The 144,179-nt window shown below is 42.1% G+C and overlaps 1 protein-coding gene across 1 annotated transcript; it reads right to left on the bottom strand.

The window, feature by feature from the left end:
* Positions 1-3,927: 3,927 nt before the first annotated feature.
* On the bottom strand, positions 3,928-110,085 carry gfral (GDNF family receptor alpha like). Its single transcript, XM_048531878.2, has 10 exons — positions 109,981-110,085; positions 76,083-76,220; positions 66,498-66,650; positions 65,473-65,880; positions 65,289-65,354; positions 50,500-50,833; positions 46,937-47,193; positions 29,220-29,306; positions 8,837-8,921; positions 3,928-4,327 (listed from the first exon to the last, which is right to left on the bottom strand). Exons 1-10 carry the CDS (start codon positions 110,000-110,002, stop codon positions 4,282-4,284), a joined length of 1,596 nt encoding a protein of 531 aa, XP_048387835.1. The 5' UTR covers positions 110,003-110,085; the 3' UTR covers positions 3,928-4,281.
* Between the last annotated feature and the right edge of the window lie 34,094 nt (positions 110,086-144,179).

Genomic DNA, 144,179 nt, shown 5'->3' on the forward strand with positions numbered 1-144,179 from the left:
AGAAACATATTAAGCATGAAAGTGTGATGCGAGAATTTTTTTCCCCGAATACAAAGGAGAACAGATTTTCTTTCCCATTATGTATTCGGTACTCACTAGATTATACTGAGCTATCTTGAAAGCATCAGTAAACAGAATGCTTTATTGTCTCTTTGTATTGCTGTGTTGATTTTGTGCAGAGTATTCGATTAAAACCATTTGAGTACGATCATTTAGCTTTTTATCAATACTTCTAATCGGGCTTCATGGAAAAACATGGTGTGGATAATGTGGCAGTTCTCAGTCACCATAGATACACATCATTTTCACCTCTATTACCTTGTACTGAAGCTGTTAGTCATCTGATATAATAATATGTTGCTCGAGCACAATCAAACAAACGTTTCTGGTATTTTGACCCATTATTTGATGACTCAGGTCAGTAAAATAATAAATGAGATTCTTTTGAAAGCTAATTAACTGACAACATCTTCTTGCCAGAGATGTGAAGAGTTGTGTTGAAGAGAGTCCAGGTTTCGTATTGGGTTAAGTGCTGACAGAGCTTATGTTACAGAGTTAGTGGTAAACAAGCCTCGGTTGGTCTCACTGCCATGGCTTGTAGAGGGAAATCAGTTACAGTTCATTTGCCCGATCACTGCCCAGTTGTTCTTATTACAAATGAGTTTGTGCAATGAAAATAATTTATCTCCCTGTTCTTGCTAAAGACACGCACGCACAAACATACACACACATTACATACTATTTGGGCGAGGTACTAAAATGTTGCCCAACATTAAACATAGCTTTTGGTAGAGCTGAAGGGGGAAATTTGAAAATCGTAGGCAATTGATAACTTACACAGTTTACTATTAATTAGTTTCTAATGTTTTCATTTAGACTTTAATTTTTGATTAAAAACAAAGTTGCTGGACAAGCTCAGCAGGTCTGGCAGCATCTGTGAAGGAAAGAAAGGAGTTAACGTTTTGCGTCTGGTGACCTTTCCTCATTGTTCCTGATTTACAGTATCCACAGTTCTTTCAGTTTTTATTTATTTTTTGATATATTTGGACTCATATTTCTCTACTTGATGTTCCTTCTGGGTGATATCAGTGTAACCCCTCTAAAGCTTCGGTGGTGACAAACTAAACAGATGCCAATCTTTACAAACTTATAAAGATTGATTCACAGTGATACCTTTTAGAAGAATGCAACCACTGAATTCAAACCCCACTTCCAGTCTGTTCTTTTTCATCTCTCTTTTGATCGAACCAAAGGGTGCCAGTAGCAAGGCAATAAATGCGCCTTCAACCCTTTTACTCTTCTGGATTATCAGACTGCCAAACCAACACTCAGCACTCCACCAACAGAAATTTCCTCCTGTTCAATATTGGGACGGCCAAAGTTCTGGTCTTTTGACTTCCGCCACAAAGTTCGTTCCTTAGCCATTAATTGCATCCTTCTCCCTGGCAACTGAACCAGATTCTTCCTTACGTTTGTACTTGATGCAGCGTTGAAACTTCTGCCCGTACATCTGCCAAGCACTGTACTTCCACCACTGTAACATAGCCCGCTTAGCCCCCTGCCTTAGGCCTAGGTTTGGGCCTGAAACATCAGCTTTCCTGCTCCTCTGATGTTGCTTGGCCTGCTGTGTTCATCCAGCTCTACACCTAGGTACCTGTGATAGAATACTGTCCATAGGAAGAGTGTAGATCCAAAAGCACTCAAAAAAGCTTGACATCACCAAGGACAAAGCATCCTGCTTGATTAACAAGATCCATCATTTTCAACACTCACTATCTTCCCCACAGGTGCACTGTGTCTGCCGTGTGCAAAATGCACTATAGTAACTCACTCAGACTCCTTTGATAACACATTGTTATCTTGCAGTCTATACCACATAGAAGGGCATGGGCTGTAGATGCATGGGAACATGTTCTCCTTCAAATCATTCACCATCCTGACTTGGAACAACATTGCTGTTCCTCACAGATGCTTCACTATTGCCAATCCCTTCTAACAGTACTGTGGGTACTACTGCTCACCGCTACCCCCTACAGGGAAACTAGGGACCAGCAATAAATGTTGATTTAGCCAGTGATGCCCCAAATTCATTGATCAAATAAAAAAAAACACTTCTCAGTTCAGCAGTGACTTATTTAAAAAATTTCATCTATGGTTTCAAATCCCTCCATGGTCTTTCTGTAATCTCCTTTGACCTCACAAACCTGTCAAATGTCTGTGCTTGTCTACTGCCAGCCTCTTGAATGTTCCTGATTTTCATTACTTCAGCATTGGCTATTTGGGCCAAAGGTACCATTTTACATTTGCAAGATTTGACAGAGAGTCCACACATCATCAGATTGTGTGGAGCTTATTGCAATCTCTTTTGTGAACTCTTTCAGAACCATTACCTTATACAACAAGTTTAAACAAATTTGGTGGGGTATTCCACCAGGTTATAGCATTTAAAAGGAGCAACAAGGTGTTCAGAGGAATAGGACACTTAGAAATAATACATGATTTTTATGAAGACTTTCAAGCATTACCTGATAAACTACCACGTATTGAACTTGTCTATAAAATTGAAAGTCGTGGAGAAAAAATGGCATTATTTGCAGGGATATTAAATAGGCTGAGGAATAGGAAGCAGAGAGTTGTGGTTTAACTATTTTTTTTAATCTGAAGGGAGGTATAAATTAGAGTTCCAAAATGTTCTATTAAGATCACTATTGCTTTAGAAATATATTCATGACTTGGTCTTGGATTACAAGGGCACAATTTTGAAAATTACAGATAAGACAAAGCGTGGATGTGTAATGAAAAGCGAGTAAAATAGAGAAAGATCTGAAGAGAACAAAAGCAGATGACTGAAAGTTTTCAGGCAAACAGAAATGACAATGAAGGACCAGTAAAACCTCTTCCTTTTCAGACGAAGTGAAATTTTTCAGGGTAATACAACCTATCAAATAAAGCTACAGCCAGACATAAAAAAGCAGCAACTAAATCCAGAGATTCATAAATTCATACTGTGCACAAATGGGTCTTTGTCCCATTGTATGTGAACTGATGGAACTACAACTAAATGTACGCTAATCCCAATTTCCTGCACTTGTCCCACATCCTTGAATATTAAGACATTTGAAGTACTCATCCAAATAGCTTTTAAAGGTTAAAATAGTATCAGAGATAATGGGAACTGCAAATGCTGGAGATTCCATCCAGCCTCACATTTTATTAGCTTTTAAAGGTTGTCAGGTTTCCAGCCTCCACTACCTTCCCAGGCAACACATTCCAGGTTCCCACCACCCACTGAGTTGAAAAGGTTTTTCCCAAATCCCTTTTGAATCTCCTGCCCCTTACCCTAAAACTATGCCCTCTTGTGATTGACTCCTCAAGCAAAGGGAACAATGCTTCTCTATTTACCCTGTCCATTACCCTCATAATCTTATACATCTAAACTGCCAATAGGACCTCTTCAAATAGTGCTGATTTGAGACCTTTCCATTGAAGAGCCAGGTTGTGATTGATGAGATCAGCAGGTGGCAAGTACAAATGGGAAATAGTAAGAAGCTCAGGATTTTAAAGTACATATGTTACTGACAGCTTTGAATAATGCCAGCAGATACCCCTGCCTCCCATCACTGTCAGTATGTCATGGTGCTCTTCCAGATAGAGGTTTCCCTGAAAGCTGTCTGCAATATTATGGTATCTGTTGGCTGAGTAGCTCCTGAAAATTAACTGTTTTTCAGGCCAAAGTCCTTAGAAGGCAGAGTCAGAATGAATGCAACCCAAAAGTGATTCAGAAGCATCATCACATTGTATAAACATTACTATGTTTTAAAGGGCATTTATTAGAATTATTTGGACATTATTCATAAATTACTTACATATCAATACTAACATGGTAATTTACAAAAACAACAAGCAGTACAACACTGAACCCTTTTATTCACATCAGGATAAATTCAATGATCCCACTCTTGCAGTGCAAAGACTCCTCAATGGGATCATGGATTAGAGATAAGGCAGCATGTAGCAATCCCTCTCCAACAATCCCATCCTATCCAGAAATATTTTCCGCTGGGATCTATGGATCATTCAGTTTAATCCAGTAAACAATCCCTGACACCAATGCAAATACAGCTTATCAAACAGCTATGCCAGTGGCAGTCGAGTATAGTTTCATACATGCACACCATACAGGTTTGTAATATCCATAATGCCATGACACAACAAGAGACGATGTCGTCTACAGAAATATTTCCTCCAACATTGCCAAAGTTTCAGGATTTTCATGCTCATTTAACAAGTTGAGGTTTTTGCAGCCTGTTTAGGTGTCTGACACGTCCTGAAAGGAAACACAATTGCAAGAGTGTGTTATTCGCAAGAACCAGAATCAGGTATTGACGTAAGTGCTTAACTTGTTAGGGAGCAGTTATTTCTAGTGGAGTTGTTCTGCTGTTAATGAGTTAATTTACAAATGTTATGTGAACATGTGTTCCAATCTGACTCAACACGCACCTCAGAAGTTTGAACTACAGGTCAGCAGTTCAGTCTGATTAGGAGCAGAGCAATCTTGCTAGTAGCATGTAGTCGGCAGTAATTTTCACAAACTTATACCATTGCTAATCAGAATTTTAAACTACCAGGTCAATTTCAGTCCATGGGTGAGTGAATACATAGAGCCTGCCATTTTAACAGTGGGGCTTTACTTATATTTTGCAGAATGGACAGCTGTCTGACCCTGATGTTTGAATGGAGAACAGAGGTTGAGAAAATAATGAAGATAAAAGCTGGCAGAAGCTCCAAAGGGAATGGCAGCCAAGGTAGAGTCAGGATTGGGAAGTGGGCTCTCTGTAGACAATCAGAGGAGGGAAAGACAAGCTCAGGGAGAGTGAATCTTCTTGTGGGACCCATTAAGGCAACCTGCCAGACCTACAAGGAAGCTAATTTTTTTTGAAATAACTTAACTGGTTCCTCTTACTGAGAAACACCAGGGGCCTCATCACTCAGAACGAGAGTTAATAATGCAGTAGAATCCATTTGATACTATTTAGGCCTGATCTGGCTATCCAAAGTATATAGTTGGTGTCCTTGGTACCTGCAATTTAAAATTACTACTGGCTGAATCAGATGGGAGGGTAATGCCTATTTCTACTTCAACTGGCCTCCCGGTGGTGAGGCAGATTTAATAATCTCCCCCACACCATGACCACCCTCTCCCACCTATCAACCTCCAACAAAACTAAAGCATCAGCTGTGGAGCGGGCACATAGTACAACAGTTTGTTTTCTGTATTGTTCTTTCAAGAATCAAGGAAGCATAGTAACAATGTGCCAAGAATCAAAAAATGCTTGTCTGGATCACAGGTTTGAAGCATGTGCATTTATGACAGTGGAGGTATCTAATATATATTAAGATGATGGATGGATAGTTCATTCATAAAGCACCACTTTCAGTGGGGCCTTATGGACTTATGCCAATACTCCTGTCACTATATAGACAGTCTATACAGAATTCTTAATTGAGGAATGCCAGAGAGTTTTTGCAAGACGAACTATCTGCCTCAGTAAATTAAGGTTCAGTTACACTCTATTTACTTTCCCAATAAGTTCCTGTGAAAGGACTATGCATCGAATCACTGCAGTTTGGAAGCAGGCCATTTGGCCCACTGAGTCCACACTGACCCTCCAAAAAGCATCCCACCCAACCTCTCTATCACTGCAATCCCACATTTCCCATGGCTAATCCACCGAGCCTGCACATCACTGGACCAACTATAGGTAATTTAGCACAGCCAATCCTCCTAACATGCACATGTTTGGACTATGGGAGGAAATGGCAGTGGAAACCAACACAAACTTGGGGAGAACATGCAAACTCCATGCAGGCAGTCACCCAATGGTAGAATTGAACAAGCGTCCCTGGCATTGTGAGGCAACAGTGCTAAGCTCTGAGCTCCAGGTAACACCAAAACAACATAGAAAAAGGAAGTAGCAGGTTCTGGTCACAAAACAAGACGTTCAGTTACAAGGTGATAGAGAGATTAATGGTGATCGAGACAGGGTAGGTAATTAAAGTGGGAAAGGAAATGGTGATCAAAATGGTTTGGAGCAACATCAAGATGAACTTTCATTCTCTTATTGAAACTTTGTATAGGTGCTGACACATCCAGGATGTTTTGAAATGTCATTATGTCAGCCAACATGTTGCATAAGAGATTCAGAGGAGCTTCATTAAGATGATCCCGGTATGGGGGGGGAGCCGTCGTACGCAAAGGCTAAACAGATTAGGACTCTTAATCACTGGCGTTTACAAGGAGTGGCGATCTCATTGAAATGCATAGGATCCTTAAGGGGCTTGACAGGGTAAATGCTGAGAGGGTGTTTTTGTCATGGAAGTGTAAGACCAGAAGGTATAGTGACAGAATAGAGGGGTGCCAATTTATGACTGACGTGAGGTGGAATTTCTTCTCTAAGTAGGTTGTGAGACTTGCCGCAGACAGATATAGAGGTAGAGTTCTTATATCTGCTTAAGGCTAAGGTAGATTGATTTTTGATCAGTAGAAGAAATCGAGGGTAATGGGAATGGGCAGGAAATTGACTTAAGTCAGATCAGCCATAATCCTATTGAATCATAGAATTCCTACAGTGTGGAACCAGGCCATTCAGCCCATGTGTCCACACCAACCCTCTGAAGAACATCCCACGCAGACACACCCTCTACCCATAACCTCACATTTAGCATGGCCAATCCACCTAACCTGCACAATTTAGGACTGTACGAGGACACTGGAGGAAACCCACAAAGTCACAGGGAGAATGTGCAAACTCCGCAGAGTCACCCGAGGTTGGAATCAAACCTGTGTCCCTGGCACAGTGAGGCAGCAGTGCTAAACATTGTGGTACAGCTGCAAATCAGGCTCAATGGGCCACACTACCTATGCCTGTGCCTATTTCTTACTGTTTTATGGTGCCAGGTGGTTAGATTTGAAATCAATGAAAAACTGGTCTAGAAGAGAATCCCTAGAGTATAGAAACAAGCTAATCAGGCTAACAAGTGCACACCGACTCTACAGAGAACATCATGCTCAGACTCACCGTCTTATCGTATCTCTGTATTTCACATGGCAAATCCCCCGTAACCAACACATCCCTGGGCACTATGGGCAACTGAGCATGGCCAATCCATCTAACCTGCACATCTTCGGACTGTGGAAGGAAGCCCACACAGACACAGGGAAAATGAGAAAACTCCACACCAACAGTCACCTGAGGCTGTAACTGAACACAGGTCCCTGGTGCCGTGAGGCAGAGGTGCCAATCGCTGAGCCATGGCAGTGACAAATGAGCTGATTGTCACCATAAAGCAGGGTTAGAATGGAGAATAATCCAAGGAGGAAGACAACACACTTCTGACTCCATTTCAGTTTGAATTCTGTTGAATATTGGGCAGTGTGTGGGCGACCAGAGATGGATGCAAGTTCACTGTTAGTTAAACCCAAACTCCTTAGCTTGGCTTGGGTGGCCCCACCCCAACCCCTTCCTTGGACAGCTTGGTCCGAGTCTCTCTTTCTTTAGCTTTGTTTCTTAACTGGGGTGGAAAAATAAAAGATTTTATTAGTTATTTTTGCTGCCCAGCACTTTTTAAAGTAGTAATTTTTATTAATTGTTCATGAATTATCAACTTATTACTTTGGAACTTCAGTTTTCAAAAATCAGGCTTATTGTTATGACTTTTTGTTTACAGTGACAGGATTATTTCACTATTTCAGCTCACTATTAGCCTTTTAACACAATTAGGCAATTTGTTTGATTTACTAAGTGCTACTTTTTGGCATTTTCCCAGATGACCACCACCTTAACCAATACTTCATACAATACTCTGTCACTATCCATGCGCTCACAATGCTCAATCACCAGTGACTGCTCCTTACCCGTCTGCCAAATCAAAACAACTACAGAGATAAAGCCAAGGCGCATTTACTTCCATTCCTCCTCACTAACTGTTGCTTCTTGAGTCACTGTCGGGAGTGCGGCCTAAGGTCCTGACAACAGGGGAGTCAAAGGCCACAATTCCTCTTGTGGAGGCAGGTAGCCTCATCACAGTCAGCCAGCCACAGAAGCCCCCCTCAAGTTGCCTTCCCAGGGTGCAGTTTTTGTCACTGTGTGACAAGCCACACTAGATTGCTGTTCAGAGAATGGTACAGCACTGTAACAAAGCACTAATGTTACTGGATGCTTGGCTCAGTATTGAGCTCACCAATCCTGGATTTGGCATCTTCAGGGCATCACTTCTCATTTCAGCTGGAAATGCAGAAGGAAGAAAGTGCTATTGTGCTTACGACAGCAACATGCTGTTGTTACCTGTGGAAGCTCTTTGTTTCCCACACACTGACTTGGGGGTGATAACTATTGCTGGATGTGACATGATATGATCCTCACTCATGCTGTTAGTGGGCATCAGATTCAGCAGCTGTCCAATCCAATGGCATCTCACCTCACATTTGACATCATCAGTACCGCGTCCCCCCACCAAAACTTTTTTTGTGACATTGATAGCAGCCTATATCCAAACTATTTTAGAGTTAAGCAAGCTCAGTCATGTTTATTTAATCGCAACTCTAACTTGACTCTGATTGATAAGAAAAGCTTCCTAACTGAGGGTGACTTAATCAAAGTTAATAGGAATTGTATTTCAACAGACAGCACATAAATCTGCATGCAAAAATACTTTTAAACTAACATTCCAACAAAAAAAGGAGAGACCATGCTGTTTCACCTAGACAATGGCCTCATTCAAATTTTCACTTTGAACAATAGTCCTTTCAGCCTATAGAATGGCAATGGTTCCTCACCTTGTCTTGCACAAGATGACAATAACGACAACTCCAATGATGACTGTGACTCCACAGACATAAGTGATGGCACATATCATTATACCTGAGGAAAAAAGACAGTTTTGTGTGCCATCTATGGTAAAACACAAGATACACAAGGATTCATTTATAGATATCAGATATTTTCATTGATTGTCATTGCCTGTTGAGCACTGTTCTTATGAAACTGTTCTACTCTCTGATGCCAAATGAGGTTCTTACATGGATCTGAATAAGAATCATGACTAAAAGAAAGATTCCATTTAAAAACTGAAAGAACTGCAGATGCTGGAAATCAGAAATAAAAACAAAAACTGAAATTGCCAGCAGGCCGAACGGGTCTGGTAGCATCTGTGCAGAGAACTCAGAGCCAACATTTCGGGTCATTGACCCTTCCTCGGAACCATATCAATTTATATTGTGTGGCATTTTACACTGCGATGAAATGTCAATGACTTACCTTTCATTTTTTCACACCAGTTTCAGCAATCACTTTGACAAATATTGTTTACACCTGAACATGTGGGATACCATTCATTGCATTAATACAAACAGTTTTCCATTTTCATTACAAAGCAGAGATAATAAGGTTTGCGCTAACTCATGAAAACATGTTATCATCTAGTAATGTAAAAGCTGCCTGTGCTCAATAGCCACTTAGTCCCTTGGTCTAGCAGTAATGAAGCCTATGGAACTGTCTGTTGCTTCTGCATTCTGAATAGGTATCATATGCTGCCACCTCTTGACCTTTTTCCAGTTACCTTCAGGCAACACAATTCACTTAAAGCAAGCATGCTTTATAAAGATAATAAATTGTCAGAACAATAATGATCTAAATGGTAGTAAAGCTGAAAGGAAGATGGAACAATATTAGGTTCAAAGTAAAAAGTACATTGATTTATCTTGGGCATGTTTTAATTCTCTATATTTAAGACTGCTGTCTTTAACAAAGACTCCCTTCTCCTAAGTGATAGAGATTGGGCAGTGTGCCATGGAGTCAGTTTATTTCATAGTTTGCAGACTCGTGCGAAAATAACAAACACCTGGTTTAACTTTTCCTAGCCCCCACACAGGAGCTTCTCATGGGCTCTCTTTTTCATTACAGCTTTTCATTACACTTCCATATGCAGTTAATAATCAAATGCTAATTAAAGGGATGATGGCTGCAACAAACTGTGGTCAATTCTGAAAAGAGGTATACTTTCAATTTGCAACAAAATAGATCTCAGATGCACACAGCCAGGTTTTCATGTCTAAAGCATTTTTCTCCATTAGGGATGAAAGGGAAAATGTTTAAACTGATATAATCAGCTGAACACAAACTATTAGCATAATATTTCCCTGCTTTTATTTTCAACAAGCTTTTCCAGAAATTGGAGTATGTTGTTTTCATTGAAAAGCAAACTGTGGTAAGTACTTAATTGTCACTTCACTGTGGTAATATTTTTTAAAAATGTCACTTCAAATTACTTTGGGCGATTTGTATTTATACAGAGTTTATTTGGCTAAACTGATAAACAGAGTGCTTCCCTGTGGAAAAAGCTAATTTTAAAACAAAGTTCTCTCTTTGTGTTTGTCGTTGGCAAGGTTGGCATTTCTTACCCATCTGTCATTAGTCTTGAATCAAGTGACTTGCTGGGCCATTTCAGAAAGCAGTTAAGAGTAAACTTATACGACTGTGGGCCTGAAGTCATGTGTAAGAACAGATTTCTTCCCATAAAGAGCATTTGTGAACCAGACGTGTTTTTATGAAAATTGATGATCATTTCAGAACTCAATTTCTAGATTAAGTTACAGATTTCTTTATTAATTAGATCAAATTTAGTGACTAAATTTCACATCCATCTGCTGCCATAGTAGGACAATCTACAAATCCAAAAAAATTCTCTTGACGTCTGTAATGCTAGTCCAGTGATATTTCCCTGTATCACTATCTCCCCTTGGTGTTTGCTTTGCTTTCACATCAATGTTCGTTTTCAAGGGATATTGATTGATAAATAGTCTTATTAATTCCTTATGTGGTCATAAGAGTTGAGTAACTTTTAGAAAAAATACTTGATCTTAGCTTTTGTTTGTGCACCAAAATACACCATATAAACCCAATGGCTAGAGATGTCACGTACTCGGTTTTGGATTCAACAGCCCAGCCTTGTTAGTGAGTGATCTGAGAATGTGTCAGAGTTTTAAAATAGCAGTTCACTGACTTCTGAAATCTCATTCTGAGTGTTTTCTTTAAGAGTCCCTCACAGAATTGATCAAGTGTAGAAATTCTCGAGGCATTGGGGGGCTTGACATTTACAGCTCTGACCTTTCAGATTAGACATTAAAGCAGAGTCCTGTCTGCCCACACTGGTCAATGTGCTAGCTTTTAGAGCACATTTTGAAAATGAACAGCAGAGCTGTCCTGGTATCACAACCAATATCTGTCCCTTCAACTAACATTGCTAAAACAAATTGCCCAGTCATAGAAATACAATTCTTATGTTGCTGCTTTTGGGACCCTGCTGCCTAAAAATTAAATGTTAAGTTCCCTCTTTATAACCATGCCTACATTGCAACACAAGCATTGCAACTATAGTCACTGATTATGAACTGCTTTGGTCATGAAAGCAAGCTCTTTTCCTCCTCTCATCCTTTTTAGGCCTTCACTCTCACCATTCCTGTTTGATTTGACTCAGGATGTTGAATTGCATCTCCTGTTGCTTGTGTGCTCCGATGCAGTGCAGGCGTATCAGGAAAGTGGAGTTAAGGCCATAATCTGATCAGGCATGATCTTGTCAAATGACAAAGCTAGCTCGAATGACTTACACACACTCTAAATTCATATGTTTGTATGTAGTCATGAAAGCTTGGTCACTTTCTTAATACTACAGAAATAAGTTTATCTCTGAGACTGAGACAAGGGGCACAGGAGTGGCATGATGGCTCAGTGGTCAGCATTGCTACCTCACAACATCAGGGAGCTGTGTTCAATTCCAGTCTCAGGCTGTGTGGAGTCTGCACATTATCCCCATGCTTCCTCCACAGTTCAATGATGTGCAGGTTAGGTGAATTTACCATGGAGAATGCAGGGTTACAGGAATGGGTGGGGTGAATCTAGGTGGGATGCCGTTTGGAGGGTTGGTATGGCCTGCCCCAACACTGTAGGGATTTCACGATCTATTCAATGGTAGGGGAATACAGCAACAAAAAGTACTTACACTTATGTGGCACCTTCAACATAATAAAACATATGAGCCATGTAAGATGATGTTAAGTCATCAAACAGGCAGATTGTAAGAAGTGTCCTCAGTGAGGTACAGATCTAGGAGGTTGTCTCAGAACGATGTGTAAACAGAGAGAAAAAAGGCAGCACGATAAAAGTCTTTGTTTTGGATGAATTTGAGCTGCACTGAATCCTAGAGCAAGCTCTGCCTCAAGCTACACACTTAGCCACCACCCTAACCTTTTCAGGCAAGACTAGGCTATCTGAACAGACTTTTGAAACTGTTTTTAATCTGCCCAGCTATCTTTCTACTATTTTGTTCCAGCAGAAATTGCATGTAATGGTAAGGCTGTAACTAACATGAATATTGAGAACAGGTTTTAAAGTGTGGTTAGCACATCGCAGCTGGCGAAAAGTGATATGGCATTCTGCAATGAGCTGTTACAGGCAGAGATTAGAACTTTAAAATGTCTAATTATTGTTCAACAGCTAAGATGACTCTTCCATCTACATTTAAACTTTGCTTAAGTTATCCCTTGGGTACATGTCTTCATTCTGTTGTTCAAAAAATACAGGATATAGACATACCAGGATTTGGTTTCAGGTCTTTGGCTTTGAATTTTGCGTCAGATGTGGTCTGGGTGATCAGATTCAAATGCTTCATGTTTCTGATTTTAATGATCCGAAATTTTGGCTTTGGAGAGTTGAACCAATTTACAAAACATGGTTAGGATTAGAAATTGGCTTTGGACTGTACAAAATGGCCTGAAGCTACTCATCTATAATAAGGGGTGACAAATGAAAGGATAGCCATTCTGTTTAGAAAAACCTTAGCAATAAATTCCATTCATACAGGCCCTTTTTAGCATTGAAGAAAAACAATACTGCTTTGTAGAAGCCATATGGAAAATTAACAGCGAGAAAAATGATAGATTATGTGATATGATAAGTCCAGAGTTGGTGTATTAGAAAATTCTTAACTGACAGTGAACTTGAGAACAGTGCAGAGATAAGGAAGAGTGAAATGAAGGAAAGATTTGAACACAAAGATGGGAATTTTAAAACTGAGAGGTTGAGCAGGAAACAGAGTAATAAAACGTGGGTGAAGGGAGGCAGTGGTAATACGTTTTTTTCAAAAATTCATTCCTGGGTTGTGGGTGTCACTGGCTTGACCAGCAATAATTGCCAAGAGGGCAGTTCAGAGTCAATCACATCGCTGTGGGCCTAGTATCACATGTAGGCCAGACCAGGTAAGGTCAGCAGATGAATCCCTAAAAGACATTAGTGAACCATTTGGGTTTTTCCTGACCAATGACAGTAATTTCATGGTGATCATTAGACTTTTAATTCCAGATTTTTATTGAACTCAAATTCTTCTTTTTTAAAGTTCTTTCCTGGGATGTGGGCATTGCTAGCTAAGCCAGCATTTATTACCCATCCCTAGTTACTCAGAGGGCATTTCAGTGTCAAACACACCGCTGTGGGTCTGATATAATCCAGGCCATGGGGCAGTCTTTTCTCTTAAGAGCACTAGTGAACTAGATGATTTTCCCCAACAATTGACAACGGTTCCATGGTCACCATTAGACTCTTAATTTCAGACTTCTACTGAATTCAAATTCCACCATCTGCCATGGTAGGATTCAAATTCAACCCTCCAGAATATTACCTGGAACTCTGGGTTAACAGTCTATTAATAGCAGCACTAGGCCATTGATTGGAAAGTAGATGCTGAAATCAAACTTAGTTTAGCTGTGTAAATAAATTTAGTCCTAATGAAACACAATGTACTATCATTACGTTGCTGCAAACATTTCTCCACAGTTTAGCATGATTCAAATTTGGTCTGGAAGACTCAGATGTTGCAATCTCTAACTTGCAGCATGTTGACATCATTATGACCTTCCAGCAAAGAATTGCCATTTATCTTCTGAAAACAATGTCTGTTGAAGGGTTTTTTTCAGTCAGCATCTATCCAGCTGCTGATTCCAGGATGGTGTACCTAGATTTCTGCTACTCCCTGTGCTAATTGTGTTGGTTCTTTGTAGATTCTATGAAATTCTATTCTTCAGTGTTTTCACCCTGTCTTTTTGTCCCCTCACATGAACTGTGCGGGTTTGATATTTCTGGTCAATTCTTCCATCAATGAAGTATTTGAAACAAAAATAATGTTGCAATTTTTCAGCTCAGCAATGTTCTGTGACATGTAAAAATAGCCTGTTCCTCATTTGCCGCACTGGCACAACCTGATCCTGCCGCAGAAATAAACAGTGTTGCCATTGCCAGAATGTTTCCCCAGTCTGAGATCCTCCTCCAGCAAATGTCAGTTTGTTCCTGGCCCGTAAGAAAGTTTCCTTAGCCTCATGGTCTCTCTAACACATGGCCACCAAATGTTTTCAAGCTGACAATTCAGATTCGCTGTCATCATTGTTGATATGAGGCTACGCAAATGTGTCAAAATATTTGACAAATTATTTAAAATTATAAGAAGATGGGGCAGCATGACTGGGAAGAAGCTATTTCTAGTTGCGCAAAGGTCTGGGCTGAGCGACTATAGATACAAGCTTCAGTGTAAGAGATTCAAGACAAGAGAAATGTCTTTTCAGACTGTTATGAGGCTGTGAAATTCACTTCCAGAGTTATTACCGATGAAAGAAACCATGACAAAATTCATAACGAGACTGATTGCTACGTAACTCCATTTTCATTAAGGCTTGTTACATTTTTTTTAAACCACCCTTCCTCAATCGATTTCCTTTGAAAGCCTGGAATTTGATGATTTGCTTCAGAAACTGAAGTAACGTGTGGAAACTTACTGAGGGGTCAGACCAGCTCGAGGGACTATCACTGATTTTTTGACCCAAAGTCCACTGAGTGGGGACAGATACTCCACCGAGTGAGAGGTGTTGCTCAAACAGACAGTGGCTGGTAGTTCTTTCACTCAACAGGAGGATTGGGGGAGGCCATAGTTGCTGTTGGGAGGGCCTCCAGGATCAGAGCACCAAGGTGACATTTGTGTGGACGGGGCAGCCGGGGTCATTTCTTGAGTTGGGGATTGCAGGGAGAAGGGTCGGGTGAGAGAAGAGACTAGATCAAGTGGGTGACTATCAGTGGTCAACCCTGTATCGTATTACCATCCCTTGGCCGGGAGGACACCCCAACTGCCCCCACCCACAGGTCTGCTGCATGGTGACAAACTCAGCTGCAACTGGGTGAAGCCCAGAGGCTGTGGGCTCAGACCCTTAAAGTGGTCCTTAATTTGCCACCTAAGGGCCCGAATTGGTGGTGAGACAGGAGGTCAAGTGGAGATAGTAGGAACTGCAGATGCTGGAGAATCTGAGATAGCAACGTGTAGAGCTGGGTGAACACAGCAGGCCGAGCAGCATCAGAGGAGCAGGAAAGCTGACGTTTCGGGCCTAGACCCTTCTTCAGAAAATGCTAGGAAGGGTCTTGGCCCAAAACGTCAGCCTCTCTGCTCCTCTGAAGCTGCTTGGCCAGCCATGTTCATCCATCTCTACACATTGCTATCCCTTATGTTAGATCAACAGTGGACCCCCCCCCCCACCCCCCCCCACCCCCTGAATTGAATTTCAATTGCACTGGAAAGGTGCTAGAGTTTGGGTACACCTCCACCTCAACCATTTAATTGGCGTTCCCACATCCAAGCCTCAAATTCCCGAAATCACAAGTTGATTTCGCTTCCGAACTTCCTCAGGTGTAGACAGAGCTTTTTTGGGTGGCACTGTTACCCTTGTCTTTGACTTTTCTTCCTAGCATTTTCTCCAGATCTGGAATGCATTGTAGTGTTTTTGTAATTGCGGAGGCTCACAGACCCAGTTTCAAACTGAATGCATTCACAGCACAGATCCTATGAGCTGTGTCTCTGTCCTTTCCTTGTGTTTTGCAGCTCTCTTGATTCAGTTTTGAAATTCTGCCCGTTAGCAATCTGAAGCCGAACAACCTTCCATTGGCCGACAGTTCAGTGCACACTTCATTCCTCAATTCAGGAAAACTGATAAATTCAGGCTTTTACAAATCTTTGCAGGATCTTTCCTCTACTTAGCCATCTTGCATCATCATGGAGGATTGGTTCAATGAGTTGCCAAGTAGGGATTAAAACAAGCAGTGCTGAAGGGTTCTTGATCAAACCAACTTTATAATCTTAACAATAACTTTCATTGCATGAGAAAAGTCCATAACCTTACTCGCGACCACTTGCTGGTGGATTATAGTGGTAATTGACAAAACAGGGAAAAATAGATCATTTCCGCAAAATGAAACAAATACTTTATGTGCATCAAGTAGAGCTGGTGGATCGTCAGTTATGATGGGAATGAATATCCTCATTGGAATGTTTATCTCAGGGATGTAACTTTTGAATTTGTTGTAGGTACCTTCACCCTTTGTACCCTCTTTAAGGGGCAAAAAAGTGACCAGGCTCTCTTTAGTCGTTATGTCCTAAAAAAACCATGTGCGCAAGAACAGTGATCTGGGCATGTTAATGGATTCATCAAACTGCAGTGAGAAACTTTCACAGCGCTCTTGCACTGCTGTAGTTGCTGAACGATATCTTTAGACAAAAATTCCACTTGTCTTTGTACTGTGGAAACATCAAATGACATGCTCTGGTCGTTGTTGTTATTTCTTCTTTACTCTTAGTTTTTGAAGCAATCATCACAGCCATTGCTTTTTTAACAACTTTGACCATCTGTGAAAGACTTACCTCTTGTTTTGAGACTCGTTTTAGGCTCTCCTCTATCATGCAACATCCACTCATTCCTGACCTTACCCTGCTGCTGCTTTCTTCCTGCTTCTATCCTGGTGAGCCATAGAGTCGTGGAGGCAACTGCACCTCCCCCACAGTAATCCTCAGCACTGGCGTCCCACAAGGATGCATTCTCAGGCTCCTACTGTACTCCCTGTGCACCAACAACTGTATAGACAAATTCCGTATGAATGCCATCTACATGCCTGCTGACGACACCAGCATGGTAAGCCGGACATCTAACAATGATGAGTCAGAATCCAGGAATGAGATATAGAGCTTGCTGTCATGGTGCGATGATAACAAGCTCTCTCTCAATGTCAGAAAAACAAATGAACTGGTCCTTGACTTCAGGAATAAAGGAGGAGAACAAGCCCCTACCTAGATCAATGGCACTGAGGTGAAGAGGGTCAAGAGCATCAAGCTCCTATGTGCGATGATCACCGAAAATCCGTCCTGGACTTCCCGCATAGATGTGATGGTGAATAAGGCACAGCAACACCTCTTCTTCCTCAGGCAGCTTAGGAAATTCAGCATTTCCATAAGGAACCTAGCTAACTTTTACAGATGCACCAGAGAAAGTGTTCTTTCTGGGTACATAATGGCCTGGTACAGCAACTGCTCTGCCCAGGAGTGTAAGAGACCACAGAAAGTTGTGTGTGAAGCCCAGACCATCATGGAAGCCAACCTCCCATTCATGGACTCCATTTAACACTCTCTTCCAACCTCTTATGTCAGGCAGAAGAAACAGAAGCTTCACCACACGCACCAACGGGTTCAGGAACAGCTTCTTCCCTGCTGTTATTAGACTGCTGAATGGACATGCCTAGCTTCAAATAATGTTCAACCTGCTTTGTGCACCTCCTGTGCAGTTGCAACCTTGTATGTTTTCGCTCTGTATGTCCTTGTTTGCTGTGATCTGCTTGTACTGCTCACAGCTTTTCACTGCACTTAGGTACATGTGACTACAATACCCTGTAAATCAAATCAAATCAAGTGGCATACAGCACAGAAACAGACCTTCAGTCCAACCAGTCCATAACTGAACATAATCCCAAACTAATCTAAGAATTTTGTGTTTCAATGAGATCACCTCCCATTCTTCTAAACTCTAGTGAATAAAAGCTCACTTTCCTCAGTCACCTCATTGGACAAACTGCCATCCCAAGAGTCTGTTTGATGAACCTGTGTTGCATTCCACCTATGACAAGCATAAACTTCTTCAGGCAAGGCAGTACTGCGCATGCAGTCTCACCACTGGGCAATTGCATTGACAATTTTATTGCCCTGAAACATGAATTCAGTTTCTCTCTTCACTGCTGCTGTCAGGCCTATTATGACCTTCAAGCGTTTTCTGCTTGCATGTTTGGAATATTTCACTTGCATGCCAATACGTATCATTTACTTAAGAGTATTGTTGGTGTTCTTACTCAGTGGGAGAAAGAGATAGCTCCTGATTCTATTTAAACAGCAAAAGTGCTGTTTGCGATTTGGAGATAATTTAATTGTGGTTTATATCTTTCCACTTAAACCTCCAAGTCCGAGGTGCTCTCTAGCTTTGACTTGAAGGCTTCAATTTCAAGTGGCAAGTGTTTGGCTGCCATCTTGGTGAACTCTAATGATAGGTATCAGTAGTTTTGTTTAGACATTGCATGTGAGTTATTTCCAAAGCTGAGAATTTGGATAAAATTGCTAAATGATAAAATAGTGCATGCAAGGTACAATATGATTCTTGACAATTTTTTTGGCAGCTGTACCTTCTCTCCAAGTACTCTGTGGAGCATCAGACCATCTGGAGTTGGACCTTACTGGCCTGGAATTGTGTGTTTATGGTTCTCTCTGGTCTGTAATTCCGTACAATGAAACTTGACCATACTTTTTCACAATTGCTAATTAAACTTTCAGTGATTATAGGCCAGATTTTAAATTTAGTGATGGTGGCAAACTTCATCTCAATGGAATTTGAAGTGGTCTGGTGTGTAAGGCTGGTGGTTAGCCCACCACTAACCAAAGGAAATGACCAGTGTCTCAAGGCCAAATCTCACCAAGTGTTACGTCATTTTTGTTGCATTTCACAGAGGGTTTCTCTCCATCAAGCCTGGGGGTGTGTTCATGTGGGGGCGTGTTCATGTGCAATAATTCCAATCTCACCTCAGTAACCGTGCACCACTGCCCAATGACACCCGATTTGTCCTATCTCCCATTCGCTGTGGGTGGAAGTTCCTGTCAGTGCTGAGATATCCTGGGATCCCTGATACTGGCTCTATTTACAAACACTAGCCATCCACCCAAATAATTGCGACAATCTGCTGGTGACCTGCACAATAATGGAACAGCAACCTGCAACCAGCAACCAAAGCCTCTCACAGCATATGGTTGGCATGGTTGACACTTACTCGCACAAACAGCTACACATTCTTACATCTATCACTATCACACAGCTGAATTGTCCTTCACCACATCCGATTCTACAAGCCTGTCTCAGTCATTGCCGATCTTTCCCCAATGCCAAGTGTGGCCCAGCCTCTTATCACTGTTCAATGTGGGACCATCACATATTGGAAAACCTTCAAATGCGCTAAATCGGTCACTTTCATTCACCAAGAGCAGAAAGGAAGATGACGTTAAACTTGAAGGGTATCAGAAAAGATTTACGAGGATGTTGCCAGGTTTGGAGGGTTTGAGCTATAGAGAAAAGTGGAATAGTCTTGGGCTATTTTCGCTGGAGCGTCAGAGGCTGAGGGGTGACCTTATAGATTTCTATAAAATCATGAGGGGAATGGATAGGGTGAATAGTCAGAGTCTTTACCCCTGGGTAGGGGAGACAAAACTAGAGGGCATAGGTTTAAGGTGAGAGGGGAAAGATTTAAAAGGGGTCTAATGGGCAGCATTTTTATGCTGAGGATGGTATGTGCATGGCATGCGCTACCAGAGAAAGTGGTGGAGCCAGGTACAAATCCAACATCTAAAAGGCACCTGGATGGGTATGTGAATAGGAAGGGTTTAGAGGGATATGGGCCAAATGCTGACAAGTGGGGCTAGATTAATTTAGGATAACTAGTCAGCACAGATGAGTTGGACCAAAGGGTTTGTTTCCATGCTATACATCTCCATGACAATATGACTCTAAATGAGCAAAAAGTAAACAAGCTGCATTTGCCACTCAGAACAGGAACAGACTGCTTGCTTTTTCAGCATCAACAATTTTAAGGTCAATGAATGATCATTGCACCCAGGAGTGGTAGTGGAACTGAGAGTCAATCAAGCACTGTGTGGTTTGTAGTACCTGACACTGGTGCTGTATCAGGCAGAAGGTAATGTTCTACCTGCTCAATCTCCTCATTTTCTTCCTAGGAAAACTGTTGCTGCTCTCCCAGCTCATGAACGTCCATCACATCCCCTCTTCGCCTGTTCCAGGTGAGCGGAGTGCAGTATGCTAGGATGACAACGTAAGGGCCCCTCTCTCCCAATTTCAATGATCCAAGCATTGGAAATTCATCCTCAGGACCTTATTGTCTGCTCCCTGATGGCTCCAGTTAATGAATGGGCTGCATGATATAATCGGCCTCAGTCAGGATTCATAATCACAGAGGGCAGCCCTTGCCCTCCAATAATCATCCCTGTGTGGCATCTGGTCCTCAAAGGCAGCAGGAACATAAGAGTTCTCAAGGATATAGGCATCATGGCATTCCCACAATACCTGATACAGGCTTCTCAGATGTATACCAATGATCATATATCACTTACACATTGATGGAAAGGAATCATGTTGAACTCAGCAGTGTTATGAAATCATGCTCTCAACATGATATATGTACAGTCTATCGTGCCCAGTATCTACACTGCCTGGGCTATAGTACTGAGCCTGCCATGAAGTACTGTAGTCTGTAACCAATGGCATCAGTAGCAGCCGTGAAAAATTTGGGGATTAGAGATTGACAGATGCCACACAGTGTCCCCATCCAAACAGCCAGTTACACGAAGTTTCGATGCAGCTAACAGTATGAGTTATGAGGATGGGATGGGCACTCACTAGTTCAGGTCACACATTTCACTCCAGCTGTTGACAGTTCTGTGACAATGTCCTGGGATATCCTCAACTTATGGTGACACTGTACATTGCCCGTCTGGAGAAAATGGTATTAAGCTCAATCATCTGTGGGACGCCTTCATCACCTGAAGGACATTAGCTCCAACCTCGCCATGTGTTCAGCAGCCAGTGGAGGCTGCTGCTGGCCCAGGGCCTCCACCAACATTTCTCTACACCTTCAATTCACCACAGCAACAGCAACAATAACCCCTGCTCAATGCAGCATTCACACTCGCAACGACCCTGTGTGGGGCATATAAAAAAGAGACAAGTTCTTTAGTCATGGGAGCAGTCAACAGTCACAAAACTCACCGTCCAATGGCAAATGGAGTACTCCAACAAAGAGGGCCATGAAATCACTTCACATGGAACTTTGACATTACATCTTAATCCAATTAATGTAGTACCAGTCGTGCCACAAGGAGACAGTTGGAGACAGTAAATGCTGAGTCCTTGTGCTCCCAGCCCCACATTACCCAAGATAGGTAGCATTTCGTATAAGAGCAGGTTGCAGAATTCTTACAGTTCTGGTTGAGAGGGAATCAGTTCCATTCCTGTGTGCAGCTTCTGTGACTCTAATTTTTATACTTTGTGGCTCACAGCTGCCACTTTGCAGGCAGCCTGGATTATTTCTGCTTCACCAAGATGTCTATCTTCAACTTGCAATGCCCAGTTACATGGCTGAGAGTTCTTGTGACTAGTGTTTGCCCCCACCTAGCTGGACAATACCTACATTTCCCATGCACCATGCTGTGATAACAGATTACTCCAATGTGAAGTGAAAGTGTCTGATTCATGCGATTACTCCTTGCAGGGCCACCAGTCACTCTCAAATAGAGCCGACGTATTGGAACGGTAAAGAGACACTGATTCCATCCACTCTGCCTGTAGTCTCAGATGTTTTCTATTTACAGTTTGCATTTAGGGTTCGAGTGGATTGGAAGGCTACACTTGGCACCTTTAGTCAGCGCTCAGCCTGGTCAGCAGGGACCCCTGAATGGCTATGTCCCTTTCTGCCTGGCAATACTTGGATACCTATCACCACTGATCCCCACATGATCACACATGGAATTATAACTGCAGCTCTTAACCCTACCCCCTGATTCTCAACCCTACAGCTTAATCGTTCTCACCATCATGCTGCAACATTTCCCCGCCCCACTCCTTGCCCCCAGTGATGTTTTCTACCAATGACACCCCATCCCACAGTATTTATCCAAAGTACTAGTGTCTCCATGCATTATATTTCGAAAGTCCTCCTTCATCATCATTGTCCCTGTGCATCCCAAGTTGCTGCCTCCAACCACAACATTGAATTTCCCCATTTCCCCATCATAGCAGTGTCCCCTGGTAAACCCTCTTGACTTTCAATCACCTGGACTGACTGTGGTCCAGTCCCTGAACTGTAGTGACATGCAGCCCTTGACCCTTCAGACCCTGGAGGACTGAACATGCCTAAGCCCGTGCTATGAGATGACACAATGCCCTTAGGCTATCTGTATGAGGACACTCTGACTGATAACAACTTGTCTGAGGAACTCCCTTCAACTTTGAGACATATCTTCACAGATGCTGTCAGACCTGCTGAGCTTTTTCAGCAACTTCTGTTTTTGTTTGTGAAATGGCCATTTAATCGATGCACATGCAGTGCGTTTGAGGTGTTATGCAGATACATGGTGTAGATGTGAGATTGACTCAACATAGCACCATACAGTAGTGTCTATCTCCTTGACTGATGATTGCTGCTGTGTCTGAGCTAAACAGCACACCAAGATTGAAGTACTGTGGGCCTTTAAAGTGCGGCTGAGGGCTGGAATGGCCAAAAGATAAGACAAGTCATGGCAGGGATAGTATGAGCATCGAAAGAGGTCCAAAGTGAGTCAGCGCACAGTCCCAAGATGCTACCAGGTCAATCCATGAGAAAGGTGCCCATCCTGCACCCAAAGTGCCCTAGCAACAGCATTGTGATGAAAGGCACTCGTGGGGTCCAAAGTATGGTGTGGCAATACAGAAACTTACTGTAAGGGGATCAGAGATGTGCCATGACGTTGCAGTGAGCTTGTAGATGTCAGATGCCAAGGTCTGTGGACAGTGGGTATACATGGTTGCTGCCCAAGTAGCATGTCTTGAAATGTTAGTGTCAGGGGTCCAAGATGGAGGTCTGGATGAGCAAGTAGTGAGCTGTAGTCTCCAAATAACTCTCATATTAGTAACTGTCACCATCTAGCTTCTATCCAGAGGGAGGGGAAATGGGAAATAACATAGTAATGAGGTGACCTTAAGTAATAGTGAGGTGTTACTGCATGCTAATGCCTCCAAAATAGGCATTGCGCTGTCGACTAGCGAGAATTTCATCTTGCTGTTCAATGCCTGGTTGAAAAATGGTACTTTTTCCGCTTGGCATGGAGAAGTTCCTCATTGGACACTGCACCTGATTTCTCCAACTTTCTCACTACGGCCCATGAGGTTCAGGGGCTGGGGAGATTCTGTCCTCAGTCTTTAGTCAACAGCAATTATATGGTATCTATCAAGAAGAGATGATTCAAGGTATGGCTGGAGAAATATATTTTAAGGATATGAATGTCAGTAGAGATTCAGGGAAGTAGGTCTTGTGTTTAAGTTCAGGACTGCTGAGGTTTTTGTGCCAGTCACACAAGTCTTGTCACAAAAAGAGGAGAGTGTAAACTGGACTTCAAGTTAGAACAGGCTGCAAGAGAGGTGTTGAAAGGCAAACAGGTTGGTATTAGTTTTGCTCGCGAATGTCAGGAGACACCTCTGTTCCGTCAGTTGATTGATGTTGCACAGAAGACAGCGTGTAAAATATCAGTGTAACAGTTACACAGAAAGTGGGCTGAATACGTCCAAGCCCTGTGGTAGTGGGCTCGGGGAAAATAGTGGGGATCATGACCAGGCTGGTTCCCCAATGCGTTGCCACTGCCAGGGCATTTTCCAGGGATAGCAGGAATATAGATCAACCACTCTAGCCTTGGAGCGTTGGAGCTAATTTAAATTGTAAAGGCCTCAATGAGTCTAGATGGGTCTGGTTGGGATGCTCCAAGGGTCGGTGGGAACTTGCTGGGCCGAAGGGCCTATTTCCACAGCGTAGAAATTCTATGATTATCTATGAACTGGAGATGGTTCAGCAGTTGCCAGTGTGACCCCTAGTAGAATGTAAAAGCTGCTTGTTCAGTAGATGCAGCCTCCTTGTAGCCGGTTGAGGTATAATGCCTTTACCTGGATTCTTTGGGACATCTTCAATGCTCTGAATAGAGCAGAAACCAGACCCAAAGTGATAGACCTAAGAAGAAAACTACGTTGAGACAAAGCCCATAAATTAGGTCATGACTCATATGGATTCAGGTTGAGCGTATTCTGCTCAAATCACACACACACACACACACACACACTCTCCCTATTTTTTTTCTTTATGGATGCTACCAGACCTGCTGGGCTTTTCCAGCAACCTCTGTTTTTGTTCCTGATTTACAGCATCTGCAGTTCTTTTGGTTTTTATTGAATATATTCTGCTTGTGTCTGATGAGGCAGGATTTGATCCACAGTTGCATAAGTTCATGACATGTAGGGTTGGGACAGCTGGTCACTTCCACAGAGGCTGGTCATTAGTTCCAGGAAAAATGACTAACAACAAGCTCAGACACAAAGAAAAGTCAATAAAGCACAGAATGGAGGCACAGTTGGAGTCAACTGAGGCGACGTTTGAGTGGCAAGCAGCACAATCTGAGCGTTAACAATCTTGATGTTGCTTCTGTATGCTGTCTCCCTCACCGAATGGTCAGATCCCATCTTGTATTACTTTAGGTGTGGTACTATCAAATTTATAGTAGAACATGGTAAATGTCCTCAGAGTGGAAAGTCTTCAAGATCATATGATAGTTGGAAATTATGCCAGCATTTAGTGTTTGAAATGTCAGCAGGTTTGAAATGGGAGAGCTGAAAATTATCAAGGGAGCGGTTGGAAATCTCAGTCAACTACAAGCCATGGAAAAACATTTACCCAAGTTGGCGGTTTGATTTTGAGCAGACTCTGGACTGAGGTGGGGCTCATGACAAAGGCAAGTCAGGTCCTTGTATAGAGGGTGGAAGGTCAAATACAAATTGATATTGGGTGCAACTGGGGTCGGGGAGCACCTGGGTAATGAGACAATTGTGGATTGAGTAGTCAAGAGGAGATAAGCTTGGTTATTGGTGAAACAAAGGTACTGCTAATCGAACCATTTGGGCGAACAATGGATCAACAAGATGGGGTGTACAGATTGCCGACTGCTGCAATGCTCACTACTTTATCAGTGAAACTAACCGATATAAAATGGAAAAAAATTCATAATCTAGTACATATCCATCACATTTCAGCTGTTGCACCATCAACGGCGACAGTTTGTGTCAATCTTTTAATGTGGAATTCTTCTGATCTCTTGCCTGAATCTTTCAAGCAGTTTCAGTGACCCCTCAACCACCCCCAGAGTTTGCCAGCGGGTCAGATTATCTAGATCTGTTTATTGTGATCATTTCCTCACTAGGAGTCTTAAGCAGGACCTTAAGGGGATAAAACAGATTAGCAGCTAATATCACAACCTGTATTCCAGACCCCAGGCTATCTGAGAGAGCCACATGGAAACAGCTACATTTTTTAAAAAAAGAAATTTGGAGCAATTTCTGAGTTGTAATCTCCCTGAGGAGGTTCATGTTAACAGATATAAATTTCTCTAGTGGTTTATGACATGATTTGAACTTCACAATGAGATTACAATCTTGTAATCATTTCCATATAACCATTATTCTATGTCCACTGCAAATGTAAGATAGCAAATTGCTAACTATCACTCTGCTTATAAATATATTAAATCAATGAGACAAGACGACTGTTAATGGCATTATAGATTGCTGCAATGGTTCTGCAAATGGCCTTGTAACTTAATAAAAATAAATACTCAGATACATTTATTTATTGCCAATGTATTTTAAATTATTTGCTTGCAATATGATGTTTCCTATTTCAGTCTGATTTTGATGCTTTTGTCTAACAGTCAATACTGGAGAATTCACACTGACACTAGCATTCCCTCTTCTAAAATGGAATATTGGCCCAGAAACTCAGTTGTAAAATTTCTTTCTGCAGGAGTGAACAACATCTTATGTTCCACAATATGGCAAACAAAAAGTACGTCCACACTTGGAGATGAGTCACCTGCCACTTTGGTAGATGAGACACTTTTAATAATTTACTTATTTTATAGATCTTCAGGCTCTTGTTTTCCATTTTCTTAGTGTCCACCTGTTTACATTATTCCAAGCAGTGTTTTAACCAGCACTTGGAACCCTCACCAGAGCACATAAGTTAAGTTGCATTTACAGGTTAGCTGCTTTTATTTCATTTGAGGTCACTGTTTGATTTCCAGAATTTTTTGTGATATCCCTGCAAAGTTTGCTTGGCTACGCAAAGAGCAGTTTTTTTTTAATGCTCCTGCGCTGTTGCTCTTTGGCCCACATGGCTTCAGGAAAGAGTTTTCTCACAAAGTTGCTTTTCGGGCCTAGAAAAAGAAGGGGTCCATCAAGAAAGATGCCACAAGTATTAGTGGAGCGTGAAGAAAGCAGAGTTCACGGGAATGCAAAGGAAGAGTAAACTTTTAGAGGGCACTTGCCCTGGTGCAGTATCATTGGGGAAGCTGAGCATGAAGTGTTTCAGTTTCATACGGAATGCTACAAATGAGTCATTCCACTTTCTGCAGGCACACCCCAAGCTTCACAACATACCATAGACAGCATTGTCTGCCCCTGTGAAGCTCAGCAATTCTGCATGATTCTACCACCAGCTTCCTGTTGTTCCAGGATATGATTTGGGCATCATGCAGGTTCATCTTGCTACCTGGGTACCAATCATTTCTGTGCCATTCAGCATTGATCTCCATTTAATTTTTTATCCCAGCCAGACCACCAAGTACAGCCTTGCAATTGATGACAAAGGCTTTTGCTTTCATGCACATCTCATGACTCCAAGCAGGAAACTACATCTAGCAGCAGAACTGCTCTACGATGGGATCCATACAGTCTCTCTGAAGATCATTGTGCAAACAGTCAGCACTTTCAACCAACACTTACATTGCCTCAGGTGTCAAGTCTCTATTGCACAATGCACAACATCACCACTGTGAGGGATGAGACTTTTAACCATTTTGGCAACACCTAGTGCAAAAGGAGGCAGAGATTACCAGAATATCTAACCAACTAACCTCTCAGACAGCAACTCATGGAGCTGCGTTTCAACTAAATCAGCCAACAATTTTCCTTCCCTAACTGTCCTATAATCCTTACCACTCACTTCACATTATTTAAATGATTCCCTTTCTTCAATCAAATCTCAGGGGTTACTCACATCACTACAAAAGCAAGTACCGACACAAAATTCAGAACATAAACTAAATTGGAAAAGCAAAATTTTGACATTGAGAAATAAATTGACAAATCACCCTTGTGAAAAACCCTTAATATCTGTCTTGTGTGATCATTTATCCATTGCAGTATTCTTATGAACTATCTATCCAGTGGCTATGACCTGGGAGGATGATTGTGGAGTTCCCACATTGGTCTCCTCCATACCACAGGACATTATGTGCAAACTTACTTGTAGTACCCAATAATCCCCATTATGTGTATCATCCTCCTTCCGTAGCCTGGGATATCGAAGAGAGCATTCAAGTCCTCTGCAGCAGAAATAACGCTTGACTTGTCTTCTTAGCTTAACAACTCTAGTTAAATCATTGGTGCTCTTCTAGAATTGCAGCCATGGTCATGTTGCAAGGTTCCTAGCTTAATCTCCTCAGCAGCCACTTGAAGGGTTTTATGCTCATTTGGAGGTAAAAGATATTCTACTCAGTTTTACGACTAGTAATGTAGTATTAGAGAGCCTTAGTACCCACTCACCCTCCCTTCCAGTCATTTCCTCAAGTGCATCTGTGTATTGCCTTTGAAACCTTCTGGCTCCCTTTCAGTAGAACCAGACAACTTGTGTATTGAATCCTCTGAAGAGCAGTGTGTGACAACAAGCAAGGACAAGAAGCCAAGTTGGACAGAGTATTCAGTTTACAAGAATAGTTCCAGGAATGAGAAACTTCAGTTATGAAGATTGATTGGAAAAATTGCAATTGTTTTCGTTTGACAGTGAGTCATGAAGAGATCAGAGAGAAATTTTCAAAATCACTAGAGGTCTGAACAAAGCAGACAGCGTGCAACTTTTCCTGCTCATTAAAGGGCCAAAAATGAAAAGGCACAGTTTTAAAGTCAATGGCTCACTACTCTAGGGGTATGGTTCTCATTCTGGGGATTGTACAGGGTGGCTATGCAAGAGATCTTCGGTACAAATCCTTGGCAAGCCCTCAGTTCCTGTTTGGGGTGGCACAATGGCTCAGTGATCAGCACTGCTGCCTCACAGTGCCAGGGACCTGGGTTCGATTCCACCCTTGGGCAACTGCCTGTGTAGAGTTTGCACATTCTCCCCCTGTCTGCATGGGTTTCCTCCGGGTGCTCCGGTTTACTCCCACAGTATAAAGATGTGCTTTTGCAGTTGATTGGCCATGCTAAATTGCCCATAGTGCCCAGGGATGTGCAGACTAGGTAGGTTATAGGAGGATGGGTCTGGGTTGGGATGCTCTGAGGTTCGGTGTGGAATTGTGGGCCGAAGGGCCTCTTTCCACACTGTAGGGATTCTATGAATAAAGTGATTTGCAAAGAAGCAAATATGATCTGAGAATAAAAGCTATCACACAGCAAGTAGCTAGAGGATGGAATGTTCTGCCTGAACACATGCTGGAGTTAGGTTCAATTGAAGCATTCAAGAAGGCATCGGATTACTACTTAAATAGAAACAATCAGCAATAGTATGGGGAAAAGGCAGGAGATTGGCACTAAGTTATGACGCTCCTTTGGATGAACGAGTGCGGACATAATAGGACAAGTGGCCTCCTCCAGCATGCGCTGTGACAATTCTGTCATTTTGTGAGGGGCGGTGAAGTGGAGTTCACGAGCAAATGATTATTAGTAGGTAGCAAGAAAATTCCCTACTATATATATGCAGTGGCTTTACTTGGTGCTTCCTACCTATTCATTTCCAGCCATGATCTGGTTGCTGCACCATTGATAGGCATTTTGACTCTGGCTGATCTGTAATCTGTGGTGAAATGTTGTGAACAGAACTTTACTGCTACAATGATCGACACAGTTCATTTTAATAATGAAACAGCTTGTTCAAATCTGTTAGATGGAAATACATTTTACTGGGTGCACATACCACTTAGCATCAACGGTGACCTTGTTACAGTGAGCTCCTCTTCCACTTGCCTCTTGTCTGCGTCAATAGCTTGATGTGAAACATGAGCTGTAGTGAAAAGATAAAGGTGCAAGTTACAGGACAAGTGCTACCAATCAAATAAACATTTGTTCTATCATTTAAATTCGTTTCTTATAGGCCAGTGATGACACATATTTTCCCAGCGTAAAATAACAAAAGCTTCAATTACCCTTGAGTCATCAAAGATGCGTTGTTGCGGAACATTTTAATAGCACAGTTTCAAAGCGGATATGTTGACTATTGCATTGTATTATTTTATGACAGAAATACTCCTCCAACCCTTATCCTATTTTCAGTTCTGTAAAAATTATTGCTAACTAGTTACATGATTTGGTATGTTTTCAGTTCCTACAGTGGAAAGAATGGATAGAAATTCTAGATTCTAAAACTTGTTAACAGGACTAGCTTTACAGCTATACTGTTAAAAAAGTGCAAAAGCACTTTTTTTTACGTGCTTGTTGCTTTTTCCACATTGTTCTCTTTTTATCCTGCTTTTATACCTTAACTTTCACCCTGCTTTCTCAAGCAAATAAATTGTTTGCTATGAATTCAAACTCTTACAAGATATTGGACCACATTTTATAAAATAATGACATCTGAAAAGCCAATGCTTTTGTTTTTAACGTGAAATTCAGGCTGATAACATGCAGACGGGAGTGGATGATCTGCAAATGCAAACTGCCATAAATTGCCAATATGCGTAATTTCACGTTAGCTTCATAAAAAGTGGCCTTTGTGGTTAACCTTCCAAGTCAAAGAGTTAGTTGCATTGAATGACATAGATGACAAATGGGTGGCAAGGTGGCTCAGTGCCAGGGTCCCAGGTTCGATTCCAGCCTCAAGCGACTGCGTGGAGTTTGCACGTTCTCCCTGTGTTTGCGCGGGTGTCCGATTTCTTCCCACAGTCCAAAGATGTACAGGGTAGGTGGACTGGCCATGCTAAATTGCCCATAGTGTTCAGTGTTGTTTAGGTTAGGCAGATTAGACATGGGAAATGTAGGGGAATGGATCTGGGTGGGATGCTCTTTGGAGGAGCAGTGTGGACTTGTTGGGCTGAATGACCTGTTTCCACATGTAGGGATTCTATGAAACAATGGAAAGGTACATACCTGCGCAAAGAGAGTTCAGGTTAATAGATGCAGAACTGGAGGTATTAGTGATGGAATAGGTAGGAAAGAGGAGAAAAGGAGGGTGAGGGAAAGCAGAGGACCTGAAAGAGCACCTTTAGGGGAAAATGGATCAAGTATTAACTCACAGAGTCTGGATCATATTGGTCAATATCTGTGGATTAAATGAGCTTTATTGTCACATGTACTCAAATAAGTACAGTGAAAAGTTCACAAATCGCCACTTTTGGCACCACCTTAGGTACAGGGTACGTAGGTACAGATTCTTCAGTACAAATTCTTAGGAGAAGAAAAGAAAAATAAGAAATTTAAAGCCCAGCATTACAGATTGTGGGAATAAATTAGAAAATAGTGAAATAAAAAGTTCAGAACAACAGTCCTTCCAACCCAGTCCACGCCAGCCTTCAGTCCGTGCTGGGCCTTGACTCCAGGCCATCTGCATATGACCCACTGCTTCACTAGGCCCTCACACTGCACAATGCATCATGTCCCATTCATACAGCAGCCCCTGGCATTCAGAAATCACTCCTGATAGCCAGGGTAGTGCCCTCACACCCGCCAATGATATCAGCCTTACCTTCAGCTCTCACTGCCTCAGCATTCACCCCGCGTTCTTAATGGCAGGTACATCAACCAAATACCCATTCACAGACATCTTGGTAGCAATGATCAAAGGGTACAGAGTTGAACTCGAGTGACAAAGGCACCAGCACTTCCTCTCCCCTGTAGAGGACATGGATCTCAGCAGCACGGGGCCAACTATGATAAACTGAAGGCAAGTTCCTGATGATCGCCCTTCTCAGCTCCCAGTTCACCGTCATCCTGTCATCCGTCGTGATGAGCAAGCCAATGATGATGTGGTTGTAGATTCTTGCTTCCTTACCCAGCCCACCCTCCAACCCATACAACATTCTTCTCCTGAGTTCTTGCTTTCAGACCTCTTCGTCCTGCTCCCTCCCTGCTGTGTGTCCCTTTTCCCCAGGAGAATTCTGAGTGACCAGGTAGGAAGTAACCAGTGGTATCTTACATCCTTTCAAAGGAGATGGTGCCAGGAAAATGAATGCCCTTGCCTGTTGTTTCTTGATCACCTTTGACACCATGTTATGAGCGTACATTACTAGCAACATTGTTCGCAAAAACAATTAAAGCCCTCACTATGAATGAACAGTTTAACCACAGAGCACTCCACAAGATGACCATTCCAGAAAGGGTTACAGGCTGAATCTTATTGGAAATTGGCTCAGTGACATTTTCACTGAGTTTCCTGGAGCGTTCCTCTCCGCAAGGTTTCTCAAATTTCCTTGAGTTGTTGTCCCACATTCACCTCATTAACTCAGTAATACATCATTACACTGTCCCTCTTGTCTGATGCTCACCTGGTTTTCCAATTCCATCATATACAGGAGTATTTCATTGCTCACACTGTATTTTAGGTTGCCTTAGAGTCATGGTTGATGCCACCTACAGGCAAGTTCTTTCTTTCGTTTACTTTAAAAACCCAAGTCCAATGCAAAAGTTCTTGTTTATCTCACCTGCTGTCTTCCTCGCTTGAAACTTGCATTGTCCTTTTCTGGAGTTTGACCCTTTAGTTAGTTTTCTCAATTCATCACAAGCACAATTCCACTTCAGGCACCAGCGACAACAACAATTAATTGCCTTCATTCAATCCAAATTTTAACAGCATCCATGAGGGGATTTGAACACATGACCCAAAGGATTAGCCTGCACCTCTAATGATAGTGATTACATCAGCAAGTTTTCCAAAGAATATTTCTGCGAGATGGCTGGGAGTTAAACCCTAATATTTCCATTATCGGTAGCTAATGATTTTTATAAAAGGCCTCCAAAACATTTTGCTGCAAATTTATCATGATGATTATTTCAGATTCCCTTCTCCAAACTCAGTTTTTACGCATTTGTATACGTATGTGCTTGTCTTTAAAATGTAAGAAGAAATGTTATAAAGAAAGAAATAACTTGTATTTGTAAAGCATCTTTCAAAACCACAGGGTGGACCTGAGTGCTTGAGAACTAAGTTAGGATGTTTAAAGTGGCGAGACTTGTGACGCACGAAGTACAACAGTCAATTTGGACAAACGTAAAAATCACCCACAAGAAGAGGTAATAACCAAACATTGCGTGTTTGTTATTGGTTGTTGGATAAATATTTGCCAGAACACATGGTCTAATTTAAATAGTACTAATGAAAAAGTAATTCATATCTAGCAATAAGAGCAGATGGGGCTTTGTCTTAACAGTGGATGTTCTCAGTACTGTACTGACCTATCACTGAGATTAGGGTCTGTAGTCTGACCCAACCACTGCTGATACTACTTCATCACCCTTGCCTATTTACATTGACAATTACATTTGTAACAACTCTCTGGGCTTTCCATAGTTCCTCTTCTGCAGTTGCAGCAAGAAATCAGAAAAATTCTTGTGGAAACTTACCATTAGATCACTTTTGAGAGAAATTCAGAATGTATTAAATAAGATTAAAATATTCATGTACAGCAAGTAGAGCAGACAATTCTGAAGTCAAGCTAACACCAGTGTAATCAGGTGAATGTCCTTTATCTAAAATTGCTATGATCCTTTATACTTTAGAAACTGCAAAGATACCTGAAAGGCACAAAGTTTTATTCATCTTTTCTCATGCAGCAGAAAAAAAAATAAGTTGGAGACTTTCTAGCATTTATGACTAACAAATGGCTGTACGACAATTTGTTACATGCTATTTACTAATCTATCATTTTTCAAGAACACTTAATTTAAAAGTTTCAGAATCATGCCACTAAATGAACAAACTAAAGTGCCATCACATTGATTTAAAATGCTTACAGAGGCTTAATCCTTGATTTTGTGAGGCCGTGACTATCAGGTTGAATTTCATTACTTCCTTAGAACAAGCCCTATGTTAATAATAGGTCTTGAAATGAGTCAAACAAAATATCTGATGAAAAGTATACCTGATAAAGATACATCAAAATTGTTTCTTTTTCTGTTTAGTACTGGAACTTGGCAAATTGTACTACTTCACAGCTTCGACATAGAAATACAATCATGAAGAAATTTGCAAGGATTGAGTTGTTTTTGTTTTATTCATTGGGATGTGGGCATTGCTGCTGGCCAACATTTACTGTCCCAACTTGCCCTTGAGAGGCCCAATGAATCATGGATTAGCATAACATTGAAGAAGGACAATCAACCCATCATGCAGCCTTGTTCCATATAACATTGTAAATTTTTCTGGTCACATGTAAACCCAATCTCCTTTTAAAAGTTACGGTTGACCTCTGCTTATTCCATCCTTTCTGGCAATGCATTTCGGATTATAAACTCTCTGCATAAAAACAACACAGTTCATTTTCCCAGGAATCCTTTACCAATTACATAAACTGGTGCTTTCGATTTTAACCTTCCTGCCATTGGCAACTGGTCCTCATTATTTATTCTATTAATATTCATAACTTTAAACACCTCTACTAAATCTTCCAGTAACCTTCTCTGCTCAAAGGAGAAAACTTCCTGCTACTTTCGTCTTTTCACAGGTGGTTTTTATCAATCCAGAAACAAACACAGAAAGTGCTGGAGAAGCTCAGCAGCTCTGGCAGCATCTGTGGAAAAAGAAAAAGAAAGAGTTAACATTTCACGTCCAGTATGACTCTTCTTCAGAAACTTGATCTGAGTCCAGCTGCAACTCCAGTAAATATTATCCTTTAATTATTCACGGGATGAGGGCATCGCTAGCTTGGCAGCATTTATGAGAGTCAACCACATTCCTGTGGATCTGGAGTCACATGTAGGCAAGAACAGGTAAGGATGGCAGTTTCCTTCCCTAAAGGATGTTAGTGAACCAGACAGGATTTCCCAACAATCAACAATGGATTCATGGTCATCATTAGATTCTCGATTCCAGATATTTATTGAATTCAGGTTCCACCATCTGCCATGACAATCTGCAATCTCAAACCCAGGTCCCCAGAACATGATTTGTGTCTCTAGATTAACAGTCCAGCGATAATACCACTAGGCCATCACCTCCCCATACAGTCTCTCTGTAGGACTCTTGACATCCTCTCTCAGGACATCAGTGGTTTAACTCAGCTGGCTTGCAATGCAGAGTGATGCAAACAGCATGGGTTCAATTCCTACACCAGCTGAGGTTACTATGGAGGATTCTCCTTCTGAACTTCAAAGAGCAAAGTGAGCAAAATGGCAGATGGACTACAACGTGGAAAGTGTTAGGTTACGGTCTTTGGTAGGACACGTGGAGCCACAGGCGCTTTTTGAAGTGAGGGAAGTCTTTGGAAATCTGCAGCACAAAGTGACTTGGGAATCCTAGCTCAGGATTAACATGCAAGTTCAGTCGGCAGTTAGGAGGAAAAATGTAATGTTACCATTCGCTTTGAGAGGGCTAGAGTACAAGAGCAGAGATGTACTAGACAGACCACATTTGAAATATTGTGAGCAGTTTTGGACACTGTACTACGGAAGGATGTGCTGGCATTGGAGGGGCTCCATTGGAGGTCCACAAGAATGATCCCAAGAATGACGACTTGTCATAGGAGGAGCTGTTGAAGACTCTGGCTCTGTATTAGATAGATCTCATCTTACTTACAGAATACTGAGAACCTTGGATAGAGTCGATGTGGAAACAGTGCTTCCACTAGTAGGAGAGATTAGGTCCCAAGGCTACAGCTTCAGAGTGGAGGTATGACCCTTTAGAACTGAGATGAGGAGAAATTTCATCAGCCAAAAGGTGGTTAATCTGTGGAACTCATTGCCAGAAAAGGCTGTGGAGGCCAAGTCATTGAGTGTCTTTCAGACAGGGGTAAATAGGTCCTTGATTAGTCAGTGGGAAGAAGGCATTAGAATGGGGTTGAGAAACATATCAGCCAAGATTGAATGGTGGAACATTGCAGTGTGCCTTAATGGCTGTTGCCCATTGGCTCCGACTTCAATAATCATGAAGTGCTTTGAGAGGCTATTCATGGCCCTCATCAACTCCAGTTTCCCAATCAGCCTCAATCCCCTACTGTCTACCTACCGACATTTCAGACCCACAGAAGATGTCATATCCCTAGCCATGCACTCACCCCTGGAACATCTGGACAACAAAGACACTTACATCAAATTCCTTCTTGTTGACTACAGCTCCACCTTCAACAGCATTATCCCCTCCAGACTGATCTCAAAACTGCGTGGTCTTGGTCTCGGTTCTGCCCCCCTCCAATTAGATCCTCAGCTTTCCACAATCAGTGAGGACAGGTAATTGCACCTCCTTCACAATAACACTCAACAATGGACACGCCCCCCCCCCCCCCACCACCATGAAAGCATCTTCAGCCCCCTACTGTACTCCCTGTACCCTTATGACTGTGTTACCAAATTTAGAATGATTGCCAGCTGCAAGTTCGCTGGCAACACCGCCGTATTGGAATGGATATCTAACAATGACCAGTCAAAATGCTGAAGTGAGATAGAAGGCTTGGTGGCGTGATGCAATGATAATAATCTGTTTCTCAACGCTACAAAACTAAAGAACTGATCGTCAACTTCAGAAAGAAAGGAGGAGAACACACCCCCATCCACATCAACGGTACTGAGGTTGAGAGGGTGAAGAGCATCAAGCTCCTTGAAGTGACGATAACCGACAACCTGTACTGGACCTCCCACTTAGATGCACCATTCAAGAAGGCACAACAATGCCTCTTCTTCCTCAGGCAGCTCAGGAAGTTTGGCATGTCCATCAGGTCCCTCACCAACCTCTACGCATGCACCATTGAAAGCATACTGCCTGGGTGCATAACGGCCTGGTATGGTACCTGCTCTGCCCAGGACCGTAAGAAACTGCAAAAGGTTGTGTGCACAGCCCAGATCATCGTGGAAGCCAATCCTCTCTCCATGGATTCTATTCACATGGCTCACTGCCACAGAAAGGTGGCCAACATCATCATCACACCGTGGTAATGATTTCCTACAAACTCTGCAGTCAGGCAGAAGATACAGAGCCCTGAACATGCACAAGCAGGTTCAGGAACAGCTTCTTTCCAGCTGTTATCAGACTGCTGAATGGGCTCTCGCCTTAAATAATGTAACTTGCAATGTAACCTTTATGGCTCTAAGACTTTTGATCTGTACATCCTTTGCTTGCTATGATCTGCCTGTACAATTTGTAAACAAAGCTTTTCACTATATTTTGGTACACGTGACAATAAAAATCAGTCAATCAATCTATTAAACAAATATGTACCCCTCAACCAAAGGCACAAGCAACGGTAATACCCAATAAACAAGTCATTCATTTAGTTTCATTGCTGGGACGCTGGAGTGTACAAATTATCTGTCATCTTTCTCTACAATACAACAGTGACTAGACTGAAAAGTAATTCATTGGCTCTGAAGCAATTTGGGTGCTACATAAATGCTCATCATATAACCAGTAGAAGCAGCCCATTTGGATCTTGAGTGAAAGCCACCAGTAATTAACCCTGTTATTTTAGAATGTCACCTCAACAATCTTAATTGCCACCCCTACCTCACCATTACCATCTATCCACTTTTAATTAGATGTGAACATGAGCATGCCCCCTACTGGTGCAGGTAACAAGAGAAAACACTGCCAGGAAGACGTATCAGGCTCAAATTATGCCACATCCAGATTTGGGTAAATTACATTTGCTCCACACAAATGTGGGGCAATGACCTTCCTCAGTAAATGAAAATCTAGCCATCATTCCTTGAATTACCATTGCTGGTACTTTGAAATCCTGGGTGGGTTGTCATTGGCCAGCAGGCCGGACATCCCAAAGAAACTAAGGAACAGAGACTCAAAAATATTGACACAAGCAAAATGTAATGAATGAAGAAAACCATGGTATTAAGATGTATCTCCCCCATCTCCTGCTGCTACACCTTGCTGATCTTTAAGGGGCTCTATTCTCTTCCTAGTTCCCCTTCATCCTTAATGTATTTATGAAACCCCTGTGGATTTTTCTTAACCCTATTTGCCAAAACTATCTCATGTCCCGCGTTTTTCCCTCCTGATTTCCCCCTAAAGCATACTCCTATTGCTTTTATACTCTTCTAGGGATTCACTTGATCCTTGCTGTTTATACCTGACATATGCTTCTTTTTTTTTGACCAAAACCTCAATTTCTCCAGTCATCGATCCTTACACCTACCAGCCTTGCCCTTCATCTGAATAGGAACATACTGTTTCTGGACTCTCGTTATCCCATTTTCGAGCCATCCCTTCACTTACGAACATCTGTCTCCAATCAACTTTTGAACGTTCTTGCCTAATATTGTCAAGATTGGCCTTCCTCCAATTTAGAACTTTAACTTTTAGATACGGTCTTTTCTTTTCCATCACAATTTTAAAACTAATAGAATTATGGTCACTGGCCCCAAAGTGATCCACTGACAACTCAGTCACTTGCCCTGCCTTATTTCCCAAGAATGGGTCAAGTTTAGCTCCTTCTCTAGTATACATATTCACATACTGTATCAAAAAAAAAATGCTTACGCACACTCAACAAATTCATCTCCATCCAAGCTCTTAGCACTATGAAAGTCCCAATCTGTGTTTGGAAAGTTAAAATCCCCCACCAAAACCATTGCATTATTCTTAAAGATAACTGACATCTCCTTACAAATTTGATTCGCAGTTTCCTATTGCTACCAAATGAGTAATTTGCATCAATGTTTACTGTGGAGAAGGATACGGAAGGTAGAGAACATGGGGAAATAATTGGTGACCTCTTGAAAAATGTCCATACGGCAGAGGAGGATGTGTTGAATGTCTTAAAACACATAAATGTGGATGACTCCCAAGGACCTGATCAGGCGCACCCTCAGAACTCTGTGGGAAGCTAGGGAAGTGATTGCTGGGCCCCTTGCTGAGATAATTGTATCATCGATAGTCACAGATGGAGGTGCCAGAAGACTGTAGGTTGGCAACGTGGTGCTACTATTTAAGAAAGGTGGTAAGGAAATCAAGGGAACTATTGACTGGTACACCACACATTGGTGACAGGCAAGTTATTGGAGGGAATCCTGAGGGACAGGATTTACATGTACTTGGAAAGGCAGGGACTGATTAGGCATAGTCAACATGGCTTTGTGCGTGGGAAATCCTGTCTCACTAACTTGATTGAGTTTTTTTGAAGAAGTAATGAAGAGGATTGTTGAGGGCAGAGTGGTGGATGTGATCTCTATGGTTTTAGTAAGGCATTTGACAAGATTCCTCAAGGTAGACTGGTTTGCAATGTTAGATCACACGGAATACAGGGAAAATTAGCCATTTGGATACAGAACTGGCTCAAAGTAAGAAGACAGAGAATGGTGGTGGAGGTAACACAGTGTGGAGCTGGAGGAGTACAGCAAGCCAGGAAGCATCAGAGGAGCAGGAAAGTTGACGTTTTGGGCTTTTCAGAAATTTTTCTGAAGAAGAGTCCCAACCCGAAACATCAACTTTCCTGTTCCTCTGGTGCTGCCTGGCCTGCTGTGTTCCTCCAGCTCCACATTGTGTTATCTCTGGCTCCAGCATTGGCAGCTCTTACTATCTTTGAATGGTGGTGGAGGGCTGCTTTTCAGACTGGAGGCCTGTGACCAGCAGTGTGCCACAAGGGTCGGTGCTGAGTCCACTGCTTTTTGTTATTTATATAAATGATTTGGATCTGAACATAGGACATCAAAGGAGGTTACCACAGAGTTCAATGCGATCTTGATCAAATGGGCTAATGGGCCGACAAGTTGTAGATGGAGTTTAATTTCGATAAATGTGAGGTGCTGTATTTTGGCAAATCAGGGCAGGACTTATTCACTCAATGGTAAGGCCAAGGGGAATGTTGCTGAACAAAGAGATTTTGGAGCGCTGGTTCATAGTTCCTCGAAAGTAGAGTCGTAAGTAGATAGGATAATGAAGAAGGAGTTAAGTATGCCTGCCTTTATTGGTAAGTGCATTGAGCGTAGGGATTGGAAGGTCATGTTGCAGCCGCATAGTACATTAGTTTAGCCACTTTTGGTGTATTGCATGCAGTTCTGGTCTCCCTCTGAGAGGAAGGATGTTGTGAAGCTAGAAAGATTTCATAAAATATTTATGAGGATGTTGCCATGGCTGAAGGGTTTGGGTTATAGAGAGAGGCTGAATAGGCTGGGGCTATTTTCCCTCGAGTGTCGGAGACTGAAGAGTGACCTTACAGATGTTTATAAAATCATGTGGGGTATGGGTAGGGTGAATAGGCAAGGTCTTTTTCTCAAAGTGGGGGAGTCTAAAACTAGAGGGCATAGGTTAAAGGTGAGCGGGAAAAGATATAAAAGGGTCCTAAGGGGCAACATTTTCATGGTGCATATATGGAATGAGCTGCCAAAGGAAGTGGTGGAGGTGAGTACAATTACAACATTTGAAAGGCACCTGGCTGGGTATATGAATAGGAAAGGTTTAGAGGGATATGGGCCAAATGCTGGCAAATGGGGCTAGATTTATACAGGATATCTGGTCAGCATGAATGAGTCGGACCAAAGGGTCCGTTTCCATGCTGTATATCTCTATACTCTATTTAACAAGAGTCCAAGATCAGTTGGTTTCCATCCCAGGGATTTAAGGGACGTGGGTGAGAACATTAGGTACTTTGACTATAGTCATCCAAAAGTACCAAGATACAGGGACAATTCCTTTGAATGAGGACATTGCATTGTCACATTGCTATTTAAGAAAAATGAGAGAAAACTTTGTAATTATAGACCACTTAACCAATCATCTGCTGTGAGCAATACAACAGTCTAAAATTAAGGCACAAGTGACTGGACATCTTGGACGTTTTCAGTCAATCAGAGAGAACTGGCATGGATTTGTAAAAAGTGACAGCAAACGAAAACCTGAAAGTTTTTGAAGAGACAGCTAAAGTAAGAGATAGATAAGATATACGTTATAAAGCTCTAGTAACAGACGTTTAGCTGAGGTTTAAGTGCAAAAAACTAAAGGCAAAAATGGTATCAGAGATAATGGGAACTGCAGATGCTGGAGAATCCGAGATAACAAAGTGTGGAGCTGGATGAACACAGCAGGCCAAGCAGCATCTTAGGAGCACAAAAGCTGACGTTTCGGGCCTAGACCCTTCATCAGAGAAGGGGAATGGGGAGAGGGTTCTGAAATAAATAGGCAGAGAGGGAGGCGGACCAAAGATGGATAGAGGAGAAGATAGGTGGAGATGAGAGTATAGTTTGGGAAGTAGGGAGGGGATAGGTCAGTCCGGGGAGGACAGATAGGTCAAGGGGGCAGGATGAGGTTAGTAGGTAGGAAATGGAGGTGCGGCTTGAGTTGGGAGGAGGGGATAGGTGGGAGGAAGAACAGGTTAGGGAGGCAGGGATGAGCTGAGCTGGTTTTGGGATGCAGTGGGGGGAGGGGAGATTTTGAAGCTTGAGAAATCCACATTGACACCATTGGGCTGCAGGGTTCCCAAGAGAAATATGAGTTGCTGTTCCTGTAACTTTCGGGTGGCATTATCATGGCACTGCAGGAGGCCCAGGATGGACATGTTGACTAAGGAATGTGAGAGGGAGTTGAAATTGTTCGCGACTGGGAGGTGCAGTTGTTCATTGTAAACCGAGCGGAGGTGTTCTGCAAAGCAGTCCCCAAGCCTCCACTTGGTTTCCCCAATGTAGAGGAAGCCACACCAGGTACAGCAAATGCACTACACAACTTTGGCAGATGTGCAGGTGAACATCTGCTTGATGTGGAAAGTCATCTTGGGGCCTGGGATGGGGGGGAGGGAGAAGGTGTGGGGGCAAGTGTAGCACTTCTTGCAGTTACAGGGGAAAGTACCGGGTGTGGTGGGGTTGGAGGGGAGTGTGGAGCGGACAAGGGAGTCCCAGAAAGAGTGGTCTCTCCGGAAGGCAGACAAGGGTGGGGATGGAAAAATGTCTTTGGTGGTGGGGTTGGATTGTAGATGGCGGAAGTGTCGCAGGATGACATGTTGTATCTGGAGGTACCACCCACGCCCTCCACCTCCTCCAGGACTTCCAATTCCCCGGTCCCCAACACCTCATTTTCACCATGGACGTCCAGTCCCTATACACCGGCATTCCCCATGCAGACGGCCTAAAGGCCCTCCGCTTCTTCCTGTCCCACAGGCCCAACCAGTCCTCTTCCACCGACACCCTCATCCTCCTAGCTGAACTCGTCCTCACCCTCAACAACTTCTCTTTCGATTCCTCCCACATCCTACAGACAAAGGGGGTGGCCATGGGTACCCGCATGGGCCCATGCTATGCCTGTCTCTTTGTAGGTGATGTGGAACAGTCCCTCTTCCGTACCTACATTGGCCCCAAACCCCACGTCTTCCTCCATTACATTGATGATTGTATCGGCGGCGCCTGGTGCTCCCAAGAGGATCTTGAACAGTTCATCCACTTCACCAACACCTTCCACCCCAACCTCAAGTTCACGTGAGCAATCTCCAACACATCCCTCACCTTCCTGGACCTCTATGTCTCCATCTTGGGCAACCACCTAGATACCGATATCCATTTCAAGCCCACCGACTCCCACAGCTACCTCCTCCCACCCACCTTCCTGCAAAAATTTCATCCCCGATTCCCAATTCCTTTGCCTCCACTGCATCTGCTCCCAGGATGAGGCATTTCACTCCAGTACATCCCAGATGTCCTCGTTCTTCAAGGGCGGCAACATCCTCCCCTGCAGTGGTCAACAACGCCCTCAACCACGTCTACTGCATTTCCCGCAACTCATTCCTCACACCCTGTCCCCACAGTAACCGGCAAGAGAGAATCCCCCTCGTCCTCACATACCGCCCTACCAACCACTGGATCCAACGCATCATCGTCCAACACTTCCACCATCTACAACCCAACCCCAACACGAAAGACATTTTTCCATCCCCACTCTTGTCTGCTTTCCGGAGAGATTACTCTCTCTGGGACTCCCTTGTCCGCTCCACTCTCCCTTCCAACCCCACCACACCCGGCACTTTCTTCTGCAACCGCAGGAAGTGCTACACTTGCCCCCACACCTCCTCCCTCACTCCCATCCCAGGCCCCAAGATGACTTTCCACATCAAGCAGATATTCACCTGCACATCTGCCAATGTGGTGTACTGCATCTGCTGTACCTGTTGTGGCTCCCTCTACATTGGGGAAGCCAAGCGGAGGTTTGGGGACCGCTTTGCAGAACACCTACGCTCGGTTCGCAATAAACAATTGCACCTCCCAGTCACAAACCATTTTAACACTCCCTCCCATTCCTTAGGTGTAATGTCCATCCTGGGCCTCCTGCTGTGCCACAATGATGCCACCCGTAGGTTGCAGGAGCAGCAACTCATATTCCGCTTGGGAACTCTGCAGCCCAATGGTATCAATGTGGATTTCTCAAGCTTCAAAATCTCCCCTTTCCCCACTGCGTCCCAAAACCAGCCCAGCTCGTCCCCGCCTCCCTAACCTGTTCTTCCTCTCACCTATCCCCTCCTCCCAACTCAAGCCGCACCTCCATTTCATACCTACTAACCTCATCCTGCCCTCTTGTCCTGTCCGTCCTCCCTGAACTGACCTATCCCCTCCCTACCTCCCCACCTATACTCTCCTCTCCACCTATCTTCTCCTCTATCCTTCTTCGGTCCGCCTCCCCCTCTCCCTATTTATTTCAGAACCCTCTCCCCATCCTCCTTTTCCGATGAAGGGTCTAGGCCTGCAACGTCAGCTTTTGTGCTCCTAAGATGCTGCTTGGCCTGCTGTGTCATTCCAGCTCCACACTTTGTTATCAAAGGCAAAAATGGTCCTCATTTGGGAATTGTGAGAGCAGCAGGATTTGCAGAGCGGGCACAATAGATGGTATTTTAATTGACAGAATGTAACTAGTCATGTTCTGCAAGCATCTGTGTCAGGCTGTCAGCTATTCACCACATTTATTCACAACTTAAAATGAAGCCACAAATACATGTCTGTTGACAACACAAAGAAAGGCAGCATTGTAAGGAGTATAGATGGAAGCAGGAAAAATCACAAAGCAAAATTAATTGATGACATAAATATACAAAACTATAGCAAACTGGTTTAAATCTGAGCGCACCCACTTTAACCCTACAATGAATAGAAGAAAGCACCTTCTCAATTATGAAAAACTAGAAACATCTGAGGTCTAAAGAGAGATAATAGGAACTGCAGATGCTGGAGAATTCCAAGATAATAAAATGTGAGGCTGGATGAACACAGCAGGCCAAGCAGCATCTCAGGAGTACAAAAGCAAAAGCTTTTGTGCTCCTGAGATGCTGCTTGGCCTGCTGTGTTCATCCAGCCTCACATTTTATTATCTGAGGTCTAAAGAGACTCGGGTGACCCAATACATAGATTACGAAAACTCCATGTATAGTTACAAAAAATACTATAAAGCTCAGAACACTCCTTATCAAGCAGGCTGGAACAGAAATGTAAAAATTATGCTTCAGCTATACAAAGCTCTGCTTAGATCACACCTGGGAGCAGCTATTGGCACCACACCTTCTGAAGGATTGCTGCACATTTATCAGCATGATACCTGGGAGTCCAGGAGGGCTTACACAGTCTAAGCTTGCATTCTCCAGGAGGGTTGATGTGTTTGCTGCTTTTATAATATTAACACTATTAGATTGCTTAGATAGAGAGAAATTCTTTCTTCTGGTTGCACCAGAGGGCATTTTCTAAAAATTAGAGCTGGATCTTTCGAAAGCGAAGTTTGGAAATGCTTTCACAAGCAGCAATTAATAGTAAATCATTTGCAAATTCTAAATTTGTGGTTGATTGCTTCATGTAAAGTAAAGCTACCATGTGATATGAGGCAAGGAAGCGTAAATGAACTTCGACCATGATCTTATTGAATGGCTGAACAAGCTGGAGGGAATATGTGGCCTACTCCTGTTCTTATTTTCCTACTCATAATTTTTTAAAAATCAGATAAAGCATTTCCCAGCAATTTTTCATTTCCTCAGTCATTAATGCCAATAACATATATTGGGAAATGAACCATGTGTTGCACATAAATCTCTATCCATTAATTGTGGTGGATAAAAGATCAAGGGCAGTAGGCCTGCAATTTCCTGATCTATACTAAATACACTGATTTCTAAGATTTACTTCCAGTACATGAGGCTCCTCAATGAGGCATCAGAAAGTTACCTTATAATGTATAGTGTGTGTTCTTGAATTTAACTACATATGCATACCTGTCAAGTTTAATGACTGAGTTATTCTTTGTTAGCTGAAAGCAGCCTTTTACAGAACTGTGTGTTTACTATAGATGTTCAATGTCCTTAGCACTGGGATGAAAATTGTGCTTCTATAGTAAATACTGTGCCAGAGTTCACTGCCTTGGTTTGAACAGGAAGCTTTAAAATTCAAGAGAGGTACATGACAGTCAGAACATAGTAACAGGAGTTGATCATATGGGCCCTTGAGCCTGTTCTAATGTTCAATTAAACGATGGATAATTTGTACTTTAATTCTGCATGGTCACCTTGTTTTTCTAACTCTTACAAGCCTTACCTTAAAAAACATCAATCAACCTCAGTCTTGAAACATTAAATTTTGAAATGTTGAGCCAAATCTTGAGTGGAAATTAAGAAAGCTTTGAAAGATCCTAGTTAGGGCAAACAGAATAAGTCACATGATTTTCTCCATTACAATTTTATTATTTATATTAATTTTAGAAAGGTCCTACCTGAATTTATTTGTAATTTCGTGTATCTCTGTTTCTTTATCCTCATGTTCTACTATAAAGCTTGATACTAAGTTTACTGTTAGGAATTCCATTATCTCCTGACATCAACTTGCAGCATCACCTGAATCTGTCTTTAAGAGGCTCCATTGTTTCACTCTCTTTCTCTGAATTTACTTATAAAACGCCTTATATGACATTTAACACAAGACTCTTCACACATTCTTCTGATATAGCCAGGACTGCTTCCTTGTATTTCTTTGAGAGAGTAAGGACTGCAGATGCTGGAAGCTAGTCAATAAATGTGCATCTGGATAAGTACGATAAGCCAGACAGCATCCAAGGAGCAGGAAAGTCAACATTTTGGGTCAAGGCCTTTCTTCAGGGCTGGGGGAGGGGAGGTGAGTCCCAAAATAAGGGAGGGGTGTGGGGCTGGAGGGAAGGTAGGTGAGATGGAGACAGGTGAATGCAGGTAGAGGGTCATTGTAGTTGGCCTGTAGGAAGGATTGAGCGGATAAATGAGTCAGAAAATGAACATTTTGGAGGAGGGGAGATTTTGGAGCTGGTGAAGTCAATATTAAGGCCATTGGGGTGTACGCGCCCAGGGCTAAATATGGGGTGTTGTTCCTCCAGTTTACCTCTGGCCTCTCTCTGGCAGTGGAGGAGGCTGAGGATGTATTTCTGTGCTGTTCTCTCCTAATCTGCAAGACCTCTACTGGCCTTTAAGTTCATTTAAAACCTTTTTCTTTGTCAGTTATACTGTTGCTCACATTTCTTGCTGCCCTACTGTGATTTTTACAAATTGCTTATGCAATATTGTTGTCACTGGCTGATTTGTGTGATTTAAAGTCACATGTAGGTTGGCAGGTTTCCTTCCTTATGGGACATTAGTGAAAGAAATTAATTTTTACAATTGACCGTGATAAACTATAAGGCTAGCCGCTCATTTCAGTTTTTAACTGAATTCAAATTTTAACCATCTATCATTATGTGATTTAAACCCTTCCTGCACATCTTTAGCCCAGGGGTCCAGATTACTAGCTGTGTCATCACCGCCCCTAAATTAAATACACAATATAGAACTTGCCCTTTCGGCGTATTTACAGCTCTTGCATCCTAACAAATGGCTATTGTTACCGACATAGCCACTTACCATTAAATTGTTGATTAACTTGAACTCATAATTCATTTCTAGGTCGAACATGGCTCATCCCTTTCTTTTAGTAAAAGAACATTTTTTCTCAAGATATTAAAAGGCTTTGGAACTCACTTGTTCTACCAGTCCTATGTGGAAATTAAAGCTCTTAATCATTATAATGATGTTTTTGCAACAAACCTCAGTGTTTATGAATGCTACTTCTTTACTTTTCCTACTTGATTGCCAATAGACAATCTCCATCAAAATTTTACCTTTTGTTCTATTCCTGAATCCATTCAAAGAGATTTCTATAGCTAAATCACACTTACTTGCAACTTTTCTTCTTAATGCTGTTTTACATACTTTACAAATGTTGTTGTTCCCCCACTTTTTACAATTTCTTAAATTCTTTCTAAAGAGGCTATAATCTAGGTATATTGTAACTTACTAATTATATATCAAGTACCAAATGTTTTATTGCATGGAACTCTTATTTGGGCAATGGACTCTACAATATTGCCCTTATGAAGATTTTCTCACACTTGGCATACTCCTTGTCTCTCATTTCTTTTAATACGATGGCGCCTGGGTGATCAAACCCCATTGGGGCGCAAGCACTTTCTGTAGGAGTAGAAGGAACAGTAGCAGGAAATGTCAGAAAGTAAATAATGACATAACTTACTGAAACAAACTTGATAATTTAACATATGCTGGAATAGTTCACAAAGGGGCTGGTCATCTTTTGCAACGCCATTGCACGTGCATTCGACCTGTAGAAGTGTGCCACGTGTACTGATATATGCTGCCATACACTCCGCATTGGCTGTGCAACTCCAGTCATCCCGTGTGAATCCTGAGAGGCAGTCTTTTTCATTGCCTTGCTGACATATTCTTGTCAGTTTGCCCCAACATGTTGCTTGAAACAATTCATATCTTGACCTGAAAGCACAAATATTACATTGCTTTAATGTTGTAAGATTATAATAAAAATTATACTTCTTTTAACTTCCTGACGTTTTAGCACTGAACCCCTAAAATGTTGGGCCCATTTAATGAATGTACCATTTTGGTCAGTCTTGAGAGGAGGGTGTATGAGCCAGAGTGGTCACCAAAACTTTCTTGACCATGAGGGGCACCAACATCTTCCCCGTGGACAGGCCAAACCACAGTGGGTCAGTGGTTAGTAGTGCAGCATCACAGCATCAGGGGCCTGGGTTCAATCTCAGTCTTGGGCGACCTTGTGGAATTTGTACGTTCTCCCCTCCAATGCATGGGTTTCTGCTGAACACAATCCAAAGATGCGCAAGCTAGATGAATTAGCCATATTAAATATGGATTTACAGGGATTTGTCAGGCCGGAGTGAGGGTGTTGGTTCTGGGTGAGATGGTCTTTGGAGGATCAATGCTGACTGGATCGGCCTAGTGGCCCCTTTCTGAACTATGGGGGTTTATGAAAAGATACTAGGTTGCATTACAGGCTGGTATTCCCAGGGGAAAGTGTACTGCAAGTACATTGTCAAGTCTACTGCACGTCACCAAGATGGCATACTCATCAATGTGCTTCTGGTTTGTGACATGGGCAGTCCATCATGTAGGTATGTGCCCAGTGTTTTGGTAGAAATCATGACATTTCCATTCTGTGCATTCTTCTGTACCAGTTTTGTTGAAACAGGAGGTCAGATTGCAATTTCATTGTTGAGCAACAAAGGCTATACTGTCCAGACATGGTCCATGACTCTCCTCAGGAACCTGCAGAACTGGACCACAAGGTAAGCACTTTATAACCATGAGTTTGGAAGATGTTAAACCATTGAATTCTGCAATATTATCCATACAGAGAAGAGATAATTCAGGATGCTTTATGATACAAATTTGTGCAGCTTCAAAATGTGTTATTCCCAGATATTATCGACTGAAGATGAATAGGTTGGTAGCAGTATGGACTGGAACCGCTGGTATATGTACATGGTATAGCTTCCACTGAATTCCTCTGTTTCTCTGTTTCATGGCCATTAAAGGAACAGTTGTCTATCCTAGTCAATATCAGTCTCCAAATTTAACCAATTGGATTCTAATTCATGTTATAAAGCTGCCTTACGGAAAAATACCAAAATTGAGTTAGATTTCATCATAGCACCAGGCTTTGGGAACATAAACCATGACCTTGCAATTAACTAGGAAAATGATTAGGCATACTGTACCAACACCAATTTCACTTTGTCCATGTCTCAGCCAGAATATCAGTACAGCATATAGTACTACATTGTAGTAATTCTTCCTCCTTCACATCAGTTGTAGTATGACTTCTTTCAATCAGGTAAACAACAAGAGACAAATTATAGGAACAGGATTTAGGCTGTTTAACACCAAGACCACCTCTTGTCAATCAATTAAATCATGGATGATCTACAACTCCACTAAGTTTATGGGTCTTAGCTCCATAGTCACTTGATTTTGTGCAATCTTTGTGTAAACTTGTGTAACAGTAAGAAAACAAGATGTAATTCCATTAAAATGTGTCATAAACCAAATCTGTTGATTTGAAACTTGTTTGAAAGGACATTTAAAGAGTTTGTAAGACTTAGAAAGGGAGGACTTATAATTGGAGGATAATGCAAACCACTACTTTATATGAGCTGGTAACTCTTGATCAAGAAACAATATGAAGAGATAGGGAGTTAATATCTGGAGTCCGAGCCAAAGTCAGCAGAGAAGATCTGGGTTCCTGAGCAGTTGCATAGCATGGTTAGGACTGCTGTTACAGCTGCTGTTTTGTTCACTTCCAAACGACTGAATGGCCAGAATCTGCCATATTGTGTGAAATTAGTAGTAGTTCTGGTAGATCCATGAAGCCATGATCAATGGGAGTTGAGGGTTGAGAAGGTTTTAGAAAATGTAAGGAACAGCCTAATCCTGTTCCTGTAATTTGACCCTGGTTGTTTATCTGATTGAAATACGTCATAACACAACTGATGTAAAGGATGAAGAATTATTACAACGGAGTACTATTGTGAGGACAGTAATATCATCTGCAGTAGCTGGTAGTGAGCTTGGAGATGGGGTCAAGTATTTCATTAGGTGAGGTAGTGTCATAGTTGAACCTTGCTGCCTTCCTGCTTCCAATAGAATTCATTAATCAAGATCATTAAAGACCCATCTAAGGGTCTCAGCCTGTAGCCAGTGGTGTGATCCTGATTTCAAATGATGCTGTTTCCATTCAGTGTGACATACTGTGCTGGCAGTTAGTCAGTTGTAAAGGGATTGGTTCCTCAATTAAAAGTCTGATTGAAGGATGTAACATCAAGAAAGTGGGTCTTGCCCATTTTCTCTCCCCCTGCTGTCACTCAGCTTTGGTGGTCTGAATTACTAATAGCAGATTTTACATGTGAATTAATTCATTAATTCCAAAACATGGATAATCTATTGGTGAGGATTAATAGATGTAGAAACATCAGGGTGATTTGGTGATGAGATAGAAAACATTAAGTTATACGTAAGAACACTTCTGGATATAAAAACAAAGACAGCAAAAAAAAAAGCGGGAGATCCACATCCTGGTTTTGCTGTTAATCCTTGTCCCAGGTCCTTTCACCAACATGCACAGTCTTCTCAGGGGTGCTGTTCAACTCAAGAGCTGCTGCCTCCTGGTCAGTCAGTCAGTCTCGCTGAGCGGGGGCTAAAGTCCCGAGGTTCTTGATTCAGAGAAATGCTGGCTGGTGGTCTTAAGATGATGAGAATGGTGCATGATTCATTGGGCCTTCCTGTAAGTAGCACCACTGGTCATTGGCCAGTTCTCCAAAAGACAACCGTGATCGTCAATGCCTCGATGAGATTTCATCCACAGATTATACAGACAGGTCTCTGTTTACATGACACTGCTGCCTGCAGACAATCAATTAGGCACTTGAACGAAAGAGTCTGGAAATCTTCCCCGGGAAGATTCAAGCTTAGAATAACATTACTGGCCATAGTGAGAGAATGGACCACCTGAAAACTCTGTGTCACAGTCTTTGTCATACCTGCTATTCCATGTCTGACTTATCTGTTAATTAATGTCTTGTTTACTTTGATTCTAAAGTAGAAGTCACAACAAGTGAAATCTTGGTTGGTGAATTTCTTATTTGGGGTTGTTTGGTAAATGTGGTTGTTTTAGTTTAGAGATTGGCATAGGGATAACAAAACCCAACAGTATGGAGTTGGGACAGTTTGACCGGGAAGATTTGAGCTGAGACACGAATTACTAACCTGCATATGTCTTCATTGAAACATTCTTCTTTCAGACGAAGGCACGTTGGCTTTGCGTCCATGTGATTGGCACAGGAATTATTATGGAGGGTTTCCTTTGCCTGTAGACACAGCTCATCAGACGGGTGGCATCCACAGAATACTAACATCTCAGCAAGATCTGGTGAGATCTTTCCATAAAAGGATCGAATTGCTCTGTGACAATTGTTGAGGTCGCAATGTTTACGAGTCTGGGGACAAGCCTTCTTCTGAGGAGTTAGATGTCGGTTGCACACGTTTTGATCCTTTATGCATTGCTCGGTGACTTTCAAGCAAGACACGGAATGCTTGCGATCTGTAAGCAAATAGAATGCTGTCAGTGTGTACAAGGCTGTCCATTCCTTAAGGTAATAAAGCTGGAACATCCCAATACTACGTGTTGAAACTTAGAAACGCGTTTACATGAACACCTATCGCACGGAATAGGAGATGGACTCACAACCATTTCAGCCTATTCCACCATTTTATTAGGCAATGGTTAGTCTGATTCCAGCTATCTGTCTTGGCACCATAACCCCTTAATACTTTTCTCTATCAACCCTGAGGGCTGCCATTGACCAAAATCACAAAAAGCAAGAGTTCAAATTCAGCGCGCAAAAGGGTAGGAACAGGGAATGTTGGCCTTTATTTCATAGGGAATGAAGCGTAAAAGTAGAAAGGTTTTTCTAAAACTACACAAGACACTAGTCAAACCACAACTGGAACACTGTGACCAGTTTTGAGTGTCTTACCTGAAGAAAGGCATATTGGCACTGGAGGCAATCCAGAGAAGTTTCATGAGGCTGATAACCAAGTATGGAGAGGCCGTCTTATGAAGAGAGGTTGAGTAGTTCGGGCCTGTACTCTTTGGAATGTAGACAAATGAGAGGTGACTTGATTGAAACATTCAAGATTCTTAGAGGACTTGATGGGGAAGTTAGAGAAAAGTTGTTTCCTTTTGTGGGGCAGTCTAAGACCAGAGGGCATAATTCCAGAATAAAGGGTTGCACATTGATGACAGAGATGAGGAGGAATCTCTCCTCTCAGAGGGTAGTGAAACTATGGAATCCTTTCCTGCAGAGGGCTATAGAGGATGGGTCACTAAGTGCATTCAAGGCTGAGATAGGAAGATTTTTAATCAGTAAAGGAGTCAAGGGTTTTGGGGAAAAGACAGAAAAGTGGAGTTAGGGATTAACAGATCAACTATACGCTTATTGAATGGGCTGAATGGCTTACCCTGCGCCAATATTTTGTGGTCTTATTAAAACATAAAAACTGGAAGTAACTGAAAATATTAGTCTGTGATTTATTTCAAAAATCATTCATACTATTGTGCAGCCTGTGGCAAGTTTGGAATGAAGGAACTGCTTTGTTGAAAAAAAATCACGTGACGTGGAATGGAATTTTCATGACCCTGTCAAAATTAGGTTGAAGGGGCTAGGGAACATAGTTGGGAAGATAGGGGAGAGCTTCATTGAGACTTTTACCTGACACATTCCCAAAGACAGGAGCTTACCCATGGAGAATTCTATGAGCTGATTGGTTGCATGCTCCATGTCAGCAAGTGATCAATGGTAACCATTTTCTGCCAATGGAAAGGCCCCATCAGTCATGTTGCCTGGTCAGCAACTCATTAGAAGTGGCCTCAATGCAATACGCTAGATACATGTTAGAACAAGAATCCCAATGCCCCATAACAGAGTGACAAGGAGGAAAGGCACAACTGATTCCTCCAAAGGATTTGGGCTCCCCAGGCATGCCAGATTGTACATAACAATGAGTGCATAGGAGAGAAGGAAGAAGAATGGAGGAGCAAAATTGATAGGGGATTCATTAGTTCGGTGAACAGTCACGAATTTCTCTGCATGTCTTGCCTCCCTGGGACCGAGCCAAGCCAACACAGAGTCATCACAGTGTATTCTTCCAGACGAAGGCAAACAATCAAAAATCCTGGTCTGTATTGGTACCAAAGATTTGGTTAGGTAGAAAGATGTGCTTCTGTAATTGGAATTCAAGGAGCTCAGTAGAAAATCACTACATTTGAGGTTTTGCTTTTTAATCTCCAGATTACTCCTGGTCCCACATGCAAGTGAGTACACAAGGCAGCTGGATAAGGCAGAAGAATGAGTGGCTGGTGAGATGAAACAGGAAGGAGGATTTTAGATTCCTGGAACACTGAGACAGTCTGTAGAGAAGATGGTCCTATGCAAACAGGACAGTTTGCACTCAAACAGAGCTGGGACTGATTTCCTTGTGGGGCAATCTGATAATGCTATTGAGAGGACAACAGTGTGGGAACTGAGGCAATATTTTGGAGTGGAGTACCAGGATGCATAAAATAGTTAGAGAGACAGATAACTGCAGTGTAAAGAATAGTAAGTCAATAGATTAGGGTGGAGTAAGGGAGGAAGTAGTGAAGTTAAAATCAGGGCGACTGTGCATTATGTGAACATGAGAGTACAGTCAATAATATGGTGAGTTAGGGCAAGGAATATCATGTGGAAATGTGAAACTGTGGCTATAACAGAGACCTGACTTAAGGAAGGCCAGGGCTAGGTGTTAAATATTCCAGGTGTTCAGAAAAGATAGGAAAGGCCGGAAAGGAGGGGTGGGGGTAACTATATTGTTTCAGAAAGGCATTGCAGATCTGAAGAAAGAGAATATCTCAGTGTTCAATTAGCTAGAGCCAAAAAAGCAAAACGTATGCAATTATATTGCTCAGTGTAGTCTACAGACAACCAACTAATGGGAGGGATGTAATGGAATAAATCTGTAGGAAAATGTCAGTAAAGTGCCAACATTGTAGTTGGCTCACAACTGGGGACTTTAAATTCCTACATGTAGACTGGAACAGTGATAGCCTTAAAGAGAGAGAGGAGCAAACATTCCTAGACTGTGTTTAGGAAAATTTTCCACAGCTTTCAGCATTAAATCTAACAATAAAGGATGATCTTGGACATAGTTTTTAGAAATGAGGTGGGCTAACAAGATTACATGACAGTGGGGAACATTTATGCGACATTAGTCCCTGTATTGTTAGTAAACAACTATAATTCATATAAAATAAGAATATTTAACCAGGGCAGAGCCAACTTCAATGGGGCATGCCTGGCAGCACCAGGAGCACAAGTTCAATTCCACACTCAAGCAACTGTCTGTGTGGAGTTTGCACATTCGCCCTGTGTCTGCGTGGGTTTCCTCCGGGTGCTCCGGTTTACAGCCCAAAAATGTGCAGGCTAGGTGGATCGGAGATGCTAAATTGCCCGTAGTGTTCAGTAATGTGTAGATTAGGTGGGTTCCAGGGAGATGGGTCTAGGTGGGATGCTCTGAGGGTCAGTGTGGACTTGTTGGGCTGAAGGGCCTGTTTCCACGCTGTTGGGATTCTATGATTCTATGGTAGAAAGGAACAAAGGTTTTCAGAAAAAGTCACAGCTGAACTGTAGACTACTGTCAAAGAGGAAATGGTTCAAATCTAATCAAAGCATATTTCCTTAAAGGGGAAAGAGAAGGCAAACAAATCCATAACTTGCTAGATGAAAAATGAGATAGAAATTAAGAAAAAGAGTGCTCTTGAGAAGTGTTGGGTAAAAAATACAGTTGAGAACTAAGAGAAATACAGAAAATTCAGAAGGGAGGCCAAGAAAGTATATTACAGATGCAAAGTGGGATTATGAGAAAAGACTGACAGATTATATTTTACTTATGATGCCAAACATTACAAGGCTATAGACCAAGTGCTGAAAAATGGGATTAGAATAGTTAGGTAACAAGGTGTAGAGCTGGATGAACACAGCAGGCCAAGAAGCATCAGAGGAGCAGGGAGGCTGATGTTTTGGGCCTAGACCCTTCTTCAGAAATGGGTGTGGGGGAGGGAAGGGGATTCTGAAATAAATAGGGAGAGAGGGGGAGGCAGATAGAAGATGGATAGAGGAGAAGATAAGTGGAGAGGAGACAGACAGGTCAAAGAGGCAGGGATGGAGCCAGTAAAGGTGAGTGTAGGTGGGTAGGTAGGGAACAAATAGGTCAGTCGAGAGAGGAAGGGCAGGCCAAGGTGTCAGAATGAGGTTAGTAGGTGGGAGCTGGGGCTGTGGCTTGAGGTAGGAGGAGGGGATAGGTGAGAGGAAGAACAGGTTAGGCAGGCGGGGACGAGCTGGGCTGGTTTTGGGATGCAGTGGGAGGAGGGGAGATTTGAAGCTTGTGAAGTCCATATTGATACTATTGGGCTGTAGGGTTCACAAGTGGAATATGAGTTGCTGTTCCCGCAACCTTTGGGTGGCATCGTTGTGACGCTGCAGGAGGCCCAGGATGGACACATCGTCTGAGGAATGGGAGGGGGAGTTGAAATGGTTTGCAACTGGGAGGTGCAGCTGTTTATTGCGAACTGAGTGTAGGTGTTCTGTAAAGTGGTCCCCAAGCCTCTGATTGGTTTCCCCAATGTAGAGGAAGCCACAAAGGGAACAGAGAATGCAGTATATCACATTAGCAGGTGTGCAGATGAACATCTGCTTGATGTGGAAGGTCTTCTTGTGGCCTGGGATGGGGATGAGGGGGTAGGTTTATGGCAGGTGTAGCACTTCCTGCAGTTGCAGAGAAAGATGCTGGGTGTCGTGGGGCTGGAGGGGAGTGTGGAGCAGACAAGGGAGTCCCAGAGAGAGTGGTCCCTCCAGAAGGCAGATAAGGGTGGGGAAGGAAAAATGTCTTTGGTGATGGGATTGGATTGCAGATGGCGGAGGCGTCGGAAGATGATATGTCGGATCCGGAGGTTGGTGGGGTGGTACGTGAGGGTAAGGGGGATTGTGCTTTGGTTTTTATTGCGGAGAGGGAGGTGTGAGGGATGAGTTTCGGGAAATGCGAGAGACACGGGCGTTCTCGACCACTGAGGGGGGGATGTTGCGGTCCTTGAAAAACAAGGACATCTGAGATGTACGGGAATGGAATGCTTCATCCTGGGAGCAGATGCAATGGAGGCAAAGGAATCGGGAAAAGGGGATGGCGTTTTTGCAGGAAGGTGGGTGGGAGGAGGTGGATTCTAGGTAGCTGTGGCAGTCAGTGGGCTTGAAATGGATATCGGTTTCTAGGTGGTTGCCTGAGATGGAGACAGAGATGTCCAGAAATGAGAGAGGTATCAGAGATGGTCCAGGTGAACTTAAGGTCATGGTGGAAGGCATCCTGCCCCTTTGTAGGTTACTTGGAACAATCCCACTTCCGTACCTACACTGGCCCTAAACCTCACCTCTTCCTCTGTTACATTAACCATCTCTGGCAACCACCTGGAAACCGATATCCATTTCAAGCCCACCGAATCCCACAGCTACCTGGAATACGCCTTCTCCCACTCACCTTCCTACAAAAATGCCATCCCCTATTCCCAATTCCTTCACCCCCACCGCATCTGCTCCCAGGATGAGGTATTCTACTCCTGTACATCTCAGATGTCCTTGTTTTTCAAGGACTGCAACTTCCCTCTCTGCAGTCGTCGAGAACGCCCTCGACCGTGTTTCCCGCATTTCCCGCACCTCATCCCTCACAAACCGCCCCCGCAATAAAAATCAAGAGAGAACGTCCCTCGTCCTCATGTACCACCCTACCAACCTCCAGATCCAACACATCATCCCCCGGCACTTCCGCCACCTGCAATCCGACCCCACCACCAAAGACATTTTTCCATCCCCACCCTTATCTGCCTTCTGGAGGAACCACTCTCTCCAGGAGTCCCTTGTCCGCTGCACACTCCACTCCAGCCCCACCACACCTGGCACTTCCCTCTGCAACCGCAAGAAGTGCTAGACCTGCCCCTAAACCTACCCACTCACCCAATCCCAGGCCCCAAGAAGACTTTCCACATCAAGCAGATGTTCACCTGCACGTCTGCCAATGTGATATACTGCATCCGCTGTTCCCATTGTGACCTCCTCTACATTGGGGAAACCAAGCGGAGGCTTGGGGATCGCTTTGCAGAACACCTCCGCTCGGTTCGCAATAAACAACTGCACCTCCCAGTTGCGAACCATTTCAACTCCCCGTCCCATTCCTCAGACGACAGGTCCATCCTGGGCCTCCTGCAGTGCCACAACGATGCTACCTGAAGGTTGCAGGAACAGCAACTCATATTCCGCTTGGGAACCCTGCAGCCTAATGTTATCAATGTCGACTTCACAAGCTTCAAAATCTCCCCTCCCCCCGCTGCATCCCAAAACCAGCCCAGCTTGTCCCCACCTACCTAACCTGTTCTTCCTCCCACCTATCCCCTCCTCCCACCTCAAGCCCCACCCCCATCTCTTACCTACTAACCTCATCCTGAACCCTTGACCTGTCCGACCTCCCTGGACTGGCCTAGCTCATCCCTACCTCCCCACCTACACTCACCTTTATTGACTCCATTCCCGCCTCTTTGATCTGTCTGTCTCCTCTCCACCTATCTTTTCCTCTATCCATCTTCTACCCGCCTCCCCCTCTCCCCCTATTTATTTCAGAACCCTCTCCCACTCCTCCATTTCTGAAGAAGGGTCTAGGCCCGAAACATCAGCCCTCCTGCTCCTCTGATGCTGCTTGGCCTGCTGTGTTCATCCAGCTCTACACCTTGTTATCTCAGATTCTCCAGCATCTGCAGTTCCTACTATCTTAGGATAGTTAGGTACTTGTTTTGGCCAGCACAGACTCATTGGGCTGAAGGTCCTTTCTCAGTGTTCTAAATCAATATGGTGTTATGACTGTATGAATCACAAAGTATCCTTTAACTACTGAAAAGTTTGTAAAAAGGAGGAGTAGGTCTGATTAGGGACTAAAAAGGGGACTTACATGTGAAAGTAAACAGCATGGCTGAGGTACAAAATGAATCTGTCTTTATTAAAAAGGATAGATGCCAGTCAGACTTTCATAACAGAGAAGGAAGATCTGTCATTTGAACTGTTCAAAACTGGTGAAGAGGAAATGTTGGATAGGATATTGATACTGAAGATGACAAGACACCAGGACCAGTATCCAAGGATATTGAAGGAATGAAAATGATAATCTTTCAGCCCTCTCTAGACTCAGGGGAGGTCTTAGAGGAGGTTTGCAAACATTGCACTATTGGTCAACAAAAGATTTCAGGGATAATCCTAGCAAGTATAGACCAGTCAGTTTAATTTCAATAGTGGAGAAGCTTCTAGAAACAATTACTTGGGATGGAATTACCAGTCACATGGAAAGAGGTGAGTTGATTAGAAAGTGCCAACATGGATTTCTAAAGCGGAAATCGTGTTGAACTAATGCGCTGAGCTCTTTTTGAAGAGATCTTTTATTTTTCAGGAGAAGGTAGATTTGCAGTGGGGTTCTCCAGGGATTGGTATTTGAATTTTGCTTTTCCAGATTTATTTTAATGATAAAATATTGATGTACACAGGATAATTTCAAAGTTTATGGATGATATAAAACTTGGAAGCATTGTGAAGTCAACAGTGTAGAACTCTAAAAGAACATAGACAAATGGTGGAACAAGCAGGTAGGCAGCAGATGAAGCTAAACGTGGAGAACTGAGATGTGATGCATTTTGGTAGGAAGACCATAGAAAAACAATACAGATTAAAGACGTACCATACTTGAGAAGGTGCAGGAGCAGAGGGATCTGAATATATACAAGCATAAATTATTGAAGGTGGCAGAACACATGGAGAGAACAGTTTGTGAATCATATAGGTTCCTTTAATGGAGGCATAAAATACAAGAGCAAGGAGGTGATGCTGAACCTATATAAGACATTTATTAAAAGGACTATTGTGTACAGTTCTGGGTGCTGCATTAAAGGAATGCATCAGAGAGAATGTAAAAGACATTTACAAGAATGATTCTAGAGATGCGAAACTTACAGCCATGTGGATAATTTAGAGAGGTTGATGTTGTTCTCCTTGGAGAGAGGATGGCTATGAGAAGATCTGATGGAAGTCATAAAAATCATGAGAGATCTGGATCGGATATACTATGGGAAATTGTTCCCACTCTTAAAAAGATCAAGATTGAGGGGGCACCGACTTAAAATGATTTATAGAGGTAGCAAACATTATGTGAGAAAAAACGTTTCTACTCAATGAGTGATTTGGGTCTGAACGTGTAGTGAAGGCAGGTTAAACTGAAGTGTTCAAGAAGGTACTGCATGATTATTTAAATATAAAAATATGCATGTGGGTATGGGGTTAGAAGCAGGCAAATGGCACAAAGTCATGATGCCCATTGGAGATTTGCAGACATACTGGGCTGAATGGCCTCCTGTGATTCAGTGACCTGCAACTTTAACTAACATCTGAATAAATAAGATGCATAGATATTCTTTTGTCTGCAACTTGGTTCACCATTTTAAGGTGCGATTTCACTGGGGAGAAAATATATTCCGCCAAATCAATCTGCACTCAAGAGCTGTTATGACTAAAACTGAACACAGAATCTCAGTGGAATCCAACCAAGGTTCTGTATAACTAAGTAAAACACCCTCTCCCCACAAACTATAACTCACATATGATAAATACTAGCAATATTCCAGTAACTCCTTTGATTACGTTTTGTGCCTATGCTCTAACTTTGTAATTTTTGTACCTCAAAATTAAATTCTCTTTGTCCTTCCATCTGCAAGGAAAGAGTGAACAGACATCAGAGCAGTATTTGTTATGTAGAAAAGGAATGGTGCTATACTTGCTGAGGATATTGGTACTTAACAGTTGGAGTGATACCACTGAATTAAATGCAATGACTTAAATAAAATATAACTATTAAATGCAACTATAAAAGCATATGAAGAGTCATCTCTGAGTCAAAATGCTACCCTGGATTCTCTCTCCATAGACTTTATACAATACCTTTGTTAGAACTTTCTTGGAATACTATGAGCAGATCTGGGCACCACATCTTAAGAAAGATATATTGTCCTTGGATGGAGGATTTACAAGAATTACCCTGAACTTCAGCGGTTGTTATGGAAGATTATCCAAATTATAATCATTATAGCTATTATAATTGTTATAATTATAACTGTTCTGAAGAGGGGTCACTGAATTCGTAACATTAACTCTGCTTTCTCTCCACAGGTGCTGCAAGACCTGCTGAGTTTTTAAGGCAATTTCTATTTTTGTTTAATCAAATTAGGCCTGTTTTCTCTTGAATTTAGTAGATTATTTGATTGCAGTCTTCAAGGTATTAACAGGAAAAGGCAGGTTAGATAAAGATAAACTATTATGACTGGTTGGAGATTCTTGAAGGGGGTATAATCTGAGAATTAGGGTCAGACCATTCAGGAGAGATAACAAAGTGTGGAGCTAGATGAACAGTGCAGGCCAAGGAGTATCTTAGGAGCACAAAGGCTGATGTTTCGGGCCTAGGCCTTTCATCAGAAAAGGGGGAGGGGGAGAGGGTTCTGAAAGAAATAGGGAGAGAGGGGGAGGCAGATCAAAGATGGATAGAGGAGAAGATAGGTGGAGAGGAGACAGACAAGTTAAAGAGACGGGAATGGAGCCAGCAGAGGTGAGTGTAGGTGGGGAGGTAGGGAGGGGATAGTTCCGTCTGGGGAGGACGGGCAGGTCAAGGGGGTGGGATGAGGGTAGTAGGTAGAAAATGGAGGTGCAGCTTGAGGTGGGAGGAGGGGATAGGTGAGAGGAAGAACAGGTTAGGGAGGCGGGGACGAGATATTAGGAAGCACTTCTGCAAGCACAGAAAGGGTGGAAGATGTTTTAGAATGCTCATCTACAAATGGCAGTGGATGCTGGATTAATTGTTAATTTTAAATTTGACACTGATCATTTTTATTAAACAAAAGTATTAAGGAATATGAGACAAAGGCAGGTATATTAAGTTAGATCACAGATCAGCCATGATCTCATTGAATGGTGAAACAGGCTCGAGGGGGTGAATGGCCTACTCCTGTTCCAATGCTGCTGTACCTGAGGAGTTTCACCAACACTTTCTGTATTTATTTCACATTTCCAGCATTCCCAGTGTTTTTGTTTTGTTGAATGCAACAAACTGGCTGAGGCTAGTTGAAACGGATAGTGAATCACAGTGGGAGGAGAAAATGTTGAATAGATGTCAACTTGGGAACATGCGAACAACCAAGCATGAACCCAACTGACCAATCAGAATCCAGAAATGATCAAGCTTGAGTTCTTTCAAAACTATATTCTATTTGAAAATCCTCCACAGCAATTGAGAAAATGGGAGACTGAAAATCGATATTGACAGGAAGAGTCAATCAAAGCTCACTTCTATATATCCTGCAGTCATCTCAGCCTGAGGGCTAACTATATGATTTAATGTTCTGTTTAAAATTCTTAATAAAGGGTGCTGAATTTAGCGTGAGATTATATTAATCACAATTCTTGCTCATGAATCTAAGAGACAGCAAAATTACATGTCTTTCTCAATCTGTACACATTGAGATTCAACTGCCATGGATTTTCCTAATCATATAATTGGTCTATATCCCTTTGAAACTTCCTGCTCCCATCTTTACAATGTTTATTCTGGGTTGTTGTGGCAAGTGGATTGACGGGTTTACTCCTGCTCCTATATCTTACCTTCTTACGGTATATTTACTTGAACAAATCAGTGATTATCTGCCTATAAATTATAGTCTCACATTTTCCTTTCTTTAACGTTTACCACACCCTTTACTTGTGATGTACACATGAAATCTTTTAGTGCTGCTTATGACATTATTTTCAATTCTGTCACACGACTGAAGAAGGTAGACTCTTGGAAGACTTCGGAGCTGAATAAACAGCCATAAGACATGTCAAATGATTTAAAGAAAAATAGCTGGAAATGAAGGCGGGTTAATAAAAAGACTTTCAAAGAATTTGATTAAATGGCTGAAGAGTGGGAAGATTCTGAGAAAGATGGAAAAGAACTTTACAAAACAATAAATTCAAACCATAAATTGGCAACAGACTGGAGAGGAAAAATGTATGATCAGAAACTTCAACAGTAAGAGGGGAAAGTCCAACTACTTTGTCTGGGTTATCAGGAATGATAGCCTGAAGAGATGGCAGTTCCTGTGGAGATCTTATGTTACTTCAACCACTTGATAATGCGGAAGGCCCATATCGAGGCCAGAAGCATGCCCTGATACTAGTGTGATAATTACATTCCAAGGACACAGTACCCAAGAACATCACAAAATGGATCCAAAGAAGGCAAGACCCATCAGTGAATTTCTGGCACAAAAGTACATCAAAGATGTACAATGTTTCTTTGGTATGGTAACTCAAGTGGGAAAGTTTACCTCCAAATTAGCCAGTATTATATAACTTATGTGGAATTCACTACCCCAGAGTGCAGTGGATATCAGGACGCTGTGTACATTTAAGGAGGAGATGGACATATTTTTCATTAGCGTTGCATTGAAGGGTTATGGGGGGCAGGAAAATGGAGTTAAGGCTAGGATAAGATCAGCCATGATCTTATGAAATAACAGAACAGCCTTGAGGGGCCTGACTGGCCTACTTCAACTCCTTGATCTTATTTTCAATTGTTCCACAGACCCAGCAAACCACCTATTGTCTTCCTTATTTCTACTTCTAACTTGGTAGTGATGAAAGGCCAGTTCCAGGCTGTTTTCCACAAAATGCTGAACTGGGCACACTTCAGCTGGACATCTGCCTAATTCCTATACCACTCCAGACATGTTTAGGAACACAGGAGCGGGTATAGTCAATTCAGCCCTTGAACTTACTTCACCATTCATCTAGATCATGGTTGAACTCCCAGCTCAACATCAATTTCCTGCACAATACTCATATCTCTTAAGGTCTCTAATATATGGAAATATATCAATCTCTGTGCTATACATACTCAATCACTGAGCCTCCTCAGCCCTCTGGTGTAGAGAATTTCAAAGATTCAGTATCTTCTTAGTGAGCAAATGCCTCATCATCTCTGTCTTCGATGGGCTATTCCTTATTTTGAGACAATATTCCCTGATTCAAGACACACATTCCCCCCATCAGGTGAAACATCCTTTCTGCACCTACCCTACTGAGCCCTGTAAAAATTTGGTTTGTTTAAGTGAGAGCACTCCTCATTCTTATAAACTCCAATTTATTCTGACAGGTTAATTCCGTCAATAAGCAATATAAAGAGACCATTCGGCCCATTACATACGTACTGACTTTTTTTAAGCTATCCAAATAGTCCTCATTACACTGCTCTTGCCACATAGTCCCAAATATTTTCTCAATTAGAGCTGAGACTGAGCTCTTCCAGCAGAGTACAAGTATAGCATCAGTGTAAGATGGTGTTGGCTATATACCAATGTACAAGTGGCCATGTAAGTCTGGAGCCAGGGTCAAATCTGACTCCACAGACCATCCCAGTTAAACACCCTGGAGGGAGTCTGCATGGAGCATGAATTCAGTGCAGTGTTAAATCTGGTGTACTAAATGCTAATGGGTGTCTACGGATCCATTTCTACTTTGCAAGCATTTAAAATTTTAATGGTTATAAGAGTGGATTCTGCTCTGTCCTTTATCTCAACTGCATACAACTTTCTCCCAGGCAAAATAGGTAAAGTTGCAGCCAACCAGTAGCTGGGCAATATAAACACAGTTCTACCTGGCTGGAGCCTGAACTATAACTCCACAGTTTGGAGCAGTAATTGTAGTGTGCATTTACTCGGTAGGTGCTTTGTAACAAGCACCAGACACACTTTTAAACCTTCCAGCTGGAAATTGCACATATGATGCAAAATAAAAATTAATCACTTGTAGAAATCTGCAAGTCCAGAGGTGATAATAAGGAAAGGGCTCATGCTGCCTTTTCAAACAACTTGCTTGACAAGCCCTTTGAGGCTCTCAATTTTGTGTGCCAGGTTTAATCTCCAATGTTATGCATGTGAAGCATTTACTTGTTTACTATTGCCAGGATTACCAGAGGATTTGTAGCATTTAACCACAGTGGAAAATAATTTCTCATATTTAGTACACATGAAGCCACTTACTTGCTTTTCCTAATTAGTAGGACTTTTTTTTCAATTGCTATGCTAAATGATGCTGCTTCCATCTTTGATTTATGCAAGTATCTATTATTATTTAAAAGGATGATTTTTGGAGCTCATTGTACTGAAAATAAACAAAATATCCCTACAGTAATGCTAAGTTGAGCTATAACTATTGCTGCACCGATGCATAATGAACTCAGAATGGTTGTATTGAGACTTTCAGATTGTACTGAGATTTTCAGGTAATGGCAACAAGTTCAGCAACCAGACATGAGAGATGTGGGATTAGCAAGAACTGCAGATACTGGAGTCAGAGACAACACAATGTGGAGCTGGAGGAACACAGCAGGTCAGGCGGCATCAGAGGAGCAGGAACGTTGACGCTTTGGGTTGGGACCCTTTTTCAGTTACATTTTATACAAGAACAGCATGGAAAAAAGTGGATGTGTTGAATCGCCCTTTAGCAGCCTAATATTCAATTATTGATCTAATCCATCATTACTCTTTCCAAACTCTTGAGTCACGGATTGCATTTATTTTCTGTCAGAGTAATGGGTTCCTGGGGGAGATAGCCAGATAGGTGCAGACATTGAGGTTGGGATGTAGTTAGGTTGGGTCAAGGAATCATCAAGGGTTTGGGGAGGTAGTCAGTTGGTTAGGAGGGATAATTGGAAATCAGGGCAGTTTCATTGGGTGGTCAGCGGGTGTGATTGAGAGTGTGAGTTTGGCAGTTATCCAGGAGGTAGATTAGGTTTTACTCTGTCTGGTGGTTCTTGAGGAGTTATTCGGGATCGTTCTGTAGCAGTAACCCAAGCATCCGACTCTTTTCTTAGAATTGGAGACATCCTAGGAAGGTCCACAGGACCAGGGTATTTGCCCATCAGAAGTTTAAACATTCCAGACAATTTAACATAGGTGAGTGTATCAGGACTTCCACCGGGACAATATTGCCACCTTGCTCTCCAATGATCCAGAGACCAGAAGATTTGGCCCATAAATGTTTGGATACAATTCTAGGAAGATATTCTATCCTTGTTGAATTTACTTGGTGAGCAAGAAAGATCTTTGCAGAATCTAACAAATTAGATATTATTGGATGTAAAATAGTCTTTGTTTTGCAGAGTAAATGGAATGCGCTGGTACAGAAAATCAATTGCTGGCCAAATTGAAAGTTATTTACTGATTTGCGACCATAATTTTGGAAGCAAATTGACTTACAACATTGAAGTATAACTTGGTAGGCAGCTTGGCATTCTGACCACATTAAAGTTAAATGGTGAGCTCCTGACTCTCAGAGGGGTACTCTCATACCAGTTGGTTTTTAAGCCATATACTCAGTCTAGTTTGAAGCCATGTTTAAAAGGTTCCCAGGCAGTCCCCTGGTCCATCTGGGAACATTTGAACCCTAATCGTCTGTGCTTTTAATGTTAGCAGAGTGCACTCAGTCCTTTAACTCGCTCTCAACATTAGAATTTTCCACTGACTGTTGGAAGCTGGTAAACAGAACACTGTCTGAAGGTTAAAGGGTGGCAAGGGAGCCAATGGTATATTTCTGGGGTAGCAGCTGCGCACTGAGTAACTGCTGTCCAACTGATCCCTAAAATTCAGCTGCCTAACAAATGTCTGGAAAAAGATAGCTATATCAGGCAGATTCAGAAACGTAAGCACTTTTGATTTATGTCACAACCCAGAAAAATAAAATTGTAATTAGCGAGATTTTCCTGTTCTCAACATGACAACGTGAAAAATCGTATGTTTCATTGATAATTTCCCGATATGTGCTCCTAATGAGCTAAGGCATTTTATCTCTTACTTTTGTTATCATATCTGGCGAAAGTGGTAGATTCTGCTGCTGTTTTCCTGCTCTCCGTGAAGTCACCTGTACATACAACAGAAATAACACTGTAAATACTATGTAGGGAAACATGGTCCTGGAATCAATAGCGTGTTTAAAACATAAGAAAATCCATGTTCAAACTGTTCGAATGTCAACATACTGCCGTCCCCAACGGAATTATTTCCTTTAATTCCTTCATCACTGCTTGTATTCAGGTTTGTGTATGCAATTTGCACACAAGTATTGTTGAAAAATCTGCTCCATCTTTGACACTTCAGACTTTCCTGCCTTGAACAGGTGCAGTTAGAGAGTTTTGTATGCTGCAAGGCTTGCCACGCAGTCAAACATTCTTGTGCCACAGAGGCAATGTTGCAATTGCCCTTTTTGTTCTTGCACATCTTCTTAAACCTTGCATACACTGAGCTGCAACTTGTGGTCTTTAGACATTGCTTCTTAGCCACTGAACAATCATTATCCTTCTTCAAATGGTTAGGAATTCTCGTTCGTCTTGAATGATGACTCCAGTCATGGTGTGTTGATGGAACAGCAGGAACTGCTCTTGAGAGCTCTGCATGACAAGTGGAATAAATACTCAAATGTCAAACACCGTTTAGAAACGTAACTAAAATCTCCCTGTACATGTCAACAGCAACTTTGTTACACCTGTTTCAGGCTGCAGCCATAAAAACTGGAAAGTTTTACTTTGTTTTGATCTTTCAGTTTAAAAACCAAACTCTCTGTCACATTTTTGTGGGAATCTAGGAATCTTGAGGAACAGGAAAAGGACATTTGGTCTGATAAGACAATCTGTTTTTAGTTAATCTCACCATATACTTTCTCTAAAACAGTTCCCTCCTTAACTCTCTACAATGACCTTTCCTAATAATTTGTTCCATATGTTTATTCATGACTTTTTCTGCAAAACAGTCCTCATTGAATTCTCTACTTACTCCTAATTGGCATAGTTTAAAACTGTGGGCTGTATTTTGCTCACAGTTATATCTTCTTTATTTGAATCACTTAACATGCTTTGACTATGTCTCCTCATAATATTTAAGCAAGTGTTAGTGCTGGGAAAGTCTTAAACCTTATATTTCCATTGGTAGTTATTACAAATGATAGAACATTGGTTGTTTGCACATTCTGTGATACCACCTCATTATACAGATCTGGGTATTGCATTACCTCCTTGACTGGTGCACTGGCTTCTGAGAGGTCTCAGAAAGTCACATGATTTGTCTTCGAGGCAACTGCACTCCTTAAATGCTGGATAACTGTCAGTTAGGTACTGGATGGTTAGGTTACAGTTGCTGAGATTCTTTATTGTGCAAGCCTCACCTGCAACAAATTAAAAGAATATTATATTTGAATGTATTTGTTGAGATTTTCCAGGATGCAGATGATTTAGTACTGTCTGAATTATCCAAAGAACCATGGTTTAAATTACAGCAATTGGAAGTGGAACAAGCTGGCCCATGTTTTCAATTTTTATCATTTCTGTGAAGTTGCCTTCAGAAGAGTCTTCCCATATGAAGTCTCCCTTCATGGGAAATATTCTAAGCCTTTCTTATTTTATTGCTTCCTTATTTTTCCATTTATAAGCCAAGAACAAACAGGACAGAATGCATTGCATTTACCTATCCTGCCACTAACAACTCCAGACAAATCTCGTTCTGGTAAACTCTCAGAGACTGCAAATTTAGCTCCCCTTTATAGCAACTCATTTTAGTCAGATCTAAGGTTCTGCATCTAATGCAGCAGAATTCTGGCTAGTACAGGACTGTAATTGTCAAGTTTGCTTGATTTCATTGTATGCCTTGTCCCATGCAGTCAGAGACAATGTAGCACATAGTAGAGAGGAGAGATGGTGGCAATAGAGGCAATGTCAGTGGACTAATGATTCAATATGATGAGTACGCTAGCAATACTGGTTCAAATCCTGACATAGTAACTGGTGGGATTACAATTCAATTAAGGGTAATATTGTGATTTAGTGATATGCACTGCTGCCTCACAGTGCCAGGGATGCATGTTCAATTCCAGCCTTGGGTGATTGTCTGTGTGGAGTTTGCATGTTCTCCCGGTGTCTGTGTGGGTTTCATAGAACATAGAACATAGAACATTACAGCACAGTACAGGCCCTCCGGCCCTCGATGTTGTGCCGACCTGTCATACCGATCTCAAGCCCATCTAACCTACACTATTCCATGTATGTCCATATGCTTATCCAATGATGACTTAAATGTACCTAAAGTTGGCGAATCTACTACCGTTGCAGGCAAAGCGTTCCATTTCCTTACTACTCTCTGAGTAAAGAAACTACCTCTGACATCTGTCCTATATCTTTCACCCCTCAATTTAAAGCTATGCCCCCTCATGCTCACCATCACCATCCTAGGAAAAAGGCTCTCCCTATCTACCCTATCTAACCCTCTGATTATTTTATATGTTTCAATTAAGTCACCACTCAACCTTCTTCTCTCTAATGAAAACAGCCTCAAGTTCCTCAGCCTTTCCTTGTAAGACCTTCCCTCCATACCAGGCAACATCCTAGTAAATCTCCTCTGCACCCTTTCCAAAGCTTCCACATCCTTCTTATAATGCGGTGACCAGAACTGTACACAATACTCCAAGTGCGGCCGCACCAGAATTTTGTACAGCTTCACAATAACCTCTTGGTTCCGGAACTCGATCCCTCTATTAATAAAAGCTAAAACACTGTATGCCTTCTTAACAGCCCTGTCAACCTGGGTGGCAACTTTCAAGGATCTGTTTCCTGCAGGTGTTCCAGTTTCCCCCCACCGTCTAAAGATGTGCAGATTAGGTGGATTGGTTATGCTGAAATTGCCCGTAGGGTGGGTGGATTAGACATGATAAACGCGGGGTTGCAGAGATGGACTGGAGCTCTGGGTGAGAATTTTTTCAGAGGGTTGTTGCAGACTCGATGGCCCAAATGGCCTCTTTCCACAGTGGGGGAATTCTATTCACAGTGATATTTTTTATGACTAATAGATTGAACACCTCCATTCCTCTCCATTTTCAATCTTGTACATTTCATAAGGTTTACCAGCTGACCAAATAGTTCTTCCTAATAATTGTCTGTATCTGCTGGTTCTTTTTGGGAATTTATTTGCTCTTGTGACCATGGTCAATGAGCTGCATGTGTAATGCTGTGGCAACAAGTAGTGTGATCGAGGGGGGGGGGGCCCTTACTGAGGAATAGCTGGGGGCCTATTTGCAAGTTTTACTATTTCATTATTTATTAATCTTGCCTTATTTATATATAGTTTCCCATTCACCTTGGCTGGTACATTGAATTATCCATGAAACTATACAGCAACAACACTCACTGTGAAAGTCAGAGCAATTACCTGGCGATTCTAGCTTGCCCCTTGCTCTTCCAGATGGCCAGTGCCAACATTTCAGGGCACACTGGCAGTGATGGGCAGTGATCATGTGCACTCCCTGTCCACCAACATTGGCACATGTAATACAGCAGCTTCTCCACACCCTCATGTCACACTTACAAAACAATGCTCCACTTCAATAAAGCAGTTTGGAGAGGTCCCAGGACCTTTCATTGTGATGCTGCTGTGAGGACATTGTTCCTGCAAGACACAGGCACTCATCTTATGGAGCCAGGGAGCGTCACAGAGATCCTCATTTGCTCTCTTTGTGCCTGTATGGATGCAACTGTCAGCCCTTCCTTGCCTTTTTGCACATTGCCCCTTCAGCCAAAGCTTAAAGGTGCACATTACCACATCTTACTGCAGACACAAAGCCAGGCAGCCTGTTATGGTTATGGACAGTGAGCAATTAATGGAATGGACTTATTGTGCAGCAGCGTGCTACTTCAATCTCACACCTTTGCTGTGCACCAGCAGCATATGTGGCTAATACACTGCATGTGAAGGAAGCAAATGGTCACATCTCAAAGTCTAAGGGGAGCAGTCCTTAGTCAGGGTCAAGCAGGACAGCCTCTACTCAGGGGGTTCCACCTCTACTATCTGCCCAGGGACTTGGGCACAGTTAGTTAACTGTTTGGGGCAGTCATGGTCAGAATTATCTCCTAGTAGGGGTAGGGAGCCAAATGTAGACACCCCACTGCCCACCTTGTCTGTCTTACTCCAACTGTGGGCCTTTTCCTCCTGGAATAAGACAAAGAGAAAGTTTGAGTGGGATGAAAGTGGCTGGTACAGTTATTAGTGATGGTGCAGTTGGGAAATGTGGGTTGGTGTCATGAGTGACTAAGTAGGTAGCACAAAGGCCATACGGGTTTAGTGGTGCAGGGAGCGTGTGAGGGAAGATGTTGCAAGCAGTAGTGAGAGAAGTAGACTAGATCTTTGGTGGGAAATGTGTGCAGTAGGAGAGATTGGGTGAGTGTGAGGGAGCAGAGAGAAGACGGTGGATCTTATGGTGATGGAATGGAAAAGATCATTTACCTGTTTCCTATATTGCTGGGTGTTCTTCCAGATCGTGGATATTGCACACCATTGTGGTAAGCTCAGACCAGACTGTCAGGGCTGGTGTAGTGGCCTCCTTAGTCTTGTGGGGAAAGAATGACCTTTCTTTGTACAACCTTGTGCACCAGTAACTCCAGGCTTCTACCTAGAAAGCAGGCTGCCAACTCCCCTTTTGCCAAACATGACTGGGGAAAGTGACAGGAACTATGCAGGGCAGCTTCGGACCTGGTGCACAACTGTGTTTACAAAATGGTGGCAGCACCAGGAATTCTGGGAGGTGCTGGCAGAAGTGAATACGTCCACCTACAGTGAGCAGTTCGCTATGAGATGTTGTGTACTGGTAAAGAGGCAAGTCTAGGACAGCATGAGAAATCTTACTGTACCTCACAGAGAGAAACACTTCACAAAATCTGCCAAAATTGATACTGAGCGATTTCCTGTCAAATTCAGCCCATGGTCTTTATTTTGTTAATTAACTTATTGTTAGTCTGTCCCTCTATTTCTAACATCCTTTTCAAAAAGAAATCTCCTTTGTGTAGCTACATGATTAATGATCATTTACTGCAAATTAGGGCTGAAATTAATCTTTGAGGGATTCATTGATGACATAGTGGGACATCCATTAAAAGGTGTAAATCATTACAGTTTCCTTTCTTTCTTATTTACACATTGGAATTGCTGCAGGATGCACAAAGCAAAGGATCTACAATGAGGGTGGACAAAGGTGGAAGACAGAATCACAGAATGTAATGCAGGTAATTCATCAACATAGGTTTATGCTGTTGTCCTAACTATCGTAAGGTTCATTTAGATACTCAGAGTTCAGTCACAGAACAACAATAACAGGAATAATGCAGCAATTAAATTGTTGTCATCATCACAGCCTCCTGGCCTCTCAATTTGTTTTACACAAAGAAATCTCACAACTGAGAATTCCATTCAAAACTCCCTTCAGTCTACCCGAATTCATGTCTTCCCATCCTTCGGATAACTAACAACCAAGGATGTGAAAGTCAAGAAATTGCTGCAAAATATATCGATTTACTTTGATGACAGCATGCAAATCAAGCCTATTTTCTCAAGCCCAAAGATAATGTTACTCACATGCTCAACAATCAGGTTAACCTTTTTTTTTCACTTTGACATGCTTTACTCACAGTAGTGGTTGTTGAATAAAAGTTATTGTAGTTTAGCTGCACCATTATAAGAGTAGTCAGCCTCAATTTCTCACCCCAGGTGTGACTGTTACCCGTACTTTATAACTGGGCACAGGTTATTAAACAGATGAAACAGGAATACATTGCAAAGATGCACAAGAATTTCAAATGCAAATACACACAGCATCCACCACATGGTGACTGATAAAACTGATGACCAGCCAAATCTGCACTGATGGTTCACTTTTACATTCAGTGTGCAAGTCAAACTCTGACTTTGCAGCGATGTTTTGTTTGAAGATTTTATGGTCAAAGTATGCACATTCATCAACTATGGAACGGAAGCAATATCGTGATACCAAAAACATCCACATACATTCCTGTGTGCAACAACAACTTTGTTCTCTTGGTTCAACATGATGCAGCCCCTTTGGCTTCAGCAGACATACAAATAGGCTGCTTGCATCTCTGCTTCAACCAATAAGATGCTCTTGGTTGTCATCCGCTGAGCTTCGAGCAGACTAAGTCCTCACCAAAGCCAACTTCACTTACTCCTGAGCAGGGGAGGTTGCACATTGGCTAAGAATGGATTAAGATGAAAATGGCAACAGAATAACCACTTTAAGTAATCTCCCCTGACATTGCCCCTCATAGTCCAGCTGCAGTCCTGGTGCTAGTGCCTTGCTGGGGAACCCTTGCTGCAGTGGGGCCTGAAATGCCATAGCTAGATATGGTGGTCCCCAGTGTGCAAGCTGCTGTTGAAGGTCCAAAGGCACGTATTTAATTGCAACACTTGATTGTCAATGCCGATGGGGTCACTCTACCAGTTGAGGAGATCATTGCACTGACCAGCAACTTTATTCACGCGTAATTCCAGGGGACTCTTCTAGTTTCACTGCAACAGTGGAATGAGGACTGACATGTTGTAGTAGGCTTGTGAAAGTGGCAAAGTGAGAGCATCAGGCATTAGGGAGTAGGGCAACAGCCACACCTCTCCGGTTGTGCTCAGCAATGTCATCGAAATACTTCCTGCTTTGGATTCAGCTGCGTGTCACCATGTTTCTACCGCCGAATGCCCCAACCACGAGTTTCTTTGTGTCAGTAAGGAAGCAGTTTCTCCTGCCAGTGCCACACAGCCTACCTGTACATCCAAACAGATGTTGGTGAAAGCAGCCTGACCTTTACCTGTGATGACTCCAGTCCAGCTATTTCTCTGTCCATGACCATGTGAAGTGCTTCATTTCACTTGTTTTAAGTACCAGTGTTTCGATTTCACTGGGTGGTTCATTGTCGTGCTCACTGACATTGAGAGGACAGGAAGCTTGGAAATTAAATTTGAAAGACCTGGCTCTTGTTAAAAACTGATACAGAACTGCATATAGTTGCAAGTTGCCAGCATATAGGGTGGTTAAAATGTAGTCTCTCTGGTGTGACCATCTGCATTTTCCTCAAGCAGTCACTAAACGAAAAAGCAGTGAATTATTCCATATCCTTCTCCTGTCATCCTGTGACATTCTAATTAGCAACTTAAACATTGATGTTTCGGTAACAGGCAGCCAAGATCACCAAAGTGCAACCATCTGGTTTGGAGATGTATCCTGAAATTTATTGGCTAATTGTTCCTCATCACAATTCATCACAGGGAAACAAAAACACATCCATTAATTATCCACATTGTAAACATGAGATTTGGTCAGAAATATTTCAGTGTATTCGTCTCCATTAACTGACCCATCCACATTGCATCCATTGACATTACAAGCTGTACATCAGCTGAAATTACACCAATGACGTGATACCACCCAATAGCCACTGCCTCTACACTGACAAACATTACACCCAATGATTGTATGCACACTAAAGTAATTGCTGCTAACATTCTCTCACCATCATCATACTCACATTCATCAATGGATCCACTGATCCTGATATTCATTAGCACTTAAACCCACTAAAGTTGTTGTTTTAATGCTCTAATATCAGTCTGTACCAATGAGCCAATATCCTGGATGACACCACATCACCAGCAGCAGCGCAGACTCTAGACAGCACCATCTAGCAGAAGAGATGTGCACATAAGGTGTTGTACAACTGCAAGTTATCAGTTTGCATGTTTGAGATTTTCAAGTCAATTGAACCTTTGTTATTTACCAGTGCTGTGTGAGGGTAGTAGTTCTGAGTTCAGGGAAACTATATAAGATTAAAAAAATAGTGATCAGCCATGGTTTTTCTTACAGAAATAAGGCAGTGTTGCAAACTTGACAACCACAGAAAAAAAGACTCAGACAAAATTTGAAGCAGTGCAGAAGTTGCATTTACATTAGTATTCCAGGAAAACAAAATTACTCTGGATAATCTGTGAAGATTGTGCTGATCAGGTTGGTGATCTGTGTTAGCACTTCCAAATGTGACTACAGCAGCCAAAGGGCTGTCGAGAGAATTGTATCTGCCATTCCACAAAAAAGAAACAAGTACACAAAACAGAAAACAGCCAAAAGCAGCCGAAAACAAAATTAAAAAGGCAAGAGGTACATCAGATAAATTGCTGAATCTCCATATGGCGTAGCCTTATGATGTTACTATAACAGATCCTCTACACATTGTAAAAGATAGACAACAATGGCAAGATGACGACCAAAATGCTGTAATAACTGCCCTTTGACTACTTGTATTCCAATGTGAAATGAACTGACTCGGTGGAGCACTTATCTATTATATTCAATCAATGGAGGAAGCATAGGAGGGTCATCCACTCTTGGGTGACATCACAAACACTACAGATTTTGCTTTGCTGTCTTATTGGGATCTACTGTGATTATGGGTGAATATTCCTGGCATCTCTTCCTTCTGTTAAGTTGCCTGCTTATACAAATCAATTCTTTTCCACAGAAGTGCAGTACAGTTGTTTTGGTCAGTTGGTCATTGGACCATCCAGCACACTGTTGGGTCTGCTGCATTTGGATGGTTAGCTTACAGGCAGCCCCGAGTGTTAGGTTTGTACCTCAGTCTAAGGCATGCCCATCATACACTGATCATCGTCTGTTCAAGAATTCAATCCAGAGAGCAGCTATTATACTGGGCCTCAATGTTCCATATTGCACAAGCCTGATGCTGTTAGTGGCTCACAGCACCTCATCGACATATGGCTTGGGGAGCCAGCGTCTGTCCTTAATCAGTTGCACTGAGCGCAGTGTTGTGGCACAATACTGAGTCTAGAATGTCTTCACAGTGGTGAACAGGCTTTGCAATCACAAGGGCTGAGTGGCAGTCACTGCCATTGCGCACATGGCCAGATGTGTCCCTGTAAGTAGGTTGGTAAAGGATGAAGTCAAACAGGCTATTATTATACATTGTTCCTCTTACCATCTGCCATCTAGATCTAGTTGTTGCCTTCTTCAGTACTTGAACAAGCTTGAGTGCTATTTTGGTATGACAGAGGCTTCCTCGCTTGCTAGCTATCCGTTTAAAAAATAAATCCACAGATTGGCAAGCAGTGGCGAGTGTAGTTTGGCTATTTCATCATCAGGACCAAGACTGCTGAGACTGATACTCATTTCCACCTGTATTAATGACGTTACGACCCCAAGAGTCCTTCAGGCAGAAATCAGCAAACGCAAGACAGACTGCAGACCAATCCTGGAAATGTTTGGATTGCATCTCAGGGAACATCCACCAGCTTCAGCATAGCCACAGGAGGGGAAAACCCAGATTAACACAGAAACAGGAGTAGGCCATTCAGCCCTTCCTGGCTGTTCTACCATTCAAAATGGTCATCTATCTCAATACCAGATTTCTGCTTTCTCTTCATCTCCTTTGATGCCTTCAAAATCTAAAAGCTTATTTATCCCATTGTTAAATAATTTCAGTGATTTGGCCTTCACAGCCTTCTATGGCACAGGATTTTATGGGTTTACTATCCTTTGAGTGAGGAAAATGCAGCCAATCAGGTATGTCCTGAAAATATGTCAAAATTTCAATAGGAAGCAAGAGAAATCCTGAGGAAATTTATAGCACATGCAGTAGTTTCTCACTGGCCAATGCATTAACCCACTGAACCATAAGGGGAAAGCTGTCAGCTTGCATTAGGGAGCCAGTACTGAGCCCAGCTGAGGTAACTTCACTAGAGTATTAAAGAATCTTTAGTCAGAAATGACACAATAAACTCCTCCATTCTTGACTGGATTTAAAAGGAGTAGTTTTGCGTTTTCCCCTCAATCTCAGTTTTGATTTTGGATCAGATCTGATGCTTGCCATTATACACATTAGGTCTGCAAAGAATATCAACCTACTAAAATGATAGGTGGAAAAATTTCAGCCCTGGGTTACAGCACCAAGTGCTAATTTAAGCTTTGAAAAAGAGAAGTTATTTTTACAGGTCAATGAGTTAATACCTTGAGGACGTCAATTTAGGAATGGCACTCAAAGATCAATGGATGATAGGGGGCAATTTTTTAAAGTAGATAATAAAGAATTAATCTGTTAAAAATTACAAAGGAATGTATAAACTCTCTGAAAGGAGAAGTAAAATTAATTTAAACAGAAAAAAATTGAAAGTGCATTGTAACAAGTCAAGGGAGAGGGGCTAAGTAAATGACTAAACTAAAAATGTTACTGATGGAATACATAGTGATTATTTCATCTCTATCTCAAAGTTCTACAGAATGATTAGTAAATCAAACTCATTTTATTTTTAATACGCAAGGGTAATTTGGTATGGCAATAAATTCTGGCCAATCCAGTGACACTACACCCCTTGAGGGAATTTAGAGGGAGCTTTGTAATCTCATTGTACTTCAAATTTTAAAGATCAAAAAATGTCCTGGTTCTAATGCCTGTGATTCTCCTGATAATTACTAAATCTTGGACACTGATTCATCAGCTTTCAAAGCCCAATTGCAATAATAAGTTTGATCATTGGAAAATAAAAGTCAGTTTTCTCTTTCATTTTTGTGTAAATTATATAATGATGAAAGTTGATGAGAAATTGCAGATTTTTGAAAGACAGAAAATTTTAATCAGCCACAGTTAGGCTTTGCAACATAATCCCAGCATGAGAAAGACACCTTTTAAAAAATGAGATTGTTTATTAAATTACAGCATTCGAATTCAGGACAAACATATTGCTAATGTAGCTTTTATTCTGTAATTACCTGTCACGTTACAGACATCTTCAATTAAGTCCCATACATTTTTACAGCCAGTTGTGTCAGAGATGCACCAAGCCTTCACCTGGAGACAATCATTGGTCTTGGTACATGTACTAATGGTGAATTGAACCATTAATATTGCTGCAAAAAAAAATTGTGAAAGCATCATTACCAGCTCGATCTGATTTCAATCAATTCATAACAACAATCTTCACAAATAATAATTCGCCCTACTGATAAGGATACTGCATTGATTGGATCTGCAACATTCCATTATGGGACATTAGGTTGTATTTCTCCCTTTGTGCAAAAGATTCCTCTAAACAGGAGGGAGGCCAGGGACCAATGCAGCAACTAAGTGATGGGTAACCATTAAAACAGCTGAGACAAGGAGTTGCAGTCGGAGATTTTGTAGGACTCAGGTGATGAAAATGTATGTGCTCAGACTCAGAATGGGGGAGATAATGGAACAGCAGCTTCTGCTAGGCCCTTTCCAACAGAAGGCTTTAGTGTCCTTTACCGCTGCTCCTCCAGAGCTACGGCCATTTTCGACCAATAAGTCCCAGAGTGCAGACAATTTCAAGAGGCAAGGGATCAAATGAGAGCCCAAACGTCACCTCACCCTCACCAGCAAACCTCGATGAAATGTACACCATCCCCTCCAGACCTCAAAAGCAACATGATACCTAGCACCCAGTGAACCGACTTAATAATTTATTTATGGGCCTGCTGCATGTAACACTCACCAGCCCAAATCCCTTATAGAGAGGGGCCCCACATCTCCAAAGTTGGAAGGTAGGATATTTTGCAGGTGGCAGAAAAAGGTGAGGAACTGAAGGGTGTACAAGCAGTTGCCCACACCAGAAACCCCTCTGCATCATTGTAAAAGGTAATTTCCTCGAAATGATTCAGTTTCATATTGTACAGGATCCTGAGGGAGAATTTGATCGTCAGTTCATGTGGGAACAGACTCAATGATAAGCCTTCCCAGTAATAAAAATGAGACATAGGAGATAATGAAGAAAATTCAACTTTCAGTTAATATAGTGGTTAAAATAAACAACAGAGCTAAAGAATCTTGAGATCCATCACATACTTATTGATTGCAGGGTTTAGTTTAAACTTGATCCAAAACAAAGTTCAGTGACAAAGAAAAGTCAAATCTTAATAATAGCAACCAATTCGAATTTGGAATAATCCAATCCAGGATTGGTGTAAAATGGAGCAGTACAGAGTGATTTAGCATGTCCAGGGAACTTGGAATCAGAAGAGGTTGCAACTTAACTAATATTGTTTCTGGTGCAATCCCACTGTTGCCTGGAAACAATAAACCTGTGCATGTGCTTAAGGTAGAATCAATAGTGTTGTTGGAGAATTTCCAATCATACAATAAATACTCTAAATACGTTTGTTAACTATTCAGTAGCTCTGGTGCAAGTGGGAGAGTGGAGACCAGCAAACGTCAGTTGCTTCATATGTTTGCAGGGAATATGAAGATTAACTCTGCCCTCATGATGCGTGGAAGTCATTGTAACTAGTAGCTTCACTTCAGATGAGGAATTCTCTCCTCTCACTCTCCCCTCTTCCCCATGCCAACTACACTGTGGAACTTATGAAATGGAATTCAAATGGCAGAATATTGCATATCTAGAAAGTGTTGCAGCACACGAGTTAAAGGTATTTTCAACAAGGGGACAACCAGTTACTTATAACGAAATAACACAGTGTGAAGCTGGATGAACACAGCAGGCCAAGCAGCATCAGAGGAGCAGGAAAGCTTGACATATCGGGTCGGGACCCTTCTTCAGAAATGGGGGAGGGAAAGGAGATTCTGAAATAAATAGGGAGACAGGGGGAGGCGGATAGAATATGGATAAAGGAGAAGATAGGGTGAGAGGAGACAGACAGGTCAAAGGGGTGGGGTTAGAGCCAGTGAAGGTGAATGTAGGTGGGGAGTTAGGGAAGGATAGGTCTGTCAAGGGAGGACAGAATGGTCAGGGGGGTGGGATGAGGTTAGTGGGTAGGGGATGGGGGTGGGGCTTGAGGTGGGAGGAATGGTTAGGGAGGTGGGGACCAGCTGGGCTGGTCTTGGCATGTGGTCAGGGGAGGGGAGATTTTGAAGCTTGTGAAGTCCACATTGATACCCTCGGGCTGCAGGGTTCCCAAGCAAAGTATGAGATGCTGTTCCTGCATCTTACGGGCAGCGTCATTGTGGCAATGCAGGAGGTCCAGGACGGACATGTCATCCAAGAAGTGGGAGGGGGGAATTGAAATGGTTCATGACTGGGAGGTGCAGTTGTTTGTTGCGAACTGAGCATAGGTGTTCCTCAAAGCGGTCCCCAAGCCTCCGTTTGGTTTCCCCGATGTAGAGGAGGCCACAACAAGAACAGCGGATACAGTATATCACGTTAACAGATATGCAAGTGAACATCTGTTTGATGTGAAAAGTCTTCGTGGGGCCTGGGGTTGGGGTGAGGGGGGAGGTGTAGGGGCAGGTGTGGCACTTTCTTCGGTTGCAGGGAAAAGTGCTGGGGGTTGTGGGGCTGGAGGGGAGTGTGGAGCGGACAAGGGAGTCACGGAGAGTGGTCCCTCAACACTCCCTTCCAGCCCCACCACCCCTGGCACTTTACCCTGCAACTGAAGAAAGTGCTACACCTGCCCCTACACCTCCCCCCTCACCCGAACCCCAGGCCCCACGAAGACTTTTCACCTCAAACAGATGTTCAGCTGCACATCTGTTGATGTGATATACTGTATCCGCTGTTCCCTTTGTGGCCTCCTCTACATCAGGGAAACCAAACGGAGGCTTGGGGACCGCTTTGAGGAATACCTACACTCAGTTCACAACAAACAACTACACCTCCCAGTCACGAACCATTTCAATTCCACCCCCGCCCCCACTCCTCGGATGACATGTCCATCCTGGGCCTCCTGCAGTGCCACAGTGACGTCACCCGAAAAATGCAAGAACAGCATCTCATATTTCGCATGGGATCCCTGCAGCCCAAGGGTATCAATGCGGACTTCACAAGTTTCAAAATCTCCCCTCCCCCGACCACGTACCAAAACCAGCCCAGCTAGTCCCCACCTCCCTAACCATTCCTCCCCCCTCAAGACCCACCCCCATCCCCTACCCACTGACCTCATCCCACCCCCCTGACCTGTCTGTCCTCCCTTGAGTGACCTATCCTTCCCTAACTCCCCACCTACATTCACCTTCACTGGCTTTAACCACGCATCTTTGATCTGTCTGTCTCCTCTCACCCTGTCTTCTCCATTACCCATCTTCTATTCGCCTCCCCCGACTCCCTATTTATTTCAGAATCCCCTTCCCTTCCTCCATTTCTGAAGAAGGGTCCTGACCCGATATATCAAGCTTTCCTGCTCCTCTGATGCTGCTTGGCCTGCTGTGTTTAGCCCCCTTCACACCGTATTATCTCAGATTGTCCAGCATCGGCAGTTCCTACTATCTCTGTATCACTTATCATGAGACCTTTTCCTTCACACTCTTAAATTTGGGTTAAGGTATTTTGGGAGCTAAGTTGGACAGGCCCTGTTAACAACTGCCAACTGTGCTTTGCAGTTAACCTGCAGCCGTTCAAAATGACACAAGCACACACAATCTTTGGGTTAATTATGGATTAAAGTGTGCAGTTGAGCTAAACGTACTGGTGAGCAACCTCACAACTTAATAGGACTCACATTCATGGCTGCTTGCCCACACTGAAACCAAGCTGCACCTCTGGACGCATTCAGGTTGTGGCTAGACTCAATTAAAGGAAACACCAACATAAGAAATGAGAGCTAGAGGAGGCTGTTCAGGCCATCAAACCCACTCCAACATCCGCTCCTCCAAGCAATAGGACCAGGATTGATGTTTCATCTCAACTCCACCTTAATATCTGTATTTCTTCATTCTCACCCCACACATAAACCTATCGACTAGTGCCTTGAATATACTCAATGGCTAAGCACTCACAGGTCTGAGAAAATTCCAAAGATTCACAACATTTTAGTGAAGAAATTGGCCTTCATTTCAATCCTGAAGGCCCAACTTCGTATCCTCAATATGACTCCCGATTTTGGATCCCTCAGCAAGGCCCTTGAGAATTTTCTGTGTTTGACTCAGAGCAACTCTTGAATCAGTATTATAAATAAATAATTGTTTGTTTTCTCCCAGTCCTTCCCTCACACCACCACGGCCGTCCTGCATTGATGCTTTCAGACAGCCACTACTGGTTGACCAGCCACCGCGACACAAAGTTGAGGAACTGTCAGAAGAAGAAGAAACACAAATGCTGGACCTGACATGCTCATCAGCTCCATCCATTTCTTTTCTTTTCTTTTCTCTCTCTCTTTTCTCTTCTTTTTCTTTTTACCCCCCTGTCCTCGGGTGGCGTGGGTGATGTCCAGCGCAGAATCCCGGCCTCTGTGTGTACTTGACTTCTGGCCTCAGCATGGACTGGGACTCTCAGCCTCCAGATGAAGCCCAGTGCATGTGGGTTGAAAGAACTGTTATTCTGAATTCTTATTTATCTATTTTTCTAATTCGTTGCTGGGCTTCATTTTTCAAAATTTTTTCCCCTAAGAATTTGTACTTAAAAATCTGTCCCTTGGTACCTAGGATAGTGCCACAACTTTTCATTGTGCTCACGTGAGTACATTTGACAACAAACCTAATTCTAGTACTAATTCAGCCTCCACTGCAGAACACACAGTGGCCCCTGCTTCCCCTCTAGTGTCTCAGTGCTGCCACAGATGGTCAAACAAAGACGATGTAGGCTCAGCCTGCAGTCATTGTCGCTGCTATTACCAGGGCTCAAAGGGTGTCTGAGGATCTCAGAGACACCCAGAAATTTGTACTCCAACCTTTACTAAGTGCTGCCCCAGGACAGAGCCAGTGGTTCCATTGAACATAAACGCGGAGTTCTCTCTCAGGATGATACATGCATCCTTCCCACCGCTGACACTCCACTAGTGTCTGCGTTGTTTTTTGTTTGCCCACCAGCCAGCTCAGACTGCTGAAGTGCAGCAGTCAAAAGTCAATGCCCAGGGCTACTCAAGGTAAGGGTATCCACAGTCTCGGCCAGTGAGTGTCAGTAGCCTTTCACCCACCAGGCTGCAGCCCCTTGGAGGATACCACATTAGAAGTTGGACAGACAAATTCAGCACTAAGGAAATGTAAGAAGTGCTCAGTTAACTCTTGCATGGATTATTAGATGCTTTGAAGTTAGTCTTAGCAATGGCTTTTCTTTCAGGAGGACAGTGAAGGCCTGTAACTGGGGGAATGGTAAGATGTGGTTCTGTTGGACAGTCAAAATTTAGGGTTGTATTCATGGGAAAGCAATGAAATGCTCGCCAAAACTTGTCCAGAACACAGACGCAGCAGATGCCTTCCTCCTCATATTCCTGCTCCTGAGATCAATGCTGAACTGATGGTGGCAAGGACTGTGTTTTCATGATAGTGGCAGGAAATGCAGAAAATCTGGATGCCCTTCTGGGAAGTACTAAAGGGGGATCCTCCAGACCAGTAAAGCCAGCAGCAACTTCGCTGCAGCAATGTAACCATTTGCTCAATGTTGCTTTGACATGGCAACATGGCTATCATTAAAGTACCTGCCTCATGTGGTTGGGCTGTGGAGGAGACTCTGTGGAATGAAATGGGGGGCCATCTTCTGGTGGCTGAAAGTTTGCAACACCAATGGGCTAGGGCAGGATGAATGTATCCTGACTGCCTCCAGGCTGGGGCCATTTAACGACATGATGCTCAGAGTGTGGTCTCCCATCTACTGGCATGCAGAACAAATGGGAACCTTTACAGTCATGGTACATCGCAGCAATGAGATCAATAACGGTATCCACAGAGTCACCTGGATATTGCATTACTGGGAGGCCCTTGATCAATGGAAGGTAATCTGTTCCTGCTTCCCTCAGTACATAATAAAACCAATCTCTTGGCATCTAGAACCATGTCATCTCTCTGAGGCAGCAAATTGTGGCAAATGTTTTCCCATTGTGCAACATCACTTCCTGCAGGGTTACCAATTATCATCACCTACCAGTGCTTCGAAAGTTTCACACAGAAACTAACAGGCAATAATCAGTGCAGGTTGGCTCTTGTTTCTATGAAGTGTTGGTGGGGTCATACTATTGAATGTAGGCTCAATCATGTATATCCTAGAGAAGGCATTAACTAGAGCAGTAAGGCGTCAGGCCATGTGTCAAATCGGAAACAGGCACAGACAGAGGTTACAGATCTGTCTACACTCCATGTTTCTGATACATGTATGTAAAACTCTCATTCACACCGTCACTACGATCAGCAACAGATCTGCCCAGTACGCATTGAAGAGACACAGACGCCACTTCGCAATTAAATGACAACCACAAAGCAATTTTCATTTCTCACTCTAATTTGAATTTGTTGAGATTGTCTTCACGCTCACCTTTGCGCAACCACTGTCATACCTTCTACTTTAATTGCCCGATCCACTTCAGCCATTTTTGCCACTCATGTCTTTGCAATTGACTTTAGTTTTGAAGTAAAGAACATCACACTCAGAGTTAATATCAAACTCCATAAACATAAGTGCACTCTTACAAAGAATACCACTTACTATGAGAATACCAATGAAAGCGCCCTCATCCCATAAAGATATAAACAGACTCCACTCCATCACCCAACATCCCATCCTCTTTCCATGACAATTTCATATGTAATCATAAAATGCATAACATTTACTGCTTTACCACTTACCTCCTGACCTTCTAAACCCCCAAGCACACTTTCTGAGTGAAACAGCATTTTAATAGTGCGATATGTTATATCATGTTAACTTCAAGAAACTCTTCTGGTTAGACCAGGAAGTGGTTTTCATCAAATATACTGGACCATACAGTCCCTGTGTATTTTTATGCTTGAATGGTGAGAGCAGCCTTTATCATAAACAGAAGCCTATACAGTGAAGTGAGCTGGACTACCTCCACAATTTCCATCCCAAAATTTGAAAGCCATTAGGTAAGAAGATTACAGGTGCCCTAACAATGAAATTCCAATGTTATCATGGCTCAGAAACTCTCATAGAATTGGAAAGTAGTGCACTTTAAACCAGAAAATTAAAGACCAGATAGACATACATCTGTTGCCTGGAAATTACTCAGGTCTGTAATTAAGGGTAGGGTGACTGAGCACTTTGAATATCTTCAGTCGATCAGAAAGAAAGAGCATGGATTTGTAAAGGTTTCATATTTCCAGATGAATCAGATACTTTTTTTGAAGAGCTGATTAAAGATGCACACATGGGAAATATTGCTGGATGTTATTTACATGCACATCCAGAAAACAATTGATATCGTCTCTCATAGGAGACCGTCAGCTAAAGGTAAAGTGCATGGAATTGGAAACAAATTATTAACCAGGTTAAGAAATGGACTGAGTGATAGGAGACAGATCAGTGGTCCCCGCAAGGACCTGTATTGCTGCCTCAACCATTCACTATATTCATCACCGACATAGATATTGGGATAAAAAGATATATTCTATCTAAACTAGCTAACAAAAATGATGCAGACTTGTATTCAGTGTAGATGGAAGAGTAACATTACAAGAAATTATTATAAATTTAGTGCACGGACAAAACTTCAGCCTTTATTTTCCTACATTAAAAACAATAAGATGATCAACTTTGGACCTACAAATGGATAAAACAGGGTTTCTAAATAGCAAAAAAAAGCTAGAAACAGTCAAAGAGAATTGAGGGCCTATATACAGATTTATAAAATAACATGAAGAGGTACAGGAAGCAATCAAAATTATTGGGGTTAGAAATCTCACTTTTTTCAATATTTTTAGTTTTTTTTGGAGCTGTGAACTATGAGCTGAAAATGACTTTTGAACTGTGGTGGGCATCTTGTGTGAAAAGAGAGGTCCAAACAAACTCGTGTTTGGATGTCCAGGCCTGGAAGTTAATTGCAGGCTGGTTCTAGATCAAAAGATACCATAAAATTTTTGAAACTGTGGCAAAGCAACACTTTGAACCAGATAGAAGATATTTGGTCATTCAATGAAGCCAGTGCTGGGGTATTAGTGCCAGAAAGTCTGGAAGTGAATATAATGGTCAAACAGAGGGAATGGCTGAAGAGTGTAAACAGGGTTTTGCACAATGTTTCTGAGAGCAGGAGCTTGGCCGTTGTTCGGGCCTGTCCAACCTCCCATTATTAAATATTAGAAGTTCAGGGAATAGAAACTAATTTGTAAGTTACTGAATTTTCCTCAGGGCCTTTTCAATATCTTCAGAAAATCAAGAAAGAAATACTCATATGTGCCTTTGGAAGAATGCATTACAAAAACTACTTAAGTAATCCGGTCAGTACACTATGGAGCTGGAGGAACACAGCAGGTCAGGCAGCATCAGAGGAGCAGGGAAGTTGACTTTTAGGGTTGGGACCCTTCTTCAGAAATTGACCCGAAACATCACCTTTCCTGCTGATCTGATGCTGCCCGACCTGCTGTGTTCCCCCAGGTCCACACTGCGTTGTCTCTGACTCCAGCATCTGCAGTTCTTCCCATCTCTAAGTAAGTTTTATTTAGTTTGAGTTATTTATTTGTTGGCACTTGTGTTTTGTTTGAAAATGCTGTGTAAAGTTTGTGTTGCTGCTATCTGGCACCATCTTAAAACACAGAAAAATAAACCAAAAAATAGAATATGAAGGCAGAAAAGTAAAGAAATAAAGAGAAAGTGAAAAAGTGTTCAACTTTACTGTCATCCTTATCAAGTGCTCTGCCATGGGCTATGGGCCTAATGGCTGGATATGGTCCCCTTAACCACACCGCCACCACTAGGACGTAAGTTGTCACTCTTCGGTGCCATCTATCACTAAACTGTGTCTGTTGTCTATTCGTCTTTGTTGTGAATGGAGCTGAAAACAAGGGTTATTGGTTTTAAATACTTATCATTAAATAGATTACTTTTGTTGCTTAATTTTGGCCGGCTGAACTTACCAAATTATTAATACCGCAGTTAAATCTTCTATTTAAATAACAAACCCAGTGCCTAAAACTGATTATTCATAGAGTCTGGGATTGTTATTCAAAACTTCTGGTTAGAGTTACAATCAGAATTAGGTTTATTGTCACATGTACTCACAGGAGTACAATGAAAAGTTTACAAGTTGCCATTTACTGCATTAACTTGTGTACAAAGGGACCTCGGTACAGATTCTTACATACCAAATCTTAGGGAAGAAGATTAGAAAAATAAAGAAATAAAAAGTTCAGTGTTACAGACCTTTGTGGCATCTTAAGTACAAAAGTACAAAATCATAAGAATAAATCAGAAAAATAAAGAAATAAAAAGTTCAAAATACCAGCCCTCCTGACCCAGTCCACATAGGCACCTAGCCTCCAGACCACACTGGGATTCACCTCGAGGCTTTTGAGGCCGGGAATCTGCTTTGGATTTACCTCAAGGCCGGGACTCCACGCTGGCTTCACCTCGAGGCTCTTGAGGTCTGGAATTCCACGTTGAGGCCTGGAGTCTGCACTGAAGACAGGAGTCCATATTGAGGTTAGAAGTCCATACAGAGGCTGGGAGTCTACACTGAGGCCGAGTATCCACGCTGAGGCCAGCAAGATTTCGTTTCAATTTTGAGGGTCGTTGAAGGTTTGAATTTTATTGTGTTATGGATACAAAGATGAGATAGCTGATTTGATTTTGCTGTTTTTCTTGTGCTTATATCACTAGAATGTGTTTTATTATGTCTATAAGACTAGAATAGAAGGAGAAGTACACATGCTTCAGCTTTACAACATGCTGATTGTATCACTCCTGGAATACAATTAAAGATTCTGAACACTGCATCTTCGGATAAGATATTGGCTTGTGTGAGAGAGTGAATTTACCAGAATGATAACTACATTCCAGGGGTTAAATTATATAGAGACATTACACAAATAAGGGTAGTAATCACTGAAGTTTAGAAGGTTAGATGGTAACATGATTGAGATTTTAAACATATTACAGGATGCAAATGGGTTAGATAAAGAAAGCACTATTTCCACTCATCTAGGATTTGAGGACATAGCCGAAATATTGGGAGCCTGAACATTCAGGCTCAACATTCAGAAACACATTGACACATTGCCTTCAAGGAGCAGAACTTAACGTCTTCCTTGGGGCAGGTTTTGAGGTTGGATTAAGGGCATTTAATCATACCCTAGTATGTGGTGTTGTCCTATATCTTCCTGGCTTTTTAGCTGTGGATTGTAGATTTTCTCTCAAACTGTCAAGCTGACATTGATGTTCTCTGTGTGTGGCTGCAAAGAATGATTGCATTCAATTAGTTTCTGCCAGTGTTGGTGTGGTATCATCCACACTAACTGAAGCTTCAAAGGTCTGGAGTTTGTCTTGAAGCTCAAAGCTGCCTTTCTTACATGATTGAAGATTGATTCTAACTCCATAATTCTGACCCACTGATTCTGAGGTCACTTTGATAGTTATAGAAATCTTTGAAACATCACTTGCTTTACCTAGTAATTAACCTAGTGGAAAGTCACTTTAGAGGTGGGCAGGCTTTTTACTCTGGGAGGGCCTACTTTACTTGACTGTGAGTGCAATTTGAGTTGCCATTTCCCTTTGGTATGTTCTGTTCAAGTAGATAACTTTACATTTGGTTTATTTTCAAAAGAGGACTGATTCTCCTCAAAAGCAAGGAAGAATAGTATCACCCGAATTCTAAAGAGCAGGAAGGTCTGGAATTTATGACTTCAGTAAATAAACAGTTTGTTGCTCTGGCTCCTTCTAGTTACATATCTGGCATGATTGGCCTGTCCCTGGGGATAAGCGAGATGGCTAAAAAAGAAAATAATGGTGAAGTTTGCCCTGGAGAGAAACTCATCCCTTTCTCATCACCTCACTAAGTTCTGGGCAAGACGTTCAATGGGCAACTTTGTCATACCACCTGAATAATGCCCTTAAATCATCAATTAATGGCCACTTAAGGTCCTAAACACACCAATTCCTCAATCACCTGCCTCCCTATGAGGGGGAGAAAGACAGCTAGTTTCTCATCTGGGAAATTAGGGCAACATATTTGTGATTTGCAGGGGTCTGGGGGCAGTGCCCTGTTATGAGTGCATCTGAGGTTTGGACGAGGGAAGGGGGTTGACCGCTGAAATTTGCCCACTGTTCTTGCCCATGACACTTCCCATCAGCCTACCTCTCCTCTCAAAACCTGCCTGAGAGAAGTCTATAAAAGGACGCACCTTCTCACTGCTGGAACCCCTGAGGAATAGGCCTCAAGTGCCTCAATCTGCTGGTTTCTGATTGATTGGTGGTTTCTAATGGCACAGAACACCAGTGTCAAGGCCTATGATTTGCCATGAAACTCACAGAAGCTTAGTCAGCTCTTAACAAGGTGATTGGCAGGTGACAGGGTGAATGTCCTCAGTGATGGGCTCGAGTGTTAGTCATCACTTCACACCCCCATACATCTTTGAAAAAGGGAATGTTCCATCCAATCTGAAGCAGCAAACCACTCTGTAAAATGCAATCTTATGATTCCTTATTTTTCTACAATTTCCAGCTTCTGTTTGTACAGGAATGGAGTGTCTGGCCCACTCTTCTGTTTGTACAGGAATGGAGTGTCTGGCCCACTCTTCTGTTTGTACGGGAATGGAGTGCCTGGTCTACTCTTCTGTTTGTACAGGAATGGAGTGTCTGGCCCACTCTTCTGTTTGTACAGGAATGGAGTGTCTGGCCCACTCTTCTGTTTGTACAGGAATGGAGTGTCTGGCCCCCTCTTCTGTTTGTACAGGAATGGAGTGTCTGGCACACTCTTCTGTTTGTACAGGAATGGAGTGTCTGGCCCACTCTTCTGTTTGTACAGGAATGGAGTGTCTGGCCCACTCTTCTGTTTGTACAGGAATGGAGTGTCTGGCCCACTCTTCTGTTTGTACAGGAATGGAGTGTCTGGCCCACTCTTCTGTTTGTACAGGAATGGAGTGTCTGGCCCACTCTTCTGTTTGTACAGGAATGGAGTGTCTGGCCCACTCTTCTGCAATAGTAATCAAAGGATGCCGAAACACAGCTCTGCTTTTAGAAGAATCATAATGATGAGGAAATTTGCACAAGATTATAGAGTCATCAAGTCATAGAGATGTACAGCATGGAAACAGACCCTTCAGTCCAACTCATCCATGCCGATTAGTTATCTTATATAAATCCAGTTCCATTTGCCAGCATTTCACACATTTCCCTCTAAACCCTTCCTATTCTTATACCTATCCAGGTACCAGCATCCACCACTTCCTCTGGCAGCTAATTCCATATACACCTCTGTGTGAAAAAGTTGCCCCTTAGGTCCCTTTTATATCTTTCCCCTCTCACCTTAAATCTATGTCCTCTAGTTTTGGACTCCCCCACCCTGGGGAAAATACCTTGCCTGTTTATCCTGTCCATGCCCATCATGATTTTATAAGCCTAAATTAGGCCACCCTCAGCCCCCTTAATCACTTCTCCATTGCAGAGTTCTGCAGAAATCATTCAGTCTCTTACCCCTATTCTTGTAGTTTCTGAACCCCAATGTTTAACTGAGGATGGTCTGAAGATTCTTGATGTCAGCTTTGCAGCACCATCCAAAACGATCAATACTTCTGCTCCAGTATCCGATTTGAAACTAACTTCCTTGTTACCTGCTTGAGTGTCTGCTTAACAGAACGCATCCTCCAGGCCAATACCATTAGGGGAACCCAAAACCTGCTGGGGACCTGTCTGATCCCCCAGGCAGAGTCCAACCCATCCCTCGGTCACCCCTTGATTAATACTCCCACAGAATTTTGCTCATTTCTCTGCGTGTCACTGCAGATGTTTCCTAGTCTTTCTCATTGCTGACTTGCTCGCTGAGCTGGCTTGTTTCCATTTTGTCACCATGCTAGGTAACATCGTCAGTGAAGCCTCCAATGAAGCGATGTGGTTCTACTCCACTTGGAATTTATGCTGTCTGGTCCGTTATGGTGAGTAGTGTCATTTCTGGTTTTATTCTGAATCGGCTTGTTTATGGGGTTTGTACCAGTACACTTGAACAATGAAGGCCATCAGTTTAACTGGGACAACGTAACCATCATTGCCCAATCAAATATAGACATGCCCGGGAATTCCCAGAGGCATGGTTCTCCACCCATACTTCAATCAACAAACGTATAGAATCGGACTCCACATATAAACCCAAAGAGAACAAAACTAGAAATGACACTACTGACCATAACAGACTGGACAGTATAAATTCCAAGTGAAGTAAAACAAAATTGTTTCATCGGAGACCAATGATGATGTTATTTAGCATGGTGACAAAATGCTGGAATGAAAACAAGCCAGCTCATGAACTAAGTCAGCAATCTCACCCACAACCCGAGCTGCAGATCCTGCCTAAAACTTTTCAAGTTGCACTCATAACCCTCCATAAATCTTCCAGAGTTGGGATCCTTCATGGTTTAGGCTGTGCACTGTCCCTTTGCTCTTGCCATAATGTATTTTCGGATTACGTGTTTTTTCTGTAATGCTTCACTCACTGTGATCTATTGATTACTTACTGTTGCTAACTGCTCATGCTGCCTTGAGCATTCTTGCATGCTGTCATCGGCTTCTTCCTGGCCTTTCCCATTGTGCAGTATTGTGCTTAGGCACATCTCAAAGATTGTCACTAGTCAGCAATTATCACCTATGGGATTTACTTTGGGTATTTCTCCCACCTTGGGTTTGATTTGCTGGCCGTCTTCATAGGCTCCAGTTACTGGGATTTACTTCAGGCTCCAAGTGTCTGCCTCTAATACGATTGGTGTCATCACCATTAATACTATGTAGTAGTAGAAGACATTTATATGAATTCTTGTCAGTGGCCAACAACAGGCTTTATTGTACATATTGTCTGTGAGCAACCAGCTGTCCTTTTTTCAAACCCCTCTGCCGCCCTAGCCAGCAGCCTCTGTATCCCACATCCTACTCTCGCTTAGAGTTCCTCACTGATCCTGGGCCTTAGATTGGTACCGTGCTGGGTGAAACCACCACTCCCAAAGCTGCTGTCCACAATGGAAAGCTATCAACCTGCGATTGGCTGACAACTCTCCAGTTGGGAGGGGCGGAGGGCATGGGATGCCCACCCCTGATTGGCATTTAATTTGGTGGGCTCCCCAGTAGAATTTCATGGGAGTCTCTCAGCTCTCCATCGAGTAGCCAAGACCGTCACTTCTTAGATTAAATTTCACCAAAAAGCATCAAAGTCTTGAACTCTTTTACAAATGGAAATTAATGCAGGCACTGTTCCATACCCATTCCGTGTTTTTGCCAGTGTCCAGGCCTATGCTACAAATTTAGAAGGGTAAACCAGAATCAGGAACAAATAGGAATTGTTGGTTATACACTAACTTGTTCCTGTGGAGACCTCCATATCATCAGTAGATTGAGGAACAATGTGCTCGTTTGGAATTTATCTTTGCCAGCCTTGTTGGTTCTTTATCCAAATTGCATCCTGCTACTTAATGTCAGAGCTTTCATCTTTTATTTTATAAAAATCAAAACATAACATTGTTCTTATTATGTTAATCCAGCCAGTTGATTACATCCTCAAAAGATCTTCATAAAATTTTTAAACACAGGCTGTCATTCATTGCTGTAGGATTTGCTTAATTACCTTGACTCGCTCAAGATGACTTTTAATTGCTTTCTTCATATGAGACGCCAATATGTTTGGCACTATTATGACCAGGCTAACTGGTCTGTAATTACCAGGATCATTCTAGTGACCTGTTTTGAAGACTGCAATCACATTAGTTGCTCTCCATCTCTATTTCCACTAAAGCAGCTTTCTTTCCTGCCTTCACTTATTTTCATTTTCGTAATTGCACATTATCAAATCTCAGTGTTTCACTCCCTCTAATCTTTTCACAACAATTATATGGCATCAATTTTATTAACATATCTGATATATTTATACAATCTGGTAATAGGTTTGGAAATACTGCATCTTACAATGCGCAGTACTGTGGAAAAGTAATACAAAAACTTTTATTTTCGGCCATTGATTTAGGCCAGATTATATTTGTTCCTTAATATTTTCCAATGGATATACTCACATAATTTTATATGTTCATGAATCTTGATTGCAATTAGTTTGGCTGTGTATAAGGGGAGAATTTCTTTTATTTACTGTGTGTTAGTTACATCTTAAGTGTGGCAAGTGGATTTCCTTTGGTTGCTGAGTCCTCAAAACCGGTTCACATTGCACCCATTTTGCAAGCATGAAATAGAACCCTAACGGGTCCCAAATAGCTGGTCTCATTCCTCTTGCCCAAAACTGGAGTCATACCTGTTGCATTTTCAAACTTCCTCCAATTCCACATTACAATGCTCAGACTTTGAAACGGAGATCTACTGGAATGTTTTCAATAATGAGGAACAATTACCCTGCAGTGATTGTAATGAGGCCAACCAAGTGAACCTCTTAGAATATGAGTTCCCTGATTGGGGCTGTTAATCTGGTCCAATCAAGGAGCCCTGGCTGACAGGGAAAATCAAGAATGTCATGTGTTCCGCTCACTCGGAGCTGGCCCTGAGGAAGGCGGATCAGGAATTTAAACAAATAAATACAGGGTGACTTGGTGACGGGATACCAGGCATCTGAGGATTTATTTCATACCCAAGGAGATTCAAGAAACTGAAAATATTTTCTTTAGAGCCAGGAAGGTCAGGATGAAATTTAAAAGAGATGTTTGGAATAATGAATGATTTTGATAATAGCAGGAAGGAAAAACTGCTTCTGCTGATAAGGAAATCATTTTCAGTTCAGGTTTACTCAGATTAACAGGATGACTATATTTTGTTTGCAAGTTTTCAGGCGCCCACATATGATCAATTTAGTAATCATCAGTTCAGTTCTTTGCTCACACAAGTCATCTTCCATAGGTATATTTTCCAATCGCAGTATTTTTGCATCTATTCCATAAGACCATAAGATATAGTCGCAAAATTAGGCCATTCAGCCCATTAAGTCTGCTCTGCTTGCCCATGGCTGATATGTTTTTCAACTCCATTCTCGTGTCTTCTGCCCATAACCCATGATCCCCTTACCAATCAAGAAACTAACTGTCTCTGCTTAATACAATCAATAACTTGGCCCCATAGCCCTCTGTGGCAGTGAGTTCCTCAGTTTAACTACTCTCTGGTTGTAGAAATTCCTCCTCATATCAGTTATAAAGGGTCATCCCTTTATTGTGAGGTTGTGCGCTCAGGTCCTCGTCTTGTTCGTTCTCATGCCTCCTGCAATATAAACCAGTTCCTCTGTCAAAATACTTTAGGAATTCAAACAGTTCAATTTTTCAAACAGTTCATTGGGCAATATCCCTCACCCTTGGTTTTATGTGAATAACTCCTCTCCAGAGGCTTGATGTCTTCTTGAAAGTGTCATGATCAGAATGGAGGCAATTTGCGTGTACTATTATAGACAAAGGATTTGCCTTAACATTGCACCTCAAGATGATACCCTTTATCATGCTTCCAAGAAATAATCTCAGCAGACCAACATCACTAAGTTATTGAGTCAAATCACACAAACTGTAATTTAGGTAAATGATAAGAAATTAAAAATTGTGTGGCATGTAAAAGAGGCAACTGAGCTAACCACTTCAATTTTCTGCCTGGCTGTTTGAACTCAAATAATCCTCAATCTCAATAACTTGTCGAAAGGGTTCGATATTTTGGCCCAATATCAGATTATAGCTCTTTCATAATATTCACTTGTTATCCTTACTGATCAACATTCCCCTTTTGAGAAGATGCACTAACACTCTTAAGACACAAATTCTGGCTAGCAATGCCGCTCTTCTTGCAATTTTGATGTCCTTACTTTTCTGAATAATAAAATTGCGTTGTGTGGAATTCAATCAAAGAAATGGCCCAGGGCATTATGTAGCTGTCAAAAATTTAACCATTGATAGATAACCAAATTCTGGATAAGGAAAGAAAGCTTTCTCACATCCGATAAAAACTGAGATGTATGAAAGCTCAATCAGTACTGTATATCAATATCTGAGCATAGACAGGTCCCAAAGCACTGATGGAATTAATCGTTAATCACATAAGGCAGTTGTTGCTGAAATTGTTTGTTACTCAGTCTTCATGTAACAATTTGTTACACAACATTCTTAATTCCAAATCAAGATATTTTCTGAGCTGAACGTCTATCAATGTAATAAACGTGTTCTTGTCTTGTACTTCAACTTTGTGTAAATATATATTTGAGATTACCCATTGAAAATTTTCTTTCATACATCCTTTTATCTGGCCTCTCAATAAGACTTACCTCATAAAATCTTCCTTTTTGAACATGTACATTTTGAAAATATCGGACATCAACATTTTATGAATGACATTAGTATGCCCTGGAATAGTAAAATGCTTCAAAAGCTAATCCATGATTATCAGACAGTGATGACTCTCGGATTCATTCTAACTTCCTTTCACTTGCTTGCCACCAACTTTTACAGGAGAGCTGGCTGACACATACTCTTCTGTAGTTGCCTTCAATGCCACTCAGAGGTTGGCAGGACACATGATTGAAGTAGAAAAAGCACTTGGCAGGCCAGAAGCTTGTGATTCTCTCACAATGGTCCATTCAAATGCAAGTGAAACTTGCAAGCATCCTTGAGAATTGAACCAGCAGTCTTTTAAGTAGCCTCTTTGTCAATAATGCTGTGTAATTGCATTCAATAATCAATACAGAGTTTCCAAACCTTGCTTGGGTTTTCACCACAATGACAAGTTTCTCCACTATGGCGAAAATGTTACAGAAAGCTGGGAATCCCAAGTCCAAGCCCTAAATGTGTCATTTTCTATGCTTGCAGGGGTAATTCACAACACACATATGCCTGGTTCCCAGAGAGAGCTGGCCATTTCAATCATCAGCTGGCTCCATTAAAGTTATTTTGGGAATCCTGGAATATGGAACCCAGAGTGTGGAGATTAGACCAGGAAAGAACAGGTCTGATGTCCACAGTGCATTTTTTTTTGATAGACAGGGTATTCCTTTGGATCAGGCTAATTTTGGGAGATGTAATGTACCCTTCAGAGAAGGCAAGGCACTCTTCGTTGGAGGTAAGGCACAACATCATTTTTCAAAGTACGCATATTTCTGTATGTTAAAAAAGTGCATTAACTCATCGGAGTTGCCCAAACTGTAAAGGAATCATTCAATAAAGGAGAGAAATTTGAAAAAAAAATCGCAGTGATAAGTTTTTTGGGAATGTCGTTCACACAAAATCAATCTAGAACAAAAGCAAAAATTGCGAGAAAAACTCAGCAGTTCTGCAAGCATCTAGGGAGGGAGGCCCAATAACTCTTCTTGAGAACTATTACAGGACTTATGTGATGGATTTCTTAAACTAAACTGTTCACAATGAAATATCTATCAACGCAACATTTTGAGGGACAGCTCCAATTGCTTGGGCAATGAAATGTTTGTTCTCATTAACAATTGATTAAAATAAATCAAATGATACAAAGAGGCATTTGATTCAAGCAGCCTTTTTTCCCCAATACAGATGTCATTAATAGAAATAACTTTATTTTCTCTCAGCCTATCGCTGACATTTGCTCATGCTGGATATTAGATGAGTAGACATGGAGAAGGAGAGGCCAAAGGTAGTGATTGTGGGTATCAGTTGACAGGAATTGGTGCAAAAGCTACAGAGCACCATGGAGTTGGACAATAATCACAGGGGCATGAGGAGCTGATGGGATCAGTAGATGGCGTGGGTGCAGGTGCATAGGTGAATGAGGAACCATGGGGTGGGTATTGGGCCATGGAGTAGCGGGGGGCTATGAGGATGGATATAGGGGGTTTGTCTCTTTTCTCTTGCTTGCTTTCATCAATGCTTTCCGTTTCCCTTTTCCAGGTATCTACCAAAACTCACATTCACAGCCATCTCTCCATCCCAAGCAATCATCTACTGTTTCAAAATTCCAACTGAAATTCCATACGTTATGTTACTGTTTCATCCAGACAGTCATTCTCTCCACATGAAAAACCCATACAGCCTGCCATGCTGGCGCACATGCTTAAAAACTCTCCAAAATAGTTCTGACTCTCTCAGGCTCTGTGTTGAACCATAGTTTTATTTCATGCTTTGCCTAATTTAGTGCTTTAACACCAAAAGAAACTTTTAGTTTTCCTTTAGATGTAGAAACCCTCAAAACTTTCAATATATTTTTCCGTCCCTCTCCTTCCAGTAAGGTGCTTGCTGAAGTAACTCCACAGAGGCTAGTATCTGTCACCAAGTCTCCCTTTATTTACATATGAGCAGTCCTTGACTTATACTGCCTCTTCAGAGTCAGTTATTAGACTGTTGGTATCTCTGACACTCTATGTCTGTCAGCCAGGGATCCCAGATACGACCAGATTAACAGCCCCAATCAAGGAACTCATATGCTGTGAGGTGCAGCTGGCTGATCTTGTCACAATCACTACCATTGTGATTAGACACAGGCAGAGACAGGCCAGAAGTAAAAGTGCACAACCAACCTGGTTCATTTATTAAAACAGCTTCTTAGGCCTTTTCCATTGTTTGCACACTCTGTTAGTACAATCCTGAACAGTGGCCCTAATTGAACAGAATTTGCATTTTTCAGAATCCATTCTTTCCCTTCTTAGTAAATGAGAGCGGCAGCATGTTTTAGTAATTAATCTCTAAAATAAAACAAACTTTTGGTTAAGTAGAACATTCAACTTCTTACATATTATAATTTCTGTATTAATTTATCGGACAACCTGTTGTATAAAATGTGATGAAAGATAGTCCTTCAACTCAAATTGTCCACCTTCAGTAAAAAATCAATGAACTATCGTGGACATTTTCCCTCACCAACATGTGATTGTATTTGACAAATGCATTCATATTTAACTTACATTCTTCATCAGAGATGTTACTGCTGAACTCGGATTTAATGCTGATCACTGGTGATTTGAAAAATGACCCTTTCCGTGTGCTGATTTGAAAATTGCACTGAGCAGTGATCATTGATCCTTTTGCGTCATGCACTACAAAGAATTGGATATTGAATTCACCGTCTAGCATGACCATCATATTTCACGAGCATTTTATCTCTTAGTTTTAGTGGCATAGTTCTGAATTTCATGTTTGTGATGAATTTACTCTTACGTCAATTATTTTAATCTTGATTGTGTTCCTATAAACGTTGGTCATAAATGTGGCAAAATAGCACAGGAGCCATGTCATAGTCATAGTGATCTCCAGCACAGAAATGGGCCCTTAGGCTCTTTGAGACTGTGTCAGTCAAAAACAAGCACCTAACTATTCTAAGATAGGAGGAACTGCAGAAGCTAGAGAATCTGACATAACAAGGTGTAGAGCTGGATGAACACAGCAGGCCAAGCAGCATCAGAGAAGCAGGAAGGCTGACATTTCGGGCCTAGACCCTTCATCAGAAAAGGGGAAGGGGAAGGTGATTCTGAAATAAATAGGGAGAGAGGGGGAGGCGGGTAGAAGATGGATAGAGGAGAAGATAGGTGGAGAGGAGACAGACAGGTCAAAGAGGAGAGGATGGAGCCTGTAAAAGTCAATGTAGGTGGGGAGTTAGGGAGGAGATAGGTCAGTCCAGGGAGGACAGACAGGTCAAAGGGGTGGGATGAGATTAATAGGTAGGAGATTGGGGTGGGGCCTGAGGTGGGAGGAGGGGATAAGTGGGAGGAAGGACAGGTTGGGGGGGCGGGGACAAGTGGGGAGAGAGGGGGAGGCGGACCGAAGATGGAGAGAAAAGAAGATAGGTGGAGAGGAGAGTATAGGTGGGGAGGTAGGGAGGGGATAGGTCAGTCCAGGGAAGACGGACAGGTCAAGGAGGCGGGATGAGGTTAGTAGGTAGGAAATGGAGGTGCAGCTTGGGGTGGGAGGAGGGGATGGGTGAGAGGAAGAACAGGTTAGGGGGGCAGAGACAGGCTGGGCTGGTTTTGGAATGCGGTGGGGGGAGGGGAAGAGCTGGGCTGGTTGTGTGATGCAGTGGGGGGAGAGGATGAACTGGGCTGGTTTTGGGATGCGGTGGGTGAAGGGGAGATTTTGAAGCTGGTGAAGTCCACATTGATACCATTGGGCTGCAAGGTTCCCAGGCGGAATATGAGTTGCTGTTCCTGCAACCTTCGGGTGGCATCATTATGGCACTGCAAGAGGCCCAGGATGGACATATCGTCTGAGGAATGGGAGGGGAGCTGAAAGGGTTCGTGATTGGGAGGTGCATTTGTTTAGTGCGAACCGAGCTTAGGTGTTCTGCAAAGCGGCCCCCAAGCCTTCGCTTGGTTTCCCTGATGTAGAGGAGGCCACAACGGGAACAGCGGATACAGTATATCACATTGGCAGATGTGCAAGTGAACATCTGCTTGATGTGGAAAGTCATCTTGGAGCCTGGGATGGAGGTGAGTGGGGAGGTGTAGGGGCAGGTGTAGCACTTCCTGTGGTTGCAGGTCCGGGTGTGATGGGGCTGGAGGGGAGTGTGGAGCTGACAAGGGAGTGCCAGAGAGAGTGGTCCCTCCAGAAAGCAGATAAGTTTGGGTGGGAAAAATGTCTTTGGTGGGGGTGTCAGATTGCAGATGGTGGAAGTATCGGAGGATGATGCGTTGGATCCAGACGATTTTGGGGTGGTATGTGAGGATGACAGGGATTCTGTTTTGATTGTTACCGCAGGGAGGGGTGTGCTGCATGTGTTGCGGGAAATGCGAGAGACACGGTCAAGGGTGGCCTTGACCACTGACGGGGGTAGTTGCAGTCCTTGAAAAACGAGGACATCTGAGATGTACGGGAGTGAAATGTCTCATCCTAGAAGCAGATGCGGTGGAGGCGAAGGAATTGGGAATAGGGGATGGCATTTTTTCAGGAAAGTGGGTGGGAGGAGGTGTATTCTAGGTAGCTGTGGGAGACGGTGGGCTTGAAATTGATATCGGTTTCCTTTCCAGAGATGGAAATGGAGAGGTCCAAGAAGGAGAGAGCGGTATCAGAGATGGTCCAGGTGGTTTCAGAATGCCCTTGACCGTGTCTCCTGCACTTCCTGCAACTCATCCCTCACACCTCCTCCCCACAGTCACAACCAAAACAGAATCCTCTCCATCTTCACGTACCAAACAACAGACCTCTGGATCCAATGCATCATCCTCCGACACTTCCACCATCTGCAATCCGACCCCACCACCAAAGACATTTTTCCGTCTCCACCCCTATCTGCTTTCCAAGGGACACTCTCTCTGGGACTCCCTTGTCTGCTCCACACTCCCATCCAGCCCCACCACACACGGCACTTTTCCCTGCAACTGCAAGAAGTTCTACACCTGCCCCTACACCTCCTCCCTCACCCCGAACCCACGCCCCAAGAAGACTTTCCACATCAAACAGATGTTCACCTATGCATCTATTAATGTGGTATACTGTATCGGCTGTTCCCATTGTGGTCTCCTCCACATTGGGAAAACCAAGCGGAGGCTTGGTGACCACTTTGCAGAACACCTATGCTTGGTTCGCACTAAACAATGAACCTCCCAGTCGCGAAACATTTCAACTACCCCTCCCATTCCTCAGACAACATGTCCATCGTGGACCTCCTGCAGTGCCACAACGATGCCACCCGAAGGTTGCAAGAAAAGCACCTCATATTCTGCTTGGGAACCCTGTAGCCCAATGGTATCAATGTGGATTTCACAAGTTTCAAAACCTCCCCTCTCTCTACTGCATCCCAAAACCAGCCCAGCTTGTCCCTGCCTCCCTAGCCTGTTCTTCCTCTCAACTATCCCCTCCTCCCACCTCAAGCCACACCCCATCTCCGACCTACTAACTGCATCCTGTCCCCTTGAACTGTTCTTCCTCCCTGGGCTCTCCTATCTCCTCCCTAACTCCCCACCTACACTCACCTTTATTGGCTCAATCCCCTCCTCTTTGACCTGCCTCTCTCCTCTCCATATATCTTCTCCTCTCTCGATCTTCTACCCGCCTCCCCCTCTCTCCCTATTTATTTCAGAAACCCCTTCCCTTCCCCCATTACTGAAGGAGCATCTAGGCCCGAAACATCAGCCTTCCTGCTCCTCTGATGCTGCTTGGCCTGCTGTGTTCATCCAGCTCTACATCTTGTTACCTGACCATTCCATTTCCACTTTCTGGCCTTGGCGCATAATCAAATGTGCCTTAGCCTCATGAATAGACATCTAAAGCCTTCTTTAATGTTATGAGGATTTCTGCTTCTACCATGCTTGTAGGCAGTGGGTTTCAGATTCCCAGACCCTCTGAATGTAAAAGTTTTTCATCAAATCCACTCTAAATGTACTACTCCTTACCTAAAAGTCATGTCCCCAGTTATTGATTGTTTCCTTTTCTTACTTTCAGTTGTATTTGTATATACTTTTTTTCCACGAAATGCATATATTTTGATTTCTGTGGTAGCTGTTGGCCACTGGGTGTGAATGTTTGATGATTAAAACCTAGTTCAGTCCTCCAATTTACTGAACTCAGTGTTCCTGACTGTGGGTTCATTGTTACCTCCCAGCCATTTTAGGGGTTCTAATCAAGGCAATAATCTCACCCATCTTTTGGATGACTGTCTTTGTTGAAGTTGATGTAAGTATTTCTGCACAGGAAATCTGCTGTAGTGAGTGACAAATAAGTTATTGCTCACCACTGTGCAATGATCCCCGCGAAAATCAATGCTAACCTCAATCCATGATCCTAGAGTTAGTTCAGACGTTGTGAAAGGAGCCTTAAAATGTGACATTGTGGTTCCTTGATATGACAAAGACTGATTATGTATTCAGCCATTTGGTCAATTCCTGGGACCCATAGATTTTCCTTTAGTTTTGACAAGCCCCTGGGTAGCCTTCATGTTGACAGTATGTTCTCACAATGATTATGCTGCATACTCAAAAACATTGTAAATACCTTGTAGTGTTAGCGATTTGGTTTGTTGACACATTTCTGATCATATCTGTATAGTTTGTGATTCCATATCTTTCATGCATAATTATAACAAATCATCCTGTTTCATTGTTGCTCTGAGATCAACGGTTTCAGTAACATTTGCACCACATTTTGGCTTAGATAGTTAATATGTTGTTGTGAAATCTTTTCTTCAAGACTAATAAAACTTTTGACAAAGTATGTCCCAAAAGTTAGTCGGCTGTGTTTAACTTATCTGACTGAGGCTCGGCATGGAAATTGTACCTTTGTGCCTCGAGTATCAAATACTGTATTTGAGTAGATGATTTGCTTCATCAATTGTTGAGCAAACTCATGAGCGATCTTTAATTTCCAACTCACTTCCATTCAAACAGAGATGACAATGTAAGATCCGTCCTGTGATTGACAATATTTCACTCCATTTGTCAGCAATGAGTGTTACCAGTTCGCTCACCATCACAACATGGCTGGGTAGGAACTCTTGTGGTGCTGTGGTATTGTCCCTATATCTGTGCCAAGATGTCCAAGTTCAGGTCTTGCCTACTCCAAAGATGTGTAAAAACATCTCTGAGCAAGATTGATTGGAAAATATAACAATTCACGGATTCCCTATCTTGCCTTTTCAACACAATAGTTGCAGGTCAATCAAGTGGGGTTGCATTATTCCTAGCAGGGTGGTTCTCTCAGGGTTGAAATAGGTATTGGTACAAGTTTCTATCCACTGTTAACAGATCTAATACCCAGCCTGTTTGCATGATGATGTAGTTCCATCCTATCTGGTAAGTTGCTCAGTGCAGCAGGGGGAGGGGCAGATACTGTAATGAGTTCAGGAGTGAAGTAACTACAATTCGTAAGGAATCCTTCAGACTTGGAGCATATTGATAAAGATCTGCAACATTTTAAATGGTTTCAACTTTCCAAGGATAAGGTAATAGTCCTTCATTCCTGAACTTGTGACCAAAGAATTTGAGTCTGCTCACATTGAACACTGTGTTGTTCAAAGTTGAGGCAACAATCTTTCTCCAAGATGCTGTCGACATATCTCAAGTACTTTTCCAGTGCGACCATGTGTGAGACTGTCATCACTGATATTCAGTATGTTTTCAATCCTCGAAGAGCAGGTTGAATCATATTTAAATACTTCAGCTGCGAATTGACTCCAAGGATAAGCCTCATAGCAAGGAATTTGGTGTGAGTCAGCAAACTGTAAGATAGCTCCATTCTTCTGAAGCTCAATTTACCAGCATCCCACAGTGAAGTCAAATTAATTGAACATTCACTTTCCCAATGATATCATCAGTGTCAAATGTTTTTCTTGTAGTAAGCAATCACACATGGCAGTCACACATCAATACAGATTCTAATTTGACTTTCTGGACAATTTGTCTGGGTGAGACCATAAGGGAGGTTCTTCCCCAACCTTCTTATTCATGTCAAGATGGACCAGGTGCTGATGTTCCTTTTCGATCTGATTCCTGATGTTAAACAATCTTCGTCATTGTTAATGCATCATAAGTAGAAATCAATATGCAATTTACGCCCTTCAGTTTGCCACGGCCAATAAAGCAACCAGCATGCGATTGAAGTGTACTGCTGATTGCAATCAGGAATCACATATGTGACAGTGATTGTGTGGAGATTTGTTGCTGTGCAAAAATTGATAAGTGTGTCACATTTAGGACATAAAAGACAGCCTTTCTTCTGATGCTTTGAATGAGCATGATGCTGAACAATTTCAGTGCCTTTTTATTGTTATAAAGCAAGATCTTTACGTTCTTTGGTCAGCAGAGAGCAGGATGATCCTGTTTATTGCTGAATGTTTTTTTCTCCCAACACATTGAAATACGCTCCTACATTTAGGAAAGGATCCACACAAGCAGTCAATGGTCACCGACTCATGGTTGTTTTCTGAATTTGGAAGAGAACATACAAGTCTGTTCAGAGTGATCCTTCTCAACTTTGCCTGAATTTTCTTGCCATTTAGCTGTGGTATGCTTACATGGCCCACTTCTGCCGGTGGTGTTGGCAGCTGCCAGGAGGTAATCAACAATTTTTTGGGTTTTGACTTCCCTTTTGACTTGCTACACATTTCCAATGCTGCATGTAGCTGCTTGTTGCCTTTGCCAAGTGTAGTACTGAGATCAATCATCGAGTTGGCTTCTCGCTGTGACCATCTGATGATGTTGTTTTCATGTACTATTTTTCTTTTGTGAGAAATAGAACATTCATGTCCTACAACTGAGTCATTTTGCTTGGACGAAGCTGTTCCAACAACATCTCCCAACTCCACATTCATTGCCATTTTATCTTTTTCCTCTTTTCCTCTGGTGGCAACACATTTTGTAACATTGTCACAACACGTTTGCCAATATGGGAACACAGATAACAGTTCTAAACATACTGTAAGAAGTGGCATAGACAAAACGAGATTGTGCAGTGACACTCTGCTGTTGGGAAGTTAGGGGAAGTGAAGCAGTGTATGTTATGTTAGCTCTGATGCTCCAGTTTGCATATGAGGTTAATCCTAATCTACCAGCAACACCTCCAGAACACTAGAGCCAATGTATGCCAAATCTGCTGCTAAGGTGTTTTGGCTTTGAGTCATGGGTATCTTCCATTCTGGAAGTGTTCTTCTGACCTTACAAGTTAATTCAGGTGCAAGACTGAAATGGCAGTCTTGTGGATGTTTGGTCAAGGTCTCCATTTTCAGAAGTAGACTTCCAGAGCATGTAGATTTTTAGTGAGTGTTTCCTCAATATCCCAGAACACTTGAATCTGGAAATGTCAAGGCCAAGTCAGAATGTTTGAAGAGTGGTGATTTTTGGGAGGGTGGACAGTGGCATATATAGTGAAGGGAGTTGGTGTGAGGACTCAGGAGCAATAGCTATTCACATCCATCTTCGGCTAAGAACATTGCAGAAGTACCCCAGACTGAAACTGAAAGCTATCTCTCCAAACAAAAGATGTTTTACTTCCAATCCCCAAGCACAAAAATATTTCCGGAATCTTCCATCAGAAAGCTTAACGCACAGCATTGTACTTTGTCCTCTCAAACTCTCCCAAAATAAACAGAAGGTTCATTAGTTATTGCCACCTATCATTCTCAAATGATTTTAACATAAATCACTATGGCTACAGAAATCCTTACAAATTAATCATTAAATCCTTTCAGATGCACAGAAAATCACGAGCTCAAAATTCAAAAACCCAAGCTCAAAAGTAAATAATAATGAAATGTGTGTAAATAACAAATTACATCACAGGATACTGTGGCAAACCATGTCAAGGAGCAAGACAGATCAAGGAAGGCAGGGAGTGAAAGTTAACTGTGGTCATGGTCACTTGGGGATGTTATCTATGACTTTGAGAAGAGCTGTTCTGGGATAAAGGCAGGTACTGGTTTTGCTTCTTGCTCTGACCTGAATTGGAAAACTTTCAATGACTTTGGTTTCAATTTCCATCCTTCCCTCACCTTCATGTAATTTGACTCTTCTCTCCCTTCCTTGACTTTTCTGTTTTCATTTCTGATGATAGGCTGTCAACCAGTAATTCCAGAAAACTTGGACTCGCACAGGTCTCATTTTTATTCATATTGGCCTTGTCCCATGAAAGAATTTGTCTTGAATCTGTCCTCCCCTCCACCTTTTTCCCAGATTTTGCCCTTCCTAGGTTTCTCCTTTCACTTACTCAAAAGTTTTAACTTTTCTCAGCTCTGTGAAAGGACGTGAGCTGAAACATTAAATGTTTTTACCTCTACAGATTTCACCAGACTTGCTGGTCATTTCCAGAATTTACTGTTTTTGTTCAGGACTTATAGATTTCCCACATCCATGGCTCTTTCACCTTTTATATATTGATGTTTGGTGAGCTCTGGTAGGATGTTTACGATGGCAACATAACACTCAGAGAAATTTTGCTTGAAAGTTATTGACATTGCTTAATCTATTTGTGACTGTATGTTTGCTCTCTGAAAGCATGATTTGAATAGATCCAGGAAACATAGATTTGTTGCTTTCATGGACAAAAATAAACAACTGAAGTGCAGGGTGCATTGAGGACTTGAGAGAAAACAAAGAAAGCTTCAGCTGTTAATGCTGTGATAATATGATTCTAGCATGCTGTTAGTTTCTTAGTTAGCAGGAGGAAATCTTAAGTTTGCAATTCCTACTCCCACAGTAAAGCTAGAGGGTTTTACCTTCAAGGAAATATTAATTGGACTCTTTAGAGGGATGCCACTGAAATTCATTCAAAGCTTAAACAAGTTGCAATCAGTGATACCACTTGAAAGTCTCATGTTGAATTGAAGATCCAATGAGGTTGCATGATATATACTTGGGTGATGTCAACAACTTGTATTAGTACAGCACTTCTCATAAAATAAGCCACTCCAGGGCATTTGGGAGAAGCAATACAAAAGAAAATTTATTACTGATTCACATAAGGAGACATTAAGACAGATGAGGTAGAGGTTTGAAGGATACATCTTAAAGGATGCAAGCAGGATTAAAAGGACAGAAATATTGATGAAGGCAATCATAGAACTGAGAGCCTAATCACCAATGGTGAATCTATTCAAAAGGGGTTGCTCAGAATTAAACGAGGGAAGATAACTCAGAATGTGAAGGATTGGAGGAGATCACAAGGATGAGAACTTTAAAACAAAGGTATTGCCTTTTTGGGCACCAATATTAGTGCGGGAATGATGGGTATGCGGCTGGGTGCAAGACTCATCCACGTGCAGCAAATTTGTGAATGTGGTTAAGTGTATGGAGGATAGAAAATGGAGGTTGGGCAGGAAAACATTGGAATAGTCAAGTCTAAAGGGGATAAAAGCATGGATGATGTTTTCAGCAGTAGATGAGCAGAGACAGGAGCAGAATCAGTTGATGTTCCAGACATAGAAACAGATGAGCTCAGTGATTATACAGATGAGTAGTTGGGGTTAAATGTAGCACCAATGTTGTGAATGGTCTAATTCAGCCACATAGTTGCAGGGAAAGGAGTGGAGTTGACAGTTAACATACTGAGTTTGTGCAGCATTGCAAGGACAGTGGCTTCCAAAAATCATTTTGGAGGAAATTTCTGAAATTAAATAGTGGATCCAACATCAATCTGAAAAACAGTCTGACAATCCAGAGGAAGGAGAAGCGTGAAGAACAGTGGTAGTGAGGTAGAGCTGGGTTATCAGCATGGTACATGTGGAAACTGCGTTGTTGGATCAAGTTATCAAGGATCAAAATGCAGAGAAAAAAATGGGACAAATCAATTTGAAGTCTGTAGTGTCTGTATTTGCTGTTTTTTTTGTTACATATGCACTGCGTAAGATTAAACCTTGCAGATAAACAACTGACCAATCTTCTTGTGCCAGTAATAGGTAGTATAGGTGACTTGAAGCCATGGCTTAAACAATGACTTTTGTACGGGCTTGTCATCTCATATTGCTGAATGAGCTGCTTCTCAAGATGAAGATTACTGCCACTACCTTATATCGATATAGTGAACTATGGGCCCTGCTAGGTCTAGTGTGATCAAGGAAAACAGTTTATAGGTCCTGTCAGTAACAAGATACTGGATATCATATTTTGGCCTCTATTTACAAGATAGATTGACATAAAAAAACACAGTTAGACACCAAGGAAGACGAGGTGTTCAGTCTAACACCTTTGTGATCCTAAGCTGTTGTGCCCTGAAGTCCACATGGCATCATCACAATGGTGATGCTTCTGGCACTCAGTATTAACCCTTTCAAAAACACATATAGCATTTGCAGACACAGTCCAAAATCTTCAGTAGCAAAAGGCTATTATAATCTATGGTATTAAGCATTCACATTTATATTCAGAATTTACAAACTAGTCGTCAACTTAAGACTGGTTTGTCTTCCCTCATACTCTTCCAGAAAGTAGGCTGAATACTTGCACAACTAGGGGAGATACAAGAGTGTTGATGCATAAGGTCTTACAAAAACACCTAGTAGGCAATGCAATTTTGATCTCTGTATATGTGGGATGACATTCTGAGTTTTGGGAGGAAGCAGGGTGTTTTAATTGGAAAGATTACGATTTTAAAATAACCCATATTGTTTTACATGTTTCCCAGTAAAGTCATAGAGTCATAGAGCTCCAAATCATGGAAACAAACCCATCGGTCCAACCTACGTTGACCAGGTATCCTAAGCCAATCCTGTCCCATCTGCCAGCATTTGGCCCATATCCCTCCACACCCCACACTGCCCATCATTCATATACCCATCCAGATGCCCTTCAAATGCTGCAACCGCACAGCCTCCACCGCCTCCTCTGGCAGTTCATTCCATACGCGCACCACCATCTGCATTAAAAGGTTTCCCCTTAAGGCCCTTTTAAATCTTTCCCATCTCAGCTTAAACCTATGCCCTCTTGTTTTGGTCTCCACTGCCCTGGGGAAAAGATCTTGGCTATTCATCCTATCCATGCCCCTCACAATTTTATAAACTTCTATAAGGTCACCCCTCAGCCTCCAACATTCTAAGGAAAATAGCCCCAGCCTATTCAGCCTCTCCCAGTATCTCAAAACCTCCAACCCTGGCAACATCCTCATAAATCATTTCTGAACCCTTTCAGATTTACAATATCCTTCCCATAGCAGGGACACCGAAATTGAATGCGGTATTCCGAAAGTGGCTGAACCAACGTCCAGTACAGCCACAACATGACCTCCAAATTCTTATACTCAATGCTCTGACCAATAAAGGCAAGCGTACCAAACACCTTCTTCACTACTCTGCCTACCTGTGACTCTACTTTCAGAAAACTATATGCCTGCTCTCCAAGGTCTCTTTGTTCAGCAACACTCCCCTGGATCTTAGTGTTAGCATTTGTTTTTCTAAAATGCAGCACCTCATGCGTATCTAAATTAAACTCCATCTGCCACTCCTCGGCCCACTTGCTGATCTGATCAAGGCCATTGTAACTGGGACAGAAAAGTGCAATTTCAACTACCATTGTAATCTGGACAGTGACTTGAAAGAAGTTGAAAAGGACTCAGCAAAAAAAGTGGTGGCTGAATGAGAAGCAAATACATTGAAGGTCTTGATATGAGGTCTAAGAGAGTTAAATTATGAGCAGACGTTATATAAACAAAGCTGGTTTTATTTCAAGTAGAGAAGATTAAGGGATGATCTATTGAGGAGTTTAAGACGATTAAAGGATTTGATAGGATAAGCAGAGAGAAATTATTTCCTCTGGTTGAGGATTCCTGAATAACACACCATAGCTTTAAAATTAGTACTATGCCATTCAGGAGTGTTTGCAGGAAACATTTTTTTGCACAAGGGATATTAGAAAACGAGCTGTTGAGGTTCAATCAATTGAAAGTTTCAAGGCTGAAACTGGTGAAATTTTGATAAACAAGGTTATTTCAGGTCACAAAACTGAGGTGAGTAGATTGACTTAAAATATAGATCATAGCAGGCCTGAGTGTCCTTGTCCTGTTCTTATGGTCTGAACATTCATCACCAGAGGAGCACTTGTGATACAATGGTGGTATCACTACTGCCTGGCCAGAATACCTAGTTCAAATCCTATTTGTCCCAGACATGCCTGAACAGGGTGCTTTAAAAATGCTTACATGTGGGTGAGGCTCCTCACTTCTGGAATGCATTCAAATAATTATAGCAGTAGTGAAGTAGTGGTAGGCTGTCTATAACTTCTTTGCTGCATGATCTATCTATTACCCAAGCAATGCAAGAAATCAGTTGTCATTACTTAATTATAGAAAATAGATTGCATTGGATGAAATAATCTTAGGAGTTGAAAACATACAATAAATCTGGCCACATTTGAGCAGATAGGTTTTTCTTTTCAGTTTTCAGTGTTTCCTCTCATATTGATTGTGCTATATATTTCCCTCAATAGCCTATTTTCTTTTAAAGAATTCAAAGTCATTGTCTTAGTTTAATTAATGTGATAAATGACTGACTAATTTGTCTGTGGTCATAACAGTTGTGTTTGTTGGTGACTGCATGCAACCAGCACTAATGAGCTGAAGTCTGCATATCCCAGCATGAAGCCTGTTAGAACATTCATTCCACCCATTAGTGGACAGGACAAGAGCAGAGATAAGCCAGTTGGGGCAGTTTAAGCACTCACATGGTGCTGATTCTGATCAGCTATGGTAGTTCTGGGAATGCAAGCTATTACTGTTCACTAATGCTCGCCTTCTTTCTCCTGGCCATCAAATCATTTATTTACAATGCACTAATTTATCATGATGTAACTTGCTGTCTCCCAGCAGACTCTTAAGTGTTTTTTGCAACTTTTTAATTTGAATTGTTCTTTTTACAATTTTAGCCAGGCAAGAAATACCAATCAGAGAAGGGGATTTTAGAATGGTCTTTCTTGACAATCTAATTTTTCAACCCTATGAGTCCTTTAACTCCAACTGCATCTAAAGATGATTGACATAGACTGTCTTCTCTATGAAAGAACAATACATCCAAAAACACTTTACATCAGATGCTTCATCTGCTGGTGTCCTTGACACAAACTTTTGTTAAAACACACTCTAACATGAGCAACAAATGTGAAAAGACAGCCATTGGATATTAATTTATCGACTTTAATTGCAAATACATTTAAAAATACCAAATCAACCTCTACATTAAAATTGCAGACAATAATTTTATGCGAAGAATCAACACGTGGTCAAAATGCTACAGGACAATTTAACTGATTACAGCATACAGTCAAACTGAATTTCATTTTAAGAGTTCCCCCAGTTCCAGGTACATCTGTTTTAGAGAGGAAACGAGCATTACTTCTGATTGAGGCTTCAGGGTATTTTTTCAGTTTAGGTATAATTGGGGTAAAGTCTTTTCTTCAAAGAAAAATAGCTTTTCTCCCCAGCATCTAATCTGATCTGACCTTTTGCTAAGTGAGGCTGAGTAATGGGAGCTGCCCGTTCCAGAAGGAATTTCATCGCAGCCCAGGCTCTAAATGTCTCTTACGTGACCCTATTGCGCTGAATGATTGCTTTATTATTGCCCTGAGTAAACGTGGGAATATTCATTTACACACAAGCATCCCACTTTAAATTTCATCAGGTGGTAGAGTGACTACATTATCAGACTGAATGTTTCATTTGCTGAAATGGATGTTTCACTTTGTAATCATTTGACAACGATCTCGGTTTTTTTCTTTCCGCCAACACTGCTCAAAGCAGCTCCCCTACACTTTGACACGTGCCCCACTTTGTTCTGTGGGAAATGACATATTTGGCACTGTATCCTTGGCTCCAAAAGCTCGCTGTTTGCATTTTGTTCGAACAAAGTGGGTAAAACAAGGGCTGTCTTTAGCGGACTGCTGTTCGATGGGATCTTGCTGTGCGCAAAGTGGCTGCCAAATTTTGATTATAGTTCAAAAGTGCTTTGTTAGCTGGACTGAGCTTGGGACGTACCGAGGTGGTGAAAATCGCGATCTACAAACTCTTTCAACGTACAATGTTCCTCCTCCTAAAAGCTGATTAAATTCGATAGAAAGGTCGAGGAAGTTGTACGTTTTCATTGTAGAGTCGGTTCGATCCCTTAGAAACAAGCTTTAAAGTCACCTCTAATCACAAATATTCGACATAGCATTCTTAAATCGGAACGAGAAACTAAAATCGCAAATAACTGTGAAACTTTGAAAGTCACGGCACTTGACACAAAGTGGCTTAAACAACCACCTGCATGTGATGATGTTAAGGATTTAGCAAGCCTTGTCAAATTCAAAACGCAGGAATTTTAGCCATTAAAAACACAATGACACCAACTCCTAAACTAGCACACTTCTGGATAACAGTCTTTGAGGTTAATCGCTCCCCTGTCTCTGCATTCCCTGCTTCCTAGCAGCATGAGTGTAACCAGTGACAATAAAAAAAATTGTCCTCACTCACCGACCAAGAATGTGCGCCTCATGGCTGTGCTGATCGGAGAGGGTAACAGGGGCAGATGTCTCTGTGGCAAGGTGTTGATTGCCCTGTTAGGCTGATGAGTGGAGACGGCTGAGATTCGATTTCAGCACTGCATGAATGGACAGCTCTCAACCTGACGTCAGTTTCTTCGCCCTCCCTCCACACAGATCCTAGCTGGGCGATTACCTGCTTTCCAGGCGGCCTGGAGACAGGACACCGCACCCGCACTCCTCACCACCCCCCCTCCCCCCAAACTCACATTGAGACCTCGAAGTCATCTGGCTCAGCACCTAGACACAGCATACCTTAGGAGCAGGTCACAAGGGAACTGGTGTTAATACTGATAATTCCAAGGCATCAGAAATAATACATTCCCCGCTGACCACTTCAAGGCGAGAAAAGCACGTGGAGGGACCCATAGCACTGAGCCTGGGATATCACCTTGTGAGACACACATGGTTAACACGGAGAAACACTGCCAAAAGAAGTTACTAAGTCCTGAGAAATTCAGGGGAAATCCACTAATCATTTTAATAATCACTTCAAAGTTGCACGGAACGCCGTTTACTGTGTAAATACACATTGTTGATAGAATTAGAATTAGATTTAATTGTCATGCATAGTTAAAGTATAGGAATACATGAATACAGTGAAAAGTGTACAAAGTTGCCTTTCTCCAGCAACATCTTGGTTACAAAACCTGAAATTGACGAAAACAGTAGCAGCAACAAAAGAAAGTGAAAACATCAGAAAAATGACGAGATCTTAAAGTTGAAGTTGTATCTCCATAAAGGTGTTTGGGGCCACTGATGCAGGCATCTGGGCCTAGCTATGGCCTGGAATTTTGGTCAGCCTGTGAGTCTTGCATCAATCACTAGGAGGAGCCACGTTCTTGCTGTTGTTGCCGCCTCCAATCTCAGGAGAGGCTTTGCCACTGTTACTGCCATTATCGCTGCTGCCCTGAATGTCATGAGGAACTGTGTCCTATCCACTGCTGCTGCTGTCTCCAATTGCCAGAGAAATATCACATAAAATATAAAACAGAGCCTTGTGTATTTATACCCGTAGCATCTAGTTTGCGCAAATACATCACACCCTGATACGGTCTACCAGCCATTGGGACGTACTCGGCAATATATCAGCGCTGAAACTCATATCACATTGCTCATTTGTGTGGTAGGCAAAACACTTCTTTGGCTTGAAGCAGGCGTCCTGTTAGTGGAGGAAACCATTGATGAAATTAAGGCACAATAGCAGCACAAGACAGCCAACTTCACTAGTTGTTCAAATTTTTGAGACACTTATCCCTTCCCGGGTAATCAGGACACCACACAGGGCTAAATGCTCACTGGTCAGTATACACTCTGGGATTCCTACAGGCCCATGACAACCATATGAATAGGAGCTGAGCCACCAACTCACTGCTTAAGCACAACACTGAAGTAGGACATATCAATACTATCCTACCTGATAATTGATACCATGATCAAATCAGCACTCATTCTGTACCACAAAAAAATCATGAATGGATCTATTTCACTTTTGGTCACTTTTACCACTGATGAAGAATGTGCTAACGAGTGAATTCATTGTTTACCGTATGATCTGAATCACTTTGCATCTTGTGCAGGTCACCAATCTTACGCCACAATTTTATACAATATCTTTACTGGGAAGTTGGACGTATTGTGCAAATGACTGAATATGATTGCTGTCATCTGAAAGTACAAATATCTGGTATTATTATTTGTGGGATATCAGAATGAACAGCTATCTTTATGGCCTGACATTAGACTGTAAAAGTATTGTGATGGCTGACATAGCATGGTCCTATTATTGTAATGGCCCAATATTCCATGATCCTGGAACTGTGATGGCTGATATTGCACAGTCCTGGCATTGTAATGGGGGTGCAATATTCCATGGTGCTGGCATTAAAGTGGTCTAATATTGCATAGTCCTGGTATTTTTGCAGCCTGCTATTATGATTGCACAAAATTGTAAGAACCTCAATTACTACCCATCCTGCCCCTATGATTTCCCTCATATCCAAATCCAACCCCATCTTACAGTGTGCCGTTCTGGGAACAACTTGACATTCAGCACATAGCCATTGAAATATTGGCATCCCTTGTACCTGCACCATCTTTGAAAGACCATTCACAACCAGAGAAGCACTGGAAACCCGGCATTCCCCTTCATTGGCAGTGTAATGACACAGCAGACACAAAGGCACACTGCCCAAGGCATGACTGGTGTAATTGACAGTCTTTCGCACATGCAACTCTAGTCTTAAATTTTCTAATATTTCCTCACTCTGGAAAATCCAACATTTCTTCTGTGCACTATTGTCAAACATGTTTGAATGCCATTCGGTATTCACTTTAGACCTGATGCCAGTAGTCTCTAATATTCAGACTCACTATCAGGCTACACATTACTTTAGGTAGATCCCATATGAAGGCCCTCTTTGAGTTCCATTACTCTTTCTTCAATGCCCAGTTGTATCCAGCATATTGTCATTATCTGGTAGGAAAATATCACATACACACCCAATTTTCTCAACCTCTGTTACCTGTACAGCCAAGCCACCCCAGGAACAAGTTTGGTGAAATTTCAACTCTATGGCTATAATATTCTTCCCAAGATAATGGGACAAAACATACACATTCTAGTATTCTAGAGACAACACAGTGTAGAGCTGGAGGAACTCAGAAGGTCAGGCAGCATCAGAGGAGCAGGAAAGTTGACTTTTCAGTTTGGGACCTTCCTTCAGAAATTGACCCGAAACATCAACTTCCCTGCTCCTCTGATGTTGCCTGGCCTGCTGTGTTCCTTCAGCTCTATACTGTGTTATCTCTGACTCCAGCATCAGCAGTTTCTGTCACATTGTATTATGGCTGTGGTTTTCCCAAGGTTCTATACAACTGAAACAAAATGTCATGAGTAATGTACTGATTACCTTATGTGTGAACATACTGTGGCCTTCCTGCTTGCTGGCAGTACTTTCATGCTGGTGTTCAGTGACGAGGGCAGACAGGGTCATTTGTACAGGTCCACGTTATAACCTTTTACCATTTAAGAAATACCCTGCATAGTTGTTCCTCCTACCAAATTTTATATCCTTACATTTTCTGCAATATATGCCATCTGCCATGTTCAAGCCCATTCACTGATTCTTGTTCAAATCCTTTTGATCTTGCTAACAGCAGAAATTCCCACTTAGATTTGTGTTGTTTATGAACTTGGAAAGATTGAATTTGGTCCTCACCTCCAAATAACATATAGTGTGAACAGCTGGGCCCCAGGCAATGATCATTTCTGTCTTCCACCAATCACAGCCTGTCAACATGAGAATTATCTGTTTATTCAAGCTTTCTGCTCTCTCCCTGTTATCCGATGTTTAATCAATACTAGTGCGATAAGCCCTATTCCATTTGCTTTAATTTTGATTTAATGTGCTAACAAGTAAACCTCCTGCATTTGGTCAAAAATCTTCTGAAAATCCAAGTATACTACCATTGCGATTATCTTTTAGTGATTCTGTTAACATTTTGAATAAAACAAAATCGGTTCATCAAACATAATTTCTGATTCAAAATGCATACTGACTGTAAACAGATCACTATTATCAGAGTGTTTATTCATTACGTCTTTGATATTAGAATGTAGCATTTTCCCTATTATTGAGGTAAGGCTAACAGTTCTGTACTTTCCTGCTTTCTCTCTCATTTGCTACCTTCCACTCAGCAGGAAACATTCCACGATCTGTAGAATTTTGGAAGATAATCACCAAAGCATTGACTATTTTTATAGTCACCCCATTCAACATTCTGGATGTAGAATATCAGGTCATGGAGACTTATCAACGTTCATTCTCCAACACAGCCTTCTTTTTCTCAGTTCCTCATTCTCCCCAATCACTGGGATCTCTAATTCTGTGGTCTTTCTTGTATCTTCCGCAGCAAAGACATACAAAGTAATAATTTGGTTTCTGTGTCATTTCCTTATTGTCCATTGTAGGTTATTTTAAATTTATGTAAATTAACTTTCTTTAAATGTTTAAATAGCATTCCGTACCAATCTTTCCTCTGTGGCAAAATGACCAAAAATTCTCAAAAGATGGCACTTGACATCATTTGGTGAGACTTTGGGCATGAATGAATGATCAGTCCCAATGTACCTGTGTTGTAATCTTTCTAAAATAACAGCTAAAGAATTTGCTGCAGATCAATGAGATAAGTTTTTTTTTACAGTGGCTCAATGGTTAAGCACTGCTGCCTTACAGAGCCAGAGAACTGGGTTCAATTCCAGCCTTTGGTGACTGTCTGTGTGGAGTTTGCTCTGGATTCCTCCCACAATGCAAAGAGGTGCAGGTTAGTTGGATCGGCTATGTTAAATTGTGCCTTGTGTTCATCGATGTGTAGGCTGGGTGGATCAGCCATGGGTGATAGAGTAGGGGGTTGAGTCTGGTTGGGATGATCTTCAGAGAGTTGATGTTGACTTGTTAGGTTGAATGGCCTGTTTCCACACTGTAGGATTTCTATGGAATACTCAGTTCAAAATTGTATGTAATTGACAGCCTGTAAATGGCTGCCAATTCAGTGTTGTTGAAGAAGTATGTTTATAATGTTATTGGTTTCAAAAATTTCAAGTGGAGTCGAATTTCAATTCTATTCTGCTGCTTTTATTGCATATTTTTTGATACTCTCACCTAACAAAGACCTATTGATCACATCTTGAAAATTTTAAACATCCATAGTTTTTGGCAGAGTGAATTCCAGATTTCTAATGCACTTTGTGTAAAAATGTATCTCCTGATTTCAATGGAGCCATTGAGTCATACCAGAAAACAGACCCTTCAGCCCAACATGTCCATGCTGACCAGGTTGCTGAACTAGTCCCATTCGCCTACATTTAGCCCATGTCCCTCTAAGCCTTTACTATCCAAGTACCTGTCCAAACGTCTTTTAAATGTTGCCATTGTACTTGCCTCCACCACTTCCTTCAGCAGCTTGGTCCATACGCACATCATCCTCTGGATGAATAAGTTCCCTCTCAGGTCTTTTTTAAATCCTTCCCTTCTCTAGCTTCCCTTAAAGTTATGCCCTCTAGTTTTGGACGCTATACCCTAGGGAAATGACCTCAGCTATTCACCTTATCTATGCCCCACATGATTTTACAAACCTCTGCAAGCCACCCCTCAGACCCCTACACTCCAGGGGAAAAGACCCACCCCATCCAACCTCTCCTTATAACTCAAACTGTCTAGTCTCGGTAACATCCTTGTAAATCTTCTTTTGCACCCTTTGCATTTGAATAACATCCTTCCTAAAGCAGTGAGACCCAACTGTATGCAGTACTACAAATATGGCCTTACATTTGTCATGTACAACTGTAACATGACTTACCAATTCCTGTATTCAGTGCTTTGACTGATGCAGGCAAGCATGCCAAATGCCTTCTTCATCACCCTGTCTACCTGTGATGCCACTTTCAAGGAGCTATGTACCTGCACTCCTGGGTCTTTCTGTTCAACAACACTTCCCAGGTCCCTACCATTAATAGTGTAAAACCTGCCCTGGCTTGCCTTACCAAAATGCAATACCTCACATTTATCAAAATTAAACTCCATTGGCTATTCCTCTAGTTGATGAAAATCCCATTATATTCTTAGATAACGTTAGAATCATAGAATCCCAACTGAGCAGAAGCAAGCTGTTAGGCTCGTCTGAAGGGCATCCCAACCAGCTCCACACCCCCACCTTATCCCTGTAACACTGCATTTCCGACAGCTAATCCACCTAGCCCACACATCCCTGGACAGAATGGGCAATTTAGCTTGGCCAATCCACCTAGCCTACATACCTTTGCATTGTGGGAGGAAACCAGAGCACCTGGAGGAAACCCACACAGACATACGGAGAATTTGTAAACTCCACACGGATAGAAACCCGAGGCTGGAATTGAAGCCAGATCCCTGGAGCTGGCAGGCAGCAGAGTTAACCACTGAGCCATGTGCCGCCCCGCTTCACTGTCAATTATACCACCAGCCTTGGTGTCATCTGCAAACATACAAACCATGCCACTAGATTCTCTTCCAAATTGTCTATAAGAATCATGAACAACAGTGGACCAGCACCAAACCTCGCAGCACACTGCTGGTCACAGGCCTCCATTCTGAACAATAGCCCTCTATCACCACACTTTGTCTCATACCATTGAGCCAATTTTGAGTCTAATTGGCTAACTCTGTCTGGATCCCATGTGATCTAACCATATTAACTACAATGCAGAACCTTGTCAAAGACCTTAGTAAAGTCCATGCTGACAATGTCAGCTGCTCTGCCTTCATAGTCTTCTTGGTTACCTCTTCAAAAAATTCAATCAAGTTTGCGAGACATGCTTTTCCACACACAAAGCCACGTTGGCCATCCCTAATTAGACCTTGGCTTTCCAAATGCATGTCGATCCTGTGTCTCACAATTGCCTCCAACAACTTACCCACTGCTGACATCAGGCTCTTCAGCCTGTAGTTCCCTGGCTTTCCATTTCAGCCTTTCATAAATAATTGCATGATATTAGCCACCCTCCAGTCTTCTGGCACTTCACCCATGACTGTTGATGATACACATATCTCTGTAAGAGGCCCTGCAATTTCTTCTCTAGCTTCCTGCAATGTCCTGAGATACACTTGGTCAGGTTTCAGGGATTTATGCATTTTAAGATCTCCAGCACCTCCTCTTCTGTAATGTGGGCTCTTGTCAAGACATTAGTATATATCAGTGTATAAGTTCTCTAGCTTCCACATCTTACTGCATAAGCTGATGAAAAATGTTTGTTTAGGATCTCACCCATCTCCTGCAGTTCCAAACATACATGGCCTCATTGGATCTTTAATTCTCTCCCTAATTGCCTTTTTGTCCTTAATACACTCGTAAAATCTCTTTGGAGTCTCCTCTACCTTAGCTTCCAAAACTATCTCATATCCCCTTTTTGCCCTCCTGTCTTCACTCCTAAGTGTACTCCTACATCCCCTTTAATTCTCAAGTAAATCCAAGCAGCTAAGTTCCCCTGTATCCCATTCCTCCTGACCTTCTGAATGAGCCTACCATGGGGAACCTTATCAAATGCCTTACTGAAGTCCATATACACCACATCCACAGCTCGACCCTCATCAACTTTTCTAGTCACATCCTCAAAAAACTCGATAAGGTTTGTAAGGCATGACCTACCCCTCACAAAGCCGTGTTGACTGTATTTGATCAAGCCATGCTCTTCCAGATGGTCATAAATCTTATCCCTCAGAATCCTTTCTAACACCTTGCAGACGACAGACGTGAGACTTACCGGTCTATAATTGCCGGGGATTTCCCTATTTCCTTTCTTGAAGAGAGGAATTACATTTGCCTCTCTCCAGTCCTCAGGTACGACTCCAGTGGAGAGCGAGGATGCAAAGATCTTCGCAAGTGGCGAAGCAATTGCATTTCTCGCTTCCCAAAGCAGCCGAGGACAAATCTGATCCGGGCCTGGCGACTTGTCAATCTTAATGTTTTATAGGAAAGATGTGGATGCTTTGGAGAGGGTTCAGAGGAGGTTTACCAGGATGCTGCCTGGACTGGAGGGCTTATCTTATGAAGAGAGGTTGACTGAGCTCGGTCTCTTTTCATTGGAGAAAAGGAGGAGGAGAGGGGACCTAATTGAGGTATACAAGATAATGAGAGGCATAGATAGAGTTGATATCCAGAGACTATTTCCCAGGGCAGAAATGGCTAGCACGAGGGGTCATAGTTTTAAGCTGGTTGGTGGAAAGTATAGAGGGGATGTCAGAGGCAGGTTCTTTACGCAGAGAGTTGTGAGAGCATGGAATGTGTTGCCAGCAGCAGTTGTGGAAGCAAGGTCATTGGGGTCATTTAAGAGACTGCTGGACATGTATATGGTCACAGAAATTTGAGGGTGCATACATGAGGATCAATGGTCGGCACAACATTGTGGGCTGAAGGGCCTGTTCTGTGCTGTACTGTTCTATGTTCTATGTTCTATGTTCTAAATGTAAAGTCAATTCATTTGAGCTCAGCTATCTATACCTGACATATGTCTCCTTCGTTTTCTTAACAGAGCCTCAATTTCTCTAGTTATCGAGAGTTCCCTACACCTACCAGCCTTCCCCTTCATACTAACAGGAACATGCTGTCCTTGAACTCTCATTATCTCACTGTTAATAGCCTCCCACTTGCCAGGCATCCCTTTACTTGTGAATATTTCTGATCAACTTTTGAAGGATCTTGTCGAATACCATTGAAATTAGCCTTGCCCCAGTTTAGAACTTTAATTAGAGGACCAGGCCTATCATTTCCATTACTATTTTAAAACTAAAGGAATTATTGTCACTGGTCCCAAAGTTCTCCCTCATTAACACCTCTGGCACTTGCCCTGGTGTATTTCCAAAGAGGAGGTCGGGTTTTGCCCCTTCTCCAGTAGGGCCAACTACATATTGATTGATAAAGTTGTCTTGGACTTAACAAATTTCTTCCCTTAATGCTATGGCAGTCACAGTCTATGTTTGGAAAGTTAAAATCCCTTACTATTACAACCCTATTATTCTTACCGATATCTGCGGTTTCCCTAAACATCTGCTCTTCTACTTCCTGATGACTACTGGGGGACCTTTAGTACAATCCCATCAAAGTGAACAGCCTCTTCTTATTTTTCAGTTCCAGCCATATAGCTTCACTGCACAATCCCCCAAAAAAATCTCTCTGTGGAGTATTGTGATATTGTCCTTCATCAAAATGCCACTTCCCTTCCTCTCTTGCTTCCCCACTATCTTCTGACAGTATCTTTACCCCAGAACATCGAGCTGTCAGTCCTGTCCCTCCTTCCGCCAATCTCCTGTAATACCTATGATATAGCTATAGCTAATCCCACGGTCCCATCCATGTCATGAGTTCATCTGCCTTGACTGTCAGGCCTCTTGCGCTGGAATATGTGCAGTTTAATTAATCATTCTTCCCTCATTTTCTGCTGTGCACTTGCCTGCCTTGTCTACTTAACCAACTCCCTTTTAACTTCTGTACCAACCTCAACCTTCTTGTCTTATCTCTCTATTATTTAGCACCCTGCCACCTGCCAAACTAGTTTGAAGCTCCAGCAAGTATCCCCACCAAGATATTGGTTCCCCCTCCAGATCAGGTGCTTCACATCCCTCTTAAAAAGGTCACTTCTGCCCCAGAAGAGATCCCAATGATACAAAAATCTGAATCCCTGACTCCTACACCAGCTTCTCAGACACGCATTCATCTGCCCTATCCTCCTAGCACATGGCACCAGGAGTAATCCAGAGATTACTAGCCTTGATGTGCTGCTTTTTCACCTCCTGTCTAACATCCTACATCACTCTTCAGAGCATCATCCCTTTCACAACCGATGTCATTGGTATCAATGCATAGAATGACTTCTTGTGCTTACACTGCTCTTTGAGAATGTGCTGCAACTGCTCCGAGACACTCCTGACCCTGGTGCAAGGGATGAAATACACCAGCCTGAAGTCTTGCTCACAGCCACAGAAATGCCTGTCTGTGTCCCTGACCACAGTGTCCCCTATCACAACTGTCCACTTGGATTTGCCATACCGTGTTTTACTGCACAGTCAGTCGCAGTTCCAAAGGCCTGGCTTCTGCTGCTCTTTTCCCCTGAGAACCGATCCCCCTAACACATTCCAAAACAATATGGTTGTTTGAGAGGGAATTAGCTACAGTGCACCCCTGCACTTACCTGTCCACCTCTGCTATCTGTCACCCATCTACTAGACTGAACCCATGCTGAGACCGCTGAAACTCCCATCTGCCACACTCTCTACATGCTGTATGCTCCTCAGAGCTTCCAACAGCTGCTCCAACCAATCCCTGCAGTCTGAGAAGAGCTGCAGATGGACAGACCTCCTGCAGATATAGTCGCCAGGGATAGCCAACTGCTAGCATTTGACAGGGGGAGCATGCCACTTCACTAACTGCCATCTCTGACCCTTTGAAAACTAACAGACTGCGGAGGAAAGAAAGGTCTTGCCCTTACCTTATTACTGCTTGCCCTTCTAAACCAAGCTTGGTGTTTACGTAGGCCTGCTCTTAGATTTTACCAGCAGCACCTTGATCACAAAACAGCTCCTTGCAAAAATGGCCAGAAAAGGCACAGCAATGCCTCCCTCCCCTACTTACCTAAAATCTCACACTTAGCTCAACTCCCAGTGTTTGCAGTCTTGCTGATCATGCTTCAAACATCTAAACTCAGAGATTGCAAGCCAGATCTCTAAAACGGTCCACGTAATTTAACCTCTTCAGTGCTATTATCATTAAAGTAAATCTGTACTGTCTCTCCACCCCAGAATGACATATCCCTCTCTGTGATGAAACTATTGCAGATGAGCCATTAAACTGAAGCTCCAATTACTCTTTCAATTTGACGAGATCTTGCAGAACCAATCGAAGGGGAGCGGTCACGTTCTTCCCAGCCACATGGTATTTATCCTTCAACCATTCTCACTGAAGTTAGTTGTCTGGTCGTTAATTTGTCGGTGCTTGTGAGAGCATGTTGTATTTAGCATGTCTAAGCAAGATGGAGGCAGAGCAAGATGCTCCGGCTGGAGCTCCTCCACTCCGCCCATTCCTTTTCTCCCTTTTTCCATTTTCTTCCCTTTTTTTTACGTCATCTGTCTCCTTTGCACCAGAGGCAAATCCTGGGACAGCAGCAGGTGCCAGCAGCAAATCCTTGGAACAGTGAGCCCTGAGCAGTGCGAGCAACAAGGCCTGGAGCAGTGTGTGGGCTGCGAGCCCTGAAACAGCTCAGGGAAAGAGCCCCAGAGCAGTGTGCAGGAAGCGAGTTCTGAACAGAGACCAGCATGGGGGATGCAGTCCTGGAACTTAGCTTGGAGCAGCTGACTGCCGATATGTAGCAGACTGGGGCTTGGAGTGGAGTGGACTGGAGTCTGGGTCAGGCAGTCAGATCACATGCAGAGGTCCTGCACTGAGTTGCTGCAATGTAATATCTATTTGAAATTTCCTACTTTGCTTTAATGTCAACCTTTTCAAGGTGCCCTATTTTTGACTTATTTTTCATCTTTGTAAAGTAATACAATTACTTTTAATGCACTGCTGGATGCAAGAATTGTGCTGAGGTACTTTGTACCTAAGATATCGCCATAAGACGGCAGATATTGTAGAAGCTTTTCATTGCACTCTTACAATGGAGTACATGTGACAATGAAAGGATATTCTATTCTATTCTAATCTATTTAAATTGGTACGCTGTTTTCTACATTATAGAAGTGATCACTGTGCTCTGGGTTTTCCAGCTTTTACGAAAGATACCATATCAACGCCAGAGCTCCCCTCTTTTACCTGTTGTTTAGTGCTCCATTTGACCAAAATTGGGTTTAAGGGAGTCATCACCTTTTTTGTTCTGTTTTAGTTTTTCACGGTGAAGACGTTTCTGGCAAGTCAAGGATTTGCCCATTTCTAATTAGGAATGTATTGTTAGGCCATTTCAGAGAGAAATTAACAGTCAACTATATTACTGTGAGTTTGGTATCTCACCTAGTCTAGGACACATGAGGATGACAGGCTGGTTTCATTAAAGAACATTAATGAATCAGATGGTAACACCATGTGGAGCTGGAGGAACACAACAGGCCAGGCAGCATTAGAGGTGCTGATTCATTCAGAGGAATTAATTCATTTAATTTATATTTCCCCAACTGCCAGTTTCAGCTTAGTATTAGGATTAATTAATTAACATTAACCCGTGCCATTATTCCCCAAAATCTTTCTGTTCCTTCCACAGTTCACGGCTTCACATAATTTGGAATATATTCTGATATATATTCCTTAAGTCACTTCCAGTTTAACTTCATCTTTTCCTCCGATCTCCATTATGTGCTGTGCCAGTATCTGATTGCCTTCGTTTACTTCAGATATCTGGGTTTTGCATTCTTTTTACTATAAAGAGATTTGTATTACTATAAACAGAAAGCACAAATACAAAACACAACATAGATTTATTAAACTGAGATATTTAAATCATGTTAACCGACAAAATTGATCATACCCTTAGTATCTATCTTTATATGATTGTTTTGCTAACCTTGTACTCCCGTAAGATCATTCTCCAGTGGCTAGAATTTGGGAAAAAAGCTGCTGAACTACCTTTCAGGACAATTTGATGACCAAACTCAAGCAGTTTTAAGTCTAATAGTTCGTTCACAACTTGACCTCCTGGATCTAGTAGTGCTATCTGGTTGGCAGTTAACTGTAAGGACACTGGCAGAGTCACTGGTGGGAGACCTTTACTGTCATCCTGAGAGAGGACAGCACAGCCAAGCTCCCAAGATCATTCAGGACTCAGTGGCTTTGTCAGTGAACTACAGAGTTCCTTGATGCTCTGAAAGCCTGTGCCAACAGTTGTCACCAAACCAAGTTGGCCACTGTTACAGATTTCAGAAAGCACTTTGAACAATATGATTTTTATGAATTGTGCAGGCCCTGTGACTATATTAGATCTGGGCACTTGTGTGGTCGGTCACATTGTGCACAGGTTGTCTGGCAGGTTGTCTGTGCACCAAGCATTTCCTTCATTTGTCCAACAGTCATCATCAGCTGCATGAACTCTGAGTTCTCCATAGCAGAACCAGTGTGTGACCTCACCCTCTGGTGTGCTGACGTCTGTGTTATCCCATAATCCCACCTTTGTTCCTTGTTACTTGTGGCCAATAAGTCACCATTTGATGATCCCTCCTCTAACCTGTGGTGACAACTTCTAAGCTGGTGCTTTTGGAATCAGACAGATGGCAGTGCATCCTGATGGATTCCATCCTAATGTCTTAAAAGAAACAACTGATGAGATAGATGATGCATTGGCTTTAATTTTCAGGGAATCTTTAGGCCAGAACAGTGAATGTAACTCCTTTATTCAATAAGGGAGTGAGGCAGAAAACAGGAAACTATAGGCCAGTTAGCTTAACATCTATCACGTGGAAAATGTCAGAAGCTATTATTTAAAAATCAAATTATAACAAGATACTTGGATGAGTTCAAGATAACCAGGCAGTGTCGACATGGTTTTGTCAGGGGGGAAATTATGCTTAGATATTTTAATAGAGTTCTCCCAGGAAGTTGATTAGTGGCTTACTCTTGTACATTGTTCATATGTTCAGGAGCACTATACTCCAACTTCTTCACTGCCTGAAGGTCATCAACGTTCTCAGCAGGATAAACAGGAATAAGGGTTATGTTGTGTTGAGAGGCAGGATATAATTATTGTTGTGTTACAGAAAGAAGTGGGTATTGAAAGAATCAGCAGATTTTCATTCATAGCGTGTGAGATGAGAAAGAATCAAATATCAAAGAAATTAGATAACGACAATTCGATATAATAGAACCTTTCATGGTCTGTCCTTCAGCATCACCCATGACCATGACCTCCACTCTGACCCTTACTACAATGGTCTGTATGCTGTCTTCAAGGGACAAGAGGCTGTGTAGACAGACTACCCAGCCACAATGGCAGACTGTTGTCTGGTGTTGTTTGTGATCTGCTCCTGTGAGAGACAGTGAAGTGTGATAGTGAGAGTCTTGCAAGGTGTTCAGAGAATGTGATTCATTGTGGAATGGCTGACAGTGTGTCTATGTGAGTTGTTCGTTGTGGGTAAGTGAAGAGTGTAATTGCGCTAAAGATGGAGGTTTAGTCAAGTGTGCTGCAGTGATTGAAAGATAATTCATAAGACCATAGCAGAAAAGAGTAGAATAAGGCTATTCAGCCGATTGAATCAGTTCCATCATTTAATGAGATCTCATGTCTGATCTGATAATCCTCAACTCTATTTTCCTGCCTTTCCCTACAACCCTTGATTTGCTCATCCTCTCTCAGTCCATGCCCTTGTGTACACCAGAAACAAGAACCTCATTCTTATTGGGCAAGGGCACTGGCTGGACGTCCTCAAATCTGCATTCTGGATCCCATTGCTGCCTCAGTCAAAGACCCAATGTTCTCTCTCTTTCCATGGGCCAGGCTTGATATAATTAATCTAAGAGGTGTGATTACCTCCTTAAACATGGTAACCAGGGACCTCTCCCCTTCCCTGATGTGTTACAGTGGCTACAGCTGAGACTCCAGCTCACTAACTGTGAGCTGAAGTTCCTCGTCTGCTCCATGCTTGCTTCAGATGTAGTCAATGCACACATATCCACCAGCTCCCACAAACTACAGCCACAACACATCACCTGATCTATTCTATTCAATTAATGAATTTGGAGTAGCATTAGGGACTTTGTTTCTCTTTACTTCATGCTCCTGCTGCCTCTAATCAGGTCTTACACAACAATCCAAAAACCCGACACTAAGTAAGAAATAGAATGGAGAGCTGGCAGAATCTGGCATGCCCTACTCAGTCGATAATGGCTGTTGTTCAGAACATTTCCAATCATTTGGGATGGTCCATCTCCCTGTTTGGCTGTTGTGGACTCTGATCGCCTAGATTAACAGTGTACTTGGCCAATGAGTTCACACCCTTCTAGAGGCATGGACCCAGAGTATGTACCAACCTCTCCAGGGTCCTGGCTGCATGCTTCAGCTAAAAAGTGACATGTTAAATTGATCCATGTGGTTTCTCCACATGTTTTATGGTAGCTGCAAGTGTCTCAACAACAAATACCAGAAAATAGATTCATCAAAAAAGATTTTATTTCCTCGTTCAGGAACTGGGACCCCTGGTTATTTTCCTTGGATTAATGATTTTGGAAAATTTTGGAAATGAGAAAACAAACAAGCTCTGGATGGAAATAACTATTTGAGTTGGGACACTTGGTCCTTTCTGGGTGTGGTGCATAATCCTCAGAGAATTCCTCACTAACCAATGTCTTAAGGTCATCACTGTGTAATTGTATCCTATTGAGTGAATGCCTGAAATATGTTTGGTGGAATGATATGCAGCATTGCGGTTTCTCAGTTTTTATTCTGGCTAGTGTGTACAATTGTGGTAATTCCTCCACCCTTCACTCACACAAGAGTGCTGGCTTAGTTCACTTGGGGTTGGCAATGAAATGTGCTGATTCACCAGGGTACATTTTAGGAACCTGTTGGACAGAGTACTTCTTTAATCGGCTGATGTGAGCAACAAAACTGCGAGTGTGTTTGACATTTAGCTTTATCTTTTGGACAAATCTCCCACACAGAGGACTTCATCTGGAAATAACTTGTGTTAGAAATGGGAAGGAGGTACTGGATAAGTAAATAATATGTAAATCATACTAAGAAAAACTATGGAATTTCCTGTTATTTCAAACATGGGAAAAATTATTGCTGGCTTATTCTTTATACAGAGATCTTACTGCCTGTTTACTACTTATTGCAATATTTTTCCATTAGCTAAAGGGTAATGTTTAAGATAATTACTCCATGTCCACTCTTACTTCATGGAACTCAAACCAGCTGGAAGGGATTAGGGTATAATAACTGAAGCACAATTAAAGCAATTAGTGAGGGAGGATCTGATTAAACTAAGCTGGGCTGGATTTTCAGAAAGCTTTTGACAAGATTCAGAATTGACATTTAATGGCTAAGGTAAGGTGTCATGGGATTGGAGGTAAAGTGTGGTGCTTGATGGAAAGTGGTGCTAAAACAGAGAGCAATTTTGAATGGGAAGCTCTCAGATTCCAAAACCATTGTAAACCACATAAACCACTGAGAAAAATATGATTCAATGATAACCTATTACTCAAATGCAATATATTCATAATAAAGTTATTTTCTTGATGGGTACAGAAGCCTGAAGACTGTGATTGCTTTCAAAATTAGTTCATCATTTTAGGTAATTGGTCACGTTGGATTGTTTGACGAAATCTTTTCACATTTGTGATCGCATCAAGAATAATGAGGTTTGATTTCAAACACATTACCCAAGTGAACTGTAGCAAAGTGTTTGGCGTTCGTGGCCATGGAACAAAGAAGACAAAATATTGGGTGTGGAGTTAGTGAACAATAAAGGTAAAACATGATGTACTAAGAATAAGATGGCATTAGAATCAGTTAAAAGTTTCTTGCAGGTGGAGGAGATGGTCCTGACAAAGTTACAAGAGATTGCAAAAGCCACATTGATGAGACTAGAAGTGGAATTGCTTACAAGGTTAAAAAAGGTGGAAATACTTGAAGGATTAACACAGCATTCAGAATTAATGGAATTACAAAAGAGGCCAAGAACCCCAACTAGAAATAACTCCATGAAGGCTGATATCCTGTCACCAAGTTAACCTTTATTTACACGTGAATAGTACATGACACTGACCCAGCTAGCTCAAAGCTGGTTCCTAGAGTGAACAGAACCCTGGCATTCCCCTTTATATCTGTCAGCCAGTGCCCCCTGATTGGACCAGGTTTACAGCCCCAGTAAAGGAACTCCTTTACAGGACCACATTCCAATCACTACAGTGAGACATAGCAATCATTTGATATTGAGTTATAATTAAAGAATCTTAAAATGGAAGAAATTAACAAATTTGAGAGTGGAATATGCAAAAAAATGGCAATTGAACTTTAAAGTTTAGAGTTTAGGGAAAAGGAAAAAAGAGAATTTAAGTGACTGAAACCAAAGATTTGAAAGAGAGGGATGATGCAAACAACAAAAACAGCCAGCAGATGCTAAGGCAAGATATAATCGGGGAAAATCCTCGTCATAATCTGAAGTGCAGTAAGGAAATGTTCAAATTTGTGTATGTCCTAGCAAAATTGGAGGAAAAGGACATGGAAAAAACTGTCATGTCCTGTTGAAAAGATAGCAGGACAAAAATATTGGGTAAAAGAACACAGGACATTGCCCATATGGAATAAATCAACAAGTAAAGCACGGGAAATTTATGCTTCACTTTCAGAGGAAGTTCTAGGGCTTATGTCACTGTCAAAAATCCCACAGTGGGTAATTTGACTTACTACCTGAAGTATACAGGTAAAATATTTCTAAATTTAAAGCACCAACCTGGGAAAACCTACATTGAATTTGAAATGGTTAAGCAAAGTAATTTTTAAAATGTTAGAAGTTCGTATCAAATGTTCAGAGAAGTAATTAGTCTGGAAGAAATTAAAACCTCAATTTTGTAATAAGAGCCCTTGTTGACTTTGAGCAATTGCTCGACAGGTAGCAATAATGGCTGATGATAATGAGCTGATCAATAAAACTAAACCTGTTTCTGTCATCCCCATAAACTCAGAAGGATAGAAGATGAATGAGTGAAGGAAGACAAGGAACAACTAACCAGAAAGAAGGATGTTGAGGGTGGAGGTGAAAAATCAAAGTGTTTTCATTGTAACGAAATTGGACTGAGTCACACTGGAAACTGGAAGTTGAATGCAAAAGCCTATGAGACGCATTGAGCCATATAAGAGTGAATCTGAAAAGGATACTCAAAGGGAAAACATCATGAATCAAGGAATAGCTTTAACTACAACAGCAAACCAGAAGTAAAAACTGCTATGAGTGTAGGAGAGATCAATAGGGTTGATGAGAGACATAAAAGATTTTTGTCAAAAGGAAAGGTAGCTCCATTTGCTTCAAGCAATGCAGCTAAACTCATAATTATATTAAGTTCCACAGGTGGTACTCAATTCTTTTGTTGTGGAAGGATTTGATTTTCACTCCATGGAGTTCATTGAAAGCTGAAGTGTTTGTAAACAGGACAAGTGATGAGCACATCCTCTTTCCATTGTACAAATTGTAATTGGAATGTGGTTCATTATCTGGTCTAGCACTAATAGGAGTAGTTAATAAATTACCCATGGACAGGGTAGATTTACTCCCGGGTAATGATTTGGCTGGAGTGAAGGTTATAGCTTCGCCAGTAATTTCAGTAAGCCTGACATATATTAAAGAGATGCAGCAGTTCCAGGAACAAGTTCCGGGTATTTTTCCATCGAGTTTGGTGACCAGACCAAGAGAGAAACAAAGTGTATCACTGGAGGCCAAAGTAATACCATAAGCAGATGTTAGTGCAACAGAACCTTTCTTTAATGGTTAGGATAATTAAAATAAGATACTTAGCATGACATCATTAGTTGAGGCTCACAAAGAAGATCTAAAGTTCGCACAGGCAGCTCACTGAAACTCATTTGACTTGATTTGATTTATTATTGTCATATGTACCTAAGTTCAATAAAAAGTTTTGTTTTGTGGGCAGTACAGCAGATCATCATATACAAAGACACCAAAGATCATAGGGTGATTGAACAGACAGAAGTATAAATTTACAGCTGCAAAGAAGCTGTACAAAAAGAAGATTGACGTGATATTAGAAATTTGAGAAATCCATTCAGAAGTCTAATAACAGCGGGGAAGAAGTTGTTCTTGAAGCTGTTGAACGTGTGTTTAAGCTTTTATATTTTCCCCTTGGTAGAAGAGATTGGAAGAGATTATAACTGGGGTGGGAGAGGTCTTTGATGTTGGCTGCCTTTCCTTGGCAATGAGACTTGTAGATGCAGTCAATGGATGCAAGGTTGACTTTCATGATGGTCTTGGCTGAAAGAGCTTCAGACTGTTGCTTTGTTGAAAATAGAACTTTGATAACCAGGTGGAGATATACTCATAGACCTGCAGATGAGGTATAGACAGTTGTTCATCTGAGAGTAGCAAGATACTGTAACGAGTTATTGTGAGGAACGTATGGGGTTCCTATGGCAAGACATGTATTCAAGCACTGACAACTGAACATTTCACTGACCAAGATTTCATAAGGATGTAGTGCAATCCTATAAAATCTGTCATACAAGTCAAGTGTTAGGTGAATCTCAATACATTATCCAACTTGCACATGTGAAATGCATAACAGCTTTTGAAAAGCCATTCATTGAGTGTTGGTAGCTTGTGTAGGACCATCACCAAAACAAAACAAGACTTCAGAATATCCTTGCAATATGACAACCTGGTGTCCAGAAGCTGTGCATTTTAAGGGCAAGGACAGCTAAAGTGTTTGTGGAAAAATGAACTCTTTTGTTTCTTGGTGCGGCTTGCCAGTTGAAATATAATCTGGTCAAGGTTCTGACTTATTCTAACGTTTTCTAGGATATAATCAGCAGCTTGAGTATCAAACAGTTGAAGCCAACCACATATCATCTGCATGCAGCTTAGGAAAGCTAAAACCATGATTAAATCATATTGTTACAAATATTCTCAGGACTGGGGTGAAAGATATTACTATTTGCTCCGAGAGATTCCTAAACTGAGTCCACTGGATTTACTGTCTTCAAATTGCTCCATGGTCATGAGATCAGGGGTTCAATAACATTTACTAAGGAAACATTCTTAAAGCAGAAAAACAAATCTTCAATGTTAGTTACATGTCAGTGTTTTTAGAGAGATTCACAGGAACATGTAAGATAGCGCAAGAGCATTGAAAGACCTCATGAGCGATAATGAGGGAATGGCAGATGAACATGCTACAGCTACAGTTTTTCTTATAGGAGACAAAGTATAGGTATTACTGCCTTTTGCATGGTAAGCCTCTAAAAAGAAAATTTAGTTGTCTATAACGGGTATTTAGAAGGGTTATTAAAGTGAATTATCTGATAAACACTGTGGACTACAGGAAGAAGAACTGTTTATGTTGCATAAACATGTTGAAATAATATCACCACAGGGAACAGGATAAGAAGGAGGAAGCGTCCAGGTGGTAAGAATAGTGGACAATGTCAGAAATGGTAAGAGTGAGGTGGAAGGAGAGGCAGACAGTTCACAAAGAGTGCCTTCTGCAATTTGACTAGTCGATACAGAAATACTGAGATAGTTATTCGGTGTGTTTTTGTATTTAGAGGAAGGAAAACAGGATGATCTAATCAAGTTATTAGGGAAATATGCAAAGATACACCAGGATAAATCTAGACAGTAGGGGCGATGCGGTGGCTCAGTGGCTAGCACTGTGCCTCATAGCACCAGGGGCGTGGGTTCAATTCCAGCCTCAGGCAACTGTCCGTGTGGAGTTTGCACATTCTTCCCGTGTTTGTGTGGGTTTCTTCCGGATGATCAGGTTTCCTCCCACAGTCCAAAGATGTGTTGGTTAGGTGGATTAGCCATGGGAAACACAGGGATAGAGTAGGGAAGTGAGTCTGGGTGGGATGATCTTCAGACAGTTGGTGTGAGCTTGTTGAGTCAAATGGCCTGTTTCCACACTGTAAGGATTCTATGACAACTACCATAGACATAACATGGGTGCAGGGGACTCAGTGCCAATAAACAATATCCTTTTTGGTTAATCCCGGAGAAGCAAGCTCCAATAAAAAGAAAGATTAAAATTTCTCACAGTGATTGTTGTACTCAAATTCTGTTTGAGGAATACAGTTACTGGATACATTTGGATAAAATAAAACAGTCAGAAGATTGAAGGGCTGTTTCTTCAAAAATAATGGACATATGTAGACCAGTTAGAGGTGAGCCTGTATAAACAGATCTTTTCTGTGACACGATGGTTCAAATTAGTAGATGTTCCAGTGAAGTACTGTTGTTTAACATAAATACTTATCTGCCACATGAATCATTCAGGTCTGTAGTCTAATCTAACATTAGCAAAGCAACTTCAGCTAAAAGTAGAGAAATGCAGCTAAAAGCAAATTTTGAGAAAATGTTTCTCATTCATGCTTTGAGGATGGCTTTATTGAAGAAGAAGTGCCAAGGTATTTATTTAAGTTAGAATCACAGGAAGAACCCACTGACTCTAATCCAGGACAATTGATCTGGTAACCAGGTTAATTCAATGTAATTTTAGACACCGATGCAAAGGAACCAAATGAAGATTCCTTCCATTTCAAGTGAAGATTTGGGCCATTCAGTGTGAAGATTATTCAAAATCCTGGTAAGATTATATGATCGGGGTGCCCTATCCTAAATGTAAAATGATGAAATAAGCCAAGGATTTAAGGAAAAACAAATATTCTATTAGACTTGTATAAGGGAGGGGTAAGGATAAATAGATGTAAGTATCATTTTGTGTTGTCTGTGTGTCGACACGTCAACATATGTTTTGAAATGACATTTCATCTCTCCTAAGGATGGAGGCATGAAAAGACCACACTTTCTTACTTACTTTAGTTTTGGACTATGCAGTAACTATGTAGGAGCTTATCTTACTTGTGAAATATGGACATTTGACTCTGTTTCCAATACAACTACAGCACAATTACCAATGTGCATTAGCTTTTGAAAGATATTGACACAAGAGATACTGACAGAATGTTTCCTTTCATAGAGGAATCTAAGACTGAGCTACACGAATTTTTAAAAAATGATAACTTACACCTAAAATGAAAGTAAGGAAGAATTTCTTCCCTCAGAAAGCTGAGTCTTCTCCTCCCCAGAAAGCTGTGCAGACTGGGCCATTAAATATATTTGCGGCTGATTTCAACAGAATTGTGACCTGCATTGACTGTCCAGCAAGGGGTCCTGCTTAGAATGCAGTGCTGCAGTTTACCAGAGCTTTTATAAATATGTTCTCAGCAATGCACAGTAGGGAGATTCCTTGATAGTTTTCACAGGGTCAGTGGCTTGTCCTTGTAAATGTGTACTGTTTTATATTAGTTAGTGTTCTGATCTTCTAACAGAGAGAAGGTCATTGATGAAACAGTTGAAGATGGTTGGGCCCAGACCATTACCCTGAGAAATTCCTGCAATGATGTCCTAAAGCTGAGATGACTGACCTAAACTATTTTCTTTTGTGCCAGGTATAACTCCAATCAGCGGAGAGTTTTCTTCCAATTGAGTCTATTTATTTATATGGCTCCTTGATGCCACACTTGATCAAATGCTGCATTAATGAGAAGTTCAGCCACTTTCACCTTGTCTGAAAGCATCATGGTTACTGCAGGAAATTGACATCAAGATCATACAAGAAAAGCATTTGGCTGTTTGGAATTTGTTCCTTTTGATTGCAAATTGGGTTCCTCAAAGAAATTATTAGACTGCATTCATCAGTCTCCTTCACTTCTGCAAAATCATGTATGCAGTCAGAGCCCAGCACATGGAATGAGTGCAGAAAAAGTTCACTGAAATAATGTGATTGACGAATTTATTAGTTATGAGATACTTATATTATAAGCATGAGTTATGAGGAGCAACCAGTAAAGATGAGGCTATTTACTTTGGACCAAAACAATTGCTTTCAGTTAAGGAAGATTGAGAAGATGGCTGATCCTAAGTGAGAAGACATCAGGTTTAAGAAGTAGGATCAGACAATTAGAGTGAAACCATTTCCATTACTCAGTCAACAAACCAAAGGAATTGCAGATGTTATAAATCAGTAAGAACAATAGAAATTGTTGGGAAAACTCAGCAGGTCTGGCAGCACCTGTAAGAGAGAAACCAGACTTAATGTTATGGGTCCAGTTCTGAAGAAGGGTCACCAGACCCAAAATGTGAACTGCTTTCTCTCCACAGATGATGCCAAATCTGCCAAGTTTTTTTCTTTAGCAATTTCTCTTTTTTCTTTCCAGTACTCAGTCAACTATTAACTGGAATTCAGCATCAAAAGATTGTCCAGAAAGATCAAATGTTCTTTCACAAGAAGGATTGTCCTAGGGTGAAATTCCTGCTGCAAGCAACTTTAGAAACAGAACTGATAAGAGCTTTTGAAAGAGAAATACGAGAACATCTGAGCAAAAAATGGAATACTTACCACTTAAGTGGTATTACCCCTGCGTATGAAAAAAATTGAGTTTCTAATCTATCGTTGCACATGTTTGGAGATCTACCTCATTTCCTTGTAGGTGATTCTGATGTAAAGCCAATCTATTGATGTGGTTCAGACAGGTAATTAGTGGAATGTGTCACTGTGATGCTGCCTTTGCATTTATGAATTATTAAGTCTATTATATGTTTCGTTGTCTTTACTGGGTCATCACAGTCACTCACTACAGAGTCTTAAAAGTTCCATTTATGCATTAAATGTACCACAGTTTGTGTAGTGCAGTTCACAGATGTTTCAAATCCAGGGAACTTCTGTCAGGTCTTCCTCAAGGTATTCATTTTTTTCTTGTGAATTCCCTTAGAAATACAGAATGGACACTGACAGTATATGTTTTTGGCCATCCAATGTTTCTGTATTTTTTTTCTATTATTTTTATTAGGCTCACTAACTATTAACACGTGCGAACTGCAGTAATTTGTAGAAGTTTGCAAAGTCTTCTTCAAATCAACCTCTCAACAGATAAGTGTGATGGTAAGTGAAGCGCTGGAACACTAGCACAGTGCTGAGGAGCAGTGCAATGCAGATTTAATCCCTCAGCCAGTTACACCCAGTCAGCATATACTAAGCAGAAACTAAACATCTTTCTGTTGGTGCTTGGGGGTGGATATGGCAAAGGGGAAAGATGATGAGAAACTAGATACTTTGAATCTGAATTGCCTAAATGAAAAACACATTTCGTAAGTCTTCATTAGCGCATAATAGTTATCTCTTGGAATGCATCCCCACAAAATGAGCTTCCTCTATAAAACAGATTAAGCAGCTCATTAAAGCTGATCTCTTTGAAATGTTCTTTATATGCTTTTAGTTCTGTGCATAATTACAATAAACTACAGCATTTTTTATTTATGTGAGGAACTATATTTGGCAGTTTGATTTTCTTTCAGTGTTGAAGATCCTCACAATTGACTTTATTTAGCAGGAAGTTTTACTTCAAATGTACATTGTAAACATATTTTACTAAGGAATCTGTCTGGTTCCAGCAGTCCCAGGTTAGATTGACAAGCAGATAAGGGAATATACGTGCTTTTACACTGAATGTTACAGGAGCTGTGGGGATAGATAAGTCTAGGTGTAATGGTTATCAGCATTTCAGATCTACAGTTATATCTTATGCATCACATACCATATACATTAAACTGTATGAACTATTTTATTGATGGGATAATACTCTTCAAAATAATGACAGAAATATTGGAAACTTGTTTTGAATTTGAATAGTACAAATTCACTTATCCAGCCACTTGTATTTGTTAGCAGATTGCTTTGTTACAATATGCAGAAGAATGCAAGCTCAGTAACAAGGCAATTTGGTTTCAATAGCACATTATCCTTCCATCAGCAGATTCCGCATTAATCCGAGCATCTCTTTCAAATGCACGTGGATATTGCCTGTAACCATAATGCCACACGAACAAGCAATCCAAACTCTGAAGTTTCCCATTCTAGTGTAGTCTCTGAGTGACTGTGCCAGAGTGCTCTCAAATAATGAGCAATTTTTGAACCAAAATTTGAGTCCACTGGGAACTGCACTGACATTGCCCTAATGTTAGATACAAATATTTTACGGAAACATAGAAATTAGGAGAATTTCAAGCCTGCTCCACCATTCATACTGATCCTTGCTCATCCTCTATCTCAGTGCAACAATTGTGCTTTCCTTTCATGCCTCTTAATGCCTTTGATAATTTAAAAAAAAACTTTCTTGAATATACTTAGTGATTGAGTCTCTTCAGCTTTCTGTCGTAGCAATTTCCAATGGTTGACCATCCTTTGTGTGAAGAAATGCTTCCTCACCTCTGTCCTAAAAGTCCAGCTCTATATCTTGAGACAGTGAGCCCCTGGTTCTAGAATCCCCAACTGGGGGTATGAAATGAAGAAATGTTGATGCCACTTACCTGAACTGGATACTAGGCAAGGGTCAATGAAAAGGAGTTTGCACTTAGTGAAATGGTTAAAGTGACGGCGACAGAGTAGGCTCTTGTTTCCTTTTCACCCACCATTTTTTTCTTTTCCTTTTCTCCCCTTCTTCTTTTCCCAGTTTCATTTAGTTTTTGTTCAAACCTATCTGATAAGGACAACCGTTTGATGGGAGGATGGCTTCAACAGGTTCCAAAGTGGCAGCAGCGTTTTCAGAGGCAGCATGGCTACAGAGTCGGCTGGCTGGTGAAACCTGGAGCAGGACTCTCATTTCCACATGAATGAAAATGTGGAGCATTGTAGCCCAGAGCGGGACTCTGGTGGCAGCAGCATGGCGTGGGCTGGTGTAGCCCAGAGCGGGACTCTGGTGGCAGCAGCATGGTGTGGGCTGGTGTAGCCCAGAGCGGGACTCTGGTGGCAGCAGCATGGCGTGGGCTGGTGTAGCCCAGAGCGGGACTTTGGCAGCAGCATGGTGAGGGCTGGTGTAGCCCAGAGCGGGGCTTTGGCAGCAGCATGGTGTGTGCTGACATAGGTCGGAGTGGGCACTGTCGTAGCAGAAAAGCAAAAATTGGATTCTCTTTCAGTTATTTTTCTTTATATTTTATTTGAAGTTACTAAGAATGACGACAATGCCGACAGTGTGCAATTTACATTGTATTTTGTATTGAATACATGTGACGTTACCTGAGTCAGTTCAGTTGAACACTGCCTTACTGGATGCTAAATATGCTTTGGAGCATACAGGATCGCAATATATCTCAAACTTTTTCCCTCTTGTATGAAATAATCATAAATGTTTTGTATAACTACCTTCCTTCAAAGATTCTTGCATGCTGTACTAGAGAGCTGGCATGGACTTGAGGAGTTGAATGGCCGCTTTCTGACAATTAACAATTTTGTGATTCTCATTTACTGACTCAGAATTATTGTGAATCAGAAGGAGGTCATTTGCCCAATCCTGTCTGCTCTAGCTCTCTGGTTAAATATTATAATTAAGTGTGATTCTCCTGCCTCTTGCCTGTAACCCTCCACGCTGTTTTTATCCAAATCATCAGCTAAAGCTGCCTGAATTGAACCTGCTTTCACCACACTTCTAGCCAGTGTGCTCCCGATCTTAACCATCCCTTAGGTGAAAGGCATTTCTCTCAAATCACAGATAACAAAGCGTGGAGCTGGATGAACATAGCAGGCCAAGCAGCTGTGCTCCTAAGATGCTGCTTGGCCTGCTGTGTTCATCCAGTTCCACACTTTGTTATCTTTTTTGAATCACGTTTGCTTCTTTTGAAATTTACTTGAAATCTGTGCCATTTTCTTCTTGAGCTTTTTATAAGTGGGAACTTTTCACCAGAACATAATGACTTTGAAACTGTCTATCAAATATCATCTTACCCTTCCCCTTTCCAAGGGAAACAGGCCCAACTTTACCAACCTATCTTCATAGCTGTAGATTTTTGTCCCTGGAGCCATTCTTGTAAATCTCTTCTGCACACTCTCTTCAAAACATGCACATCCTTCATGAAGCATGGTACCAGGAACTACATACAGCATTCTATCTAGGGTCTAGTCAATGTCTATACATGGAGAGACAGATGTTGAGTTATTCAGCACAGAATTGCTACTCTCTAATGTGCTCTTTATTCCTACAGTATTTATGTGGCTAGACCAGGTTGGTTTCTGGTGAATGATAAACCCCGCAAGGCTAATAGTGGAAAAGTCATTAATTTGAGACAGTTGTTCCTTCGCAAATGAATATGGATATAGGTTGATCCTCTGGTTCGGGAGTCATGTAAAGTGCTGAACATTGTGCGGTGTTCTCCCCTAACAATCCGAACGTGGACAGATCTATCTGTGACAGGTAGCTTGGTGAGGATGAGGTGAACTTTTTTTCTTGTTGCTTTCCTCACCACTTGCTGACAGTCTAGCACCAATGTCCCTTTAAATTCAAACACACTGTTTGTGTGTGTGTGTGTGTGTGTGTGTGTGTGAGTGTGTGACCTGCGAAGGCCTCAATGGAGTCAATATTGAGGACTCCCATGCCTACTCCTTTTGGACTGTGTCCCAATGCGTATCACCACCTCTGTTTGATCTGTCCTGCTCATGGGGACAGGACATACCCCAGGGTGTTAGTGGCAGTGTTTGGGACATTTCCTTTGAAATATGATTCCGTGAGTATGAATATACCAGGTTCTTGTTTGACTAGCCTGTGGGACAGCTCTCCCAATTTTAGCACTAGCCCCTGGATTGTGGGAAGAAGGATAAATTTCAAGTGCCCAAGCTCAGTGTCAGGATAGTCTGTTTGACTTCATTCATTTTGTCAGTTGGAGCTTCCTGGGTGATTACCAGGAGTCAATAAGTTAGGACTTCTGCAGCAATACATCTTGGGCTGTTCTCCAATTATCTGGATGAGGTGAGTCAAAATGACAAAAGATCGCATGGTACAAATGACAAAGTGAATGTTAATGAAATGTGAGGCTGGATGAACACAGCAGGCCCAGCAGCATCTCAGGAGCACAAAAGCTGACGTTTCGGGCCTAGACCCTTCATCAGAGCAGCTGACGTTTCGGGCCTAGACCCTTCCCATTATCACTAAGTGAATGTTAATGGTTGTCTTTGTTTGATATTTTCACAGCGCACGTTGTTCATTCCTAATGACCGAACAGAAGGTGGTACTGAGCTTCCTTTTTGAACTGCTGCAGTCCATGTGGGTAGATGCGCGTATGTAAGTAGCCCCCCAGAGCAGTTAGTGAGGGAGTTCCAGGATTTTCAACTCACAATTGAGTCAGAAAGTAAAGTATTGAATGAAAGCACGAAGTACTGTTCCTTAAATACACTTGTTTAGTTTCACTGGACCAAGCAGAGATATCTCAGATTTCACAAGGTGGACAATTGAAATATCAGAAATCTGGAAGCCTGAGTGCCCATGAACTGAGAGGAGATGCATTATCTACCCCAATGTAGTGGAAGACCACATTATGAGTATTAACTGCAGTATGCTAACTTGAAACCATGACTTCAGTCTGGATGAGTGTCTGAGGCCTCAGGCAGTGAACTGTGAACAGTGAGGAGGTAATAGGCCAGGTGCTACACCCGTGTTTCAGTAGGAAAACACCATGGCAAAGGGACGAGGTGTTGGCAGGTAATTCCATATTAAGAATAGGTCCTTTTGAATTGCGTGTACTTTGTACAATTGGGGGTACTGCTCAGGTAAAAATCTACACAAGAGTTTTTAATGCAAGATCTTATCAAATTTCCTTCACATAAGGCAACTGTCAAGATCATGAGCCCTGAAAATGTTGCTAGCCTGATACCATGCCCACACAGCTGGGTCTAGTGAGTGAAGAGATATGAAAATGTTTCTTAGTGGAATGGGTGTATAATATTTGGCACTAACTTGAACATGATGGCTGACAATAGCATAGCTCTGCCTCTGGCCTCTTCTTACAATGGTATGTTTAAATGACACTGGAGTGTCGCTATTGCTCCTTTGCAGATATACTCCTGTTGTCTTGTTGGTAAGTCATATTGAAATAAGTTTCCATGAAATCAATGGGTTTAAGCCAAAGCCCAGGCATTGAGCAACATCGATTACACTGACACTCCAGTGCTTCACCGATACAACACTAGAATCTCAGATGGGACATTAAAATGGATCCTAGACTGCTTCCTCAGTAGGAGGTAGCGAAAATCCTACTGTACAATTCTTAAAAGAGTAGGGAATCTTCCCAATATTCCGAATGACATTTATCAGTCAATCAGCATTAATAAAACAGATGAACAGATCATTTATCTCTTAGCTATTTTGGGCCTTTTACTTTTCAAGTTAGCCACTGCGTTTGTCTATATCACTATAGACAACTTCAAAAGTAATTCCCTTGGTGTAAGATGTTTAAGAAGTCCTCAGGATCTTAAAGGTATCAGGTTGGACTTATCCCCTTTGCCCTTGGAGGGCAGTCAGGTGTGGCCAGAGCCTGGCCTTATCTAGGAAGAGGCTTCTCAGGTGGTCAGGGGTGGATGTTGTCAGGGGGGTTAAGTCAGGTCAAGCTGTTGATGGGGGTGGGTGGAGGTAGTTAGGGGGATTGATGGGGGCAGTGATCTGGTTGTGTTGGCTGTCATGTGTTCATGGGGTAGCAGGGATGTGACGGGTGGTAGTCAGGTAGGAGCAATCAGGTTGTGAGGTCGAGGGGTGGTTGTGGGGTCAATTGGGTATTGAGGGAGGTAACTGGGGGTCAGTATGAGTGATTGAGATAAGGCAGTTCTGCAGATACCCAGGAGTTAGACTATGATTGAAACTTTTTTAACATTCCTTGGAGGTAAGGATGCAGGTAAGGAAGGAAACTGCAGAGTGTGGTGTCAAAAGTTCAAGCCTGGCGAACAATTCCCATGGAGGTCAGTGCATCGAACCATCCCACTTTTGTGGGATCCCAACGTGCATGTTGGCTTACACACCCAATTCCCAGTGATGCAGTGACAGAAAGGTCTGGTACCTGATAGAAAACATCATTTCCTTCTTGATTTCTTATCAAGCACCATTGCAAATTGCAGCCAGTGCTAGAGATGCTCCAACTGGCTTGATCTGCTCTCTGGAACTGAGAAAGTAACTCAGCTTTGCTCTCCTCACTCTGCTCTGGCCACATCTATTCCCAGTGGCTGGATGAGAATAAAAACAGAAATTAACTGCTTTTGGATTTCTACTGCATTGCTGCTCTCAGCAGAGCTGATGGCCTCAGATAAAGATTGTTTGATTTCAATCAAAGGTAGAAGAACAGATTGGATAACATTCCTGAGGAAGGACCTGCACAAGCATTTTATAACATTTCCCTGAATGACCCCTTTGACCTTTCCCTCATAACGGCTATCCAAAGGTTTCAGTTCCATACTTTGTGCTATTTGGCTTATAATGCATGTGTTTATCAAAATTGTCATTAAAGTAATGAGATCTGTAACAAGTTTAAGATAATTTTATCCCCTTCAGGGCCCTGACTTTTGATAAAGTGAATTTGTAATAAGTGTACCATAGACCTAGACTCCTTACAGTGTGGAAACAGGCCCTTCGGCCCAACAAGTCCACACTGAATATCAGAGCATTCCACACAGACCTATCCCCCTATAACCCACCTAATCTACACACCCCTGAACACTACAGGCAATTTATCATGACCAATTGGCCTAACCTGCACATCTTTGAACTGTGGGAGGAAACCAGAGCACCCTGAGGAAACCCACGCAGACACAGGGAGAATGTACAAACTCCACACAGACAGTGGCTTGAGAGTGGAATTAAATCTGGGCCACTGGTGCTGTGAGGCTCAGCGCTAACCACTGAGCCATCATGCTGTCCAAAGCTTGGACATTAAGATGATGTGGAGATGCCAATGTTAGACTGGGGAGGACAAAGTCAGAAGTCACATGACACCAGGTTACAGTCCAACAGATTTATTTGAAAATGCAAGCTTTCAGAACTGGTGAAGGTTAGCACTTGGAAAACTTGTGATTTCAAATAAACCTTTTGGACTATAACCTGGTGTTGTGTGACTTGAGACATTGAGATGGTAGATGAGTGTCCTCTAGTGGTCATCCCAGCACATTGCTCCAGCTGCACTGCAGGAAGAATTTCTCACATTGTTGCTGCCGCTGTGTGGAACATAGCAAACATTAACTCGAAACAAAAGAGCTCATCATTCCATTCCACACACAGGCTGATGTAAATCTTCTCTCAGCCCATAACGATTATAAAAGTGAACTATATACCTGTAAACATAGAATGTTTCAGGAGAAAATTCCTGTGGAGGCTTGAAATCAAAAATGCTAGAAATACTCAGCAGCTCTGGGATGGAACATTCTAGTCGCACCTGAAATATTAATCAATGGCTTTCTTTGTCTGATTGTGTGCCTTCTCAACCTTGCTGCTCTTGTTTCAGTATTCAGTTTTACTTCTCTTTGATCGTGAAGTTTACCTGCCCTGAGCAACTCCACATCCCCTTGCATTTCCTCTTGTCACACTGACCTCTTGACATCCTTAACACTTGGCCTCCGTCTGAACTCTCATGCCCATGTTCAGGACCACTCTTTCCAACTTTCATTCTCTGATGGACTCTCTACATTGGTCACTGAAAAGAAAATTTCCAACCATTTTAATCCCTGTCACCAGCGTCTGTCGCTGTTGTCTAGTTATATTTATATTTGGAGTTTATGTAGGCTGCAGGCTTTAGTTAAACATGACCTTTTATTTAATGTTAACTTTTCTTTTATTTGCAGCAAAGTTTAACTTGATGCTTCCACATTAAGCCATCTCTATTTACTACTTACATCCCTACACAATGACCCAACCAAAGAGACAATTGCTACACTACTGGATGAATCAAGTAGGAAGGCACCCCAGGACACCAGCAACATCAATAAGGACACCATCATGAAACTACTAGATCTGTGCCTCACAACCCACTTTATCTTCAACAACAACATACACAAAGAAATCACCAGAGCACCGATGGGATTCCCAATATCAGGACTGATTGCAGAAACAGAAATCAAAGAAATCACCAGAGCACCGATGGGATTCCCAATATCAGGACTGATTGCAGAAACAGTAATGCAAATGTTAGAATGGACAGTGCTCCACTATACAACCCAAACTTTGGGTCTAATGTGTAGATGACACCTTTGTGACTATTAAGCACAAAACTAGAAGAAACCCACTGACACATAAACAACATCCTGACCAGAAAAAGAGAACAACTGACAAACCTTTCCTGGACATAACGGTAGAACGCAAAAACAACGGGGAACTCCAGACTAGTGTATATAGAAAGATCGCACATACAGACCAGATACTCAAGCACACCAGCAACCACCCCAACGCCCACAAACGGGACTGCATCAGGACAGTATTTAAATGAGCCACAACACATTGCAGCAACCCGGAACTACACAAAGCAAAACAGGAGCACCTATACGGAGTCTACAAAAGGAATGGAAATCCGAGAAGCACAATCTGCCATTACCTCTAGAACAGACCAAAACAGGAAAAACAATACAACCAGAATCACTTATTACCCTACCATACATCAAGGACATTTCAGAGATGACCACAAGACTACTCAGACACCTAGGTATCGGAGTAGCACACAAACCAATAACCATACTACGACAGAAGCTGATGAACATAAAGGATCCCATATCCAAAACTAGCAAAACTGGTGTAATATACAAAATACCATACAAAAACTGTAAGGAACACTGCACAGGCCAAACTGGAAGAAAACTGACAACACGGATACACAAACACCAACCAGCCAACAGGGGACACGAACAATTCTCACTTGTTTCACTACACACGGACAGCGAGGGACACAAATTCGACTGGAACAACACATCCGTAACCGCACAAACCAAACAGAGACTCACCAGGGAACGCCTGGAGGCCTAGTAATTCTAACCGGAAATCCATCAACAAACACACTGAATGAGACCCTGTGTACAAACCACGGAGAAACAAAACCAGAAGTAATACCAACCACCCCAGCAAACTGAGGTATCTAAATAACAAGTGGGACAGAACACTGACGCTTCACCGGAGGCCAACTGATGATGTTACCTAGCAGGTGACAAAACATTTGCAGCCAAACCCACCGGCTCAATGAGCATGTCTGCAACCTCCACCATCTCCCGGTGTTGCATCCCACCACCAACAGTCATGTTTCCAACTTGCCAGCATTCCTGTATGATGTTAAAATGGTTTTCAAATGTTATACACATATTTAAGCATGGGAGGATGTCAAAACTGGTAACTATAGGTCACACAGCCTAAAGTCAATGATGGGGAGGCTTCTAGGAACCACAGCAAGTCACAAAATTACTTGTCATACAGGATAACATGAATTAAGAATTGGCAGTCAAATCAAATTTTATTTGACCAACGAGATTGTGCTCAAGCTGTTTGTAACACAAAGGGTGGGGTACTGATAAATGCCACGCAGTTGATATTGCATATATTAAAGGGGTAAGGATACAAAAATGGCTGAGGGACAGAAAACAAGGTTAGGTCAGACACTTTTTGATCTACCAGGTAGGGCTGGTCTCGGGAAAGGGGCAAAAAAGTGAAGCAATGCCCACAATCACATTGGTCATCATCTTATCGAATGGCAGAACAGGTTTGATCAGCTGAGTGGCATCTTCCTGCTCCTGTCTCTTATGATCATGTGGATGTCGTGGTGAATTTTTTTTCAGGCTGGAGGAAGGTATAGTGGTGCTCCACGTTAGGAACTGCACTATTGCTCATATTGACTAAACATCTGTTTCTCCCAGGCATAATTTCAAAATCTGAAGATTACACAAAATTTGTAAACACTGTAGCAGGGACAGAATAGGAGCAAACATTTGGAGGACATATGCACAGTTTGATGAAATTAGCAGCCATGTGATACATGAGACTTAAAGCAGAACAGTGTAAAGTTATGCATATCGGAAGGAGATATGAGGAGAGGCAATACAATGGTACAGTGTTAAGGACGATGCAGGAACAGAGAACTTGTGGTTCACTGATCTTTGTATATGTTTATGGTGAGTTGATATAGCTGTTTAAAAATATCTGTGTGATATTCGTGGCCTAGCATTTTAAAACAAGGAAAGGATGCTATACACATCACTGGTTAGGTCTCAGCCAGAATCATGTGATCAATTATTGGCATAGTTTGGGAAAGATATCAGGGCTTTGGAGATGATTTACAGAATAATTAATAAAATGATACCAGAAATCAGGGAGGAATAAGTAATCCTTCAGACAGTGAGTTGGTATGAACTAGAATACATTGTCTGAAAGCACAAGTGGATATGTCAGGAAGGAAGGTTTGAGCTATAGGGAGAGGCTGAATAGGCTGGGGCTTTTTCCCCTGGAGCTTCAGAGGCTGAGCAGTGACCTTATAGAGGTTTATAAAATCATGAGGAGCATGGCTAGGATAAATAGCCAAGGTCTTTTCCCCAGGTTAGGGGAGTCAAAAACTAGAGGGCATAGGTTTAAGGTGAGAGGGGATAGATATGAAAGGGAGCTAAGGGAGATTTTTTTATGCAGAAGGTGGTGCGTATATGGAATGAGTTGCCAGAGGAAGTGGTGGAGGCTGGTACAGTTACGATATTTGAAAGGCATCTGGATGGGTGCATGAATAGAAAGGGTTTAGAGGGATATGGGCCAACTGTTGGCACGTTGGACTAGATTAACTCAGGATATTTGTTTGTCATCGATGTGTTGGACTGTACAGCCATATGACTTTATAAGTCTGCTTAGAAACAGGGGACAGATGCAAGGGAGATGAAGATTAGCTCGAATGGGTTTGGTGTCAGCTGATATATTTGAATGGTTCTGTTGAAGGGTAGCATGGGGAAGTAAGAAAGCACAAGTGTGGAAGCAGATTCCATTGTAAATTCCAACAAGGAATTCAAAATGAGAAATATCAAGGGTACGAAAAAATTGCTTCTGCCTCAGACATTGCCAGTGACAAGGGTGGA

Source organism: Stegostoma tigrinum, chromosome 4 (assembly GCF_030684315.1).
Source record: "Stegostoma tigrinum isolate sSteTig4 chromosome 4, sSteTig4.hap1, whole genome shotgun sequence".
NCBI classification, from domain to species: Eukaryota; Metazoa; Chordata; class Chondrichthyes; order Orectolobiformes; family Stegostomatidae; genus Stegostoma; species Stegostoma tigrinum.

What these genes read in the sequence shown, in the direction of transcription:
- gfral (XM_048531878.2), bottom strand. Translation starts at nt 110,002, where the DNA reads ATGAGGCGCACATTCTTGGTCG. An exon ending in GAGGCGCACATTCTTGGTCG is followed by an intron (nt 76,221 to 109,980) that starts GTGAGTGAGGAC and finishes TTTTTTTTGCAG; the next exon opens with CAATATTAATGGTTCAATTC. An exon ending in GTCACCGTTGATGCTAAGTG is followed by an intron (nt 8,922 to 29,219) that starts GTATGTGCACCC and finishes TTTTTTCCTCAG; the next exon opens with GTATAATGATATGTGCCATC.